Genomic DNA, 135524 nt, shown 5'->3' with positions numbered 1-135524 from the left:
CACCTTGCCATGCCTCTCCCAAATCTGAGTTACCACTTTGCTGGGAAGTTTCCAATCTTTGTAGCGAGGGTCAATCCCTGGAGCGTAGATCCAACTCCCGGTTCAATACACCTAGCACATGAGGGACTCTCAGTGATAACAAGTGGGAGCTGCTCCACATTATCAGTCTTTGTGCCAGCATTTGCAGATGACGAGAGCGGATCCCACCCTGTCTGTTGATATATGCCATCACTGTGGTATTGTCAGTCCTGGCCAGGACATGCTGTCTCCTCTTGGGGGGTAGGAAATGTCCCAGAGCCAACAACACAGTCTGAAGCTCCGAACAGTTTATGTGAAGTAACTGCATCTATGAGCTCCACGTGCCATTTATCATTTTGCCCTCACAAGTGGTTCCCCAGCCACCAGGTTCACATGGTAACCCCTGACGTCAGAGAGGCTGTGCGTCCCCAAGGGCACAGGGCCAGGACGCACCAGACCGGCAATCTATCAATCACAAGCAGGGACATTGAGACCTGGCAATGTCTGTGGCGCATCAGGTTCAGCCCAAGTGATGCAACCCACAACTGAAAAGGCCTCATATAGAGGCAGCTGAGCGGGATGACTGCCAAGGCCAATGCAATCTGTTGTGGTGGAAAGAGGTAGATAGGAGGAATCAGAGGATCGGGACTCAGGTGTTGGGTGGGGAAGTCTCTTTATTCACAACGACCCTACTACAATGTTGTCAAGAGACATCTTCCAGCGTTACAGAGCATGATATACCTTTTGACACTGAAGATAGGCTGTGTGTGTATGTGTCTGTGTTGTGTTCATCAGACTTTCAGACTATCTTCAAGTACCAGAAAGGAATGGGACATGCCCCGGATACACTTGGCTGTCTGTCTGTTGGGTGTCTCTGTAACGTGTTTGTGTGTGTGTGTGTGTGTGTGTGTGTGTGTGTGTGTGTGTGTGTGTGTGTGATAAGATAACATTCATTACAATGCAATTGGAGTACATAAGACAGTTCACAACTTCAGAGGTATATAGTAGTGAAAAAAAACCTTTCAAAAGGAAAAGTCTCCCATGGCCCCTTCCCCAAAGGCACGAAGAGTCATTTGTCCATTTGCCAGTACATTTACCACCTGAGCTCCCTGCATGCTCATCACATGTCCATTTGTCTGTCCATTGCTCGCAGGCACTGTTCATCTGAGTCATTGAGAGTGGCTCCGTTCACAGCCTCAGCCACTGCTCTCCTCCCAGCATCCTGCAGTCACTCTTTGACCAGTGGATGAGATGTGACTCTCCTCCACATATAATTATTACCAAATGAAGACAATTGTTTTGGTGTTTCCCAGTTTAGAGTATTGCTGCCCATAAGACTTCACCATAGTTAAACTGTTTTACAGAACTGAACGCGATGTGGTTCTACTGTTACACATGGTGTTGTCACATGATGTGCTCTTCTGTATCCCTTTTAGTTCCTCAGCCTGCAATTATCACATGCACTTCTTCCAGGAGGCCCTGGTACCGGTCTTCTCATTATAGCGTGGTGCTTCACAAAACTCTTATTTCCACAGCATGAATCATTTCTTGTGGTTGGACAGCTAATCTTTATGTCAAACACCTGGGAACCAACCTGTTCCTCGTCACTACTCAACCAACTCATCCAAGCACCATGACTGGCCAGTCGCACCACCAGATGTGCCCAGTCAGCCAAAATGGGAATACACGTACCTACATTGATCAAGCCGTCTCATCACCTTCCATGCTCTTCTCATAAATACCAGAGCTTCTCTTAAATACCCATACCTTTTGTGTTAGGGTGTTTGGGTGACACAGCGGGAGGTGCAGATGTTGTGCTCCGTCCCCACTGTGCAGCAGGGAGCTTAGGCCACTGCATCATGACTGGGGTTATTTCTCCCCCTAGTGGTGTTGGGGGGGGGGGGCTTCATGGCCATGTTCTGTTTCACTTTTATTTTTGTTTTCATTAATAAATGCTGTGCCCTCAATACACTATAGTCATTTCACAATGTTATCAAGGCAACGGGAGAAAAATGGCTGCTCTAGTTTGAAGTAAACGCAACATTTTTCAACTTTCTGGAAAGATATATGTAACTTTATTGCTATGAAAATGGGGGATGATGAAATCATGCAAGCCCTGCATATTTCATGCAGTTTGCCTGGAAATCTGTGATTTTTTGCAGCTTAAGTGTTGCTTCTTTGAAAAAAAATGCAGCCCCAGCATAAACGTGCGGCTGATTTTGTTTTGAATTATGTGATTGCATAATCGTGTTTTTCTGGAGGGACTGATATCCTCCCTGAAGCTGCCGTGCCCTCTACTGGATACACAAGGACATAATTTCAAAGAAAAACACTGAATTAACAGCATTTTATCATTGAAAATTATGTGTTAAAATTGGCATCAATCTGCTGTAGAACAGGCTGCAGGAGGCACACTGCTGCCACCAACCAGTGGGAAATGAAAATGCAGTATTGAGGTGCTTTTGGGAGTTGACTTAATCATGTTTTTTCCCTCATTCCAGATGAAGTGCCAGTCTGCTGCTTTGTCGGTCCGATTCATTCATCTCGTCCGGCCTACTGTGCCACTATGTTGCAATTGGTGGCCACCTGAGTGTCTCAGACGTGCTTTTGCTTGCAGTGTCAGTTACATTTTAATTACAGCGTTGGTGCCCATGAGGTATTATTGGTATTTGCAGTAGGATCGTCCCCCAGTAAAGAATCTACCTAATTAGATGACCAAATATAAATGTTTTATGTTGAAATAGTGACATTTTAACTTGAATTCTTTGAGCTCTGTACTGTTGATTACAAATCTAAACTTCTCTTTATGATTTCTATTCCTTCAGTACTCCAGCAACCAAAAGTCCTAACATTGCAGTGGTGAACTTTAATGGTCTCCTGCTCAACACTTAACAATGATCACAATGTCAGGATGTTGCCACTGCAGAGCCATACAAACATTCATACATGCCAAGATATTCATGTACACAATCATAAATCGTAGGCCCACAGAACCAAGTTTTTTATTAGTATTTAATATGTGATGTCACCAGTGAGTCTGCCTGTCTCCTCTTCAGATGTTTGGGTTGATGATCTTGCCCATGAAGAGGATCCTTTGTGTGCTGTCTTCAGTGATGAGGACCATAAAAGGACGATCAAACTTCAATTCAGGGGTGAAGCGGATGGACCAAGGCATGAGGCCAATGCCTGTTGCAGCTGCAGCCTCGGCTCCGGCCTCATCAACATCCAGAGTGGCCTTGTGCACAACCTGGTGTACAGTGGAGGCAGAGAGAGATGAAGGGTGGAGAGAACCAACAGGTAGAAATGTTCAGTAGAAACGGTGCCATCTTCACCTCTGACACAACCAGTTTCTGCCCCTCTGAGATGCCACTTAAATCTGCTTGATCCGTAAAAATGTCTGTTATTCCCATGTCAGCCAACATGTCCCTCAGGGAGTATTCAGTCTTGATGGAGAACTTTGGAAGATATACATCATATTCCCTAAACAAACAAAGAGGAAGTGATTGACAGGGATGCCAAATAACACTGCTTCTATATAACAAATGAAAAACAAGAGCTTCCGAACTCAGATCTCATCCACCGAAGCCATTTGGTGATGTGGTTTGCACAGATGGCGTCCTCCAGGTTTGTCATGTCGTCCGGCAGCAGCAGCATCATGGAGTAGGAGCTGTTGAAGGGCAGGCGGAGGACTGATGTGTTCATCATCTGGTCATAATAAGTATCAACCATCTCCTCCTTCATATGCATCATCTGGACAGGAACCTGGAGGAAAAAGATTTGAAAATAAGATAGAAGATGCAGAAAGAGACATTTTTTTCTATGTCGGTCCTTCAACTGATTGAAGGAAAAAGTTGTATTTAATAGCCACAAATTAACTGAAGGAACAAAATATAGTTTGTGACCTCAAATTAACTAAAGTGGGAGAATTAGTTATCTCACAACCTAAAATAAGTCAGTAAACTCAAGGGAACAAGTTATGTATCCTGTGGTCTCAAAATGGCTAAACTGAGGGAACAAGTTCTACCTTGTGACATCACATTAAAAAGATCCTCATCAAAGAGGTCTGGTGTTTGTTGGAACTAAACATTGAATACGAACCTTTGTGTTCTCATTAACTTTGAACTGGTCCTCCTTGGTGAGCTCAGGATCAAATGGAGTTGCCCACTTTCCTGGTGAGACAATATCAAATCTTTGATTTGATCTTTGATATTCGCTAATGATAATCCCTCTGAAACTACTACAGTCAGTTCCAGTGTTCCACGAGGGTCTGTGCTTGGACTAGTCCTCTTCACTCTATACCTTGTTCTTCTTCTTTTTTTTTTTTTTTAACCTGTCCTGTTCAGTAGCTGAGGCAAGCAGCATCAATGTTCCTGGTGCCTTGTTGTACTGAAGCAGTTTTACTCTGCATAGGAGGAATCTGATAAACTCCTCCTATTGCAATTTATGTTTAATTTTATTAGGAATGGTGTTGGTTCATTGATGAAGCGACCGGACTGAGGCTCAGGAGTGGATAGGAAGAGAGAACAGGGACAGGATAGGGAAGACAAGGGGGGAGGGGGGAGACAAAAACAACAACAACAATAGCAGAAAACAACAACAACAATAAAAAACAAACAAACAAAACAAACAAAAAACAAACAAAAACAAAATAAACAAACAAAGAAAAAGTAACAACAACAAAAGAAAAAGAAAGAAAAAACATTGGTTGCAGAATTTCCGGTGCAAGCTTACTATTTGGTTTCATATAATTTTAAGATAAATGTCGGAGTGTGTGTTTATGGGTCAGTTGTGCGGCCCATGCGTGTATGTGTGTATACGTGTGTGTATGTGTATGTGTGTGTGCGACGGTTTGTCTTGGATGCTGTGCGTAGCCGGCTGTAGCTGATGTGGGGGGCCAGGACATCACACCCCCAGTCCAGGATAGCAGGTAGGTCAGGACCAGGTCACCAGAGCACCCAGAAACCCCCAGGACACGGGGAGCCCCAGGCCACCCCTCCCCCAGGAAACAGCCACAGGCCCAACCCATGCCAGGACCCATAGGAAAGCATAGGAGCAGCAACCCCCACCCAGAAGCAACCCACAGAGAGACGGGGCAGAGATGACCCTGGTCCCACCAGGCACCCCCCCCCCCCCCCCCACAGCATGAGCAGAGCCCAGGGGCACAGGGCCCCTCTGGCCCGAGACCCGACCAGAGCCCCCCAAGAGGTCCGCCAGCGGCGAGGACGACACCCACCCACACCCCACACCCAGGCGGGGCAGCCACAGCCCACCACAACGACCAGGCCCACCGCCCCTGAACAGAGCTATCCCCCCCCAACCCACGATCCCCATCCCCTCTACTCATCCCCTGTTCTCCCCCTCCCCCCAAAGCAGGCGGGCTTCAGGCTATAGGGCACCACCAGCCACCCAGCCGGGACCCCCCACTCCCTGGAGAGGCCCAGTCCAGGGTGAGTCGAAGGCACGCATGCCCAGGACCACCCCCCCCCCCGAACAAAACAATCATACTCTCATCTTCTTCCATACAGGGGCTGAGTACTCCATAGATGCTGATACGGTCCAGGGCACCTCAGACTTAGTGAAACTGCCAGCGAGCGATCCACCGCACAACAGCAGGACCCGTGACCAACCCCAGCCCAACCACCACGCCGGGAAGAGGACCACCCCCCCAAAGAGCCCCGGCCAGGCCCCCAGGCCTGCAATGGTGCAGTTAGCAAAGGAGGCAGCACAGGACCCACTCCCTGCCCCAGCTGCCCCCCCCCTCCCAACATGGTGCAGGGTGCGTGCTGTGCATGGGAATGTAGATGTGATGATGTGGATGACTAGAATGTAGTTAAAATTGGCGGAGGCACCCAGGGCATGGGAGCCCCGCCGGTTGCAGACGGCAGAGTTTCCCAGTACATCCACATGCACTCCCCCAAGCCCTAAATGTCTACGATGTGATTAAAATTGGGGGGTCCAGCCCCTCAAGGCCTAGTGATACATAAGATGTGATGTGATGGGACAGAGAGGCAATGAGAGGGGCTGAGGAATGGGCCAGACCTGCAGGGGGCCAACTTCCAGACTGGCCCCGCTATACCTAGTTCTTCAAAGTCACATCATAAGGAAACACTTGATTAATTTCCACTGTTATGCAGACGATAAGCAGCTGTACTTCAGTGCATCCACATGAAACAAGTCAGCTAAATCACGAAACTGAAGGCCTGTCTAAAGTACGTAAACACACGGAGGACCTACAATTTCCTGTTAATTAAATTCTGACACAATTTAAGTTATTGTCCAAGAACCCTTGGGAACACCTTATCTTATGAGACAATTTTTGGTTTTTGTCACCCCTGTTGCAAAATGTGCTTGCTGATGAAGAATTGTTGGGTGTAAATTCATTGAAGGAGTGTGGTACTAGAGCTATTCAACTTGTAAAGTGTCATGAGATATCTGTTGTTGTTATTTTTGCGCAATACAAATAATCAAAATTGACTTGACTTGATTCAAACCAGAGAATCTGAACAATGACAAACCAGGTTTGTCCTGTCCTACCTTTGTAGTAGATGTAGCTGAGGAGATACATGATGGTGCTTTGATCCAGGCCCTGTACCAGCTTATCGATCTTCCCGTTGGTCTTCTCACTCACGTAGGTATTGATGGTTTTGATGCTGTCTGCTGTTTGGCTGAAGTCAACGTTAAACCCATCAGCAAAGTAGGACTGTTTCAGGACATCCAGGAACTCCGGCTTTGGCTTAAAGGAGTTGTCCACAAAGACAGCGGTGCCCTCGCTGCTGTCGTCAGACTTCTTGTTTGTCTTGTCCAGCATTGTCTGGAAGGCCTTGTCCACCACTGTCTGCGTCAGTACAGAGTCATTGAAACCAAGACCACTGAAAAGCTGTTGGTGGGTCTCCCCACGGGCCCCGACAGACAAGGCCGCCAAGGCCACTGACACACTGAGTGGAGAGAAGAAGACATTCTTGCCCTGTGAGGTAGGATGAGCCTTTAACGTCCTGTACAGACGGAAGGAGAACTCCTTGTTTGCTGCATCCACCAGGGAGATGCTGCTCTCCAGTGTCTCTTGGTCTTCCTGACCTTGACCGTGACCTTCTATGTGATGACCTCTCCCCACACAGACCACTGCTGATAAGAGCAAGATGCCCAGCGCCACACGCATCATGATGGAGTCTGACAAAAGTCCAAAATTGCAGAGTTGTTTAAACATAATGGTGACCCAATGATTGCAACAACCGTAAATACACATGCTTGTTTTCAAAGAAGTGAAGAATGAGTAATTACATGAGTTTTATGGTAGTTTAAGTTAATATCATTGGGTTTTTTTCACCAGGAGGCCAACAAACAACTGAATCTCAGTTAAACAAACAGAAAGAAACTCTTCCATCAGTAACAATAAAAGATGTACACATTGTCCTACATATCAAATATCAAAGAGGAACTTTTCTTTAACTGTTTTTTTCCGAGGCTTCAATGTTGAATTTTTGGAATGAGAAGATGATGTAAGTTCTCCTCCACACAAATAAGAGTTTGATACCTGAATCAAGTTCATGATTTCATCTGCTGGATGGTTTCTGAGCTCATGCTAGTTTCATGTGTGAATGATGTTCGAACTATATTGGAAGTCAATCATGGTCCCACTGTAACTGCCACTGTACTGTAGAACTTCTTTAAAAAGGTAACAGAAAAATTTTTAGCAGACCAAAAATTATTATTTCCTCCAATAAATACCACAACAGTATTTTTGTATATCAGCCTGGAAGGAACCTGTAATAAAGGGTTTCAGTCCACTGTAAATATGCAGTTACTCAAAGACACCAGCAAAAACTACCCACCGGTAGAGCGGACCTACCACAGCATAAAACAAACATCGCAATCATAATTGGAGATCTCTGAATATGTGGGACGCCTTACCTTCTTGGTTGGTTCAGACACAAAGCCCAGGCTGGATGGAGGGAGCTGTCCTCTTTTAAGAGGAGCCGGAGCAGCTGAACTTTGGCTCTGTGTGTTGATTTTCCAGCACTATCTCCTATGTGCTCAGCTCCTGAATTCATGCTGTGTCATGAGTGCCGTCACATCCAGCTCAGGTAACACGTTGCACATGTCACTTCAAACAAATGTATTCCTTTAATCCAGCATTTCTCCAACTGTTTAAACCAAGTACCACCTCAGACAAAAGAAGCTCTCCAAGTACCACCATCATGAACAAAGTTAAAAACACAGAAGTGTAGCAACTCTGTTCAGCTACAGAAAACACAACCAGTAACCGGGTTTGTTACATTTATTCCTTTTTGGGGGTTTTGACCTTTTTCACCCTCTGTGTGCAAAAGTGTAGCACTGTCCCTACCTTTACCCCTGGTGTATCACCGCTGTCATAGTGACACACCGTGCACCAAATAATTCGACCCAATCCTACGGTGTTCATAATGTTATCAAGAGAAGCTGTGCTGAAGCACAAACACCCTGCTGCTGACTGGCTGTGGTAACATTTTTTGGCTCGGTTCACACCACTTTGTCCAGCCCGTACAGAGCCAGAAAGGCTGTGCACCGACACCAGAATTTTTCAGCATGTCAACCAACAGCTATCAGACTGTGACAAGAAGAAGTTAGGGGTTAATAACTTCAACTTCTTTTTTTTCTTTTTTTTTTTTAGATATCTTCAAGTGCAAAGCTTTGCCTTTCCCAGGTTTACCTCCTGACTCTGATTTTGACAACCTTGTGAATGTTCTTCTTTTGACAGAGCAGTATCATCTATGTACTCTAACATTCATAAGCTCAGACCAAACTCCTCTAGAGTTTATGGAACAACCTGGGAAGCTAGCTTAGGAAGAAGATCTCAGAAACTGTTTAGGTTGAGGCTCCAGGCAGGGTGAACAAATCTTCCATTTATGCAAAACACAGTTCCATTCAGGGTAAAGTCCTACATTGTGCTCTCTATACCAAAGAACATCTTGCAAAAATGTTTAAGAATGTATCACCATCGTTTTGATCACTGTCAGCAAACCCTGGCTAATTATATTCACATGTTTTGGCAATGCCCACATCTGTTTAAATACTGGCAAGAAATTTTCTGTACTTTATCTGCAATTACAGGTGCACTGGTCCCACCAGGTCATTTGACAGTGATTTTGGGGGTTTTGCTGCCCCCCACTCAACCTCTCCTCCACACAGAAAGACACAATTGCCTTTGCAATGCAGGTCCTGACTGTTGTTTGCACTTATACACTGAACAGCAGTTCAGAGTACCCACCCTTTTTGGATTCCCTAGTAAGGGTACTGGATACGCCCCAACTGGGAATTCAAATTTCCTACAGGGGAACTTCAATGCTCACATGGGTAATGACAGCATGACCTAGAGGGGTGTGACTGGGGGGAATGGCAGGCCCGAACTGAACCCAAGTGGTGTTCAGTTATTGGACTTCTGTGCTAGTCGCAGTTTGTCCATAACTAACACCATGTTCAAACACAAGGATGTCCATCGGTGCATGTGGCATCAGGACATCCTAGGTTAAATGCAAGCCTACGATCAATTTTATAGTCATTTCATCAGATCTGCGGCCGTATGTTCTGGACAATGGGAGAAGAGAGGAGCTGAGCTGTAAACTGGTCACCATCTGGTGGTGAGTTGGATCAGGTGGCAGGGGAAGACACTGCGCAGACCTGGTAGGTCCAAACGAGTAGTGAGGGTTTGCAGGGAATGCCTGGCGAAAGAACCTGTCAAGATGATCTTCAATTCCCACCTCTGGCAAAGCTTCGTCCACATCCCAGTGGCAGTGGGTGACATTGTGTCTGAAGGGACCCTGTTCCGCTCTGCCATTGTCAAGATGAGTGTTGTGAGCTGCTACCGCAAGGCTGCTGGGGCTGGTTGCGGCCGTAATCCCCAAACATCACCTCTCTTTTCTGGCTACGAAAAGGTTCAGGCAAACCATCCGTCACCTGGGGGGGGGGGGGGGGCAACAACTTGCCCACTCCGTTTACAGTGGGGATGGGAGAATGCTGACGTCAACTGGGGGCATAATTGGACGGTGGAAGGAACACTTTGAGGAATTCCTCACTTTGAGTAACTACTTCTCTGACTCTAAACTGACACTTCTCTTTATTGAGCTTAAGCCCACTTACCTGGACCCTGTACGTGCCCCCACCTCTCGCACAGACAACACTCCTCACTAAATCTCCTACCTGCAGCTGCCGTGCTGCAGTAGATCATGGACTGCAACGTGGTTAAGCCAGTTAAACCACCCACCCACCAAAGTGAACCTGTCACAGTTCTTCCATCAGATCCTCCCAAAACTCCCGGAAACATGTAGACAAAGAGATGGACCCTGCCAGCAATGATTTTGAACTGGAAACTCGACTGGCCCACAGCGACACAGCATTATCCTGATTTGCACCGGTCTTATCTACTCTGTTAGCATGCAGCTGCCTGAGTGAGTGTAACATTACCATTACCACTTTACAACTGTGACTGACTTCGTTAAACAGTTTAGCAAGGCAGCTAACATTTAAGCTAGGTTATCCTAACTTTCTTTTGCTTGGTATTTGTGTATATTTTCAGTCATCCAGGACATTGTAATTCTCAAAAATGATCAATACAGCCAACTGGACTCACCTCTTGAAAGTGAAGATGTTTGGCCTCTCATCCAAGAAGCTTCTTCAGTTCTAAATTTCTGGTGGGAAGTATCAGGTATATAATCACCTGGGGGGTGGGGGTGCAAAAACAAGTGGTCGTAAGACCAAAACAATAGGCTAGTCAGGTGCCCATGTGAGTTGTTGGCCTCAGTTTCATGTCTTTACCCTTACCAGCCCTCTTGGGTGGGGTCGTTCGGGTCACCTGAGTGAAGGTGTGAATGCTGGCTGCCCCTCCTGGGGAGGGATCTAAGGACGGCATTGTAGGTGGGTGATATGTGGTGTCTGAGGCACCTTCTTCTGTTTAAAGATGGATATTCTAGTTTGACATGAATGGCTTCTTTCACCCCTCTTTTAAACCATCTGTCCTCTCTGGCTAGAATGCGTACCTTGTGATCTTCAAAGGAGTGACGATCTCAAATGGTGAGTCCAGTTGCCTATATTGATCCATCAATCCATCCATCCATCCATCCATCCATTGTCTTCCGCTTATTCCTGTGAAGGGTTGCGGGGGGCTGGAGCCTATCCCAGCAGCTATGAGCGAGAGGCAGGGTTCACCCTGGACAGTTCATTGCAGGGCCAACACTTAGACAAACATGTGCACTCCCTTTCATACCTACGATCAGTTTAAAGTATCCAATCAGCCGAGTCCCCAATTGCATGTCTTTGGACTGTGGGAGGAAGCAGGAGTACATGGAGAGAACCCCCAACATGCAAACTCCAAACAGAAAGACCCCGTACTTGAGCTCAAACCTGGAACCTTCTTGCTGTGAGGCAACAGTGCTGATCACTGCACCACCGTGCTACCCAGCCTATATTGATCCTTTTTGAGAATTTAGCTTGCTAACATATCATCCATCCATCCATTGTCTTCTTCTTATTCATTTTAAGGGTTGCGGGGGGGGGGGGCTGGAGCCTATCCCAGCATCTACGGGCAAGAGGCGGGGTACACCCTGGACAGGTCGCCCTGGACAGTCCATCACAGGGCCAACAGAGAGAGAGACAAACAACCATTCACACTCATATTCATACCTATGGTCAATTTAGAGTATTCAATTTGCCTCTTGCATGTCTTTGGATGGTGGGAAGAAGCCGGAGTACCCAGAGATAACCCACGCAGGTATGGGGAGAACATGCAAACTCCACACTGAAAGATCCCGTGCCCGAGCCGGGACTCAAACCCGGAACCTTCTTGCTGTGAGGCAGCAGTGCTAACCACTGCACCACCATGCAGCCTGCTAACATATAATGTCATTCTCAACTGGTATCAGTGAAACGTGACAGACACAACGAGGCACGTCATGGGAAACAGGGAACCAATAACGTTATTTTTTTGCATTTCACAAATGAGTTATTATATACTTACCATTGAGGCAAACTGCTTGGTTTTAGTATACGTGCACAGTTGGCTTTTCAGTTCAGTACAACACTTCACTATCGCTCTGTGGGGTTGCCATGGAGTGTGACATGAGTCGGAGCAACCTCCATGGCCGGCTTAAGGAATAGGCAATATAGGGAGTGGCATAGGACACTTCAATGTCTAGGGGGCACCGGGAATAAAAGAAATAAATAAAAATCGAAACTTCTCCTTGTGATTTCCTTTCCTTCAGTACTCCAGCAACCAAAAGTCCTGACATTGCAGTGGTGAACTTTAATGGTCTCCTGCTCAACATTTAATGGTCACAATGCCAGGATGTTGCCACTGCAGAGCCATACAAACATTCATACATGCTAAAATGATCATGTACTCAATCATAAATCAAAGGCCCAAAGAACCAAGTTTTTTATGAGTATTTAATATGGGATGTCACAAGTGAGTCTGCCTGTCTCCTCTTCAGATGTTTGGGTTGATGATCTTGCCCATGAAGAGGATCCTTTGTGTGCTGTCTTCAGTGATGAGGACCACAAAAGGACGATCAAACTTCATTACAGGGATGGGGCTGGGGAATAGGGACGATACTTCAAAGACGATGCCTGTGACTGCCGCAGCCTCGGCTCCGGCCTCATCAACATCCAGAGTGGCTTTGTGCACGACCTGGTGTACAGTGGAAGCAGAGAGAGAAGAAGGGTGGAGAGAACCGACTGGTAGAAATGTTCAGAAACAAACACTGCCGTCTTCACCTCTGACACAACCAGTTTCCGCCCCTCTGAGATGCCACTTAAATCTGCTTGAACACTAAAAATGTCTGTTATTCCCATGTCAGCCAACATGCCCCTCAGGGAGTATTCAGTCTTGATGGAGAACTTCGGAAGATATACATCATACTTCCTGAACACACAAAGAGGAAGTGACTGACACGTGTGCCAAATAACACTGCTTCTAGAATTACAAATGAAAAACAAGAGCTTCCGAACTCAGATCTCATCAGCCCGAGCCATTTGGTGACATGGTTCACACAGATGGCGTCCTCCAGCTTCGCCATGTTGTCCGGCAGCAGCAGCAGCATGGAGTAGGAGCTGTTGAAGGGCAGGCGGAGGACTGATGTGTTCATCATTTGGTCATAATAAGTATCAACCATCTCCTCCTTCATACGCATCATCTGGACAGGAACCTGGAGGACAAAGATTTGAAAATAAGATAGAAGATACAGAGAGAGGAATTTTTTTCTATGTTGGTCCTTCAGTTGATTGAAGGAAAAAGCTATGTTCAATAGCCACAAATTAACTGAAGGAACAAAATATAGTTTGTGACCTCAAAATAACTAAAGTGGGAGAAATATTTATCTCACAACCTAAAATAAGTCGGTTAACTCAAGGGAACAATTTATGCATCCTGTGGCCTCAAAAAGGCTAAACTGAGGGAACAGGTTCTATCTTGTGACATCACATTAAAAAGCTTCTGTCTGGCTTGTTCAAGACTCCATAGAAGACCATCAAGTAACTTATTTCAGGCCACAAGATATGAATTGTTCAAAAAAAAATCAATCAGCCTAGTCCCCAATTGCATGTCTTTGGATGGTGGGAAGTAGCTGGAAAACCCGGAGAGAACATATGCAGGCAGAGGGAGAACGTGCAGACTCCACACAGAAATTTCCCGTGCCCGAGCCGGGACTCAAACCTGGAACCTTATTGCTGTGAGGCCACAGTGCTGACCACTGCACCACCGTGCTGCCTCTTCAATAGTGTCACATTGTGACACCATTAATTAAGCAGGAAGGAAACAAGCTATATCTAAGAAAGAATTAAGATTTTAGATGAAGATAGGATTAAAATTGAAAGAAGTACTCTGGCCACTCCAGGGCAGTGTAGCAAGGGTTAGGGTTAGGGAACCCTCATCAAAGAGGTCTGGTGTTTGTTGGAACTTCAATTAGAACACGAACCTTTGTGTTCTCATCAACTTTGAACTGGTCCTCCTTGGTGAGCTCAGGATCAAATGGAGTTGCCCACTTTCCTGGTGAGAAAATATCATATCTTTGATTCAAACCAGAGAATCTGAACAATGACAAACAAGGTTTGTCCTGTCCTACCTTTGTAGTAGATGTAGCTGAGGAGATACATGATGGTGCTTTGATCCAGGCTCTCTACCATCTTATCAATCTTCCCGTTGGTCTTCTCACTCACGTAGGTATTGATGGTTTTGATGCTGTCTGCTGTTTGGCTGAAATCAACGTTAAACCCATCAGCAAAGTAGGACTGTTTCAGGACATCCAGGAACTCCGGCTTCGGCTTGAAGGAGTTGTCCACAAAGACAGCGGTGCCCTCGCTGCTGTCGTCAGACTCCTTGTTTGTCTTGTCCAGCATTGTCTGGAAGGCCTTGTCCACCACTGTCTGCGTCAGCACAGAGTCATTGAAACCAAGACCACTGAAAAGCTGTTGGTGGGTCTCCCCGCGGGCCCCGACAGACAAGGCCGCCAAGGCCACCGACACACTGAGTGGTGAGAAGAAGACATTCTTGCCCTGTGAGGTAGGATGAGCCTTTAACGTCCTGTACAGACGGAAGGAGAACTCCTTGTTTGCTGCATCCACCAGGGAGATGCTGCTCTCCAGTGTCTCTTGGTCTTCTTGACCTTGACCGTGACCTTCTACGTGATGACCTCTCCCCACACAGACCACTGCTGATAAGAGCAAGATGCCCAGCGCCGCACGCATCATGATGGAGTCTGACAAAAGTCCAAAAGTGCAGCGTTGTTCACACACAATGGTTACCCAATGATTGCAACAACAGTAAATACACACAGTTGTTTTCAGAGAAGTGAGGAATGTGAAATTACATGAACACACCGTTTACACCAGTTTTATGGTAGTTTAAGTTATTATCATTGGGTTTTTTCACCAGGAGGCCTACAAACATCCGAATCTCAGTTAAACAAACTGAATTTCATTAACTCTTCATCAGTGAGAATAAAAGATTGTCCTAAACATCAAATATCAAAGAGGAACTCTTCTTTAACTGTTTTTCTGAGGCTTTAATGTTGAATTTGTGGAATGAGAAGATGAGTTAAGTTCTCCTCCACACAAATAAGACACCAGCAAAAACTACCCACTGGTAGACCTACCACAGCATAAAACAAACATCGCAGTCATAATTGGAGATCTCTGAATATGTGGGACGCCTTACCTTCTTGGTTGGTTCAGACACAAAGCCCAGGCTGGATGGAGGGAGCTGTCCTCTTTTAAGATGAGCTGGAGCAGCTGAACTTTGGCTTTGTTTGTTGATTTTCCAGCACTATCTCCTATTTGCTCATTTATTCAATTTTTTCATTTATTCTCCTGGAGTTAAGAAGGTTGCGCTGAATACCTGTGTAATGTTATTACATTACTCTAATGATGACTTAGAATTTCCTTTTAATTAACTTTTATTAACACCAAGCACAGCATGTTTGAACAGACAATTGCACCATCCAAGTCTGACATCACAGGGTTTCAAGCCCTCGTACATCAGTATCAACCACTAGGCTTACAGCGCCATCTGCAGGCAGTAGTACTACACAGCAGAGCGATACATATTACATCCCCTTTCCAAGATTGTTTAACAAACCACCTGGTTTCCATAGGCCTGGTCAACAGCATTTTCACTTTAACACAACTTGGAACACAAGTAACCTTGCAACATGTTTTTCTTCTTCTCACCACTGATACAACCTCTAACCTGACAAGAATACAAAAGCCCTTTCACACTGCACTAAAAACACGGACAAACATGGCAAGGCAAGGCAAGGCAATTTTATTTGTATAGCCCGTTTTCACAAACAGTTTGTCTCAAAGGGCTTCACATGGCATCATAACAACATCCTCTGCCCTTAGACCCTCACATCGACTGAGGAAAAACTCCATAGAAAACCCTTTTAACAAGGAAAAATCTGAGAAACCTCAGGGTGAGCAACAGAGGAGGGATCCCTCACCCAGGACGGACAGACGTGCAGTAGATGTTGTTACAGACAAGAAAAGAGTTTACAATACAAAATGTGGGAAACACAGAAATGTTAATAACAGCGGAAGAAGGAAGCTTCTGGAAGGGGAGGCAGGGAGAGCAAGCCAGCTTGATGGGGGAGTGGATGGCAGACTGGTTCATGGAAGGGGAGCGCAGGCCGGTGTAACAGTGGGGAATAAGACGGGGGGTGGGGGGGGGGTGATGCAGGCGGCGGTTGGGGCTCTGGTGGATCTGTGGAAACACAGAGAGACTGCGAGACACCAAGGCCAAACTACAAAGTGCAACAAGTAGTGGTAATGACAGTTCCAAAAATGTGTTTGGGCGCTCTGAAAGGGTAGACTCGGCATTTTGATCCGCGTCCACCGACCCTCTAAGTGACCCGGGTGTTTACCGGCTCGCTTCGGCTCTGCTCGGCTTGACTACAGTGTGAAAAAGGCAACCTGCATTGTCTCAGGTTTCCCGCAACCTTCCTGTTGCATTCTGATTTTGTCACTGTGCTGCCTGTCAGGCTGTCATTGTGGAAGCTCTGGGGGAAAAAAAATAAAAATGAAAACATAATAGGGTCTTTGCCTGAAGTACCTTCAGGCTCAGGCCCTAAAAAACATTGGGCTGGGCTGGGCTGGGCTGGGCTGCATTGCGAGAGCTGCTCACTCATCTCTCAATAAGGTTTTGGCCTCTGCCATAAGATGCGTCCTCCTGTTGATGTCCCCAAGACTCTATTTCACTCTTTTTTTTTTCTAAAAATTTACATGTGTATGATCTTAAGGTAAATTAATCTATGCTTGGGAAATCCCACCAATTGGGGAACCCTTACATGAACTGCGCAAGCGTGACTGTGTTTATAAACAACTTGTATCACGATCTTGCACATCTTTTTTATCCATCGTGGCAGCGCACTGGCAAGATCGTGAAGTCTGCGAGCTGCTGACGTCTGGAAGTCTGGAATGATGATGTCTGGAACTGTATGGGACATGGTGGTTAATGGGGACATCACCGGCATTTTGAGTCACGGCACACTTTTTTTGTTGTCAGCAGGATGACGTACGAGAGAGAAAAACACAGACACGCAGCCATCACAGTGGGAGCTAAGACCCGCGTCTTCTGGAAGCTTGAATGCGCCCTAAAGCCGATCAAATGTGGGTACAAAAACCCGCTTTAACCCAGGTGTTTCAGTGTGAAAGGGGTGAAAAACATCAAAACAGATCTTGACAACAGTCAAGTGTCAACGGTTTAAACATCACTCCTCCATTCACAGTCAAACATTAGTCCAACCATTCTCCCACTTTCTTACACCTGTTCAAGCATTCTATCTGGTGGCCTACTCAGCCTTGTTGACCTTCTCAAGACTGGTGTTGCACTGGTGTTGTATGTTGAGGCATGATTACCTACATGATGTATGTCAGTGGTCCCTCTGGCCTGATGGCCTGGCCGGTTCTCCTCCAGAACCCATTCCTGTGAGTGCCCCTGAGTCTTCAGTAAACTCCTATGGTTTCTCCTGAGCACTGCTCCATCATCTGTACCTTGTATGACCTGGGGTTCACTTCCATAAGAACTGTTGCCTTTCTCTCCAAGGTGCCTTGACCCTAAACTCTCAATATGTCATTTTCTTTGAGAGCCTCCAGCGTCCTGACTACATTGTCATAGTTCACTTTTTGTTTCCTTTTGAGCGGTTTCTGTGTTGTTGTCACCTCTTTGTTGTCCAGTTTAGGTGGTTGGTGTGGCAGCGTTGAACGCAGCCTACAGCCCATGAGGAGCAAAGCTGAGGAGGCCTCGCATGGCAGCAGAGCAGTGCGGTAGCTCAGTCGAGCAAAGTAAGGGTCAGATTCACTATCACTTGACTTTTTGACAGTCTCTTAATGATCTGGATTCCCTTTTCAGCTTCCCAATTTCCTTGAGGATACAGCGGATTGGAGGTGGCTTTTCAGTACCATTCACCACTTCACTTTGAGTCTGTGGAGTTGCTGTGGAGCGTGACATGAGCAGAGCCGGAGCACCCACCATGTTCAGCTTAAGGAATAGGGGATATAGGGGGTGGCCAAGGGCACCACGTTGTCTAGGGGCACTGAGAAAAAAAGAAAATAAATAATAAGAATCCACTGATGGGTGTCCCATCCTATTTTGTTCCAGAGGGAAATAATAGAACAATTAAAGAAAAAAAGAGAGAAAGCAAAGAAGAAAGATGTAAATACACTTTGGAACCTGCCCTTCCCCTGCCACACTGAGAGTGGGGGGTGGGTCATCGTATGATGCGCATCCGTGACAGCCAAAGTCCATGTATTTTATCAAGATAGGTAGATATTTGCATTTTACCTGGATTTCATAAAAATGAAAAGGTCTGAGGCTTCAGATGCACAAGGGAGGAAGGGAAAGAAAGAGGAGGAGGAAAAACTGGTCTGATATAGAGGAATGTTGAGGACTTGCCGACTTTGTTCATAATGTTGATATGTTAATGTTTCCAAAAGGACAGGCAGTTGTTAATATTTCACAATTTACTCATTCTTTGATACGCTCCTTCGTTACATCATTTTAATGTGTAAAAATATACTTTTTGTCTTGAAACAATTATGGTCACTGATTTTTGTTGGGGGGGAGGAACAAAGCACCAATCCCAATCAATCACTTGAGCCATTCAATGTGGAATAAAAATCTAAACTTCTCCTTGTGATTTCCTTTCCTTCAGTACTCCAGCAACCAAAAGTCCTGACATTGCAGTGGTGAACTTTAATGGTCTCCTGCTCAACACTTAATGGTCACAATGCCAGGATGTTGCCACTGCAAAGCCATACAAACATTCATACATGCTAAAATGATCATGTACTCAATCATAAATCAAAGGCCCAAAGAACCAAGTTTTTTATTAGTATTTAATATGTGATGTCACCAGTGAGTCTGCCTGTCTCCTCTTCAGATGTTTGGGTTGATGATCTTGCCCATGAAGAGGATCCTTTGTGTGCTGTCTTCAGTGATGAGGACCATAAAAGGATGATCAAACTTCATTACGGGGGTGAGGTTGGGGGAGTAAGTTGTTATCTTGATGCCTGTTGCAGCTGCAGCCTCGGCTCCGGCCTCATCAACATCCAGAGTGGCTTTGTGCACAACCTGGTGTACAGTGGAGGCAGAGAGAGATGAAGGGTGGAGAGAACCAACAGGTAGAAATGTTCAGAAACAAACTGTGCCGTCTTTACCTCTGACACGGCCAGTTTCTGCCCCTCTGAGATACCACTTAAACCTGCTTGAGCACTAAAAATGTCTGTTATTCCCATGTCAGCCAACATGCCCCTCAGGGAGTATTCAGTCTTGATGGAGAACTTTGGAAGATATACATCATACTTCCTGAACACACAAAGAGGAAGTGATTGACAGGAGTGCAAAATAACACTGCTTCTATATTACAAATGAAAAACGGGAGCTTTCTAACTTGGATTTCATCAGCTCGAGCCATTTGGTGATGTGGTTCACACAGATGTCGTCCTCTAGTTTTGCCATGTCGTCAGGCAGCAGCAGCAGCATGGAGTAGGAGCTGTTGAAGGGCAGGCGGAGGACTGATGTGTTCATCATCTGGTCATAATAAGTATCAACCATCTCCTCATACATACACATCATTTGGACAGGAACCTGGAGGACAAAGATGAGAAAATAAGATAGAAGATGGAGAAAGAGGAATTTTTCTATGTTGGTCCTTCAACTGATTGAAGGAAATGTTGTATTTAATAGCCACAAATTAACTGAAGGAACAAAATATAGTTTGTGACCCCAAAATAACTAAAGTGGGAGAAATAGTTAGCTCACAACCTAAAATAAGTCAGTGAACTCAATGGAAAAATGTATGCATCCTGTGGTCTCAAAATGGCTAAACTGAGGTAACAGGTTCTACCTTGTGACATCCCATTAACAAGCTCCTCATCAAAGAGGTCTGGTGTTTGTTGGAACTAAACTTTGAATACGAACCTTTGTGTTCTCATCAACTTTGAACTGGTCCTCCTTGGTGAGCTTGGGATCAAATGGAGTTGCCCACTTTCCTGGTGAGAAAATATCAAATCTTTGACTCAAACCAGAGAATCTGAACAACGACAAACCAGGTTTGTCCTGTCCTACCTTTGTAGTAGATGTAGCTGAGGAGATACATGATGGTGCTTTGATCCAGGCTCTCTACCATCTTATCGATCTTCCCGTTGGTCTTCTCACTCACGTAGGTATTGATGGTTTTGATGCTGTCTGCTGTTTGGCTTAAGTCAACGTTAAACCCATCAGCAAAGTAGGACTGTTTCAGGACATCCAGGAACTCCGGCTTCGGCTTGAAGGAGTTGTCCACAAAGACAGCGGTGCCCTCGCTGCTGTCGTCAGACTCCTTGTTTGTCTTGTCCAGCATTGTCTGGAAGGCCTTGTCCACCACTGTCTGCGTCAGCACAGAGTCATTGAAACCAAGACCACTGAAAAGCTGTTGGTGGGTCTCCCCGCGGGCCCCGACAGACAAGGCCGCCAAGGCCACTGACACACTGAGTGGTGAGAAGAAGACATTCTTGCCCTGTGAGGTAGGATGAGCCTTTAACGTCCTGTACAGACGGAAGGAGAACTCCTTGTTTGCTGCATCCACCAGGGAGATGCTGCTCTCCAGGGTCTCTTGGTCTTCCTGACCTTGACCGTGACCTTCTGCATGATGACCTCTCCCCACACAGACCACTGCTGATAAGAGCAAGATGCCCAGCGCCACACGCATCATGATGGAGTCTGACAAAAGTCCAAAAGTGCATTGTTGTTCACACACAATGGTGACCCAATGATTGCAACAACAGTAAATACACACGGTTGTTTTCAGAGAAGTGAGGAATGTGAAATTTCATGAACACGATGTTTCCACAGTAGTTTAAGTTATTATCATTGGGTTTTTTCACCAGAAGGCCTACAAACATCTGAATCTCAGTTAAACAAACAGAATTTCATTAACTCCTCATCAGTGAGAATAAAAGATTGTCCTAAATATCAAATATCAAAGAGGAACTCTTCTTTAACTTTTTTTTCTGAGGCTTTAATGTTGAATTTGTTGAATGCGAAGATGAGTTAAGTTCTCCTCTACACAAATAAGAGTTTGATACCTGAATCAAGTTCATGACTTCATCTGCTGGATGGTTTCTGAGCTCATGCCAGTTTCATGTGTGAATGATGTTCCAACTATAATGGAAGTCAGTCATGGTCCCACTGTAACTGCTACTGAAGGCCTTTTTTTTTTTTTTTTTTTAAAGGTAACAGACAAGTTTTAGCAGACCAAAAAAATTATTATTCCGAACAATAAATACTACAACAGTATTTTGGAAGGAACCTGTAATAAAGGGTTGCAGTCCACTGTAAATATGCAGTTACTCAAAGACACCAGCAAAAACTACCCACTGGTAGAGCGGACCTACCACAGCATAAAACAAACATCGCAGTCATAATTGGAGATATCTGAACGTGTGGGGCGCCTTACCTTCTTGGTTGGTTCAGACACAAAGCCCAGGCTGGATGGAGGGAGCTGTCCTCTTTTAAGAGGAGCCGGAGCAGCTGAACTTTTGCTCTGTGTGTTGATTTTCCAGCACTATCCCCTATTTGCTCAGCTACTGTATTCATGCTATGTCATGGGTACAGTAACATCCAACTCAGGTAGCACGTTGCACAAGTCACTTCAAACAAATTTATTGCTTTAATCCTGCATTTCTCAAACTGTTTAAACCAAGTACCTCTTCAGACAAAATAAGCTCTCCAAGTACCACCATCATGATCAAAGTGAGAAATAGAAGTGTAGCGACTCTGTTCAGCTACAGAAAACTCACCCAGGGTTTGTTACATTTCTTCCTTTTTGTTGGTTTTGACCATTTTCCCCCTCCACATGCAAAGTGTTGTTTTGTAACCCATATATCCCAACAAGCTAGGCTCGAGGACCAGTTATTAGTAAAACTTTAGTTACATTGGTAAGCCAACGTCAATCACTGAAACCACACTCAGGACTCTATGAGCCAGGGTGGGTACAGCAACTTGCCCTCTGTAAAATCTGGAGAAAGTGTGAGGCAAAGCCCAGCTAGCAGCCGCACATCTCCTCAATAGAAACACCTTGGAATAGCGCCCATGAAGAAGCCATTCCATGATAGGAATGAGTGCACAGCCCTGAGGGAGGCTGCAACCCCCTCCTCTCACAGGCCAAGGCGATAGCCTCCGCAATCCAGCATTTTGCGCTGCTTTGTAAGAGGATAATCTAAGTGTGGTTCAGCCCATGACACAAACAGTTGTTCCGATTTTCTAAATCCAGCCATTCTGTAAAAAAAAAGGGGGGGGCGTAATATGCACACTGGGCAGAGTGGATTCAAACATTTGTGCTTCCGTGATAAGAAAGGAGGAGGATAGAACTCAAACAGCTCAATAGGGCGACATGGCAATGCTGGGTTAAAAACCTTGGGCACAAGCGCAGGGTTAGGCTTCAGCAGAACCTTGGAGTCCCCCACTGGAAAACACATACAAGCTCAATACTGAGCTACCACTTCACTGGGAGGTTACCAACCTTTGTAGCGAGGGTCAACCTCTGGAGAGGAGAACCGTCCCCAGGTTCACTTCACCTGGCACATGAGTGACTCAGGAAAAAACAAGTGGGAGCTGCTCCACATTGTCACTCTGTTGGTGGACCAGGGGCCAAGCAGGGGTCTGGTGAGAGGACTTCCCCCGGACACACAGAGGGCAGGTGGCTATGAATGCCCTGGTGTCTCAGGTCATGGACGGCCACCAGAACCACTGGCGGAGGAGATGAAGAGTGCGGGCCAGCCCAGGGTGGCATGCTAACCGAGAGCAAGACCTCTGAGCGTGCAGCCTCAGGAATGAACAGGGTGTTCGGTGGAGCCCCACCAGGATCGACTGCTGTCTGTAGGGCCTCTTGCACCCGCTCCTCCACCTGCCAGGTGACCGCTCCAAAAATGCAGGGAGGTGGGAGGTTCAGTCTCTTAGCTTTGCGGAGGTAAGCCAAGTTCTTGTGGTCGGTCCAAACAATGAATGTCTCGGTGGCACCCTCCAGCCAGTGACGCCATTCCTGGAGTGCCATCACCTGGGCTCTCTGTTACCTATGTTGTAGTTGCGCTCCGCCTTGGTGAGGCCTTGGTGAGGCGCCAGCTGAAGAAGGTGCAGGGGTGCAGCTTCCAGTCTTCAGCGCTCCGCTGTGACAGGACGGCCTCCACCTCAATGTCAGAGGCATCCACTTTCACCACAAACTGCCGAGCAGAATCTTGGTGACAGAGGACCAGTGCAGTGGTGAAAAGTACCTTGAGGCATTTTAAAGCGGCCTCCATTTCCCCGGTCTTGGTGAAGGGACGGAGCGTGGATGTGAGCCTGGTCAGCGGCGCCGCCACCTTGCTGTAATCCCAGATGAAGCGCCGGTAGAAGTTTGCAAACCCCAGGAAGTGCTGGAGCTGCTTCCTGGAGGTCGGGGTTTGACACTCAGTCACCGCCTGGATTTTGGCAGGGTCAGGCGATCGCTGGCCCTGCTGGACAATGAACCCCAGGAATGCCACCGAGGTCACGTGGAACTTGCACTTCTCTACTTTAACAAAAAGTCTGTTCTCGAGCAAACGTCTGAGAACCAGCCTGACATGCTGAACGTGTTCCTGCTCAGTCTTGGAGAAGATCAGGATATCATCCAGATAGACGAAGAGGAACTTGTTCAGCATGTCCCGAAGTACATCATTGACTAAAGCATGAAACACGACCGGAGCGTTAGTGAATCCGAATGGCATCACCCTGCACTCGAAGGGTCCAATAGGTGTTCTGAAAGCCGTCTTCCATTCGTCTCCCCTGCGGATCCGGACGAGATGATACGCGTTCCGGAGGTCAAGCTTGGCGAAGACACGTGCCCTCTGGAGTGGAGCGAACGCTGCATCAAGCAGCGGTAGCGGGTACTTATTCCGGATGGTGATCTTGTTGAGTCCGCAGTAGTCTATGCACGGGCGGAGGGTCCCATCCTTCTTAGTCACAAACAAAAATCCATTCCCCGGGGAAGACGAAGGAACGATCAACCCTGAGGCCAGTGACTCACTAACATAACTCTCCATAACCTCGTGCTCCAGCCTGGAGAGTTTGTAGAGATGGATAGACGGGAGTTGAGCGCCCAGTCGCAGATCAATAGCGCAGTCGTAGGGTCGGTACAGGGGAAGAGAGAGAGCCTGCTGCTTGGAAACACCTCCCCGATGTTGTGGTAGATCTCCGGAACAGCAGATAGGTCCGCTGTACGGAAGGCAAGGGCTTGGTCCAGAGGCGCAGGGGGACAGGCGGAACGCAGGCAGTGTGAATGGCACGCCACACTCCATACAGTGAGTGTGCCCAAGGACCAGTCTATTTGTGGGCTGTGAGTCGCCAGCCAGGGAGAACCAAGGACAGCTGGAGACGCGGAGGACGGAATTAGTGTTAGTTGGATAAGTTCAAGGTGATTACCCAAGACAAGGAGCGTGTGCAAATCTAGAACCGTGCGGGGTTCAGCGAGTGCCACAAGAGGAAGTCCAGCTTGCTTAGCCAGGTTGTCATCGATGAATGAATCGTCTGCGCCTGAGTCCACCATGAATGGCACCGCAAGTGTGTCGTTTCCCCACAGAAGTGTCCCCAGAAGGACGAGCCGCAACAGCGTGGTGCAGGCTGACACAACTCTCGCCAGCACGCTTACATTTGCTGGCTGACGACAGGGGCCGACTGCTCGGTAGGTGGAGGGGAACGAGGTCGCATCAGGGAATGCAGAGGAGCGTGACGGGAGACCTGATCCTGCTGTCGCTCTCATTGGTAGTTGTCGAGTTCGACTGCACGGTCTGCCATCTCCACCAAGTCTCTTGGGCGTGATCCTGAAATGAGTGCGTCGCATACCGAGTCATTCAGTCCCCGTCGGAACACGCACAGCAGGCCTGGCTCATTGCAGCCACTCTCCGTGGCCAAGGTCTCAAACTCCACAGTATACTCTTCCACCGACCACACACCCTATCTGAGTGTGAATAGTCTATCCCCGGCGCAGCCCACGTGACTTGGGCAGTCAAAGATCCCCTCAAAGCGTTGAATGAACTCCTCAAGTAAGAGGGAATTGTGGCGGATGCCAGCGCTAGCCTGTGCCCAGGCCAGGGCCCGTCCCTGCAGCAACCCGATGATATAATTAATATTAGTGTGATCAGTGGAAAACAAGTGTGTGCGCTGAACAAAAACCAACTGGCACTGCAGAATGAGGCCCCGACACTTATTCAGATTGCCGTCGTCGGGTTCCGTAGCTTGACAGAGCCCACTGTGTGTCCGCTGGGTCCATACTGGTCAGATTGTTCTGTTATGAAACATATGGGAGGTACCAATTGCAGACAGACAGTGGAAGGTGTCAAACAGGGTTTATTTAACAAAAAATGAGTACAACAGAAAGCGCTCACGAAGAGGATAAAAAACATCAAAAAACTCTCCACTGGGAGGAACCAAAACACAAGACGATTCGGGCCGGAACACTCCACGACTGGCTGGCGAACAGAAAGCGCGTAGACGAGCAACGGAACGGGAACCCTGGGGGGGAAAAACAGAAACAAAGGTTAGCAAATAACGAACAGTCCTGACAAAGTAAAAAAAAAACAAAAACGAAACAGACGAAATACCACTCTAGGGAATAAGGGGCATGGAAAGTTTCATAACCAGGCAGGAAGGTCAACAATCTGACAGCCAGGGAATGTAAGATGCTGTCCTTATGAAGGCCATTGATGGGGATGAGCTGCAGGTGTGACGGCTCATGCTGGCATCCCCTGAGGTTGGCGCCATCTTGGGGGAAAAGCAGATTCTACACCAGCAAGGTGTGCCAGGCCCTAACACCGGAGCTCCCCAGCCTTCATTTAGCAGATGTCATTCACCCAAACATTTCAGGAACGGGGAAAGTCTTTTTTTTTTTTAGCAAGAGCAGGTCTGAACTGACCAGTCTACCCACTCTGACATGGAGTTTTGGGGCAGGGGAGAGACATACCTTATCCAGTGGGACATTAATAAACATGGTAGCTTACAATTCTTTCAGCATTTTATCTTCTTTCTCGGTGCTATACAGCTCTTTCACCATTTTCAGGTTTGTTTTCATCATGATGATATTTTGTTCATGTTTCCAAAAGGGCAGGCAGTTGTGAATATTTCAATGTTTACTCATTCTTTGACACACTCCTTCGTTACGTCATCTTAATGAGTAAAAATACTGTATACTTTTAGTCTTGAAACAATTGTGGTCACTGATGGTTTTTTTGGGGGGGGGGGGCACCAAGCGCCAATCCCAATCAATCACTTGAGCCATTCAATGTGGAATAAAAATCTAAACTTCTCCTTGTGATTTCCTTTCCCTCAGTAATCCAGCAACCAAAAGTCCTGGCATTGCAGTGGTGAACTTTAATGGTCTCCTGCTCAACACTTAACAATGGTCACAATGCCAGGATGTTGCCACTGCAGAGCCATACAAACATTCATACATGCTAAAATGATCTTGTACTCAATTATAAATCAAAGGCCCAAAGAACCAAGTTTTTTATTAGTATTTAATATGTGATGTCACCAGTGAGTCTGCCTGTCTCCTCTTCAGATGTTTGGGTTGATGATCTTGCCCATGAAGAGGATCCTTTGTGTGCTGTCTTCAGTGATGAGGACCATAAAAGGACGATCAAACTTCATTACAGGGATGGGGAAGGGGCTGAGGGAGTAAGTTGTTATCTTGATGCCTGTTGCAGCTGCAGCCTCGGCTCCGGCCTCATCAACATCCAGAGTGGCCTTGTGCACGACCTGGTGCACAGTGGAGGAAGAGAGAGATGAAGGGTGGAGAGAACCGACAGGTAGAAATGTTCAGAAACAAACACTGCCGTCTTCACCTCTGACACGACCAGTTTCTGCCCCTCTGAGATGCCACTTAAATCTGCTTGATCCCTAAAAATGTCTGTTATTCCCATGTCAGCCAACATGTCCCTCAGGGAGTATTCAGTCTTGATGGAGAACTTCGGAAGAAATACATCATATTCCCTAAACACACAAACAGGAAGTGATTGACAGGAGTGCCAAATTACACTGCTTCTATATTACAAATAAAAAACGGCAGGTTTCTAACTTGGATTTCATCAGCTCGAGCCATTTGGTGATGTGGTTCACACCGATGGCGTCCTCTAGTTTCACCATGTCGTCAGGCAGCAGCAGCAGCATGGAGTAGGAGCTGTTGAAGGGCAGGCGGAGGACTGATGTGTTCATCATCTGGTCATAATAAGTATCAACCATCTCCTCCTTCATACGCATCATCTGGACAGGAACCTGGAGGACATAGATTTGAAAATAAGATAGAAGATGGAGAAAGAGGAATTTTTTCTATGTTGGTCCTTCAACTGAATAAAAGAAAAAGTTTTATTTAATAGCTACAAAGTAACTGAAGGAAGAAAATATAGAGGTGGCACGGTGGTGCAGTGGTCAGCACTGTGGCCTCACAGCAAGAAGGTTCCGGGTTTGAGTCCAGTCTCGGGCATGGGATCTTTGTTTGTGGAGGCTTCATGTTCTCCCTGTGCCTGCGTGGGTTCTCTTCGGGTACTCCAGCATCATCCCACAGTCCAAAGACATGCACATGGGGACTAGGCTAATAAAACACTCTAAATTGACTGAAGGTATGACTGTGAGTGTGAATAGTTGTCCGTCTATATATGTTGACCCTGCAATAAACTGGAGACCTGTCTAGGGTGAGCATCGCCTCTTGCCTGTAGCCGCTGGGATAGGCTTCAGCGAGTTATCTCAGAGGCTTCAAAGAAGTCAGTTAACTTATGTATCCTGTGGCCTCAAAATGGCTAAACTGAGGGAACAGGTTCTACCTTGTGACATCACATTAACAAGCTCCTCATCAAAGAGGTCTGGTGTTTGTTGGAACTAAACTTTGAATACGAACCTTTGTGTTCTCATCAATTTTGAACTGGTCCTCCTTGGTGAGCTCAGGATCAAATGGAGTTGCCCACTTTCCTGGTGAGAAAATATCAAATCTTTGATTCAAACCAGAGAATCTGAACAATGACAAACAAGGTTCGTCCTGTCCTACCTTTGTAGTAGATGTAGCTGAGGAGATACATGATGGTGCTTTGATCCAGGCCCTGTACCATCTTATCAATCTTCCCGTTGGTCTTCTCACTCACGTAGGTATTGATGGTTTTGATGCTGTCTGCTGTTTGGCTGAAGTCAACGTTAAACCCATCAGCAAAGTAGGACTGTTTCAGGACATCCAGGAACTCCGGCTTCGGCTTGAAGGAGTTGTCCACAAAGACAGCGGTGCCCTCGCTGCTGTCGTCAGACTCCTTGTTTGTCTTGTCCAGCATTGTCTGGAAGGCCTTGTCCACCACTGTCTGCGTCAGCACAGAGTCATTGAAACCAAGACCACTGAAAAGCTGTTGGTGGGTCTCCCCGCGGGCCCCAACAGACAAGGCCGCCAAGGCCACTGACACACTGAGTGGTGAGAAGAAGACATTCTTGCCCTGTGAGGTAGGATGAGCCTTTAACGCCCTGTACAGACGGAAGGAGAACTCCTTGTTTGCTGCATCCACCAGGGAGATGCTGCTCTCCAGTGTCTCTTGGTCTTCTTGACCTTGACCGTGACCTTCTGCATGATGACCTCTCCCCACACAGACCACTGCTGATAAGAGCAAGATGCCCAGCGCCACACGCATCATGATGGAGTCTGACAAAAGTCCAAAAGTGCATTGTTGTTCACACACAATGGTGACCCAATGGTTGCAACAGTAAATACACACGGTTGTTTTCAGAGAAGTGAGGAATGTGTAATTACATGAACACGATGTTTAAACAGGAGTTCAAGTTATTATCATTGGGGTTTTTTTCACCAGGAGGCCTACAAACATCTGAATCTCAGTTAAACAAACTGAATTTCATTAACTCCTCATCAGTGAGAATAAAAGATTGTCCTAAACATCAAATATCAAAGAGGAACTCTTCTTTAACTTTTTTTTCTGAGGCTTTAATGTTGAATTTGTGGAATGAGAAGATGAGTTAAGTTCTCCTCCACACAAATAAGAGTTTGATACCTGAATCAAGTTCATGATTTCATCTGCTGGATGGTTTCTGAGCTCATGCCAGTTTCATGTGTGAATGATGTTCCAACTATATTGGAAGTCAATCATGGTCCCACTGTAACTGCTACTGTACTGTAGGACGTTCTTTTTTAAAAGGTAACAGAAAAGTTTTAGCAGACCAAAAATTATTATTCCGAACAATAAATTCCACAACAGTATTTTGGAAGGAACCTGTAATAAAGGGTTGCAGTCCACTGTAAATATGCAATTACTCAAAGACACCAGCAAAAACTACCCACTGGTAGAGCGGACCTACCACAGCATAAAACAAACATCGCAGTCATAATTGGAGATATCTGAATATGTGGGACGCCTTACCTTCTTGGTTGGTTCAGACACAAAGCCCAGGCTGGATGGAGGGAGCTGTCCTCTTTTAAGAGGAGCCGGAGCAGCTGAACTTTGGCTCTGTGTGTTGATTTTCCAGCACTATCTCCTATTTGCTCAGCTACTGTATTCATGCTGTGTCATGAGTACAGTAACATCCAGCTCGGGTAGCATGTTGCACAAGTCACTTCAAACAAATTTATTGCTTTAATCCTGCATTTCTCCAACTATTTAAACCACCTACAAAAGAAGCTCTCCGAGTGCCACCATCCTGAACAAAGTTAAAAACACAGAAGTCTAGCGACTCTGTTCAGCTACAGAAAACTCACCCAGTAACAGAGTTTGTTATATTTATTACTTTTTGTCGGTTTTGACCATTTTCCCCCTCCATGTGCAAAGTGTTGTTTTGTAACCCGTATATCCCAACAAGCAAGACTCGAGGACCAGTTATTTTTTAAAACTTTAGTAACATTGGTAAGCCAACATCAGTCACTGAAACCACACTCAGGACTCTATGAGCCAGGGTGGGTACAGCAACATGCCCTCTGTAAAATCTGGAGAAAGTGTGAGGCAAAGCCCAGCTAGCAGCCGCACATCTCCTCCATAGAAACACCTTGGAATAGCGCCCATGAAGAAGCCATTCCATGAGTGGAATGAGCGCACAGCCCTGAGGGAGGCTACAACCCTCTCCTCTCACAGGCCAAGGCGATAGCCTCTGCAATCCGCTGCTTTTGCACTGCTTTGTCAGAGGCTAACCTAAGTGTGGTTCAGCCCATGACACAAACAGTTGTTCCGATTTTCTAAATCCAGCCATTCTGTAAAAAAAAAAAGGGGGGGGGGTAATATGCACACTGGGCAGAGTGGATTCAAACATTTGTGCTTCCATGATAAGAAAGGAGGAGGATAGAACTCAAACAGCTCAATAGGGCGAAATGGCAATGCCGGGTTAAAAACCTTGGGCACAAGCGCAGGGTTGGCTTCAGCAGAACCTTGGAGTCCCCCACTGGAAAACACATACAAGCTCAATACTGAGCTACCACTTCGCTGGGAGGTTACCAACCTTTGTAGCGAGGGTCAACCCCTGGAGAGTAGATCCGTCCCCAGGTTAACTACACCTGGCACGTGAGTGACTCTCAGTGATTTCAAGTGGGAGCTGCTCCAAATTATCAGTCTTTGTGCCAGCATTTGCTGATGATATATGTACATATATATAAGTGGGCTGCACAGTGGTGCAGTGGTTAGCACTGTGGCCTCACAGCAAGAAGTTTCCTGGTTCGAGTCCCGGCTCGGGCACGGGATATTTCTGTGTGGAGTTTGCATGTTTTCCCTGTGCCTGCATGGGTTCTCTCCGGGTACTCCGGCTTCCTCCCACAGTACAAAGACATGCAATTTGGGGACTAGGCTAATTGGATTCTCTAAATTGACCGAAGGTATGAATGTCAGTGTGAATGGTTCTTCGTCTCTGTATGTTTGCCCTGCGATGGACTGGCAACCTGTCCAGGGTGTACCTCACCTCTCGCCTGTAGACGCTGGGATAGGCTCCAGCCCCACTGCGACCCTTAATAGAAAGGAATAAGGGGAAGATGATGAATGAATGAAAAAAAAAATATATATATATATATATGGTCGGATTAAACTCGCTCTTGCAAAAGATGACGGGCTAGAGAGGGTAAATTTGCATGGCCCCATCAAGCCCTACATATATATACATATATATAGATCGTCTTTTTGCCAGAGCGAGTTTGATCCGACCAGTCTGCCCACTCTGACACAGAGTTTCGGGGTGTGATGATGACGTACCCTATGCAGCGGGACATCAATAAACACGGCAGTGTCCAAAACAGTTGTACACTCTCGCCATTTTCACACTGCCACAAAAGCTGTGTTCTTGCCCCTAATTGCCGGGTTGCCTGTTGTATTTCACACTGAGCAACACTGGGTTGAGTGGGAAATTGCCACGCCAATTTACCCTCTCCAACCCATCGTCTTTTTCCCAGAGAGAGGTTTTTGTTTTTGGTTTTTTTAACCTGTCCTGTTCAGCAGCTGGGGCAAGCAGCGTCAATGTTCCTGGTGCCTTGTTGTACTGAAGCAGTTTTACTCTGCATAGGAGGAATCTGATAAACTCCTCCTATTGCCATTTATGCTTAATTTTATTAGGAATGGTGTTGGTTCACTGATAAAGCTACCGGACTGAGGTTCAGGAGTGGATAGGAAGAGGGAACAGGGACAAGACAGGGAAGACAAGGGGGGGACAAAAACAACAACAACAATAGCAGAAAAAAACAAAAACCAAACAAACAAACAAAGAAAAAGTAACAACAACAACAAAGAGGAGAAAAGAAAAAAAAAGGAAAAAACACTGGTTCCAGAATTTCCAGTGCAGGCTTACCATTTGGTTGAATATAATTTTTTGATAAATGTCTGAGTATATGATTATGGGTCAGTTGTGCGCCGCATGCGTGCATGTGTGTATATGCGTGTGTATGTGTGTGTGCTACGGTTTGTCTTGGATGCTGTGCGTAGCTGGCTGTAGCTGATGTGGGGGGGGGGGGGGCCAGGACATCACACCTCCAGTCCAGGATAGCAGGCAGGTCAGGACCAGGCCACCAGAGCACCCAGAAACCCCCAGGACATGGGGAGCCCCAGGCCATCCCTCCCCCCAGGAAACAGCCACAGGCCCAACCCATGCCAGGACTCATAGGAAAGCATAAGAGCAGCAACCCCCACTTGGAAGCAACCCACAGAGAGACAGGGCAGAGAGGACCCCGGTCCCGTCGGGCACCCCCGCCCCCCACAGCATGAGCAGAGCCCAGGGGTATAGGGCCCCTCTGGCCCGAGACCCGACCAGAGCCCCCCAAGAGGTCTGCCAGCGGCGAGGCCGACACCCACCCACACCTCACACCCAGGCGGGGCAACCGCAGCCCACCACAACGACCAGACCCACCGTCCCCAACCCTCAATCCCCATCCCCTCCACCCATCCCCTGTTCTCCCCCTCCCCCCAGAGCAGGCAGGCTTCAGGCTATAGGGCACCACCAGCCAGCCAGCCAGGACCCCCCACTCCCCTGAGAGGCCCAGCCCACGTGCCGGGGTGAGCCGAAGGCAAGCACGCCTAGGACCACCACCCCCGGACATTACAATCATACCCTCATCTTCCTCCATACAGGGGCTGAGTACTCCATAGATGCTGATACGGTCCAGGGCACCTCAGACTCAGTGAAACCACCAGCAAGCGATCCACCGCACAACAGCAAGGCCCACAACCAACCCCAGCCCAACCACCACGCCGGGAGGAGGACCCCCCCCCCCCAGAGCACCGGCCAGGCCCCCAGGCCTACAGTGGTGCAGTTAGCAAAGGAGGCAGCACTGGACCCACTCCCCGCCCCAGCTGCCCCCCCATCCCAACATGGGTGCAGGGTACATGTTGTGCGTGGGAATGTAGATGTGATGATGTGGATGACTAGAATGTAGTTAAAATTAGGGGAGGCACCCAGTTGCAGACGGCAGAATCTCCCAGTACATCCTCATGCACTCCCCCAAGCCCTAAATGTCTACGATGTGATTAAAATTGGGGGGTCCAGCCCCTCAAGGCCTAGTGTCACATGAGATGTGATGTGATGGGACAGAGAGGTGATGAGAGGGGCTGAGGAATGGGCCAGACCTGCAGGGGGCCAACTTCAAGACTGGCCCCGCTGACCACCCCGTCACCACCGCAACCAGCCAACAGGGAGTCTAGCCTACCTGGTCCAGGGGTCAAATTGAAGCCCTTAGGGGCACTGTCTGGAGATCCGGGCAGAGAGTCCACCACCGCGCAGTGCGAGGGCAGGGAGGGCCCAGGTTCCCAGTGCATGGCGGTTCCAGCCAGCAGCCCATGGTCAGGGCCCCCAGTTCTTTCAGCATCAAGGAGGTCAGCCCCCATCCCTCAGACGTCCCCCAGCATCCTCCCATTGTCCGGGAGTGGCAGCAGTCCAGGACATTGCGCCAGGGCCCAGCCCACCCGAGGACAGGCCGAGGTTCGCAAACCCCTCCCAAATGTGGGTGCGACCCCCCGGGGGAGTGGCAGGGTCCCAGGCATTGAGACCCTGGAGGTCCCCAGGCTTCATTTAGAAGATGTCATTCACCTGAACATTTCAGGGATGGGTAAAGTCTCCCCCCAGAGCAGGTTTGAACTGACCAGTCTACCCACTCTGACATGGAGTTTTGGGGCATGGTAGTGACATACCCTATCCAGTGGGACATTAATATACATGGTAGCATACAATTTTTTTCAGCATTTCATCTTCTTTCTCTATGCTATACAGCCTTTTTACCATTTTAAGTTTTGTGTTCATAATGCTGATATTATGTTAGTGTTTCCAAAAGGGCAGGCAGTTGTTAATATTTCACAATTTACTCATTCTTTGATACGCTCCTTTGTTACGTCATTTTAATGTGCAAAAATATACTTTTTGTCTTGAAACAATTGTGGTCACTGATGTTTGTTGGGGGGGAGGAACAAAGCACCAATCCCAATCAATCACTTGAGCCATTCAATGTGGAATAAAAATCTAAACTTCTCCTTGTGATTTCCTTTCCTTCAGTACTCCAGCAACCAAAAGTCCTGACATTGCAGTGGTGAACTTTAATGGTCTCCTGCTCAACATTTAATGGTCACAATGCCAGGATGTTGCCACTGCAGAGCCATACAAACATTCATACATGCTAAAATGATCATGTACTCAATCATAAATCAAAGGCCCATAGAACCAAGTTTTTTATTAGTATTTAATATGTGATGTCACCAGTGAGTCTGCCTGTCTCCTCTTCAGATGTTTGGGTTGATGATCTTGCCCATGAAGAGGATCCTTTGTGTGCTGTCTTCAGTGATGAGGACCATAAAAGGACGATCAAACTTCAATTCAGGGACATGGCGGAGGGATGTAATCATGATGCCAATGCCTGTTGCAGCCGCAGCCTCGGCTCCGGCCTCATCAACATCCAGAGTGGCCTTGTGCATGACCTGGTGTACAGTGGAGGCAGAGAGAGATGAAGGGTGGAGAGAACCGACAGGTAGAAATGTTCAGAAACAAACAGTGCCGTCTTTACCTCTGACACGACCAGTTTCTGCCCCTCTGAGATTCCACTTAAACCTGCTTGAGCACTAAAAATGTCTGTTATTCCCATGTCAGCCAACATGCCCCTCAGGGAGTATTCAGTCTTGATGGAGAACTTCGGAAGATATACATCATATTCCCTGAACACACAAAGAGGAAGTGATTGACAGGGGTTCCAAACAACACTGCTTCTAGAATTACAAATGAAAAACGGGAGCTTTCTAACTTGGATTTCATCAGCTCAAGCCATTTGGTGATGTGGTTCACACAGATGGCGTCCTCCAGCTTTGCCATGTCGTCCGGCAGCAGCAGCATCATGGAGTAGGAGCTGTTGAAGGGCAGGCGGAGGACTGATGTATTAATCATCTGGTCATAATAAGTATCAACCATCTCCTCCTTCATACGCATCATCTGGACAGGAACCTGGAGGACAAAGATTTGAAAATGAGATAGAAGATGCAGAAAGAGACATTTTTTTTCCATGTTTGTCCTTCAATTGATTGAAGGAAAAGGTTGAACTTCATCATCAAGTCGCCAAATCACAACAAAAGTTATGTCATGGCACTTTACAGGTAGAGCAGTTCTAGTACCACACTCCTTCAATGAATTTACACCCAACAAGTCTCCATCAGCAAGCACATCCTGCAACAGCGTAGACGAAAACCTTCCTCTTAACAGGCAGGAACGTCAAGCAGATCCAGGCTCCATGGGGACGGCCTTCTGCTTTGACCGGTTGGGGGGAAAGGGAGCAGGAGAGCGAGGCAGAGACAAAGACAGATAATGGAGGAAGATTGATATGAAGAAGAAAGAATGAGACAGAGATAAAGAGAGAGGCAATGAGAAGAGACTGATGGACAGACGGGGACGTGAGCAGATTGAGCTACGGGTGGCAGCTTGAGCCTCTTCAGGTCTGCAGCCTCATCCAGCAGCACCCGGGATCTTGGATGAGGGGAGCCCGAAGGCTCCGGAGAAGAAGACAAGTTAGTAACACATATGAGTATGATTTATGTATGACACATATAGGAAGACAGAGAGGAGTAGAGAGAAGCCCAGTGCACCATGGGAGATCCCCCAGCAGCCTAAGCCGATAGCAGCATATCCGAGAGCCAGCCTGAGCAGCCCAACTATAAGCCTGATCAAAAAGGAAGGTCTTTAGTCTGCACTTAAAGGTCGAGAGGGTGTCTGCATCCCGGACCGAAACTGGGAGACGGTTCCACAGGAGGGGAGCCTGATAGCTGAAGGCTCTGGCTCCTATTCTACTTTTAGAAACTCTAGGAACCACCAGTAACCCCGCAACCTGGGAGCGAAGGGTTCTAGCTGGATAATAGAGGTAGGAGCTCTGTCAGGTATGAAGTAGCTTGATGGTTGAGGACTTTGTATGTTAGAAGGAGAATTTTGAATTCTATTCTAAATTTGGCAGGGAGCCATCAAAAAAGCCAGTACAGGAGAGATATGGACTCTTCTACTAGTTTTCATCAACACGCGGGCAGTAGCATTTTGGACCAGCTGGAGAGTCTTTAGGGACCTAGTGGTACAGCCTGAAAGGAGGGAATTGCATTAATCCAGCCTGGAAGTGACAAAGGCATGGACTAGTTTTTCTGCATCCTTTTGAGACAGGATCTGTCTGATCTTAGCAATGTTTCATAAATGAAATAAAGCAGTCCTAGAAATTTGCTTAATGTGGGCATTAAAGGAAAGATCCTGATCAAAAAGGAACCTAGGTTCCTTATGGTTGTGCTGGGGGCCAAGGTAATACCTTCCAGTGTACCAATCTCAATAGCCACAAATTAACTGAAGGAAGAAAATATAGAGGTGGCACGGTGGTGTAGTGGTCAGCACTGTGGCCTCACAGCAAGAAGGTTCGGGGTTTGATTCAAGTCTCGGGCATGGGATCTTTCTTTGTGGAGGCTTCATGTTCTCCCTGTGCCTGCGTGGCTTATCTTTGGGTACTCAGGCTTCATCCCACAGTCCAAAGACATGCACATGGGGACTAGGCTAATAAAACACTCTAAATTGACTGAAGGTATGACTGTGAGTGTGAATAGTTGTCCGTCTACATATCTTGGCCCTGCGAAAAAACTGGAGACCTGTCTTGGGTGAGCTCCGCCTCTTGCCCGTAGACACTGGGATAGGCTTCAGCAAGTTATCTCAGAGGTTTCAAAGAAGTCAGTTAACTCAAGGGAACAAGTTATGTGTCCTATGGCCTCAAAATGGCTAAACTGAGGGAACAGGTTCTATCTTGTGACATCCCATTAACAAGCTCCTCATCAAAGAGGTCTGGTGTTTGTTGGAACTAAACATTGAATACGAACCTTTGTGTTCTCATCAACTTTGAACTGGTCCTCCTTGGTGAGCTCAGGATCAAATGGAGTTGCCCACTTTCCTGGTGAGAAAATATCAAATCTTTGACTCAAACCAGAGAATCTGAACAACGACAAACCAGGTTTGTCCTGTCCTACCTTTGTAGTAGATGTAGCTGAGGAGATACATGATGGTGCTTTGATCCAGGCTCTCTACCATCTTATCAATCTTCCCGTTGGTCTTCTCACTCACGTAGGTATTGATGGTTTTGATGCTGTCTGCTGTTTGGCTGAAGTCAACGTTAAACCCATCAGCAAAGTAGGACTGTTTCAGGACATCCAGGAACTCTGGCTTCGGCTTGAAGGAGTTGTCCACAAAGACAGCGGTACCCTCGCTGCTGTCGTCAGACTCCTTGTTTGTCTTGTCCAGCATTGTCTGGAAGGCCTTGTCCACAACTGTCTGCGTCAGCACAGAGTCATTGAAACCAAGACCACTGAAAAGCTGTTGGTGGGTCTCCCCGCGGGCCCCGACAGACAAGGCCGCCAAGGCCACCGACACACTGAGTGGTGAGAAGAAGACATTCTTGCCCTGTGAGGTAGGATGAGCCTTTAACGTCCTGTACAGACGGAAGGAGAACTCCTTGTTTGCTGCATCCACCAGGGAGATGCTGCTCTCCAGGGTCTCTTGGTCTTCCTGAACTTGACCGTGACCTTCTACGTGATGACCTCTCCCCACACAGACCACTGCTGATACGAGCCAGATGCCCAGCGCCACACGCATCATGATGGAGTCTGACAAAAGTCCAAAAGTTTACACCAGTTTTATGGTAGTTTAAGTTACTTTCATTGGGTTTTTTTCACCAGGAGGCCGACAAACATCTGAATCTCAGTTAAACAAACAAAAGATTGTACTAAATATCAAATATCAAAGAGGAACTCTTCTTTAACTTTTTTTCTGAGGCTTTAATGTTGAATTTGTGGAATGAGAAGATCATGTAAGTTCTCCTCCACACAAATAAGAGTTTGATACCTGAATCAAGTTCATGATTTCATCTGCTGGATGGTTTCTGAGCTCATGCCAGTTTCATGTGTGAATGATGTTCCAACTATATTGGAAGTCAATCATGGTCCCACTGTAACTGTTACTGTACTGTAGGATGTTTTTTTAAAAGGTAACAGAAAAGTTTTAGCAGACCAAAAATTATTATTCCGAACAATAAATACCGCAACAGTATTTTGGAAGGAACCTGTAATAAAGGGTTGCAGTCCACTGTAAATATGCAGTCACTCAAAGACACCAGCAAAAACTACCCACTGGTAGAGCGGACCTACCACAGCATAAAACAAACATCACAGTCATAATTGGAGATATCTGAATGTGTGGGGCGCCTTACCTTCTTGGTTGGTTCAGACACAAAGCCCAGGCTGGATGGAGGGAGCTGTCCTCTTTTAAGAGGAGCCAGAGCAGCTGAACTTTGGCTCTGTTTGTTGATTTTCCAGCACTATCTCCTATTTGCTCAGCTCCTGAATTCATGCTGTGTCATGGGTACAGTAACATCCAACTCAGGTAGCATGTTGCACAAGTCACTTCAAACAAATTTATTGCTTTAATCCAGCATTTCTCCAACTATTTAAACCACCTACAAAAGAAGCTCTCCGAGTGCCACCATCATGAACAAAGTTAAAAACACAGAAGTCTAGCGACTCTGTTCAGCTACAGAAAACTCACCCAGTAACAGAGTTTGTTATATTTATTCCTTTTTGGGGGTTTTGACCATTTTCCCCCTCCATGTGCAAAGTGTTGTTTTGTAACCCGTATATCCCAACAAGCAAGACTCGAGGACCAGTTATTTTTCAAAACTTTAGTTACATTGGTAAGCCAACATCAGTCACTGAAACCACACTCAGGACTCTATGAGCCAGGGTGGGTACAGCAACTTGCCCTCTGTAAAATCTGGAGAAAGTGTGAGGCAAAGCCCAGCTAGCAGCCGCACATCTCCTCCATAGAAACACCTTGGAATAGCGCCCATGGAGAAGCCATTCCATGAGTGGAATGAGCGCACAGCCCTGAGGGAGGCTACAACCCTCTCCTCTCACAGGCCAAGGCGATAGCCTCTGCAATCCAGCATTTTGCGCTGCTTTGTAAGAGGCTAACCTAAGTGTGGTTCAGCCCATGACACAAACAGTTGTTCCGATTTTGTAAATGACATTCATTCTCCTGTGATAAGAAAGGAGGAGGATAGAACTCAAACTTGCAATGCCGGGTTAAAAACCTTGGGCACAAGCGCAGGGTTGGCTTCAGCAGAACCTTGGAGTCCCCCACTGGAAAACACATACAAGCTCAATACTGAGCCACCACTTCGCTGGGAGGTTACCAACCTTTATAGAGAGGGTCAACCCCTGGAGAGTAGATTTGTCCCCAGGTTTACTACACCTGGCAAATGAGGGACTCTCAGTGTTAACAAGTGGGAGCTGCTCCACATTATCAGTCTTTGTGCCAGCATTTGCAGATGACGAGAGCGGAGCCCTCCCTGTCTGTTGATATATGCCATCACTGTGGTATTGTCAGTCCTGGCCAGGACATGCTGTCTCCTCTTGGGGGGTAGGAAATGTCCCAGAGCCAACAACACAGTCTGAAGCTCCAAACAGTTTACGTGAAGAAACTGCATCTGTGACCTCCATGTGCCATTTATTATTCTGCCCTCACAAGTGGTTCCCCAGCATGTTTGCTGTTTGGGAGGCGTGCGTAGTTTTAACCTTTCTGGTCAGGGTGGTTCCCATGGTATCCCTTGACATCAGAGAGACTGTGCATCCCCAAGGGCACTGCATCAGATCAGCAATTTATTAATCGCATGCCATGGACGTTGAGACCTGGCAATGTCCAGGGCGCATCAGGTTCAGCCTGAGTGATGCAACCCACAACTGAAAACAGCTCATATAAAGGCAGCTGATTGGAACAACCACCAAGGCTGATGCCATATATAATATACATATACATATATATGGCTTGATGGGGCCATGCAAATTTACCCTCTCCAACCCGTCGTCTTTTTGCCAGAGTGAGTTTGATCTGACCAGTCTGCCCACTCTGACACAGAGTTTCGGGGTGTGATGATGACGTACCCTATCCAGTGGGACATCAATAAACACAGCAGTGTCCAAAACAGTTGTACACTGTAGCCGTTTTCACACTGCCACAAAAGCTGTGTTCTTGCCCCCCAAAATGCCGGGTTGCCTGTTATGTTTCACACTGAGCAACATGGGGTTGAGTGGGAAATTGCCACGCCAATTTACTTTCTCCAACCTGTCGTCTTTTTCCAAGAGCAAGTTTGATCCGACCAGTCTGCCCACTCTGAAATGGAGTTTTGGGGCGTGGAAATGATGTAACCTATCCAGTGGGACATTAATAAACACCGTAGCATACAAGGGAGAAAGGAGAAAAACTTCACCTGCAAATCGCAAGTTCAAGATACAATGAACATTTTGGCCAACTGGGGAGACATTGAGACCCTGGAGCTCCCCAGCCTTCATTTAGAAGATGTCATTCACCTGAACATTTCAGGAATGGGGAAAGTCTTTTTTTTTTTGCCGGATCAAGTTTTAACTGACCAGTCTGCCCACTCTGACATGGAGTTTCGGGGCATGGTAGTGACGTACCCTATTCAGTGGGACATTAATAAGCATAGTCACGTACAATTCTTTCAGCATTTCATCTTCTTTCTCTATGCTATACAGCCTTTTCACCATTTTCTGTTTTGTGCTGGTTTCTCTTCCTAGGATTGCCTGGAGCATCTTTCACTATTATCTCACAGTCAATCTCATGTTTTTGACTCTTGAAGAGACACGTGACTGATGTTTTGCCCAAGGGCTCCATCTTGTGGCGTGAGCATGCCACCAACTTCAAGCTGGATGCATGCAGCTTGCCCTTGACATCTAACTTGTGCTGACATGACGTTACCACAACAGCATTTTTATATATCGGCCTGGAAGGAACCTGTAATAAAGGGTTACAGTCTGTTTGGCCCATAAGCACAGCAGCCGGGTGCCACGAACATACGGCCGCTGTGCTTATGGGCCGAACAGCGGCTGTAAGTTTGTGGAATCAGGACATCCAAGGTCGCAGGTCTATGGTTGAGTTTATAGTCGTATCATCAGATCCTCAGAGGTGAGGGGGCTATCAGGCTAAAGAAGGTGGCCTACAGGGCGTGGCTGGTCTGTGGGTATCCAGAGGCAGCCAACCAGTACCGGCAGACCAAGCAGTGTGCAGCCATGGTGGTGGCAGAGGCAAAACCTCTGGTATGGGAGGATTTCGGTGAGGCCATGGAGAATGAGTATTGTTGGCTATTGTTGGGTTATTGGGCTCAGATGCACAAGGGAGGAAAGGAAGGAAAGAGGAGGAGTAAAAAGAAGTCTGATATAGAGGAATGTTGAGGACTGGTCGACTTTGTTCATAATGTTGATATGTTAATGTTTCCAAAAGGGCAGGCAGTTGTTAATATTTCACAATTTACTCATTCTTTGATACGCTCCTTCGTTACATCATTTTAATGTGTAAAAATATACTTTTTGTCTTGAAACAATTGTGGTCACTGATTTTTGTTGTATGTGTGTGTGTGGGGGGGGGGGGGGGGGGGCACCAAGTGCCAATCCCAATCAATCACTTGAGCCATTCAATGTTGAATAAAAATCAAAACTTCTCCTTGTGTTTTCCTTTCCTTCAGTACTCCAGCAACCAAAAGTCCTGGCATTGCAGTGGTGAACTTTAATGGTCTCCTGCTCAACACTTAACAATGGTCACAATGCCAGGATGTTGCCACTGCAGAGCCATACAAACATTCATACATGCTAAAATGATCATGTACTCAATCATAAATCAAAGGCCCAAAGAACCAAGTTTTTTATTAGTATTTAATATGTGATGTCACCAGTGAGTCTGCCTGTCTCCTCTTCAGATGTTTGGGTTGATGATCTTGCCCATGAAGAGGATCCTTTGTGTGCTGTCTTCAGTGATGAGGACCATAAAAGGACGATCAAACTTCATTACAGGGATGGGGCTGAGGGATAGGGACGAACCTGAGAGCGCGGTGCCTGTTGCAGCTGCAGCCTCGGCTCCGGCCTCATCAACATCCAGAGTGGCCTTGTGCATGACCTGGTGTACAGTGGAGGCAGAGAGAGATGAAGGGTGGAGAGAACCAACAGGTAGAAATGTTCAGAAACAAACAGTGCCGTCTTTACCTGTGACACGACCAGTTTCCGCCCCTCTGAGATACCACTTAAATCGGCTTGAGCACTAAAAATGTCTGTTATTCCCATGTCAGCCAACATGCCCCTCAGGGAGTATTCAGTCTTGATGGAGAACTTCGGAAGATATACATCATATTTCCTGAACACACAAAGAGGAAGTGATTGACAGGGGTTCCAAACAACACTGCTTCTATATTACAAATGAAAAACGGGAGCTTTCTAACTTGGATTTCATCAGCTCAAGCCATTTGGTGATGTGGTTCACACAGATGGCGTCCTCCAGCTTCACCATGTCGTCAGGCAGCAGCAGCAGCATAGAGTAGGAGCTGTTGAAGGGCAGGCGGAGGACTGATGTGTTCATCATCTGGTCATAATAAGTATCAACCATCTCCTCCTTCATACGCATCATTTGGACAGGAACCTGGAGGACAAAGATTTGAAAATGAGATAGAAGATGGAGAAAGATTAATTTTTCTATGTTGGTCCTTCAACTGAAAGAAGGAAAAATATAGCTTGTGACCTCAAATTAACTAAAGTGGGAGAAATAGTTATCTCACAACCTAAAATAAGTCAGTTAACTCAAGGGAACAAGTTATGTATCCTGTGGCCATAAAATGGCTAAACTGAGGGAACAGGTTCTACCTTGTGACATCACATTAACAAGCTCCTCATCAAAGAGGTCTGGTGTTTATTGGAACTAAACATTGAATACGAACCTTTGTGTTCTCATCAACTTTGAACTGGTCCTCCTTGGTGAGCTTGGGATCAAATGGAGTTGCCCACTTTCCTGGTGAGAAAATATCAAATCTTTGATTCAAACCAGAGAATCTGAACAACGACAAACCAGGTTTGTCCTGTCCTACCTTTGTAGTAGATGTAGCTGAGGAGATACATGATGGTGCTTTGATCCAGGCCCTGTACCATCTCATCAATCTTCCCGTTGGTCTTCTCACTCACGTAGGTATTGATGGTTTTGATGCTGTCTGCTGTTTGGCTGAAGTCAACGTTAAACCCATCAGCAAAGTAGGACTGTTTCAGGACATCCAGGAACTCCGGCTTCGGCTTGAAGGAGTTGTCCACAAAGACAGCGGTGCCCTCGCTGCTGTCGTCAGACTTCTTGTTTGTCTTGTCCAGCATTGTCTGGAAGGCCTTGTCCACAACTGTCTGCGTCAGTACAGAGTCATTGAAACCAAGACCACTGAAAAGCTGTTGGTGGGTCTCCCCGCGGGCCCCGACAGACAAGGCCACCAAGGCCACTGACACACTGAGTGGTGAGAAGAAGACATTCTTGCCCTGTGAGGTAGGATGAGCCTTTAACGTCCTGTACAGACGGAAGGAGAACTCCTTGTTTGCTGCATCCACCAGGGAGATGCTGCTCTCCAGGGTCTCTTGGTCTTCCTGACCTTGACCGTGACCTTCTATGTGATGACCTCTCCCCACACAGACCACTGCTGATACGAGCAAGATGCCCAGCGCCACACGCATCATGATGGAATCTGACAAAAGTCCAAAAGTGCAGTGTTGTTCACACACAATGGTGACCCAATGATTGCAACAACAGTAAATACTAGGGGTGCGATAAAATAGTCAACTACGAAATATGAAACAGGGCTCACAACACAAAATAAAGATTCAAGAAAATCAAAAATCCGAAATGCAAAAAATAAATATTCTTTCTTTTCTTCCTTATATAGACAGGTTATTGCTGAAGGAAAACTCACACAGGCCCCATCCAGAAGAATTCACTGCTCCAGCTGGGGCTCGAACCCAGAACCTTCCTGCTGTGAGGCAACAGTGCTGACCACTACACCACTGTGCCCCATAGAAATACATGTATGTGTCTTTGACAAATCAGTTCATACACATATATATATATCTATCTATCTATATATATATAGATAGATAGATAGATAAAACCGATTTGTTTGATTAAGGAGCGTTCGCTACGAGTTCAACCTCGTCTTCCTCCATTTTGAAATTATTGTTTAGTTTCTTCTTCCTCCTCTATAGCGTTGCTACAGTGTCCTTCTTCTTCGTGTAATATGTGATTACAGTAGGCGAGAGGGTCAAAAATCATCAGTGATAGTGGTGTGCGGCGCTGCTTTGGTTTTTTTTAATTGATTTTTATTTTTTGCGTTTTTTTAATTTTAATTTTATTTTGTCTCTTTCTCGTTATCTCAGTTAAACAAACAGAATTTAATCAACTCATCAGTGAGAATAAAAGATTGTCCTAAATATCAAATATCATAGAGGAACTCTTCTTTAACTGTTTTTCTGAGGCTTTAATGTTGAATTTGTGGAATGAGAAGATGAGTTAAGTTCTCCTCCACACAAATAAGAGTTTGATACCTGAATCAAGTTCATGATTTCATCTGCTGGATGGTTTCTGAGCTCATGCCAGTTTCATGTGTGAATGATGTTCCAACTATATTGGAAGTCAATCATGGTCCCACTGTAACTGCTACTGTACTGTAGAACTTCTTTAAAAAGGTAACAGAAAAGTTTTAGCAGACCAAAAATTATTATTACGAACAATAAATACCACAACAGTATTTTGGAAGGAACCTGTAATAAAGGGTTGCAGTCCACTGTAAATATGCAGTCACTCAAAGACACCAGCAAAAACTACCCACTGGTAGAGCGGACCTACCACAGCATAAAACAAACATCGCAGTCATAATTGGAGATCTCTGAATGTGTGGGGCGCCTTACCTTCTTGGTTGGTTCAGACACAAAGCCCAGGATGGATGGAGGGAGCTGTCCTCTTTTAAGAGGAGCCGGAGCAGCTGAACTTTGGCTCTGTTTGTTGATTTTCCAGCACTATCTCCTATGTGCTCAGCTCCTGAATTCATGCTGTGTCATGGGTACAGTAACATCCAACTCAGGTAGCACGTTGCACAAGTCACTTCAAACAAATGTATTCCTTTAATCCAGCATTTCTCCAACTGTTTAAACCAAGTACCACCTCAGACAAAAGAAGCTCTCCAAGTACCACCATCATGAACAAAGTTAAAAACACAGAAGTGTAGCAACTCTGTTCAGCGACAGAAAACTCACCCAGTAACAGAGTTTGTTATATTTATTCCTTTTTGGGGGTTTTGACCATTTTCACCCTCTGTGTGCAAAAGTGTAGCACTGTAACTGGCATCTCTGCCACACACCAATGGGCAGCCCTCTGTCTCATACACAGCAAGTGAAAACACAAACACGCACGTTACAATGACTTACATTATGTGCATTTATATCACAGGTGTGGTTTCGGCAGGAAGGAGAAAGAGCACAACCTTATCGGAGAGCGCGGACTATTCGGTTGTTTCTGTATCTTGAAGTCCAGAAACAAGCCTGAGCCTGTTCTCGTGTGTGCAGCATCTATACGCAGTTGTGGTTCTGGTCTCCAGTGATCAACAGAACAGGAAGTCCTCTTCGAGCCGCACCAGCACATTCCTACCTGATGTACACAAGCAAATCTGACAAATCTACAACACTGCTGTCTCATCCGGCTGGACGGAGTAAGAGCAGTTACTTTTAATTCATTCATTCAGAGCCTTTTTCACATCATTCGGCGTGTCCTGCGTCACCGGGAAACGGTGGCATTTGAAAGTGGCAGCAAGTTTAACTGCAGCCTTCTCCCTGCATGCGTATCATCTCCTTCGCACTGCAGAGGCTGGCAGGCTACGAGGCTTCCTGTGCGTTTGCCACAGGTGTAGCACATGTTGGGGTCGTGAACCCGGACTGCTTCTGGGTAAAAAAGATGCTGTCTGAGGTGTCCTGGATTCACTGCTGGATACTTCACCACATACACACTGGGGCCTCAGCTCTCCCTCAGTCCAGCTGTCTTGAAACTTGAATCCAAACTGAAGGATTTCAGTTTCAAGACTCATATCTCCAGGTCATCTTGTGTCATTTTTTTGCTGACGTTCTCAGGAGCAGGTGCCGTGAACGGTCCGGCAGCGCTGCTTGAACAGCTTGCACGCCGACTCAACGGCGCCATGAGCATGACGTTGTACTTTTGTGACACCGACAAATTAAAAGAAAGATCAAACTTACTGTGGATGATAAATCAATTTACATATTTTCATTTGAAATTATTTACTGTTTTGTTTTCTTGATCTTCTGGCCCAAAAATGCATTTTATTGGCCACGTGGTTGGAGGGAATTGCGACTTTCTCCTAATTTGTTCCGTATGCAACCAACAGGTCAACTAATGCACCTCTAACAGGTGAGTAGAGGGAGTTGGTACCACCTCCTTTCCTCAGACCTCCCCCACCAACCTGTTACTCAGCAAACACAGTAGATAATCACTTCCCCCCTGCTTCTTCTGTGGAAATGCATTTTGTTTTTTGAAAGCTGAACATCTTATCTCTTATCTAAAGGAGGGTTTCAAATGAGGCAGCTTCCACACAACCGTGGACCACTACGCACTCACGGGCTGTCATCATTGCTTTCTCTGGGCCGCGTGCGTTAGTTACATAAATCGATGCGGAGGTGAAGCGTGTGTGCAGGAATTTTAGGGTCTTTGATTGCCTGCACCATGTTACCTTCCACACGTCCTCTAGATGAGCCAAGCATCAAAGCTTCGTAGCATCCAGAAACTGGCTAATGGCCGTCACCATCTCAAGCTTAGTGTCTATGACCGTACGACTGGAGGCCTTTCAGAGGAGCACTGATGGATGTTAGACTTTCACCAAAAGCTGAAGCAGGTTCATGTTTTTAATAGAGAACTTAATGAGTACATATTGAACTTTGGAGAAAATGAATAAAAGGGCTTCTTTAAAAACACGAGAGCAAAAAGGGAAAGCTATACAGTGTACTCCATAGATGCAGATGCAGCACAATGAAATCTATTAGATAACCCGGCTATTTCCGGCTTCGCCGATGTGTGCCAAACAGTTGGCCGTCCAGATGGATGAGCTGCCGGAGGAAACCTCGATTAGGAATAATTCCCCTGTTCTCTTTCACAGCACAAATCGCCTCCACGAGGGTCAGGTTCTGCTTCAGCATCAGGTAGGCCAGAACCAGCGTGGCAGAGCGGCTCACTCCTACATGGCAGTGCACCAGAACCCTACCTGAGAAAAAGAGGGGGACCTGGTCAGACCTAAACACCTCAATCAAGCTGTACAGAATATTTCCTCCCTCTTCTTCTCACCTCCTCGTCTGACAGCTGTCTGGATAAAGTCTGCTGCTGCCTGGAAGTTGACGCTCATGTCAAAGCCGCACGAGTCATGAGCCTCCACGCCCATGTAGGTGATCCTCATGGCCTCGTAGATACCTGGCTGACCACGAAGTTTGCTGTGCGCTGCATTGAGGATGTGAGTGATTCTATGGGAGGAGAGATCAGCCTGGTTCTCTGCACTCTGTCTGAGGAGAGAATGTCAGCTTTGCATCTGGTATTTGAAGAAGAGAGTTACAGGTGTGACAGCATCTACAAAGGATGGACTGAGACTTGAGAGGCTTTCAGACATGAGACTGAGTAAAAGTGACTCTCTCCTTCCCAGCATCAGTGAAAACTCACATGACACAGGTGTTGTTTATCTTACTTCTCTACAGGGACCTTTACTGGAAAGATCTTGAATGACTCAATCTGTGCTGAAATCTGATTTACTGTCAGCAGGTAAACTGAGTTCACTTCCCAAGTTGTCTAATATTTGTACTCAGGGCAAAGTCTAACCCCTCGATCAGCACTGGAGGGCTTGATTCCATCCAGCCTGGTGGAGCTACTCACTGGTCGCCGATGTAGATCCCCGGCCACACCTCGTCTGCGTGGCTGATGATGGCTTTGCCAGTATACAGGAGCTTTTCCAGCTCCTGCACTGCTAAACCAGGTGAACTCAGGTCAATCTCTACTTTCTGAGCAGGGAGTCTATCATTCCACGATGCAGGAAGTTTGGATGTGTAGGACATGGCGTCTCCCGTCCAGGGTTTATGTCGTCCACTGAGGCAACGGAAAAAGCTGTCCTGACTTTAACTGGTTAAGTAAAGGTTTTAAGAAGCTGCTGAGTCTTCTTTCTCTCACTGAAGGGTGGTCGTGTTGCTCAAGGAAAGCCTTCAGCTCCAACAGGGCCAAACAGACCAGAATGGATGGCAGGTGATTTCAGGCCAGCTGCTCCCTCAGATTTACTTACCAAGTTGCTGTGAGGCCATTGGACCCTCAAATTAAATCCAGACCCTCAAGCTTTTAAGAGCTGGTGTTGTGCTTCAGCATGAAAATAGCCGTCTATTTAAAGGTCCAAATGCTAGCTAGCAGATGTAGGGAGCAAGGCACCGCACCGCAGCAGCACAACAAACTCGTTCTCATTGTTATGAGAATAGAGACATGATTTACAACAGACTTAAAAATGTATAGAACTTAATATTTCATGATGTCATCTAAGAGGTTAAAAAAAACAAAACTCATCACAGTTTAAAAAATATACTAACATTTAATTATGGAGGTTTTTTTTCTTAGTGTATTTATCAGGCAAGGATTCCCATCGTGTGTCGGAAACATGCATTACATCTGAAATTGTACAGTTGTGCTCCATCCAAATAGAAATGAAAAAGCACAGAAAAATGAACACATGACAAATGATGGGTTTTTTTTCCCCATGCAGCTTGTGATCTTTTTCTTTTTTAATTATTCATTCATTCGGTAACTAGATAAACTCATCCCCCTGTATTTGGCACTCTTTCTCCTCATACCAACACATCAAGAATGGCAGAAACAAGACTCGGTCCTCTGGATCCGAACAGAAGGGACCGTAGTGCAACCTGGGTTCAGCAGTAGTGCAGGAGAAAACACAAGCGAGGTCCAAATTCAAGTTTTGATTTGATTGCTGTCCTCAAACACGATGAATTCCATCCTTAACAACTGATAGATCACTTTTGAAAATAAATGTCATTCGATCACATAAGTAAGCTTTTCCAAAAAAACAAAAAAAAAACAAAGGGGGGGGGGGCCTTGGTGGTGGAAACAATTCAAGTATTCTTATAACTTTGTACTGCTCTAACGGTAGTTCCTGATTCACACTCTGAAGGAGCAATTTTATCCTAAAGTAGGAATAACGGGGACACAAATCCTCAGGGATTTGTACTAATTTGCTACTCTTTGGGGGCCTGACGAGCTTTGGGATGTCGTGACTGTGTTCAGTGCATGCCGGGGGGGCAAACTAGCAAAGGAGAGCTATTCCTGCTGAGGTGTGGGAGAGTACGTGAAGACTGGCATCACGGAGAGGACATTATAGTGACCATGCAAATGGACTGACGTACAGCACTGACAGCTAAGGCAATGCACACAGTAGATGTAGGACCAGACTGTCCTGAGGGGGCAGCGTGATTAATCTGATCCTGGATCACAGGCTGAGGACCACCAACAGTTAGAAAGTGGCACTGAATGATTTCATCACTCTGTGACTGTGCCCAGCATCATGGAGGCGTCGACATCAGAGATTCAGTCCCTGACTGAGACTGACAGTCAGCTCAGATATGTACAACCATCAGATCACATACATCAGAATGTTCGTAGGGTTGATGTTCCTCTACATTGTTCTTGGGTCCTTGAAGAAACTTGCTTCAAGCATCTTACATTTAAATGGTGGAAAAGACCTGAAGAGCTTCTAGAACAAGTCTAGAACCTCGCAGAGTCCATGGAAGAACTGGAGGAAGAAAAGACTTGGTAACCACGGACTGATACGTAAGTGCAGTTCAGAAGGCTTTCTTCTCCAGCTGGTCCAGAATGGCCTGGATCCTCTGTACCGCCTCCTTTCGGGCTTGCCGGACGTTCTCCTGTCCCTGAGTCTCCACTGAGTCCAGCTCCAGCAGCTCTTTGGTCAGCAGTTCCTCCAGATACCGGTAGCTCTTATCTGTTTTTTTGCCAACAAATTCATCGACATCCTCCTGCAGCAGAAGCACTCTGGCCATGATCTGCTGGACACGAGCTAATCCAGGGTTGTCGCTGAGGGGCTGAGGTCCAGCCTGGCCTGGAGCCAGAACTTGGACTGGTGCAGAGGGTGGGGGCTCACCTCGTGAGGGGTTGGGCTCACCTCTTCCTGTTTGGTTGTACATTTGTGGGGGTGCGCTGATTTCCGAGGGATGTCCGTTGGGTGGATTCAGAGATGGGCTGGGCCGGGGTTTAGGTCCCACTGGTGGGGCACGCTGGTGCTGCTGGTCCTGCAGTGATGACGTGAGCATGATATTTAATGACATTTGAGGATGCTTGTACATTTCCCTGGATAATATTTACCTGTGCAGTAGCAAAACTTCAGACTTTGCTGTTCCACATCCATGTTTGCTGGATATTTGTTACATCCCTTCATTTTTGTCTATTCGCTTTAACCTTTTTGTGACATGGAGGCAACTCGTTCTGAATGCATTCCACGCCTCCTAATGTTCAATCTCAGGTGTTCAGGTACCACCGTTTTTCTTAGTGTGTGTATGTAGATTTCGTTGCTCTTCATCACGTGTCGTACGATCCTATTGGTTGTATAGTTGGTGTTTGCCTCTTTTCTCACGTCTGATGAATGGCAGTTGCCCCAAGGGTCACATGTGGTTATTTTGGTGGTTAAAAACATTTAGGAGCCATTTCTGTGGTGCAGAATCTGTTTTCCCTTCAGCTTTGGCATTTCTGTCCAGCACCCAGATGTTTATCTGGAATTGGATGAGTGTGCTTTTGTCTGTGTGTGTGTGTGCTTTTGTGTGTGTGTGTGTTTTTTTCCCCTCTGTAGAGACCTCAGATTTTTTCTATGCAGCTCCCAAAGTCAGATTTCATCAAACCGTCATTAGTGAGCATACCTGACCTGAAAAGAGCTGTAAAGGTTTCAAGCCTCCTGAGTAACTTACTATTATTGTATCCCCAATGTATGAGCATCCGAAAATAATTCCAACACATTCAACAGCACCACCGATAACATCCAGGGTGCCACACGCAGACATTGTGCATGCATTTCTAACAACAGACATTTTCAGTGCCGCTTTCGTGAGTAAAATTGGCCTCCGTTTCCTGTTAGTTGCATGTAGAAATCTCTGCAGTTGTGTATCATGTTTTCAAGTCCAGCCAGTGGCGTTGCCCTGAATGTTTTAAGGATCTCCAAAAGTTGTTTGTTGCAGTCTGGATATATCAAACTTAAATTCTGATTAAATATTAGAGGCCACTGCCATAATATGAAGCAACTGATTTTCTAAAAAAAAAAGAAAAAGAAAAAAGGATAATTTGCAGCAGATCTACTTCACACTGTTTGACCCTGGTACATTTTGAGAGTGTTAAGACTCTGAATTAAAAGTGATTAACAAAGACAATCATGATCAAACCTGTCATATCAAATATGAAAGATCTGAGTGGGCTTGGGTTGGCATTTGCTGATCGTATCCCTTAAGATCAGGAAAGGAGAGAACAAGACGGAAAGAGGAGATGAAAAGTGTGGCAAAGAGATGAGACATCAAAGAGCTGCGAGGTGAAGAAGGATCAGGGCGACGTATCAGGCAGACGGATGAAACGCAAACTAACAGTTTGTCAATTTCTTTTTTTTAACCTCTGCCAGGGTTTTGTTTTGTTCTGAGCTTCTGATTCTATTCCATTAACTTGTTTGTTTCTTTTCCTGATTTCAGAACCATCCAATATGTTTTGGTGTCATACCTAATTACTTGTGGTGCTTAAGGGGTTCTCTTGCAAAGCAGCTGCAGATTCGTACCTTGGGTTGATAAGGGGGAGGCGCTCTGGTTCCGGTCCCGGGCCATGCTGGAGGATGTGGTGGACGGACGGGATTTCCGTAATGGTTTTGTGGAGGCTGTTGGCCTGGCTGCCATTGCTGCTGGGAGGGTGCATATGCCCCCGAGTGTGCCCAAGCTTCAGCCTGGGGGCTGGGATGCAGAGACTGCCCAGTGGGGTAAGGGGCATTTGGAGACATTGCATGGCCACCTTCACTGTAGTGAGGGTACGGTGCAGGAGGATATCCAGGACCCTGATGGACCATAAATAAATAAATAAATGTTAAATTGTCAGCCTCTTTTAGTTTGATAGTGCCGAGACTGAAACTACACATCTGAGTTTTCTCACCCCTTGACAGGGGGGTCCAGGGTAGTGGTGGTGTTGAGAGTGAGGCTGCCCAGATGGCCCACTGCTCTGCTCTGCTGGACAGCCCTGGTTGGGGTAAGGGCCTGGAGCTGGTCTCTGAGGGTCTGCACAGTAGAAAGGGTTGGATGGGTGGAACCCACTTGTTGAGTACTGACTCTGTGCTGGGCTGTAGACACCATGACCGTTCGGATAACCTCCAGGCATCACCTACACGGGAGACAAAAGAGGGCAGAACAAATGAAGAGCTTTGCCTCAGAGAGTGTGGATATCAGAGCCATGACCATTTGCAGCATGGAGGCTTGTGGTTAAGGGAGCTGAAAGCAGCTAAGAGACTTAAGACATAGAGTAGATTGACTAGATCAGTGACATCATGAACCATACCTGGGGATTGTACTGAGGTTGAACATCTGATCCCGAGGGGTAGGCATTTGCATAGTGTCCTGTGGAATGAGACTGAGGATACCAGTAGTGTGAATGGTAGCCTGGATACTGAGGAGCATCCTGGGAAAAGACAACACACCAACACGGAAGGTTTCAGTGGAAACGCTACAGTAGTTCACTCCTGGGAGTCCAGCGCGGAGCCAGCAACTCAAGAAAACCCTCAACACCGTGCTGTCATTACTGTCCCCCCCATAATAACTGAATAAACAAAGGCACTGACTCATCCAGTGTCTGTTGAACCAGCTTAGGTCGAGCAGGAAAAGAACTCTACGACGTTAGGCCCTTTAAAACAAATGGGGGGGGGGGGGGTCGGCCGTTTTTATTTTCTCCCGTGTGTGTCTGACACAGCTGTAGCAGGGTTAGCATTAGCTGTGCTGTCACGTCAAGCTAAACGTGACGGAGTACAAACTCAGGCGAAAGCTGAATGAACTAGCAGGGTAGCGCTAACTATTACATAATGACAGCTAGCCGCGTTAGCCGTCTCGCTAGCATGGACTCTAGCTAGCTGAATAAATTGTTTGTTCGCATTTACGTCGGTTCTTTTTTTTTTCTCTTGAAACACCAAAACACATCAAAAGTCAGAGAGAAAACACAAGTGACACGTCTGAACACTGCGCGGTCACTTACCATACTGTTACCACAGTTCCCGATGTTATTTTCCGGGTTGCAGGTGGAGGGCCAGCCAGATTTCAGATTTGGCTGCATTGGAGGATGATGCGCCAGTCAAACGGCTGCCGTCCTCTCGTCTGCCATTTGCCAAGACAACAAAACAAAAGAACTAAAACAGCTGAAGGCTAACGCTACTCGTCTGTGTCGTCACAAGGCGCCAAGCGGACAACGATGTGTCCGTTTATCTCCAGGAGTACAGGAAGCTCGACGAGGATCAGGAAGCGGCTGAATGACACCGAGCTCACGCAATCGGGGCCTGCGCCTTTAATGAGCGGCCCAAGCTAACGCGAAGAGGTCTCACTCTGAGGCCGTTTCCCGACACCACGAATCTCGCCTGCGGTATTCTCCCTTCAACATTTTTTTTTTTGTGATAAAACGAAAATGTATACAAGTTCATCCACTTTTCTCCTCTATCAAAACAATTTAATTTGAGCGCTTCAACATTATAATACCATACAACATCGTTTCATGTAATTTTAAGAGTTACCATCTTCTCTTGATATACGTTCTTTAGTCAGTGACACCTTACGCCAACAGGCCAAACTTGTTAGAAATGTTGTGTTTATTTTCAATAACAGTCGACATCCACATCTTAAAGCGGTCTAACTTTAGTGTAACATCTATTTACATATCAATAATGATGATACATTTTCAAATAAAGCTTTGTCGCGGCTCATTGATACTCAGTGACGTCAGCTTTCAGCGCCCAAAGAGTTAAACGTCTACAGGAAGTTTATCCCAGGCGTCTATAAAGACACTTCCTTTAATGTTCTTGAAAGAAACACAATTTGAAACATCCATGGCTTGACGCTACAACAAGGAAAGACACGAAGGAACCAAACAGCGGGCCAAGATGAACTACGTACCGGGGACGGCGAGTCTTATTGACGACATCGACAGTAAGTTGGCGGCAGGATGGAGCCTCGTAGACGGACCGAAGGCTTCTGTTGTTTGGAGATGTGACATCGTGTCTGGCTCATGTGGAACCGTTCCTTTAACTTACTTGTGTTCCTTTGCATCCTGCAGAGAAGCACCTGGTCCTGCTCCGAGATGGCCGAACACTGATCGGGTACCTCCGAAGCATTGATCAGTTCGGTAGATATGATTGATTCCTCTCTCACGCACCAAACACCACGTTCACCAGAGTATTTCAGTCGCCTCCGTCTGTTTGGTTGATGTCCTCATCTCTCATCATCATCATCTCTCTTTCTCTCGCCCTCTCCCAGCAAATTTAGTTTTCCATCAGACAGTTGAGCGCATCCACGTGGGGAAGAAGTTCGGTGACATCCCCAGAGGAATATTCATCGTGAGGGGGGAGAACGTGGTCCTGCTCGGGGAGATAGTAAGTCTGCATGTCCTCCTTTTTACGAGTGACTCGCTGTCCGTGGTAAGGCCATTTAATAAAAAATAAAAATAAAATAAAACAACAATAACACAGAAATCTATTTTGAATTGGAATGAATTGAATGTCGCTTAACTAAGAGTGGGGACAGTGGTTGATTTGTTCTAGGAAAGCATCAGGCGAAACATTTACCTTTTTATATCTGCATATTAATAAAAAGACGTGCATACTAAAAAAAAATTGCACGGAAAAGACGAAGGTAAAACCTGAAATCAAAGTAGGGATAGACGGACGTGAAATATTTCACAATCTATGTTAGGGGAAATTTTTTTTTTGTGGAAATTCTATAAATTAAATATAATACGAAAGGGGTAGGGAAAAAAAACAAGAAAGGGGAGGTGAAAAAAACTAATATTTCTAAAGAAGAAATACCCCAGAAGGCAAAAAGGAAACTGAATGAAGACTATGATTGCAGTTAATTTCCGTATTACAGCAAAGAAAATAGAACTAGATGTTACAATCCCTTTGGATGGTTGGCGCTCCTAAAGTCAGCAGTCAGAGTAGAGTGATGAAAGGGGGGGGGGGGTGGTATTTCATTGGGGTCATCAGGTGGGCACCCTGCTTCATCAACGTTTCATTAATTTAAGCCCACGACGTCTCCATAGGGCTTAACAGTGTACCCAGCGTCCCAGGTACACCCCCCTCCATGCCATACCCTCCATGTCCCTTGATGGACTTTGCATGGCAGGGGCGTCCTTCTCCCTGAGCCAGGTGTAAGCCTGGCTGCATACTATATTTTGTCGAGAACAGTTCCTTTTATAGTTTTTTTCTACTCAAAAAAGAGGAGTGGCTGAAGCAGAAATGCTGAACCTCCTGTATGCGACTGAAAAACTGTCCAACATTGGATCTGGAGGCTAGGTAGAAGAAGCACGTGCCGTGGGAACTGTGAGTCTGAGTCCTCGCAAGGTCCCAACCTCCAGTCATGGCAGCACCTCGGCCGCTGCCAAACCTCTCAACTCCTCTGTCTGTCTGGTGGTGTGTTGGACTGCATGTTGCCTCATCGTTTCTATTTTAAAAGCAAAGAAACAGGTTAATGCTGAACCTTTAGTTTTGCAGCAATCACCTACACGTGTGGCTTTTACTAAACATCCATCCAGCCGTCCATGTTCTACCTCTTATCCTGGTAAGGGTGGTGGGGGTGGAGCCTATCACAGAGGCCATCAGGTGAGAGGCGGGCTTCACCCTGGACAGGTCACCAGTCCATGGCAGGGCCAACACATAGACAGACAACCATTGGCTCTCCCAGCCACGCCTACGGTCAATTTAGAGTCTGCATTAACCTGGTCCCTCTTGATGTCTTTGGACTGTGGAGGAAGCTGGAGTACCAGAGAGAACCCAGCAGGAACAGGGAGAACATGGAGACTCACACAGAAAGATCCCGTGCTCCAGCCGGGGCTCCACCCACAACCTTCTTGCTGTGAGGCGACGGTGCTGACCACTGCACCGCCGTGCCGCCCGCTACACTAAATATTTATTTCAAAAATCTAAAAATAATTCCATGATCACGTAAAGCACAAATGCTGACAGTTTTTGCGCCTGCAGTAGCAGCAGCAGCCCCCACCAAACGTTGAAGTCTGTGTGTGTATGAAGAGAAGCAGAGAGCAACACGAGAGCTGTAGAAGCTGAATTTCATGACTGTAGCTTCTCCTTTTAAAAACTGTAGTGTGACTCGTTATGCCACAATATCATCGTCATCAGTGGCAAACACAATCTCCGGTAGCCTTCGCGCTGTCATACGAGTGCATGTAGAATCAGATACATGGAAGTCACCGTCATGCTAGCTCGTCTTATGCCAAGGTCGTTTTTGGCAGAGACGCAAGGTATTACAAGTTTGATCTTTTAGCCATTTTCCGTACATTATTTTGGCGAGACCTCTTACGCGATCAGATGATCGTGTGTGGGATGTGACTGGGTTCTGCTGTTCCTTGTCCCGTTCAACACACCTCCACCAAGTTTGGTGAAACTTTGTCTCTTAGTTTTCTTGTAATTCTGCAGGGAGACAGTCGCCTCTGTAAGCCTCCTCGGCGGAGGTGAAGGGGACTGATCACCGCCCTTCTGTCAGCATGTGGCAGCTGGCGCTGGTTCACCAGGTGCAGCACCCACAGCTCGGTTTGAACTGTGCTTTGCTTTGCCCCGGCAGGACGTGGATAAACCCTGCGACACCGTCCTGCAGCAGGTTTCCATCGAGGAGATCCTGGAGGAGCAGCGGTTGAAGCAGCAAGCCAAACAGGAGACGGAGAAAGTCAAGATGCAGGTCCTGAAGGACCGAGGCCTTTCCATCCCCAAAGCTGATAACCTGGACGAATACTAACACGGCCTGGATTGCACGAGCCTGGTTTTCTGTTTGTATCAGACTGAGTTCTATGTTGGATTAGAGTGCGTTAGGAGCACATGGCAGCGCGATGCTGGGCCTCAATACTGTAGCGACTGTGTGAATCTCATTTGAAATCTTCTTCTAGCTGCTCACCTTTGCAGATCATAGTGGCAACTTCCTGTATTTGTCTTTGATCAAGGTAATGGCGATTTAGCAATTATTTTACAGCAGCACTTTGTGTCACTTTTGCATGGCGAGTGTTTTTATTTGCCGATATAAAGGCCTGCAATTGACAAGCTCCTGCCTGTGCTTGTTGTTTGTGCCGTTACCTGACTGGGCTGCCTGCTCAGGTGAGTTCAGCGCATCACTAACACAAACAGATCCCAAAGTATGGAGGCAGTGACCCCCTGGACCCAGCTGATGGCGCCACATCCAAACATGCTACAGCACACGCTGCACGTGACATCATGTGTTACTCCATCAAGGCGGATGAGGAATTCCATCATTGGTTTGGTGAAGCAGGTGGTGTGCAGGTTTAGAGGTCAGAGAAATCTGTCTCCTGGTTTAAAAACCTGGTTCAGGATTCAGGAGGATGCAGTGGAGGGGTTCTAAGGAGCCTCTGGCTCTGGGCCTGCAGTTCTCATGGACTCTCCTCTATCCTGGGGGGGGGGGGGGGGGGGGGGGGGGCTCTTCCACAAAGATTGATGTTGAGCAACATGGAATTCCAAAAACATGGATTCCGGTCTAACTTCAAAGTAAAAGCTATTTCAGTGAATTTAAATTTTCATCCATAAACCCAAGAGTTGTACAATCTCATGTTGCCTTCAGACAGAAACTTCAAAATCCAGTTCCGCTGTGCCCACCTGGCCTCCTTCCTGAAATGTTCTTAATGTTTTCAAGTTTGTTGTTAATAGTTTGACAGAGAGGAAGTGAAGCCCGGTCGCTGTTTGTAACTTGTTTCATGTCCAAGACTAAATTGAAGGATCAAAAAAAACAAAAGTCCTGTTGAATACAAGACCAGATTCCACCACTGCGGGTTGACCACTGCAGTTACGACAATGAATTTCACGTTTTGATTCGACCTGTCACGAAGCAGAACGTGTGGCTTTATCAGAGTGATCACATTCACTGCAGGTCCCAAAAGGACACAGACATGTTAATGAGTCAACTAACCGCCTGGGTAGTGAAAGTCGGCTGCTGCGGTTTGAAATGATCTGGGATGACTTTTACTCTGCTATTTAGGCTGCAGTCAATTAAGACTGTAAGATTAAGGAATGAAACTCAAGGAGTTCACGTGACTCCGAGTCTACGTCGCCCTTAAAACTCGAGTTAGACGACGGTTTGTGAGGTTGATGACGCCAAACCTGCATCGCAACACTGATTGCAAAATTGTTTTTTTTAGATGAGGATGTTCTCATCTGATTTCTAACCTTACAACCAAAAGGGCGGTGTCACGTGTCCAACTCGGCATTCACAGCCACAGTGGGATTTCATTTAAATCTCAGTTGTGTCGTCACGAAAGGAGCAAAACTGAACCGCAAATAAAAATCCGCACTCACAAAAGAAATTCAGCTGAGATTTTTCTATAAAACATCCAATAAAAACAATGCCAGCGCTGTTTTACATGATCCAGGCGGCTTCAAGCCGAATGCTTGACTTTGATGCTTTCACAGCCAAAGTTATGACATGTGGTCTGATTTAGTCGCTACTTTCAGATGAACGCAATAACATCCTCAAAAAACACGACCAGTAAAAAAAATCAGAACTTATTGATCTGTCCTGCCCTCAGAGACACAGCGGCGTGTAAATCCCCCATCTCATATCTGAGAAGAATCCAGCCCTCTAGAATGGATTCAGGGGTGGAGCAGAGAATTCTGGGCCCTTGAAGAGGTCTCTGTGGACTCCTGTCCCCTCTTGATCCATCACTCGTGCCAGAGGAAGTCTGACTGATATCAAACATGTCATGCTAGCTTCCTGTGCTCATACAATCTCCAGGTCCGTGGAACCTGTGCCGTAGCCGCCGCGTGACCTCAGCTAACCTCACGTCCTCCAAGCGGGTGACCTGCCGCTGCTCCAACTCCAACTGGCGGCTTTTACTCTTCATTGGAGCCGTGTTCCATCAAGATGCCCAGCTCTTCCAGGTTATATCCATATTAGCACTGTCAAACAGAAGTATTTTTCCCCTAAACCAATATTGTTGATGCTGTTGGCCACCTTTCATAATTGGTAGCAGGCTTTTACAAATATTCAAACTTGAAAAAAAGCAAAAAGAAAAATGTGGGATCAAAACTGGATCCTGAAACTGTAAAACTCAAAATCAAGTACATTTTCAAATTCATAAAACACAGTCAGCTCATCAGTAATATTTTAGTGAGTCTTACTGTGTGCATCTTACCTCAAGCAGATGGATGGCAGCAGGTCATTGCACTCAGGGCTTCTTGTGTCATCGTGTAAATCAGATCCCTTCAGCTCGCTGACATGCTAGTTTTCGGGTGAATGCGTTTCGGTATAAAGTGTCCCCCTGGTCAAAAATGTCATTTTCCTTTACCTCCCACAGCTGAGTGTTAGCGTCAGCGTGTGGAATGGAGTGTGTGTTCATGTTCATTGGTGAAAGCCAACCAACAACAGAGTATGAGGACCACATCCAGAACAAAAAAATTCCGAGATTTCAAGAATAAATTTGAATTAATGAGGAAAAAAAAAACTTAATTTTCTGTGAATACAGTTGTAATTTGAGTCAGTTATTTTGGAGGAGATCCCAGAGGAGCAGTTGCCAGTGTTAGAATGAGGGTCGTGGAGCGTTTGGAGAAACTGTACTTCAGTACTGATTTCACAAAGAAGGAAACTTCATCTTTTGGCACGCTGGCACCAAATTATCACCGGTCACTCTTATCTTGTGATAAGAGGCGGAGTATCAGGACTTAAAAGACAACATGCAGGAAACCGCACCAGTTCTAAAGAGCATACAACCAGATGAACCACATGAAGGCTGCTGGTCCCTCGCCAGTTTAGTTTACTTCCATTTTAGGCACAGTTATTTTGTCCATATACTAAAAAATTATGACTTTGTTCTTGTAATATGACAATTTTTTTCTTATGAATTCTCAAAGTCTCAAAAGTAGATGGCCCTAATACTCTGTTGTGATAAGATAAGATATTATGATCAGAGGCAGAGCAACAAGCAGGATTGTGACATCGCAAATATTTGGAACCTGATCCTGGTCCAAAATCCAGCACCGAAGTATGGTGTGGAACTCTGGATAATCCGGGTCAAAACCTAACAAATGAGCAATAATTGTTTACTTATTTTATCTAGTGAAATTTATGTACAACATATTTAATGAGGAAGAAAAGCAAGTAGTGTTTCAATAATTTCAATGTGCTAATAACAGGGTTTTTTTTCGACACAAAAAAATGTCAGATACACGTTCTAGTATTTGTTAAGAGTATTTTGTGTACCATACAAGTAGAGAGGACACTCAACCAGAAATTAGAAGAAACATGTATCAGGATTATACCTCAAACATCAAAATTCACTGTCCACTGAGGAGCGCTGGAGGGATCATGGAGGGAAGAATAGGTGTTTTGTCCCCACAGGAAGTAACTTGTTCCCTTGGTTTAGTTATTTTGAGGCCATGAGATATGAACTGTTCCAACAAACAAATCAAAGCAAGGGAACAAAGTTATTTGAATGTCTTATGGCCTCAAAATATTAAAATGAAGAAATAAATCTTCTATCGAGTGGCCAAAAAGTAACTGAATCAAAGGAACTGTGTGTATTTTATTTATTTATTTCACTGAATGGCCAAAAAAAAACAACCCAAAAACATTTTCTCTGTGTGTTTTGCGTCCCTGTACTTGTTGCACCGCGCTGCCGTGGTGAGTTTAGAAGTAAATGTGGTGTGCTTTTATTTTGACGATCCTCACTTCTGGTTGGACGTGTTTGTGCAAGCGGCTTGACGCGGCTGTATCTTAGAGGCTCCGCCCATTTTGATTACGTACCAACAGGGGAGAGGGGCGCGCTGATGTCTCTCCGGTGCACTCAGCCAACCCCTGCTGTTGAAATGTAAAGCTGGTAGTATACTGGTGTGCCGCTGGACCGATCGCAGCGGACGGACCCGGGTTTGCGTACATCAGAACCCCAAGCTCGGTTCGGTGTGCATCGGGTGATTCCGCAGCCACATTACGCATGGAACGCTTCTGGGGGGATTGGAGTAGTAATGCAGCAGCGCCGCCGCACTTCAAGCCCACAACAAGAACCATGCCCAGCTCACACTGCACGCAGATCTATGACATCCTGTTCCATCCCCTCCGACTCTGATATGAGAGAAATCCGCTCGGGTCGCGACGAGGACTGAAGACGGCGCTGAGGCTGAAGGACGGACGCCGCTGTCGCTGCTGCTGACGCGTGTGAACAGAAAACCTCTGCATTTAGGATTTCCTTTTTTTTTTTTTTTTTTTTTTTTTTTTTTTGATGGAGCTGGAGAACATAGTAGCCAACACTGTACTGCTCAAAGCCAGAGAGGGTAAGTTGGACACATAGAAGCCCAAAGGCCTGCTAGCTGTCTCAATATTCAGAAAAGGTGGGAATACGCGTAATGATGACGGCGGCGGCGGCGCTAGGTAGCCTGCGGACGTACGCCTCGTTACAGCAGGTAAATCCTACAGATGCGACTTATGCAACGGCACAGACGGCGGATCTCCTCTGGAGCCATCCACCTGGTTGTCACCTCCAGCTGCTGACGGGTCACTTCACCCCTCATCGATATGCGCTTCCCTACATATGTCAGGGTGGAAAAATCTGCCTCCCACATCCGCTCTCGCTGTCTGTGCAAATGTATGCACTCTTTCGCAATATTCTGCATGCGAGGGGCGCACACTGGAGCAGGGGATAACTACTTTCTACAGAGGCAGGCGCCAGAGGGGTGGTCTGATGACGTGACTGGCGTTGAAATGTGTGTTTTGGGGGCCTGAATCGATGATTTGAGACAGAAAATCTGAAGACAAACCGCTCATCAGGTCTGGAGCGGTGGGCAGCTGCGCTCAGGTCTGCACGGGCCTGCTGTGAGGAGCCTGGTCCAGTCGCACCTCATGTGTTGTGTCCACCAGGCCTCAAATTAGTTGAATCTGACACCGAATGTCAAGCTGCTGACTTTATATCACTGATTTAAACTAAACTTTCTCAATGGAAATATTAAAATAGAATAGTATTTTTTTTTATATCTCAATTAAAAAGCTCCCTCCATTACGGCTGGAACTTCAGCCGTAATGGAGTGAGCGCCTCCCCTCAGATGCTCCGGGGCTCTACCTGCCTCAGACCTCTGCTTGTGTGCAGCTAGACTCTGAATCCTGGGGTGAAGCGGTTGTCAAACTCTCGGCCACAGTTTCAAGTTCTGGTTTCAGCACGTGGATTAAGCCTGGGTGGAGCGGCAGGGCGACACGGGGGGGAAGACTGTGCACGACTCATTTCTCTCCCCGCCATGACATAGTTTTGGGGGAACAGGTTTTGCCGAGTGTTCTGTGGGAATTGACAGAATAATAAAGTGAAACAGGAAGCTGATATGCATGTGCTTGCAGGTCAGACTGGACTTTTGTTTCATGGGAGCCCAGCGCGACAGGGCCGGCTGAATTAAGCTTTACAAATTAATAAGCGCAGTTAATGACCCATGACAGATCTTGCTTGTCCCAGCTGCTCCATTGGTGCTCGTCCAGTCGCCGCCCCGGCTGTGTGTGGGAGAGAAAAGGTCTTTTACAAACTCTCATGGAGGGATGAGAGATGGGTCTTTGAGTTAATAGCAGAAGCACGACTTCCTCAGTGGCTTGATCAATGGCTTCTGTGAGAGAGGATCAACAGTTGAGTTGTTGCTCCCTGAAACACCACACAGGTTGTTCTGAGTGTGTTATTGGTTCTGTTCTTTAACCTTATGAATCATTAGAGGTTTTATCTTACAGGGCCCAGTGCCAAAGTCTGCAGAGCCCCATGCGCTGCTGTACGGATGGCAGCGTACAGTATACACAGAGGCACATTTGAGGTCACATACCAGCAACAGTGGGAGAATGTGAGAGCAGCGAATAAAGAGTGTTTATTCATGTTTGTTTACGTGAGTGCATCTTCGAGCCAGCGCTGAGCTGAGAGGCATGCATCCTCCGTGAAAAACGCTCTCAGGGACGCGCAACAGGAAGGCCCAGTTTACACTGCAGTCTTTGCCTGTTTATGCCAGCATCCTCACACCTCCCAAATCACTAGAACCGTGTGAGTGTCAGCGAGGCGTAGATTGGAAAAGCTATTGATATCTCCGGGCCAACAGTAGCTGAGCAGGCTTTGTGCCAAACTTGTTCTGCGTTAGCTTTTTTTCTGCTCTGGGTTCTAACAGCCAAGATGTCACCCGCTATGAGAACTTGGTGATGGACTCGGTTAAAACATCGTCGATCAGAGTGAATCGGCGATCAATACGCCGTTTCATGTTAATCCCAGTGTGGAAAACACTTTGGTTTCCGCTGGCCTCCTCCCCAGCAGAGAAACAAAACAGTCACGACCATATCGAACCATCCCGCTTGACCACCATCTTACATAAAGCCAAATGGCATTATACACTATCAGTTAGATGCAGCCCATAAGCTATTTAATCAGATTGATGGTTACATAAGAAACTGAGTGGGCTACTGCCATCCGAGCTCCATCTTCCTGTGGAGCTGCTCTCCGGTCTCTGCGGAAGATACTTTATGGATGATGAGCACGCGGTGAAATGAAACACCCTGCGTGGTCGTCGGTGTATCAACCACTGTCAGCTGCATCAGAGTGGAAGGAAATGCTGAGCAGAAGAAGAAAACCCTCTGTATGTGCAACGTTAGCTGAGGAAACCAGGGGGTCATGCAGCAGATCAAACGAAGAGAAGTTGTGCCTGAATGTGCTCCTTTTTTTTTTTCATGGTAGCTGGCGTATAGGTTTAATAGCAGGGTGTGTGTCAGCAGAGGTGGGTGTGGGGGGTGAATTCCTTTGTTTAAAAGTAACCTGAACCTGATCTGACGAGACCAACATCAGTGCAGTAGACCCTGAGCTCATTGTGTGTGTGTGTGTGTGTGTGTGTGTGTGTGTGTGTGTGTGTGTGTGTTCATGTTCCTTAGCCTGCCTCCCCATTCACAACTCTTACTGGCAGCAGTTGTAGATTCCAAGCCAGGCGCACGGACGTCATCGGCTGTCCAAGTGAATGAGAGTAAGGGGGAAAAACTGCGTTGCTGCATCCAGATGCCTTTCTTGAATTGCGGTAACAGAGCCGGGGTATTTAGTTTGGGCTACTAGACTGAATTCCCCTCCACTGCTGCCTGCTGGTGCTCTCAGTCGTGGCGTCGTGTTTGGGATGTTGTGCAGTTGTCAAAGTTGAGACCTTTTTTTTTCTTTTTCAAGCCACCAGAACATTCATGGTTGTGGCTAAAACGGCCAGAGGTAGTGGAGGATTAGAAAGAATAGTTTCAGGTAACTAAGGTCACGACGACAAGAACAAGCAGCCGGCCTCCGGCTCTGTCCTGCGTGATCTGATCTCAATGGATGCCACACAGTACAGGTGTGAGTGTCCTCGGGGTGCACTGAGATCCGGTCACACAATATGTTTAAACGGTGTTGGAAAAAACAATTTATGTAGTATGACTACAGCTTGACTTTAAAAAATACATACTGTAGAAACATGTTAAGTCCAACTAAAACCGTGTTTTCCAAAGTCTGATCAATTAAATTCCACATCTATATGCCAAAGTGGGCTGGACTTTCTGTGCATGTTCCGGAGGTCGTTCAGAGGTCTCATCATGACGGATGCTAGCGTGAAAATAATACATTTCTTGACAGAACAGTTGACAAACTTTGTGCTGTCTTGGCTTTAAGAGTTGTTAATTTTTCTTCAATAATCTTTGAATGTAGTCCGCTGTTTATCCGCCCGCTGACTTGTTTGGTATGCAGCAATAGGTCAGCCAGAAGATGGTCTGGGAAGCAGCTGTAAGAGGCCACACTGCCACCTACAGGTCAGATTCCTCCCTGGGTCTTGTGCACTGAGACGTGACAAAGTGTCCAATTAAACGGCCCAATCCAGCGAAAACTATGGTTTGACTTTCACTGTGTATGTGAACCCAGTGAAAGGGAGAGTGAAGAAGCAGTGCTGGCACTGCCCTCAATGTTACCACCGAGGTGCCCATGAGCAAGGCCCTCTAGCTCCATTGCTCCAGTGGAGGTGCTCAGTAGCCAGCATACTGTAGCTGTACTGGGCAGCTTACAGGTGTTTAATGTGATCAGGGCACTGCAAAAGAGAATATCTCTCCCAGTCGATAAAGTAAAATAAATAAATAAAGGTTTTTTTAAAAATGTCATGGCACCTGAACCTATTTGAAAAGCCTGGAAGTTCCTGGAAACTCCTTATAGATGTATTATGAGCACAACAACACACGGAGGAATAGACCCTCTCTGTGCTGTTTCAATGTCGTCTTTTGTTAATTTCAATTTGTCAGTTTAGGTCCAGGAAAAGTATTGCTACGTATTTGGTTTTAGCAAACGGAAACAATGTGGGTGTTTACGTGTGTACAGAGCGGGGAAGTGAGATCACACGATGCACGAGGAGGCGCATTCGATCGCAGGGTGTAAATGGACATACTTGATGTGTGACCAGATCACCCAAGACGGCCCTTAATGCCAGGTCTGAGCAAGGCTAAGCGGGACTCGTTTGATGGGCCCTCTGGTTGTCAAAATACAACTTTGACAGCATTCTGCAGTTAACCAGTGTCGGTCTACAATTATGTGGCTTGTAATAATTGTAGGGCTGGTTTGTGAGCTAAGGCACAAAGGGAGGAATCCAGTAGTGAAAACCTTCCATGATTAGCACCTAAATGTGGTGATATCCAGTCACTTGGAACTCTTAAATGCTACGGGATTATTTCGACTCCTAGATTCACATGGCAACTAACACTGATTGGATTCTGTTCACTTCAATGTTCACTCATGATGGACATTTTATTGAAATGACATCCAAGCCCGCTGATCAGTGACTACAAGACGCCAAAGGAAAGCATGATAACAGGCACGAGGTATTTGTGTGTACAAGTGAAGAGTGGCGGTTCTTAACTTGCACAGGGTCCTCCGGCTTTTGCTGTGGGAGAGGAGGTCGGTGTTACTTCATCATGTGAAGCCAAATCAAGTCCCCGCAAGCTGTGGGAGCTGCTGTCAGTGGGACTAACCGAATTCTCGGGAAAGGAAAAAAAGCTGCAGAACCAGTTCAAAATTGCAACTTCTCAACTGTCATACACAACACAGGTCTGTGTGTCCTGGCCGCTTCGCTGTCCTCTCGCTGTAATGTCGGCATGGATAACATACAGGAGTCTCTTTGTGTCTTTGTCCCACACACTATCTCTCTCACTTCCATAAAAACAAAAACACTTGCCTGGAGTGCTTGTCCCTCAGGAGCCTCTGAGAAGACGCTGCCATGACATAATGCAGTTGACTTTTATTGGGTAGACCACAGGAGAGCATTAATGGAAGGGAGAGTTTAAAAAAAAAAAAAACACGGGAGGCTTGTTTCCTCTTTGCGTAGTTCTGATGGGACAGACGCCAGCGAGAAGAAATTAAAATCAGTGAAAAAAGTCAAACAGCTGCAGGGCTGTTCTCGACCCATTCTGACACAACTCATATTTATCCCTTCCCTCAGAGCTCATCCATTTTGATGACTTCGGAGATGGTTGTTGAGTTTTTTAACGTTCTCACTTCCCAGGCTGCAGCGCCGCCCAGATGCTGCGTTTACTGGTAACCACGGTTGCTAGTAATCCCAGTGAGATTGAGCACATGAAGGTCTGATACAAATACAGAATCTGAACACATCGTGCGGAGCAACAATTAATGTTAGGTAAAGATTTTGTTCTTGTTTGAAGCTCTGACGTCTGACATTTATGAAAGGAAATACCTCTATCACATCCGGGTTCGAGTCCTGGCTCGGACGCGGGATCTTTCTGTGTGGAGTTTGCATGTTCTCCCCTTGCCTGTGGGTTCTCCCCGTGCCTGTGGGTTCTCCCACCGTCCAAAGCGATGCAATTGGGGACTAGGCTGATTGGATTCTCTAAATTGACCGTAGGTATGAATGTGAGTGTGAATGGTTGTTCGTCTCTGTATGTTGGCCCTGCGATGGACTGGCGACCTGTCCAGGGTGAACCCCGCCTCTCGCCCGTAGATGCTGGGATAGGCTCCAGCCCCCCCGCGACCCTTACTAGTAAGGAATAAGCGGAAGACAACCTCTATTACACCGACTAAAAAGGTGGACAAGCTAGTTATTATAGATAATTTGTGTCTATTTTGGAACTCAGTTACTAACCTCCACCAAGATAGTCGTGCTTTTGGTGGCAGAGAAACTATGAGGCCGCTTCTCCCCCAACTTGATGGAGGGCTACGGTATCGGCCATGGAGGAACCCATTAATCATTGATGCATATCACAGATTGGCCCTCAGAAATGCCTTTACAACTTGTTGACGGGTTAATGGGAGGACTGAGTTTCTGATAAACTTGTCAAACTTCCAAACCTGAGGACGAGGATCCCTGAGGATCTACGACTTGAATCGAAGTCAGACTTTCCCAAAGCTCATGATTACAGGTGGGGTTGGATCATGTCAACCGGTAAAAGACAGATTCACGTAGCGCTCACATTACCACGGATGCCAAACCAGTCCACCTTTTGGATGCCTACTCCATCTTACCTTGAGATACTTGACTTCCTTCACTTTTCGCAGCAGTGGTCCATGACCCTGAAGAGATGATAACATGGTCTAGAGGTTCGGGATCCTGGAAGCTGTGCTGTTGGGGCAGCAGTTACAGCAGCACATGTGGTTTTGCACCATTGAGACAAAGAGACAGCTTAGCCAGAAGGCAAAGCTCCGGAGATTCCGGTCAGTCTGTGTTTCCTCTCTTCTCTATGGTGTTGAAATGTTGGTCATGACCGAAAGAACGAGATCTACGAATGGGTTTCCTTACACCTCGGGATCGCCCAGTCAGAGCTGGCCGATGTGGCCAGTGATAGGGAGATTTAGGTCTCCCTGCTGGAGTTGCCGCCTCCATGACCCGACTTCAGGTAAGTGGTTGAAGATGGATGGATGGATGGATGGTCATGATGGGAGAGCAGAAACCTGGAGACTGGGGCGCCTTCTTGGAGCCAGACCTGATGCAAGCAAGATGGAGGCACCCACCACCTGCAGGGAAAGGCATCAGGATTGGTTGTGTTGCCAAACTGGCAGCATGCAGGCTTATGCATAATTAATTCACTGACTGATTATGAATGAGAGTCATTTGTGGTTGCTGGTCAAATATTTGCTTAGTACCTGTACAAAGCTTTTTCTTTTTTTTTTTCCCAAAAGATATTTCCACTCTTGTTGTCTAACGGTTTTTGATAACGTTTTCTATCGAAGTAAAAGTCTCATTTTTTGATGTCAGTCAGTATCGAACTGGAAGGTCGTCTCTCTTGACTCACAATCTTCTACTGTATCAGCAGTGATACATGAAGAAATCAAGCAAAGAAGAAGAGATATCCATTCCTCCGCACGCCACAAGGCTCTCTGTGTTTTGAGTAGGAGTGTGACTCATTTTTTCTTGAGTGGAAATATTCAACTCTCTGGCACTTGCTATCTCTATTGTTATTGCTGCCTCTACCCACACATACGGTATACGTAACTCAGCTGGATGCAACAAGTTCACGCCTGTTCTTTGGGGGTTGTTGAGTGGAATTCTGGGAAATAGGGGAGATAATTATCTGAGGCTGGCTGAGAGAAAGTGGATGCAGATATTGAACGGCCTGTCAGTCAAGTACTCCAGGAATGTGCTAAGCAGCAAACCGATGATATCTAGCGGTCCGTGGTAGGTGGTGGTTCTTTCATGTCAGACATGCAGGTGATTACTTATGCAGCTTTTTTATTGTGTACTGATGTGCTTCCTGCACTGTTGCCATATCTCTTTAATGGAACACCTGATGAATATTTGATATGCATTCATCCGGGAATCATTACTGTCTTTTGTCTCCTGCAGCTTAATGTCAGGGCAGCGCTCTTTTACAACACTGGTCAGACATCGCAGGGAATGAGATTATTAAGGGCTGTAAGTGAATAAGTCCTTTGTTTCTGTTTTAGGGGTAGTCATCTGTACATGTGACCACGTGGTTGTGATATTTATGGAAATCTATGGGCTAAACATTCTTCACAGTGGATTCAGAGAGGAAAAATGGAGCGGGTTTTCAGATCTGATTATGTAAAAGCCTCGCTCTTAAGAGAGAGCCATACATAGAGAGCAGCACCTACTTTTGTTACATTTCAACAACAGAGAAGAACAATTATTGAAAAAAAGAAATGCTCCGAAATACGTAGAATCAAGAAAGCTGGAAAACTGTGCAGCAGCAGGTTCCTGTCAGCAGTTCAGCTCAGTTGAGTCCACAACTGACTCTCTTGTACCTTTTTTTTTTTTTGTCTTTGTAGTGATGTTGCCATAACAGGGACAAAAGAACATGGAATGTCAACATGGGAGCAAGACGTGGAGCAAATATTTTCATGGTGTGTGTGTGTGTGTGTGTGTGTGTGTGTGTGTGTGTGTGTGTGAGGGAGAGAAAATAATGGAGAGGAGAGGAAAGTTACTCCCACAGAGGAGCATCACTTTAACCCTATCTCAGGGAGGGGCTGGGTTGTGTACGCAGACACACATTCAATAACCTCTGTCCACATACAGAGCACCATGTGTCCCCGATTGATAAGCTTGCTCTCTCTCCTGTGTGCTTGCTCACTTGTGATGTAACTGCAGTTTCACTCAGTGCCAGGAGAAATAAAACCATTGCTCATAGAAGTATAGGATTACTCGGTCATAATGGTCCACCTATCAAAACATTTATGGAGGTGTACAAACACACTAACAGCATGGAGGAGTGTCCTATTATGGCTGGCCTCATGCGGACTATGCTCTGTCCTCCTGGATCTTTATGGATGAGCAAACAGCGTGAACTACCCAGCGTGCCCTGCGCTGTGTGTGGTTCTTTGACAGAACAGGCTGGTTGGTAGATTATATAATTTCAGACTACTGAACGTGTGTTTTTTCCCTTTCCACATTCCACCTTTAACATGTATTTATAGAACAGGAAACTTGTGGCACCTGACTTTTGTCAGACAGGAAATGTACTCTGCCTTCTTCTGCTGTTGTGAGATTCGTGTCCTTGCATGACGGTTTTCACACTCGCTGTCGTTCACTTATGAGCACACACACACACACACACACACAATCAGGCCAGCGACAACTGTCACAGCACGCCGGCTCTGAGGTCATGGACCGGTTTGACCACCTCAGTTTGTATTAACGCTTTGCTCCTGCCCTTGGGCTTGTGCTATTAATAGCTGTAATGTTTACAGGGACATGAGGCAGGAACATGTTTCGTCCGCTGGTCTCCCTTTTCTTGAAGATCTATGAACATGTAGCTGTGGACGATGTCTCTATCAGATTTAACTCACAGCCCTCATTTGAATTAGAGTTGAGGTCAAGAGAGATTCAGATTGTCAAGACAGCACCTCACTGTGCTGGGACGCAGCTGTAGGCTAGCATTCACACTGCCGATAAGATCTCTTTATTGTCTGTGACTGATTTTGAGTTTATGGCCCCTCATTAAGTGCTTTAACATGTGACCCTGAAGCAGGCAAAAGAATAGGGCCTTTTATGGCAGCCATTTTGACACATCATAGCTGGGTAAACAGTAACACCAATGTAATTCATCAAATAAACCATGGTTCTGTTTAATGTGTCCACCGTTCCACAGAAGCAGCACGCAGACACATAATTAAGAACCTGCGCTACACCTGTCTTTACCCTAATATGACATGCCAAAATGGCTGAAGGGAAGAAAAAGATGCCGATTTTGAGCACGTTAGCAGATGTCGCTTCTGAATCTTCCCGCTATCATGAGATCAGGAGGCGTACGTGGACAGAGCGGGTGATCCAGGGTGCTCATAAGGCTGCTGAGCAGAGGGACCGGCATGACATCATGGTGGAACAGGGCAACAAAGAGCTTCTTCCTGCTATAGTCCTCCCCTTCTGCTCAGGTCTGGGCAGTGTTTCCCTCGACTTCCTGTGGCACACAAACACGAGCTCCAGTTGAACCAGACCTAGTCTAGTGTGTCTTCCTCCAGTAGAAAAACCCCCAACATGGAAGAATCTATCAAGTGAGGGTTATGTTTAGTATGATGTATTACCTCTACAGTATATCCCTGCTAATGCTATCTCACACCTCTGCACAAACTGGACAGATTTACTTGCTAGCAACTAGCATTCTGTCTGTGTTTTGCACGAGACAATTGTTGAAATAAAGAGTGTACCATTGAGTTCCACCCTGCAGGGCCCCGCTGAAGCAGGAAGAGGATGACTTGGAGTGAGGCAGTGCCAGTACAAATGTTCTTATATGTTTGCTGGTTGTGTTGTTTACCTCGGGGGTTTTGCGTACACGAGAACACCTGCGTAAACTTCGGCTCTCATGCAAATACGAGCCAGCAATTGGACAGTTGGACATTGTGAGAGAGCAGAAAGAGGGAGAACAAAGGCGTTTGTATCATAGTCTGGTGCGGGTACCTCGCTGACCACCTCGGTATGACTCAACTGCGAGGCCGACATTTAACAGCTCCGACAAAGGAGGTGATGTGAGAATGAGTGAGGATTGGATAATCAGTGTGGGATAATTAGTTGTTTGTGTGCAAAAATGAAATTTGAGGTGCAGGGAGGAGATGGTGAGCGCATGAAGATTCACAGGAGTCTGCCTCACTTTTTGCCCAGTGTGGGCGTACACAGTAGCGCAGCGCTCCCCTCTGCCAACGCTCGCATCGTATTCTGCTGCAGATGTTGCTGTTATATATGAGCCAGATGCACAGCAGGAGTTTCAGGATGTGGTTTTGACGGGTGGTCCTACAATTCTCATGTGACAGTTTAACTTAGGTGTTTGAACCTTAAAAGAAGTGTGTGTGTGTGTGTGTGTGTGTGTGTGAGTGTGAGAGAGAGAGAGAGAGAGAGAGAGAGCTACACACTGGTTAATGGCTTGGATTCTTTTATGCATCAACACTTCATGAGTGTGACCTCACAGCTAAGCAGGGGCGTTTATGAATGTGTGGATGGATGCAGCCTGCAGGGCTGCTGCAGTTGGTTAAATTGAGCATAAGGACATTACAAGAGAGGGGTCACAATTCAGTATTAACACACATACACGCACACATACACACACATACACACACAGATGTTTGGGATGCCGGTAACCTCCTGATGTCGCGCCAGACGGATGTCGTTCCCTCCGTGACCTTATTTTTGCTTCACTTGACATGCCTTGATGATGTCAGAGCTGCTAAGCAGAAACATAAATAGAGGGCGGTGACCGCGCCGCCCGCATGGAACAAATTAGACTGACAAGTTCCTGTGTGCAGCGTACCCACAGCGCCGTGCATATTTCTGCTCATGTGTAAGTGACAGACCATGAGAGAGTGAGAACGGTTTAATTGAGAAATAAATAAAGGGGGCAGCAAGGAGACATTGGCCTATTTATGAGCATATTCAGACTCATAATAACCCAGTTCTGTAAGACAAAGAGGTACTGATCCAGTGTGTGTTTGTGTTGGGGGGGGGGGGGGTTATAGTTTTACAATTTTTAGATCTCAGTATATCCTTGTAGTTATATTTGTGATTCTTTTATAAACAAAAGGCACAAAACCAGGACAAAGCTGATTTGTTACATCCTGCCAGATTATTTCCCCTCTAGAGAGCAGACGTCCAACAGCTGACAGCCACCAACAATGCAACACACAATTTGAACTCATTTGATTAACAGGAAATTACTTATTATGTCCAGACAAATGAGTGTGTTAGAAGGAGGTGAATAATTTATGCATATTTGTGTGTTTGTGGGAACTGGCGGGTGTGTCCGCATACAGACAAAACTACAGCTTGTTAGCTGGACACAGGGGAAGAAGAATACTTTAGATTTTATTCAGGGCAAATATCGATACAGTAACATATCCTGATATCCTTTGCAGTGGTGTGTCTACACTCCGAGCTACGCACAGTTTGCACAGGGGTGCTTGTCGCCATCCCATTTCACTGTGAGTGTGCTGTGTCCATCCACACATGACAAAGTTCTTGAATCTACTGAATGGGAATACATCGTGAGCCGCGTGTCATGGCCGACTGGGCTGCTGTTCAGAGTGACATGCACTTTATTTTTCTGTTCGATCGTTTGGCAGCTACGTCAGTGATAGTGTGCAACTGTGCAACTTGACTCAGTTGGGACTTCTGCCCACAGCAGTGTATCGTGCTAAAATGAAACATATCGTATCGTGAGGTCCTTGCCTGCTGCCAGTCCTAATTTTATGTATGACTTTGGCAAAGTGAGTCCAAATACTTAACTACATTCATTAATGCATTAGATCATTAGACGATGCAGCTGAGGTGGGCTCCCCCGCAAGGCATCGCTTCAGAAATCTGAGGCTTTGTACTTAATTGGCAAGATGGCAACCATCTGCATTGTTTATTCTATCATTTTCTCTGTTGCTTTTATATTGATTACATGATGATGGACTTACTTAGACCTCTAAAAAGTACTGAAAAAAACTAAGTGGTGAATGGGTCAGTCATTGGCTGGTGGCATCTCAGAGCCGGACCTGACGCTTTCTCAACAGAGTCAGAAAGTGAAGATGATGTAGGGTGACAGGAAGCAGAGAAGGCGAGGACGTCAGCAGAGAGGAATTACTAAATGCAGGAAGAAGGAGATGAGAGAGAAAATGAAAAATAAATAGGTCTGGCAAGCGGTGAGAGGGAAAGAAAACAGGATACAGAGCGAAAAAGGAGGAACTACATTATTTGTGGTTGTCTGAGCATTGTGTAGAAGTTGAATGCCTGGGTGGGGGACCTACGTTTGGTACAATTATTTGACATGGTGTTGACCCTTCACAGGAAGTCTTTGCCATTTGGTTGACTCTTTTATCTAAAGGCGCCTTACAGTAGCACAAGCCTCATTTTTAGTTCAGCAGTCCCACTGGGGATGACCTACGGTTGTGTTCCTTGGCAGACGTCATGTTTTCACTAAGAGAAATTAAAATATTGGACCGCATAGCAGAGCACAGTGACATTTTGTTACGGAGCATAAATTTATATCTACACTGTTTTCAGAGAACGACTGGTGCTTAAATAAGGAAGCGTGCCTGTTTATAGCTTGTGTAGTCTACAGTAATGTTGATGAGGAGCAGGTGCTGGGAGTTAATGATTCTCTTAGGGGATATTTTGACTTGAGTTATTAATACATTCAAGCCCTGTGGTTGTCCGTGATGATACGACGACCACTCTGCATGTCAGCAGCGGTGACGTTGAGTCCTCGCTCTAAAAACATGGGTTTCTTCAACCCTGAAAACGCAGCATTTGTGGTGGTCTTTCCGTGCACATTTTTAAGGGCCGTGGGGTGCAGGCTCTTACAGCCGGGAGCTCAGTTTTTCACTTCATGTGCACCTTTTCATTTCCCGGACAGAAGTCTGCAGGTGCTACTGTGGCAATTTCATGTCACATCCCATTCTTATAGCCTCAAAATACTGATTAAAACAGAGGTTGTCCCAGAAACACACGCGTACAGTTCAGAATGATCTAAAATGACAGAAATCAAGTCTGAGAAAGTACTTCAAGTGTCCTTTTTGTTCTGTTTGTTTTTTGTCCTGTCTATTAACTTTGACGGGGAAGGATTTTCTGACCTATATACTGCAACCAGCTACCAAGGCACGGTTGAGTCAAGCTAAACTTTTCACCTCTGGTATCAACTTTGTTGCTAAAATCCATAAGGAAATTATTGAAAGGTGTTTTTGTCTTTTAGCTTAAGCTGGCTTGATCATGTCTGGCTAACTAGCTTCCGTTAGCCCGAGCCAGCACAGCCACTGAACATATAAAAAGCTACATTAATGAAAGGTTGTATCACAGAGAAAGCCCTTGTGGGACTGGCCCATTCATATGGAAACAAGTGAAGTAACTGACCTACTTTTGAGTGAATCTGAGGAAGTATGAACTGATTAATTTGCTATCAGAGAGTCGTGTGAGCCTACTCGTCATCGTCGGGGGGGCTGGAGCCCATCCCGAGAGGCAGGGTTCACCCTGGACGGGTCACCAGTCCATCGCAGGGCCAACACATATAGACAGACAACCATCGGCTCTCCCAGCCACGCCTACGGTCAATTTAGAGTCTGGATTAACCTGGTCCCCTCTTGATGTCTTTGGACTGTGGAGGAAGCTGGAGTACCAGAGAGAACCCAGCAGGAACAGGGAGAACATGGAGACTCACACAGAAAGACCCCGTGCTCCAGCCGGGGCTCGAACCCGGAACCCTCTTGCTGGGGCCCCACAGCGCTGACCACTGCACCACCGTGCCGCCCTGATGCAGGCAGCGCTCAGTTATTTCAGGTGTTTGCAGCGAGGCCCTCTGCACGATTGGATGCAGCGGCTTGTGGCTCTGGGGTATAAATGTTGTTTTGTCCGAGATTATATCCTACTGACAGAGTGGGAAAGGTACCTCTTTTCCTTCCCTGTATTTGCAGTATGACATATCGCGTAATGTCGAGTGTATACTTGTGAATGTATTCATGCAAGATGGAGAGAAATAACGACAAACATTGAGGATTTGAGGACATTCAACACCTATAAATGCTGATAAAATAAATTAAAGAATACAGCAGATGGCAAATGGAATTATACATTGAAGAAGGAAACTTTTACGTAGGAGGATGTTGAGGAGATTAAAATGTTCCCGATGGCCACAAGAAATAGTTGGCTGACAGACGGATCAGTTTGTTCTTGTTTTGTGAAAAGGGAGCTCCTCCATTCATCAAGTTTATGATCTTTTCCGCACATTCTGGGGATGACATATTATAAATGAGTCCTACATGATGTCTTACATTAGACTCCTGATTTAAAATCACGAGAGCCTTGGAGCTTGATGATGTAGTTACAGCCTGCTTGAATTTGAATGAAGGTGAATTGGTCATATAACACCGAGAAGGCATCGCCGTGTGTCTGAGACACGTTCAGTCAGCAGAGGAGGGAATGATGAGGCAGTAATCCAGGAGGATTGAAGGGGAAACTGCTAAAAGCTTTCACTCAGAGGCTCCAGCATGACGTAGTGCCGCTGACATTCCAGGGTTATTACTTAAAGATGTTTGCTTGTCATTGCCTCTCCTGTTCTCATGCTCTCAATATTGCCTCTCACAACCATTTTCCCCAGCACACAGCACTTAAAGGAAATCCCAGTTAGTTCATAAGATTGATCATCGCGTTTGAAGAAAAAAGTGAAACTGAGACAAGCATGACGTTGGGTACAACAGCTGGAACGGATGAATAACAGTTTTTCTCATTTGGTGGCCTGTGGAAGGGAGGGAAAGGCAGATGTTTACAAGGTTTAGATGAAGAGGTGGAAAGAGAAGTTTAAGGCAAAATAGTTCCATTAACGTTTCCTTGAAAGCACAAATGTGGATGTATATGATTTCTATTCTTGATCCAGCAGGAAGCTGATGCTTGATTATTCAGAGCCGTGGAATCCAGTCTGGCAAAGTCCCGCGAGCTCTGATGGGAATGGAGACAGTCAGAACAGGCTTTCTGTCTGTGTGGACACACACACACACACATAAACACATTAAACGCACACTGTTCCACTCTCAGAAAGCTACTGAGAGGTAGAAAGTCAGTAGAGAGACAAGAGATTTAGGGAGGAAGTGGGATGTAATCTATGAATTATATATACAAGCTGAGACCATGATTTCATTCAAGGGAGAGCCTGCACACACACACACACACACACACACACACACGCACACATACAAACACACACACACACCCTCCATTCTTCTCCTCCCGGTCATCAGGCCTTCAGCTGCAGAGGAAAATAAACACTTGACAACTTTGTTGAACTTTTAATTCTGATTTTCTAACCTTCTGTCTTGCTGTCTGCCGCAGGTGGAGGAGGAAAGCGGAAAGGGAGGAGCAAAAAATGGAAGGAGATCCTTCGCTTCCCCCATATAAGCCAGTGCACTGAGCTGGGAAACAGCATCGGTACGGGTTTTTGTGTGCATGTGTGTGCATGCGCTCACATTTGAAGAGAGTGTGTTTGAAAGTGTTGGTGTTTGTGTCTACAGAGAGGGACTATGTCAGCATCTGTGAGAAACAGCCGATTGGACGGCTTCTCTTCCGTCTTTTCTGTGAGACCAGACCCAAACTGCACCGATGCATCCAGCTACTGGACGCAATGGTACACACACACACACACACACAGATAAATATGTAGAGTGTGGCTTCAGCAAGGCCACCATTAATCCTGGTACATCCCCTGGAAAATGTGGGGAAGCCACCGATCAAATTTCTTTTTCCACTTAATAATTACCAGTAAATTTTCAAAGCATCGAACGGAACAGCGTGATAATTTATTTGTTCTCCTGCTGAGAGTCAGATTAGTCGACTGATACTGTACTGCTCGCTGTCAGCGTCTGCACAACCACAGTGCAGCCAGCCACTGGGTCGCCTCACCCAGCGCACATAGAGGACACTGGGGGAAAGTGACTGTGACACGCTGGGGTTTTATTGGGGGGGGATGAAGTACCAGACCGTTTCTTTCTAAGGTGCAGCGACTTCCTGGAGTCTTGTCGTCATTGGGAGGTTGCCGAGCAACCTGCAGAGACTGGATGCCATTGCTTTTGGCCAAGAAAAGACCCTCACATAACCCCAGTAGGTTTTAGTTCAGTTGGTGCGAGGCCTCCGTTAATTCCCCCCAGAGGAACTGTGGAGTGGAGGGGTTAAAACCTGGAGGAGCACCATGAAAGCAGCAGAACAAAACACACCCCGCCGTTCACTCGTCTACCTTTTCAGTGTGCACTCTCTTTGATTACAGCGTAGCCCGACGGTACTCTGGTGCTGGGTCATGCAGCACCAATGAGACCATTAAAGTGAGTAGTGATTATTCAACCAGCCAGATCTCCCCCATCAACCCCCTTTCCAATCTCTCTCTCCCTGCGTCTAGACGGAATACCTCCCACATGACACATTTAAGTCTTTATCTATGCCCAGAATATCTTTGCAACCATGTGACACCATAGAAAGGACCACATTGTTTCCCACCACCACCCATCCAATCCCAACACGCACCCCCGCTGCCCCTGTCAAACCCCCACCGAGCGACCGTCTCCCTCTGTGAGGGGGAACCTACTGACACGCGGTCATGCCAAACATATGTGGGAGCTAATTCTGCAAGCCATGTGACCAGCCAGCAAGCCACGCCCACCGTGTCACCGACAGTAAACCCGGCCTGAGCAGGTGTTTGTGTTTCAAGTGAGTCAAAAGTGTTTGTTTTACTTCCAAATGTGTATAATTTAACTTAATCATTGTAGTTTTGTTTTTTTGGTGAAAGTGAATAAACAACCAATACAGTAGGCGTATTGATCACATCTGATCAATTAAATGAGGGAAAAATTTGCACAGGGGTTACTAATATTTTCTCTTATATCATGAGAGAGGTGTGTGTGTGTGTGTGTGTGTGTGTGTGTTTGAGTCCCTTTGCCTCCAAAAGGCTAAAGGGGCATCTGCCTTTCCACTTGGCTGACCCCCCACTGGCAAGGGTGGGAGACAGATGGCTCATTTACTTTGTGTGTGTGTGTGTGTGTGTGTGTGTGTGTGTGTGTGTGTGCGTGCGTGCGTGCGTGTGTGCGTGTGCGCCCACACCCAGTATTTCTCATGCTGTGGGGACATGAGTCTGTTGACACAGTTAGGTAGTGGGTGTTCTCCCCCTTGTTTGGTGAACAAGTGGCATAAATCGTGGAGTTTGAGGGTGGTGGCTCAGTGCAGGTATGCAGGTGGAGGTTGTGGTTCCAGCTGGTCTCCAGGACTTGTGGGGAGGCGAGTGTGGGGTTCTCTCTCTGAGGAGATGAGAACACAACTGTGTGTGTCTCAGTTGATTAATCGCATGTATTTACGTTCATACACTGTCAGTATTTATTCCTTTAAGTATCTGTGAAATTTTGGCCTTTTAGAACCTGTGTTTCCTAAAGCTCCGGGCTTGTGTGTGTGTGTGTGTGTGTGTGTGTGTGTGTGTGTGTGTGTGTGTTTGTCTTGTTGTGGAAAGCTGGTGACGTTGGTGTGACACACTGTGACACTCCAGGACCTCGAGGAATCCTGCCGTGTTTTCTGTGTGGTTGCCAAGCAACACAGGGCCATGTTGGAAAAAAGCCACCGGTATAAAGAGGCTGGCCAGCGTGTAGCATGGCCGCCATGTTGCCCCCCACCCCCCACACCCTTTCCTTTTTTTTTTTTTTGTTCAAAAGTCCTCGCCATGAAATGCGTCACAGCCTCCATGAGATGTCCAATATGTCCAGCCTGTAACAGCCAACCCGTTTTTGTGAACGTATGTTCAAACACAGAGCCAAGAGAGCACCATATGTTCCTGTGAGAGTGACAGCAACACCCTACAATGCAGCGAGCCACAGTGTGTGTGTGTGTGTGTGTGTGTGTGTGTGTGTGTGTGTGTGTGTGTGTGTGTGTGTGTGTGTGTGTGTGTGAGAGTGAGTGAAGTGGCAACTGTAGCACAGCACCAACTCCATCCTACCTACTGGACAAGAAATCCAACTGCTTTTTCTGCATTAAATTCAGGGAGAAAACAGAAATGTATGCTTCTTTGCAGTTGAATCTGGTCTGAGTTCCTCCGGCTCCCGATACAAAGTCTACTTGTGCATTTTGATTGAAAAATCATAGTTGGGAACATTGCAGGCTTTGCTTCTCCACCATCACTGTTCCAGCTGTAGAACGGTAGATAACATTCGTGAACGACTCATTTCACCATCAGAATTTGATCCATTTGGTCCAATAACCATTTGGAATTTTGCTGGAATGTCGCCACATAGACAAACGCCTTACATTTTAAATGAAATGTGGAGCGACTCAGCTGAGATGGATGAGCGCTGTGTGAACTCCTGTCGCGAGGGCTTGAGTTAACGTGAACTCGCTATAGACTTGTTCACTTTTTTGTGACTTGCCTGCCTGACTTTTGATTTCATAGCACTTTGTGTTTTTGAAAGGAGCTTGTTTCATCCAGAATGTTTGTCGAGCTCCACAGTGCTGTGTTTGTCTAGTTACTTAGATGGGGTTTTTTTGTTTGTTTTTGGACAATGATATTTCACCTCTGTTCGAAACTCAGTTGACTACGATGAAGCACATCTCAGCCGAGACACTGGAAGCAATCACAAGTTTTGCAGAGAAATAACAGATTCATTGAAACAACACAAAACTGGTGGCATTATTGATTCATCTGATTATTTTCCAGATGAATTAGTTTATATAATTATCAGAAACAAATCTTAGAGTGATCACCACCATGTCTCAAAGCCTGCGGTGATGCATTCAGCAAATGTTCCGAAAGATGTTCAGCTCTGTAGCAAATATTCCCACTGGAACCAGCGGCGGTTTGATGTCTTGCTATGAATGTTTTAAATGATTTATCAACTTTTATGTTTCAGCTCTTCTGGGCTTTCAATGTTGGATCACTTTATTGATGTGAGTCACTGTGTATTGCAGGAAGATTATGAGGTGACACCCGATGAAAAGAGAAAAAGCAGAGGGGACCAGATTATTAAGACTTTCCTGTCAAAGCAAGTAAGTTTCTTTATCCGACGCAGTTATACATGACATTAACGCTTACTTCACCTTGTGCAGAAGAACTGAATGTGGTCGTTTTTTTCCGGTGTTTTCTGTGTGGAGAAGAACTGAGGAACCAGAGAATAACATTGAGTTAGTTTACTCTTACAAGAGCACGCGCAGGAGCGTTGTAGTTCAGTGTAAACACTGACGCTAACAATGTCGTGTTTGCTGTGTGTGTGTGTGTGTGTGTATACATAATGTACCGATAGTGTTCTTGCCTCTGTTTGAAGTGATGTATGTTATTCCCCAGTTTGATGGAATGTGTGTGTGTGTGTGTGTGTGTGTGTGTGTGTGTGTGTGCGTGCGTGCGTGTGTGTGTGCGTGTGTTGATGTAGTCACCTCAGCGTGTAGACATAGCAGAGGTCTTTGCTGACCAGTGCAGGGAGAACCTGGAGCTCAGTCCGTGTAAGGAGATCTTCAGCAACTGTCGCAAGTGAGTCGCCTCGCAGTCTTTATTCCCTCTCACCTGTCTGTTGGACTTTCACCTGTGTTGGTTCTCTCTCGGGTTTACCAAGAGAGTTCAAGTTGGCCTTGGCGACTACCTGTTCTAGGCGAACTTTCACTTCCTGGCACTTGTTCTGGGTTGTGTGTGTGTGAGTGGGTGTGTGTGGGTGTGTTTGGCTGCTCTGTAGAGCGAGAGGGAGGTGAAACCTGATAATTTTTAGGTTTTACAAGAAGCAGCAGACTGATGCTGCACTCTGATGCAACTGTCACTTCCTGTTTCCACTAGGTGGCACCAGAGAACACACATCTACTATTATGTTGCTGCGTGAAGGCAGCACTGTAATTTAGATGTGTTACATCAGGTTTACTTCCTGCAACCACTAGGTGGTGCTCAAACTTAAACTCAGCCTGTCGTCTTCAGGCCGAGACTCTTATGAAGTTTGAAGACTATGTGGAGTCCAGTCACTGCAGTTTCCTGTTCAGTGGCAACAGCTCTAAATTGACCTCCTCGCCACGGTTACGCCATTTAGCAAAAACTGAGTAGCCATCACAGTCACACATCACCAGGGTCTTAAGTGGCCTCTGACCAAATTGGACACGAAGGGGGTCAACCCACTGGGAGAAGGACATCAATGTATGAAAAAAAGAAGACATTTCCTGTTGCCACCAGGTGGCGCTGTGTCTAATCTGGCCCTAAATTGGATAAATTCTTCCTTGCATGATTTTTCGCCTCTCCTCCAGGTTCAGTGTTACTCATAGTTTTTGCGTAATCCTGCTGACAGGCAAACAAATGCCACCAACACCACTACTACCTGCTTAGCGGGGGTGGTGCATGGTAGGAATGTTGGCTGCATCATATTCTCACCTGTACCTGTTCTATCTGGCGGTGTGTTGGATCAGGGCCGTCCACGACTACCTGAGCGGCGCTCCGTTCGCAGACTATGAGAACAGCATGTACTTTGACCGCTTCCTGCAATGGAAGATCCTGGAGAGGTCAGTTTTATGTTTTTTGTAATGTCTAAAATTGACTTCATGATTGTGAGTAATAACAACATAATAACCTGTGAATCAAGATTGAAAGAGATCCTTTATTTTTCATGGAAAACCACATCACCCAGTTCACTAACCTGTAAAATGCATTCATTTTATATTAAATGAATTTAGCTTTAGTCTGCCAACCTCTCATGTGTCAGTCTTGATATATTTTCTGCCTAAATTGTTCATTTTTAAAGTTCTTCCCTTTTCAACCTCAAGCACAAATGAAGAGACGTGCAACAAAATTGCGCCCAACTGTCCCAGGCAACAGGGTGAAGCATTTTAGCCTCGTTCTGGTGTTCCTCTGCGTGCCTTTTTTTGTTTTTGAAGTGATTCGTTTGAGCAGTCCAGGCATGTCGTGCTGCTTTCAGGTGCTAAGCTAAATTGGAAATAACAGAAATCATGTCAGAAGAGAAAAGTGGAGCAAGTTTAAGAAGACAAATAGAGAAAAATTAGAAAAACCTGTGCGGCAGGTTACAAGAGGCTGATGTTAGCTTATCACTTCATTTTGGACAAGATGGCTAAATCTTTGCTAAGAGAACATGAGCTGATTTATTGGAAGTTTTTAATTCCATGATATTGGTAACAGCATCAGCCCCACTCATCCAGAATCTGTTGAGTTCTTGTTCCAGTGCTACAGTACTACAGTATGTGAAGTGATGTTACTGTTTAGTGTGCTGATGTCCATGATTTTGAGCGATGAAGTTTATTGTTAAAGTGTAAAATTCGATGCCTCCATTACATATCGTTGTCACAAGAGTTTGATGACCACGTTTGACGGATGATAAGTAGGAATGAAATCGATTATCTATTTTGGGCCAATATATTGGAATTTTCTTACCCTCCAAAATCAGTATTGGCTCCTGGCAATCCTGTGTCAGTGGAGCGCGACTGGTCACCCAGTCAGCGTCACACTAGCAGCCAGCAGCTGCGTGTGGGAACACGTGCGCGTCTCGTTATCGTACACAAATGAAGTGATTTCACTGTGCAGACGTCGCCACTGCAGCTCCTTCTGATTTCTCCAAAGTGGACAAATTGATTCTGTATTTCTGTTTTTGTTTGGTGGATTGAGGTGTTGAGGAGCTACCGTGAGATCAAGTTGGCTGCCGTCAGTTCCTCTTTTTCAGCATTTTCAGTTTTATTTTGTCTCAGGGTCAGTGAGTTAGAAACCACACAGGACGTGTAACTCCAAGTCAGAATGAGATCCATTAAGTGAAACTTCACAATAAAAAAACAAATCATCAGTTGTCGTAAAGCATAAAAATAACTTTAAAGCATTTAAAACCTGGTTAGCTGAATAACTACCAACAGAAGGTTTTAGGAGCAGAGCAGTTGACGGGTGGGTGGACTCGTCCCTCGGGGAGTCCTCGGAGGAGCAGGACCGCTCTGGACGGCCGATGCTTTATCAGCGGCAGTGAGAAGTCAGCAGGAGGCTCTCAGAGCAGCCTTGATTGTATCCGTGTCTGGAAAGTGAAATGGTGCACGAGAGGCCCCACCCTGTGTACAGGAAACTCAGGATGGGATTGAGTTCCGCCGATGATATCTCCATCCTAATCAATACGATATGAGCATCTATTAATGGATGTTGCTGTGTCTGTGTTCTGTCAGGCAACCAATCACTAAAGACACGTTCAGGCAGTACCGAGTGCTGGGGAAAGGAGGCTTTGGAGAGGTAAGAGATGTTGAGGATGAATGCTGCTACTGGATATGTTGTGGTGTGATTAAGAGTAACCGTGTGTGTTCCTGGTCAGGTGTGTGCCTGCCAGGTCAGAGCCACAGGGAAGATGTACGCGTGTAAGAAGCTGGAGAAGAAGAGGATCAAGAAGAGGAAAGGGGAGTCCATGGCGCTGAATGAGAAGCAGATTTTAGAGAAGGTCAACAGTAGATTTGTTGTGAGTAAACATCAAACCTGCAGCACAGTCGGCGCCACCTTCTCTCTTTGGTGTGCATTTCTTTTATGTGGTTGGCCTTCCCTTCACTAGGTGAGCTTAGCGTATGCATACGAGACCAAAGACGCTCTGTGTCTGGTGCTGACCATCATGAACGGCGGAGACTTGAAGTTTCATATTTACAACATGGGCACGCCGGGCTTTGAGAAGGACAGGGTCCAGTTTTACGCTGCTCAAATCTGCTGCGGACTCGAGCATCTGCACAGAGAATCCATCGTCTACAGGTAGCGCCTCCAAACACATGTTGTTTAGCTCATTAATGCCTCCAAACAGACAACTCATGAACTAGAATCAGGACTTTGAACTTGACGATTTTCACATGCGAACCGATACTTGATTTTTTATTTTTATTTTTTTTTTAGGGATTTGAAACCGGAGAATATCCTGTTGGATGACAACGGTGAGTTCTGAAGCTTCATCGGCTCTTATTTGTCATTATTGTTTTGTACAGCATTTTTGTTTTGCCGCGCACACACGTGTTCAAACTAGAGTAACTGAGGTAGTTTTCCTCCCGGTTGTTTAAAATGACATGAGCAGGTCAGGTGAGTGTTTTTCTCTGTTGACGTGTGCAGGACACATCCGCGTCTCGGACCTGGGGCTGGCCATCAAAGTGCCTGAGGGAGAACTCATCAGAGGGAGGGTGGGGACCGTCGGCTACATGGGTAAGAAGCTCATCAATACCTCCATTAGCGCAGGAATTCCCAGCGCGGGGTCTTCTAGCGCAGCCCTCAGTGTAGTTTACTGTCTGACATTTAAATGCAAGAAGTCTAACAAGGAGTCACTGACATCATCATGCTTCCATTTCTCTGCAGCTCCAGAGGTGATAAACAATGAGAAGTACGGGATGAGTCCTGACTGGTGGGGGCTGGGCTGCCTCGTCTACGAGATGACCGCCGGCCGTTCACCCTTCCGCGCCCGCAAGGAACGGGTCAAGCGTGAGGAGGTGGAACGGAGGGTGCAGGAGGAAGAGGAGGAGTACAACGACAAGTTTACAGAGGACACCAAGGCCATCTGTAGAATGGTGAGAACTGACGGATAGCTGTCGGTGCGGAAAGATGGAGGAACTCTGAATGCGGTGACTCATCTGTGCTTGCGCTCCCCCAGCTGCTGACCAAAGACCCTAAGCAGAGGCTGGGGTGCCAGGCGGACAGAGCAGCGGGCGTCAAGGCCCACTCGTTCTTCAAAAACATCAACTTGAAGAGGCTGGAGGCTGGAATAGTGGAGCCTCCTTTTGTGCCTGATGTGAGTTATTTCAAATACTGTACACACTGGGAGTTTGAATGAAGCGCAGCAGCAAAGCCTGTGGTGTGCAGCTCAGTTAGAGCTTTAATCTAGGAACAAGTCCAAAATGAATACCAGCAGATAAAAGGTTTTTCCTGTGCTTTCAAGCCAAACAAGTAAAATTCCATGATGATAAAATATCTATTAAGATAAGAGTGTCTCCTGTTTTTCCTCCTGACCCTGTGTTTCTCATGGTCATTGCCCTCCTCCAGCCTCGGGCAGTGTACTGTAAGGATGTGTTGGACATAGAGCAGTTCTCCACGGTCAAGGGAGTAAATTTGGACCAAACTGACAATGACTTCTACTCCAAATTTGCTACAGGCAGCGTTTCCATCCCATGGCAGAATGAGGTAAGTGTGTGAACTCAGTCTGACATTTTTAAATGCTTGCAGCAGTTTGTGTAACTTCTGGGAGAACTCCTTTAGTGAAGTTCATCTTCTCTTCTCTTCTCTCCCTCAGATGATTGAAACAGAGTGTTTCAGAGATTTGAATGTGTTTGGGCCTCAAGGGACGAGACCTCCGGATCTTGACTGGAATCAGCCGCCAGAGCCACCCAGACGCAGCCTGCTGGACAGGATCTTCAGGAGGCATGTAAGTGAACACGCACACTCACACACACACACACACACACACACACCACCACCACCACATGATAAAATCATGCAAACCAATTCATATAACTTTCTCTCTCTCTCTCTCTCTGTTTCAGCACCCAGAGGTGTCTATTTCCCACAGTCGTGTGCAGTCTTCCAGTGTAAACTCTGTGGACTCCATGTCCAACTCTGCCCCCTAGTGGCACGATGACAGTGTGGGAGCCACACACAGAAAGGGAAGGCGCTTGGAGGGCTTCCCCGCTGCTGATTGGTCCACAGCAGGGGCCTGAGCAGCAGCCGGAGACAGCCTGTTTAAAGCCTACACGGTCAGCCCATAGGGGAGGGGGTGACCCGGCTCTGAGATCCTGGGCATTTGTGGTGGGAGAGTCAGGGACAAACCTTACTTACCCTCAGGATCGTTGGACGATAGAGCAGAGCCACTGATGAAAAGGATAGCTAATATTCAGGGGATCCACTGTATAATAAAGACCACCACCGGGAATAGAAGATGGGAACTTGGTGATTTTTTTTCTCTTTTTTTTTCCCAAAAAGACAAATTTCTTTTCATTCTGTGTGAGTCCCTTACTTTCTGGCCTGTATCTCGTACTGGTGTCCCTCCACCTATCTCAAGTGTCACCACTTGTACAACACTGACTGCAATTCTTTCTCTGTGTCTCCGCCTCTCGTACCTCAAATCACTCCTAAACATTCAGAACAGACCACCTCGACAACCTCAGCTCATGTACATTGCCTTGCATACACTCAGGCCAAAGATTACAGTTGTGTGATGCTGTCGCCAGGTTGACTTCTTGGTTTTTAAGCTGTCATTTACAACCACCGCCGATCAGAACGCCTGATCAGTTTTTCTACACATTCTTTTAAGTATGAGCCTGCAAGCATATCATATAGCTTCAAAGCACACACACACACACACACACACACACACACACACACACACAAGGGGATAGAATTGTGAGAATCGTGTTGTGTTTTCATTGCATGGACAAGTGTATGTATGTATGGACAGCTGTATCCCTTGGCTTCTGCATACCTCATTCCACTGATGTTGCAAGTGTGTACCATTCGACACGAGACATCTCCCGCCGTTTACAGTGTCACTTTATATTTGACATTATGTGGAGTTTTAAAAAGAAATGAATATGCTGTACAGAATCAAACTTTTTGTTTTAGCTCGATCGTCTGCACAGTCGACCCCGCCCCCCTCCCCGCCACCGCGCCCCCCCCCCCCCCCCATGACGTGGAGAGGAACACATGCACTCAGCCTGACTTTACAAGTTGCACAATTTAAGATAATGTCATGCTGTTTCTTCACCAAAATGGAAATGTTTTACCTCTGATCACTAAGGCACATTATTGTACTGCTATTGCCACACGCCGCTTGTTTTCTACTGCTAAGCTAAAGTGTTCTTGCTCCCTTTATGCCTTTTCCATTGAAACAGTATTGCTGTATGGCTGACACGTGTACAGGTTTTTATATTTTGCCCCTTTACGTGTTCTTCAAAATGCCTCACCAATCTAAAGGGCCTTCCTCCGGGGACACGAAAGGTTTATTTATCCAGTCCAGTTCATTCATGAGATAGAGCAGGGGTGTCCAAACTGGTCCAGTAAGGGCCGTGTGGCTGCAGGTTTTCATTCCAACCGAGCAAAAGCAACACCTGATCCAACAAATGAGTGTTGTGAACACAGCTTCGTCGATTTGAGTAGAATCAGGTGTTGCTTTTGCTCGGTTGGAATGAAAACCTGCAGCCACACGGCCCCTTTAGTGGATCAGTCTGGACACCCCTGAGATAGAGGAAAGACACCAGGGATGAAGAAGAAGAAGAAGTGGCCTTCTTGAAGCAGCACAGCCAATTAAAAGGGAAGAGCATCGCCTCTTCCGCTTGCTAAAAGAATGTTATATTTTCCTATTCAGGAAAAGAGAGCTGGTCCATGAAGTGATTTCTTTACAAATCTCACGCGAGCCTGTTTTTTTTCTCCTCTGTCTCTACGTACTTGATATGAAAAAAAAATCAGACTGAAGTGCCTCCTTGTTAGCATGATCTCCCAGACAATGCCCACAGAGACACGGACGCTGGGAAACACACAAACACACAAGCAGCTTGCCGGAAGGGAAGGGGTAGAGGGAAAAGGTCGGTGTGGGAATGCTGTTTATCCTTCGTAATGTGACGTACAGCAAAGTGCTGAGTGCATGTGAAAGCCAAACCCACTGTGTCGTTTAAGTCCCAATAAACTCTGTGCTCTAGTTTGCGTAATCCACAGTACGCCTGTCTCTTCATTTTCCTCCTGTCAGAGTTGTCACAGAAACACAGCACCGTACAACTTACATATCACAACTTCAACGCTAAAGTGAGAAAGCAAGTACTTTTATTACTCAAGGGGAAGTACAGATACTTGTGTGTAGGCTGTTAAATGAAATGTCCTCTTGACGGGAAAAGCTGTTTTTTTTCAATTATTTTCAAAAACATGAATGAAAACAATGAAGTGCAAAATTGTTTGATCCAATTTGTAGTTCATCTCAAAGACAACATGGTAGTTGCTCAGTGTGTGTGTGTGTGTGTGTGTGTGGTGGCGACCCAGGAGGGATTAGGTTAAGACCCCTGACTATACAACACTAAAACACTCTGTGCTCAAACAGGCCGTTCAAAAGAAAGTTCTCAGGATGAAAAGCATAATTCTTCTTCCTCAGCTGGCTCCAAGTCATCAGCCTGAGGGGACAAAACAATAGAGCTAATTAGTGGTCGGTTTGAGAAAAAAGTATAACCACAGCACCAGTGACCAGTCTACTCTACTCTCACCAAATTATGATTCTCCCCATCTGGGGTCAGCTGCCTTCCTTTTATACCTCCAGCTAATCAGGCCTTGATTAGCTGCAGCTGGGCAGGAGTGCCTTCTCTGTCCTGATGATCAGCTTCATGTGTGTCTCTGTGCCCTGTTGCTGCTTCAGAGAGCGTCTAGCTCTCCCTGGTGGTGAACCTTTCACCTGTCTCACTCCAGGGTCACCACAGTGTGGAGATGGATCGATTGATTTAGATGGATTGAAATTGTGTCTCAGTGTCTCTGTCCACTTTTCTGTCTTTCCATCTCTGTAGTTTTCAGAGTAATCAGGGATCAAAGCTGTGGGGACAATAATACACTGAGATCAAAGTCACAATTTCTAAGATCAAAGTTATGACTTCATGATCAGAGTTCAGGGAGGATTTGTGATGTCACACCACCCATTGACTCACCCCTAAAACAATGCACCAGACAAAAGGGGTGGGGCTTGTAGAACAGACATCACATTACATCACTCAACCCGTGGCCCTCAAACTGGGCACTGCACTTCCTTCTGATAGCGCGAGAAATCTCTGTCTGTCTTTGGTTGTCCGTCTGTGGGCGGAGTGCTGCTGGTGTGTGTTAGGCCTTCAACTGCATGTGTCCCTGCTGCAAGATAAGGGGTGGGGTTTGTTAGATTGATACCTTTATCACGTGTTTATGATTGCGCTCTACAGGCCGTGAGTCCAGCCAGAGTTCAAACTCTCTGCATTCGATGCTGCAAAGATGACATCCGTAGTTTTACTGAAGTATTTCATCCAAATGAGGATTTATGAGCCCTGTAGGGGCAGCTGGGTGGATGGAGGAGGATATATTCACTCATGTCAGATTCATAAAAAGACCTAGTTTCATTAACATGTCACAACTGCAGGATGGTGATCTTTTACAACTCCTCCATACTGCTCGAGATGCCCGAGGGAATCATGGGAGAAAACACCGATATGAGCGGCGTCGGCTGTGGCACGAGACAGTGCAAGTGTTTTGATGGGAGCTCCAGCAGCGATGCAAATGACCTCCAGATTCCTGAGGCCATTTCAGGGCTTAATCATTATTTACAGTCACTCAAGTAATCAATAAACCCAAATCGTTTGTGTCTGGTTGGAAATATCAGCGAATAAAAAGCCTCAGCAGAACCACTTGCTCGTTCGCTGGGGAGACCAAACCTCGTTCAAGTGTTCGGCCTGGATCCAGGTTGGCGGTCTGTCCCAGAACTGAAGCTCATTAACACATAATGCCGCACTTGTCAAACCGGGAGCCATTAGAAACAGGAGTTTGACACATTTTGGCTCTTCATTCTTTGTCTCACCAGAGTTTTATAATACGAGAGACACAAGGTTCTGGTGCTGGCCGCGGCTGAATAATGGCTCTGAAAATACTGGGCCTGTCTGTTCCCTTTTTCAATGAGAGAGCTCAGCCTGCGCAAGGCCAGAGGGACTGATGGGTAATTCCTGCCATTCAGTCAGAGGGAAGGTTGAAGGTTAAGGTGACTTCAGTCTTTCTTTTTGGATTTATTCATATGTTCTTGTTTTTCTGCACACGTTCATGTGTCCTAATCAGATGACCAGCTGACCTCCTCACAGGCTTCCATTCCCAGCCGTGGTCATGTGCTCTGTTGACTCTGTGTGTTTGTTTGACTTGCGAACCGTTGAGGTAATATTACGGTTAGATAGTTCGGATTTGGCTTGGACGCACTGGACAAGGTTGTAAAAACATGTGAGCTGCTTGACAAAACAGCGTGCAATTTGTCAATCAAGCGAGATGTTTCCAAAGCAGTTTGGAAGATGGTATCATGAAGTGAGATGTGCGGCAAGCCTGAACAGGCCCGGTTCCAACTTTGAGACACACACTTATTTTCCATGAGCCAGACATTAGCTTCTGTGCTACATTAGAGACCCACAGAGTCTGACAGACCACCAGTTAGCTTAGCACAATGACTGGTAGTTCAAAGCCTGTAGAGCCTCCTCTTGGACAAGGTGGATTTAATCCTGAACAAACCAACATCCAGATCCTGATCCGTCTGAACCAGAACAGAGGCTCGGTCCTGCTCCACAGCGCCAGTCTCACTTCTACAAACAAATCAACCAATGTTTTGTTTCGCACTGCCGTTTGGTGAGGTCCAAAAAAATGTCCCGCATAGTTTTTGTCTGTTGTCCCGAATTAAGTGTCATGTTTTGGTATTTTAAAAGCCGTTTTAGGGATGAGCCTGGAATATTGGGCAGTTTTCCATTTACATTTATCCATCAAAATCAAAGACACATTAAATAGGAGGAAATTAAATCAATGGGCTGAAGCTGCGCCAAATCTCTACCCAGTCTGGAAAGAAATCTGTGCGATGTATCTGACTCCAAAATTACAACATGTCAGAATTTTGAAATCATTTTCTCATGACGACCGAAGTTACATTAAAGCAGGCAAAGACTGTTTTGAATAGAAGTGTAATTGGTGAGTTTTGAAGAAAGGATGCTAACACTTTCCATCCACTGCCATTCATTGTGCTAAGCTAATTCGTGGTCTCTGCAGGTCTTTAATGCAGCACAGAGAAGAAGGGGATTAGTTCCTTGGCTGTGGGGAGAGCGGACAGAAGGATGACGTGTTCCCTCAAACAGTGATTGAACCCCACTGAGTACATGTACATGTTTCAGTATGTCACAGTGTAATAACGCTACTTTATTCTTAGAATAATGAAAAAAACTATATATATATATATATATATATATATATATATGACCAACAACCAAATGGGTTGTGATGTCATCAATCATGACTGTAGAACCGCCTCAAACAGTGAGAGTAAGTTATTTTCAAGGAAAGTGTCATGAATAAAAAGTGCACCTGCTTCAGCGTGATGTCAGAGCGCGGTTCCACACCAGCAGGCTGTTTCCACCTCATCTGATGGAAGCACAAAGTTTTGTTCCACTCTCACTGTTAAGAGGCGGGTCTACAGTCATGATTGATGACATCACAACCCATTTGGTTGTTGGTTCTGGTCCAGTATTCGGAAAGCACCAGTGTCCCATTAAAACCTGAAATACTGAGAATAAAAAGTGAGTTGTTTTTTTTTCATGGAAAAACGATGTCAGAGAAACATTGTGGTGTTACTCCGTGCATAGATGAGATCTTCAACCAAATCTAATGTCCTAGCGACGTTATGTCGGGAGTAAATTGGACGCTTTTAATCAACAAAATGTGAATTTCCAAGAAAAAAAAATCCAGAAAAAGAATTGCAATGATAGGAAAGAACTGCAGGTCCTGAGAATATTAGCTTCTCCGCACCAAACCAGGAGTGACGTACGTGTAATTCTCTCAAAAATAAAGAAAATACATTCAGTTTCAAAGATTTTTTTTTTCTTAAAAACTCGTAAACTTTAAAGAAAGAAAATAGAAGGAAGGAATAAATAAAGAATATTAGTAGAAGCCACATGTAAAACAAACTAAGAGAGGGTGAAAAGAAAGAATGAAGGTGTGTTTTGTAGCCTTTGCAGACGGGCCGGGACACCGATGTGAACATTTCGGCTGTTAATTTCCACTCTGTGGCAAAACACTTAGAGCCGGATATCAATCAAAGCAGAAGTAAGAGAGGCAAACTCAATGGAATTCTTGCCATGAAATTCCAGCGAGTGTTTAGGCTGTAACAGACCATGCAGGGACGGATGAGTCACTCAGGGTCTCTGCCGCTGACCTCTCTCTTTGGGGGGAGGGGGCCACTTCCTCCTTTGTCACCCGCTGCTATGCTGGTGTGCGTGTGGGCCAGAGCACTGGATGTTATCTGACGCTGTGTTTGTGAGAGGCTGAGACATGCTCGTCGTGTTCGCGAGGCAACCTTGCCGACATGGCCCTCGGAACAGTGAGATGATGTGTGTGTGTTTATCTACGTGGTGATAGCCCCGCGGCCTTGTGGGTAGAGTGCTTATATATACAGGCTCACTCAAACATCTACAGACAGAATTCCAAGTCTTCTCCAACAGCTCTCTCAGACACTCTCGCTCACTCATCCTCAACAAAACCAGATCCTGAATTTATTTGCTTTCGCAGTTTCCAGTTGAAAAAGATCCTGAAACTGAAAATGTTGCCTGCAACTTTCAAACTGTGTGCTGGCATCTCCTACCGGCACATGAGAAACATGACAGGTGAGTCGGGCGGTCCTGCGTGGAATGACATCTTGTGCTGTTGCCTCGGCCTCGTTTACCGCCTGCTATACATCATGATTGAAATGCACATTTTCTCAAGGGAGTTCTGTACCGAGTTAAAAAGACAGGCTGCGTGAATCAGACAAGACGTTTTCATGACTTAAAATCTCCTTTCTTTGGATGTAACATCGTCCGAATTGTGCGCTTTGTGTCTTCCAGGTTTGCAAAGGAACGCCATGGTGGCGATTCACCATGAGCTGAACCGACTTGCAGGTCCAGGCCCCAGGAACTGGATCAACCAAGTCCGCCGACGAAGCTCCCTTCTCAGTGAGTCATTTCTGTGCCCGTGATGCTGCAGCGTTTGAGTTGAGATGTTTCAGTGGGCGTTTCTTTCAGCGTGAGGGATTTATCGTAGAAACACACGTCATTCTGACAGTCTAGTAATGTGTTTAATCTCTTCACCGGAAGGTTCTCGGATTGAGGAGGAGGAGGATGGCTATTCTGAGGAAGAGCTGTCCTATGTGAGGCAGGGTGAGAATGCACTCCTGAAGGCCATCAGCATCCTCAGCGAACAGGAGGGCTGGACCGTCGAAACCACAGCTGTGAGTATCAAGAGAGGCAAAGACGGAGGTGGTTGATGATTCTCTGAGGTTTTAAATCATTAAACATGCAGGAGCAGCTGCTTCTTCTCAAGTTTGAGTAAAGATGGCGGTTCCGCACTTCTCTGTCGTTGGATAAAGTGACGGAATCTGTGTTTGGCAAACTGGAGAGAAAATATGTGAGTATTTCCAACAGCGATGTGAATTCCTCCTCAGGCAAACGGAGACAAAGTCCTGAGTAAGATGCTGCCTGATATTGGGAAGGTGTTCAAGCTGGAGGTGGTGTTGGAGCAGCACCCAGACAGTCTTTACCAGGAGCTGGTGGGGAACATGGAGCAAATGGGCGAGTGGAACCCCAATGTCAAGCAGGTCAAGGTGAGAGAGTGGGGGGGGGGCAGCATCACTGCTCAATTTCAAACATTTTCTTCCATTTTTCTTTCTGCTTTTCTACTTGTGGACCAAAAATATGCAGATTTCATCCTTCACATGAGTTCTGTCTCGTGACCTTGTATTTTATTAGCGGATGTATAAATTTCAGATATCCTGTCACACAAACTAAGATATCAGCTATGGAACTTGTGTGTAAGAACATTTCACAGTTGAACTCTTACTGGTGAGCTCTGGTCCTGGAGCCCGACAGCTGAGATTGTCTTCAAAGGTGCATCGGCAACATCTGACCTCTGAGACATCTCGCCCCGTCTCCTCGCTCCTGTTCAATTTCTCCTGTTCTCCTGCTGCCCTTCTGAGTCTATAAACAGCGATCTCGGAGAGGAACTATTTCTAAATATACGCACCCTGATCCGATATACCACTACCTCATTATCTGAGTTGCTGGAGCGATGCCATGAAGGGCAGAGTACATCTTGATAGTCCTCTTGTAGCAAAAAGCTTCGGAACATCTGATCTATATTTGTAAGGGCTATCAGCTCTCCTCTGAATCTGAGAAGGACTCCACCGAGGCTGTTTATCAGGTCTGGGACTTGCAGGAGAACGTCCTTGAGGGAGGTTCTATCATTTAGTCCAAATCAATCAAATATAATGTCTGGGGTTTTTTTGCTTGAAGTACACAAAGAAACTCAACACAGCAGCATCAAAGCTCCACTGCCAACTAGTGTGTACGTGCGTAGTGTGTAAGGTGTAATAGCACGAAAGCATAAACGCTAACAATGCTGCAAGTCGCAGTGTGAACTCTGTCTGCACATCCGCTCGTACTCGGCTCAGTCATTCAGGTAAGCGTTGCACTCGCTCGCTCCTCCAGCCAGAGGTCGTCCGCACAGTTTTAAGAAGGTGTTGATAGTAAAAAACAAAAAACAAAAAACAAACACAAACAAAAGAAAACAAACACTAAGGACAGGAGGCACACAACGAGCGATCGCATCAGGAGGCCATAAAACTGAAAGAAATCCTTCCAGCTGAGATACCAATACCGTCCACTAGGTGGCAGAGTGGCTCGTTCCCAGAAGTGGTTCCATTACACTGGCGAATCAGACTTCTGTCCTGGGAAAACGTATATAAATTGGAATACGTTTAATTATCTGTCGCCTCATTTGCATATTTATGTTCTGAAAACTTGTAAAATAACATCAACAAATAACGTGCTGACAGAAGTCATCCACATTTAAGATACACAAACGTCCCAGCTTGAGAGTTGCTGAGGTCTCTCCCTCTCCGCAGATCCTTCAGAAGATCGGCCGGGACACGATGGTCACTCATGAGGTGTCTGCAGAGACGCCTGGAAACGTGGTGGGGCCCAGGGACTTCGTCAGTGTTCGCTGTGCTAAACGCCGGGGGTCCACCTGCTTCCTGGCAGGGATGTCCACCCAGCACCCAAAGATGCCGGAGCAGAGAGGCGTTGTCCGGTGAGTCACGGGGGGGTCACGAAGCAGGAACCATTTAAGAAGCAAATAAAGAAATTTGAGAAATGAACCAACCGTTTTTGTGCAGTCGATGGGTGATGCAATACAGTTTGAATTTGCAGGGCGGAGAACGGTCCCACCTGCATCGTCATGAAGCCCTGCGCTGAAGACCCAAACAAGACCAAGTTCACCTGGTTACTAAATATAGATCTAAAGGTAGGTCTCTGCGCCTTCATGACGCGTCAGATACCAGCAACACGTGACTGCCGTGTTAACCTTTGTCATTGCTCTCTGCAGGGCTGGATCCCCAAGACAATCATCAACAAAGTGCTCTCTCAGACCCAGGTGGACTTCGCCAACCACCTCAGGCAAAGGATGGCGAACAGCGTCTGTATGGAAATGAGTCGGGCCTGCTGACACAAGACGCCTCTTGAGCTTTGAGCTCCCAATGAAACTCTGCTCCAAATCAAAACAAATCCTACGAATCTGCGTTGTAAAAGCTGACCGACCGAATGTGATGCATCTGAGCGCTGCTCTCGTCCGACTGGAGAGGTTTTTACGGCTCCACTTGATAGAAAATCTGTGTGAGAAGTTCTGCCACTGTCACAATCAGGTGACGTGTGTCCAGCCTGTCTCATCCATCACGCCTCAGCATGTAAGAGCAGGGAAATGTGTCATAACCTGCGCATGGTTTCAGTGTGATAACGCCCCGATTATTGCCCATCCCTTTGCTGTCAAATTTCCCTTTTATTGCAGTGTTTTATTTATTGATGGCAGTCGCATCACAATACAAATGCAAGTCAATAAAAGATTGCAGCGTCATTTGTGCTTATGCTTTTATTATGGAAGCGGTGACGGCGACGTAAAACCTCAAATAAAAACTCCCTTTTCCTTCCTTAAGCAAACGAACAACTGTGAGGAAAGATTCCAGCTGACTGAGAGAAAGAAAGGGGGGAAAAAAACACGGTTGGGCAAATTTTCCTCCCCGGCAAGGAGGAGACGCATTGATTTAAATGTTCTTTTTTCTTAAATCGCGAAAGTCAGAGCTCATGAAAAGATTTCTCTCTGTTGCTCGATGGATTGTCAGACTGACAGTTTTCCAGAGAGCGCAGGTGTTTGGCCCGTCGGGCAGGCGAGGGGCGCAGCGGCGAGCCAGCAGCACATTCCCTGAAGCTCAAGTGACGGCGAATTACATCCCAAAACAGGAAATCCTTTTTTTTCCCCATTTTTTTTTTTTTTTTTGTAATATCCGACTTAATTGATCCAAAATGTTTTGTAACAGCTCCTTCTCTTGGATGTAGCGCAAACCGCAGGAGCCGGGATTACTTAGACTGAAGAGAGCAGGTCTCACTCTCTGTCTTGCGTGATTAAGATTAAAAATGACCTCAGGATCAAGTATTTGTGTCATTGCAGTGAGGAAGATTCGAGCAATAAAACCTCCAGTATTTCACTCGCACTTCTCATAAACTTTCGGAGTTTTTTTTGTTGTTGTTTTTTTTTAAACAAATACTTTTGGTTGAGCTTAAAAAAAAACACAAACTTCAGCAGAATGGCTGAGCGTTGGCCTGTGCGCAGCGCTAAAAACAAGCAAGAACGTTCCAGAGAACGAGTGCCATCCGCATGAAATCCCTTGAATCTGAACATAAGCGAACGTGCTGGGAGTTGTAGAGATCTTGTTCTGTTATTTGTGTAATAAGGGGAGTGGGGAAATTCAAGGGCAGGATAGAGTAACTGATCCAGCACAGATACGTTGTGTAATTGGACCAGGAAGCAACCGAGTTATCTGGCAGACTCACTGACTCTGGCACTGATGATAGCCTTGATTAAAGCCTCTTCTTTCCTTTTTTATGAATGCAATATTTCTCGGTGCGTCCTTGAGAGATGTTCTACTCTGACATCAGCGGGGTTGGGTTTTTTTTTTTTTTTTCTGTGTTGGGAACTCAGGGGAAAATTCTTGGAGACGTTGTTAATACACGGAGAGGACAACATTGCGCAACTTTGCTTATTTTGATTTTATTAAATTGGTCGAGAGGGGAAGTGTGAATCTTTCACTGTGTTTTCTCAAACTTTGGGTACACTGGTGATGTCTGGAGACTGAGGAGCACACGTCCTCCCTGCTCTCTCAGCCGGAGAGCAATGACGTAATTAAATAAAAGCCCGACAGGAAACGACAATTCCCAGGATGCACTTGAAATCACGGCGGCCACTGGACGGGGGAAGGGAAACTGAGATTGGAGGGAGAAACAATCAGAAACTGAGGTACTTTTAAAGACTTCATTGCACATGAAACTCTCGGACACGCTCGGGAACGCTTTGACTCGCTGCGTTATTTATCCTGCCTGCAAGGACAAAGGAGATTTGGCCGCATTTCGCGTTTGAGAACAGACCCCCATCCCCGTTCCAGTCCAGTATGCAGCTAGCCCGTTAGTTAGCCTGACAGCTGGCATCTCCGGTGTTCGCAAGCAGGTCTCAACTCCTCAACCGCTCATAATTTAAATGTCATTAATCCTTCAACTGTGTGCGCCACTAAAAATCGGCCAGCTTGCGTGCAGTCAGTGCGGTGTTGGCACTGTCGGGTTGAGACGGAGCTGTAACTGCGTCTTTTGTGCCTGCGGGGCTGCGAGCTAGCTGACGTACCGCTAGCTCGTTGGTGGCTAGAGATAATGCTAGCTAGCTAGCCGACAGCTACTGTTGCGATGTTGTACAGAAGTCAGCTGTCATCCGGAGTACATCAACCTGCTCCATTCTCCTGCTGTTTATCTTCTTATGTCATTAAACCGCGCTTGCGCATTCCTCTGCTCTGCTTTAACGCATGTACTTGGTATTTTGCAGCAACCCTGATCATGATAGTGTTACGGGTTAATTTGTTGCCTCTCAGCAGTTCAGAAAGCGGGATTTCACATGTGGCAGAAATGTCCCAGGGTGACAGTTTCTTGCAGAAACTGCATCGGCAATTTTTAGCTTGTAGACAAACGCTCTGAACCAAGTGAAGCGTTAGCATTTCTCTGCTGGGTTCAACTGCGAGGCTGGATTTAAGTGGTGGGTGTGTAGATATCACGATTATGTCCTCATCAGTAGGAACTCGTCACCACTCCAGAAAATGCCATCCGATGACTCGGTACCACCGTTGCATTGCAGGAGGGGAGCACCTTCCTCCTGCTCTGACCAGATCGGCCCATTCCACAGCAGACGTTGTCAAAGCGGCAAATTTAAACTCCAAATATTAAGGACGGCTGCACTCCATTGATTGTCCCCGGAAGTCCTATCAGTGGCCCAGCGTGTGCGATATCGGAGCCCGAGATCTGGCAGCGAAACTGAGTGCAGCCATCATGAACGTTGCCAGTTCCACTTGTGCTTCCCTAAAGCGGGGCCTCGGAGGACTAAAACTGTAATGTAATGGCGGGCCGGGAGCCAAACTAAGACACATCTTCTTGTTAAAATGCAAAGTGACACTAAGATCTCAAGTTCCCCTCATGAATTACTTGTTTAAGCTTTTACATATTTGAATATTAAGTCTTTGTGTTTTCATTCAGGTTGTATTTTTGAAAGCGCTTCCACATAACGATCTGAACCAGGCCAACACAAATGTACTGCAGCATGAGAAACTTACCGGAAGCCATCCTGTGCGTGACCGGTGTTACTGTGCCCCCCCCCCCCATCACATTATGAAACTAATGATTAGGCGTCCTACATTTTTAAAGTGTATTTTTTACCTCAGTGACAACCTGTCATTTGTATTTGTTCACATCGTTCGCGGCCTTCAGGCCACATTGGCCCCACTTCGTGCAGCTCTGATCCGAAGGCACATATGTGAGGGTTTGTTTTGTCGTTGTTGTCTGTAATAAGAATGCTGATAACTTCGGTAACTTCCTCATTCTAGATTTCAGATGGAGCGTTGACCCTCAGAACTGCGAACACTATCCATGACCCACATCCCGCCGGGCGCCTGCAGTTCTAGCTTTGAATGTGTCTTACTGTTGCACGTGAGACTGAAGACATAACAGCAGGAAATTAAACTGTACCCGTGGCTCTTGGTGCTCACTGGATTCGTCTCGAGCGCCAAAGTAATGAAGTGTCTCAGACGGGGGGAGCCCAGCCCTGAAAAGCAATGTCATTCTCCAGCTCCTGTGCGCCTCTGACGGTGCTGGGGAGTCAATCCACCGGCCAAGCAGATCTGCGGAGGAGAGGCAGGAGGGAGCTTTCCAGGAAACATGTGTATTGATGGATTTCCTCCAGGAAACTCTTGTAGACTGATACCTGCCCCCTTCCCTCGGTGAGCACACGCAAGGTTAGACTTCTGGAGCAGCGTAGAAGACCACACAAGCATCACTGTTGCACAGGAAAACGATATGATGTTTGCAAAACTGATTTCTATCATCAGTGACAGCTTTGTGAAACAAATCTGCTGACTGTGGACATTTCTATTTATATATGAGGGAGAAAGAGGAAAAGCATAGATACACACAGTCCCCACAAATGTGCACTACAGACACCATGGCGGTCCTTGCAGCAGCTCCTCGGCCCGGCTCAGCGCAGGATTTCAGGGGGCTTTAGAGGGCAGGATCAGGAACACGCTTGCCAGCCAAAACACTCATATGCAATGGAAGAAGACATCGATGTCACGTTCCACCTGGAGGTAACGTCTCCTTCCTGTGTTTGTGTTTACAGCAACTGAACACCATGAAAACATAGGCCTGCTGTGTCTGTCCACCAAATGTTCTGTTGCCGTATTTATGGAGCCGCTCTCAGGAGGAAGCGTTCCCTTCCTGCACTGTGCACTTGTTTGATATTAAACATTTAAGGGCTATTTGGTTGAAGCAGTCTGGGTACAGGATTTTGACTCAAGAACTCAGGTCGACAGCTCGCCCTCTGCCCTCGCTGCACTCCCCGCTCTGGCTCCCTTGGCGTGTTGCCATGGTGGCAGCTGACGGCACGTTTCTCTCATCCTCAGCTTGGTTTTCTCACTGCAACATCACCTCTTGTTCCTCCATCCTTGTGTTTTTCTTCTTTTATCAACAGCCAGATGAATGAGTCAGTCTCACTGAAAGAAGACAGAACTCTTTCAGATTTTTCTTACCATGTTAATTCTCTTAGGACTTCATAAAATACATATTTTTATGCCATAATGTGTGATTGATCTGCTGTGAAGCTGTGCTCTAGTTTTGCTGTCAACATCTGCTGTGTGTGCCCCCCTCTCTTAGGGCCTGAATGGTTTGTCCCATGAATGTAAAACATCGGAGGAGATCACCAATGGACACTCGAACCATAAACCTGTGAGTGCTGCTCCACGTTTCTTTAGTCCACCTCAGTGTTTCTTCCCAGCGAGAGCTTTGTCTAAAAACTGTTTGTTTCACTGTAGGTCATGAATGGAGTGATTATCAGTCATAATGTCAGAGACCACACCAACAGCAGCACACCACTCAGATCCTTGCCGGTAGTTGCCTTTAATTGTTCGTATCTGCTTGGAGCAACGTGGGGGCGTGTCAGGTAATCCTCTGTTTGTTTGTCCAGCTTTCAGCACTGAAGCAGAATGGTCTTCTGCAGACTCTGGCAGCTGGAGGGGACCAGCCTAAGCCTGCAGGTAACACACAACCTCTCCTTTGTCTTGCATCCTCCTCTTCCCACAGGAACGTGAGAGTGTATCCTAGATACTAGGCTGCAGTTGCAGGTAAAGCCTCCCGCAGGAGTGCAGGTTGCCGGCGTGGGGATTTATAAGGTCCCTGGATGATGCAGGGCTGGCACATTGGAGGCATTCATTATTGAGTGTTGTAGCTTGTGAGGTTTGTGCACTTTTTTTTTTTTTTTAATGTCACCTTTGTGTTTCCCTTACAGAGGAAAACGTGGAGTTGGAAAAGGCCAGAGAGGAGTGGGAGGCTCTGGAGAACATCCAGCCAGGTCAGATGCCTCCAGCAGCTTCACCTGTTTGATGATGGATCAGTTATTGAACATGTTGCCTGTGATACTAAAATAAATATTTGTATCAATTCTCTCAGTTCTCACTGAGGACTCAAACCCGACGCCACTCATCTCCTTCAACGAAGCCCTGCAGTACTTTCAGACCACAGACCTCGGGGACTTGCTTGTGAGGAAAACAACAAACACTCTGCAAATGAAGTACAAGTTAACAAATCCAGACTAGTCTTGCGACGGCGACGGCGGCGGCGGCGGCGTAATGTGACACAGATGGAGGAAGTGTTGAGCTGGTGTACAAAGCAAACGTCAGCAGATCTGAATTGTGGAGATGCTCGAAATAAAAAGCTCCAATTCAGTTTGAATTCTTTTTTAAAAGGTTGTTTGTTGAAAATGCAGAGAATTTAGAGGCGGAGTGTGAGTCTGGTGTTGCTTTACCTGTTGCCTCCCACCAGAAAAATAATTGAATCGAGTAATTATTATAATACATAGCGTCAAATGAATCAAGTGTAAGTATAATAAACCAGGTCCAATCATGATTCTAACGCAGTTTTCTCCCTCCCCCCCCAACACACACACACACACACACACACACACAGAAGAACATCCAGCCGACTATTCGCCGGACCGGCCTCGCTGCTCTCACACACTTCCTCTTCGGGCCGCCACGACTGCACAGGGAACTCCTGGAGGAGAGAGATTTGGTCTTTGCAATCGCACAGTGTGAGTGTGTGTGTGGCCAGGCCGGTTTGTGTAATCATCCGCATGTTTACAGTAAACCCCTGATTTTAACTTTTGTATATGTGCGTGTGTATGTGCTTCCCACAGGCCATGTGGACAACAGCCAGTCGGTCCACATGCGCGTCCTGCAGACCATTTATAAGAAGCTGATTGGCAGCAGGCTGGACTGTCCTCGCTACGGGACACACTGGGAAAACATCGGCTTTCAGGGTGAAACACCAGACACGAGGGTTTATGTCTGTAGCTCTCAAGTGTTTTGCCATTTTCGTGGTAAAATAAAGCTTCGACTGTAGTAGAATAGCATCTACTATTGAGACCAACCAGGCAACACTGCAGGGGGGTGTGTGTGAGAGAGAGAGAGAGAGTGTGTGTGTGTGTGTGTGTGTGTGTGAGGGAGAGAGTGAGAGTGCGTGTTGATGCATCCTCTCTGTTGTGGATGGTTTGGGCTGCAGGTACAGATCCAGCCACTGACCTGCGTGGCACTGGCTTCCTGGGACTGATGCACACTCTGTACTTTGTGATGGACCCGGAGACTCTGCCGTTGGCCAGAGACATCTACAGACTCTCCCAGCATCCCACACAGGTACCAGCAGGTCACACAAGACGCTGGCATGCATGCTGCAGGCATGCAGGCGCATGCTTCCTCTGTCTCCCAGTCCTACGTTTCCCTTCATCTAAAAGAAGGGAAGTCTTTAATGTCAATGTTCGGGGATCAGTTCTTGCTCGTCTACAACAGGGTGCAGCTTTATTCTCCCTGCAGGAACAGAAGAAAAAATTCATAAAAATCTGTTACATCAAATTTTTTTACAATGATTTCTTGTGTCTTTCCTTTGGTCTAGAACTTTCCATTCAGTGTGATGTCAATCAACATGACCCGCATCGCTCTTCAAGTGCTCAGAGAGGAGGCCTTGTCCAAGTGAGTCTCCAGTTTATGATGTCGTTCTCTCTGCTGGGGCGTCTCGCTGCATCTCGCCACCGTCTCTCCTCTCCCCAGGGAGTGCAATCGCCGTCAGCAAGTAGTGGGTGTGTTGAACGAGTTCTACGTCGCCACATATCTGCACCTGTACCAACTGTGGAAGACCCAACAGAAAACCATCGCTGACTCTGGCTTTGTAATAAAAGGTAAAGCACAACTGATGCTCAGCCACTGAGATGTGACGATGCGTTGAGGAAGTGTTTTATTGGAATCACAAGCTCACAGCTCATTCGGGAACAAAACACTTAGCAATGTCCTGGAGGAGTTCTTGAAACGTAAATCAATCCAGAAAACTTTGCAAAAGTCGAGGATCGATTGGATATCATAGGAGGCGTGGTTCACTTTGAGTTGAGTTTGTTGAATAAGAGGTGTTTGGTGCTTTGGTACTTATCATTAATTTTTTTTTTAATTTCTTTATTTCTGAAAACAAAACAAAAAAACATCCAAATACAGTTCAATCTTGCTGATACTCGGTCTCAAAGGGTACAATTTTCTTTTGAGCGCTCTGCTCCCCTCCATCTTTTTGCGTCTCTGACACACTGCTGAAATAGCCTTTGATATTTGAATGCATTTTTATTGGAGTTTGGTAGGTTTTGTGGATGAATTTTTAAGTTGGCCTCCTTTTTATTTTATTGCGTGTAAATGGCAAATGGATTCTTTCACAGATATCTGTGACAGGAATTTGTCTTCAAAGGTTCTCCCTGACTCTTTCTCTTATATCCTCTTTCACAGTTGGAAAGAAGATTGACCTTCTCTTGTCAGAATGTTGTAAAATTTGCTAAACTTTCCTTTTATTGTGTCTTAGGATAACAGTGTCCTCCAGTTCGGATAACACAAGCCGTCATTTTTTTCTTTAATGAGAGCATTTGTGATGCTCCGAATTTGTAAATGTGGGTGAGACGTTACACTCTGTTCTTAGATCAGTGAAGGATTTAACTGCATCGTCTGGTTGTAACAAATCCTTCAATTGTTATGCCAGAGTTTGCCCATCGTCATTTATTAACCAGTCTGATTTGAGAGTTGAGGTCTGCATTTTGAAGAATCAGAGAATGTATAGACGTACAAGAGGTGATTCCATTTTTTTCTACTGTCTTTCCAAGTTTTGTCATTGATGTGAGCCAAGTCTTCTGCTTCTACGTGACGTCAAAAGCTCCAGGCCGAGAAAAGGGAGCTATTGCATCTGTGGATTCCTTGCTTTTTCTTACTGGCTAATTTATGTGATCCATCGTTCCTGTCGAGAATTGGGATGTGTGCCTGTTTTATCACGTTACAACAAATTAGCATTGCTAGCGCGAGTCCCACAGTTTGTGTTCTTTTTCGCCCTTTCAGAAGTGGAGCTGTTTGCCAAAAAGAATCCCAAGCAGATGCTCCGCCGACTAGAGGTCTTCCTGAAGGAGAGACAGGCAGGTGGAATCCTCCGTGGGACGTCACCAGACCCCCAGGCCCAGCAGTCCTCTCCCAGTCTTGGTGAACGAGGGGCCAGAGCTGGGACGGTCCAGGGGGGCAAGGGGAAGGAGATGCACTTCACAGGAGTGTGTGATCTACCGCCAGACATGGAGGGAGAGGCCAGACTCATCTAAGCTAGACTCTGTGTATGTGAGGGTGCGTTTGTGTGTGTGTGTGTTTGCGTATGTGTGAGGGGGGTGGGGGGGTGGCTTACTCTCCGAGAGCGAGAAGATCACACCAGACCCTGATCGAGGACCTGCTATCTGAACCTGTTCAAACACTTCCGCCCCTCCCGCTGATGCGCTGCACTTTGATCAGATTGAGCTTGAGGGGGCGGTCTTTCAGAGTTATATTATTTCTTTTTAATTTTTTTTTTTAACCAAGAACTTAGATCAGTACCACATAAAGAGCTGATGCAGCTAAGACACAACACAGGATGTCACAAAACAAGAAAGTGAACGTTTGCACTTTTTTGAGAATTTAGTCGCCGAATTACTAGCTGCCATATTAGCGGTTCGACTCTCCTGCCTCGAAGTCCAAATGGTCGACGCTGAGAAGACCTCTGGGCTAGCGTTCGTTAGCATTGCTAAGAGGCGAGCGTGGTAGAGGAAGTGCTCTCGCACATGAGAACGCTTTCTGTGAAACACTCTGAGAAGCTTTGGATAGAAAAAAGTTAACCAGCGGCAGATGGAATAGCCGGAGAGGGAACACATTCTTCTGTACTTTTTCCACAGCCAGCTTCACATGAACTCGCTTTCAAGGTCTGATCACTTTTTGTACTCCATTGGAGTGTGAATGAAGTATACGCCATGTGAACGATGTGGAAAACATGTGGGTACTCCAGACGTTGACGGGGGGTGGGGTGGGGCAGGGTGGGGCATGTTTTAACTAAACTATGTCGGTCAGCTCTCGTGGTTGTTGGGCTGCTTGATGAAACCGATGTGTGAGTGAGAAAGACAAGGATGTGCAACATCTGGAGCGTTCTCATCTGCTCGCTGTAAAAGCCACGGAGATGCTTGGTACCGACTCGGTGTGACGTGGTCCCGGCTGAAGCTGCAGGTCTGGCATGAGCTTTCTCTACATTCCGTCAGAGCATGTGATTGTAATTTCTTTAGATCGGTTAAAAATGTATTCCAGTGTGTATGCGAGTGTGTGAGAGAGAAACGACTGAGCTGAGGGGATGAAGGGTGCCTCTCCCAGGAGATGTATGGTACAGTATGCACTTGCAGCTCTTACTCAACGATAATCAAAACGATAGTGCTGTGTGACGATAGAAATCGTTCCTAACTTCAGGGTTTGTGTGCTTGTGTACGGCCGTCTTTGTGAGCCAGTGTGAGTGTGTAACACCGTCTTAGTGAGGACGCTTTGGTCAAGCGGAACGGCTTTGACGCCTTCAGAGGGCAGCGTGAGCATCTGTTGAGGGGAAGGATGGAGGTTGTGTCAGTGAATGTCCTCACCAAGATGGCTGCAAGTGTGTGTGTGTGTGTGTGTGTGTGTGTGTGTGTGTGTCATATGACAGGAACTGACTACAGATGGGGTGCTTTCCTCTGCACACAGTAAACCAGCTTTACTAAGTACTTGATCCATCAAGCTGCAAAGGTACTTTTGTCATTTCAAACTGGTACTACAGGACATGATTGGTCCTAAAACGAGCTCCTCCTTTTGGCAGCGTGATGCTGGTTCTGGCCACCGGGTCCAGAATGGGTAGAGCTCCTCAGCAAAGCTGGTTCCTGCTCTGTGCTAATGTGAAAGGGTCTCCCATCGGTGAAGTCTCAATCTGTAGCATGTTCAGGTAGCACTAGTACTGTAGCATCTTATAGCCTCCTCCTCTTCGTAAAGCTTGCTGATGTCATGTCTCGGTCTGTAGTGTCAACAAGTGCGCAAAATGTTCGTTCCTATTGCACATTCATTTCATCTCTGCATTCAACCCCCTCCAGTAGACACACCTGCAGGTGGCGCAGTTTTGGTAACGAGTTTGTCTTCTAGGAAGGCAACATGGTGCCTGCATCCGATGCAGTCGTGTGGAGTTCTTGCTTCTTCTTTTGTTTGAGCCACTGAACCACAATAGACTCCCTCCATTCATGTAGTGAAACCCTCAACATGCCCCCTCAATCACGCAGGCCTGACTGATGCGCATGAACCAAGAGAGGCATGTACACGCAGATCATTACCAGGCCATGGAACTGAAGAGAAGATTTAATTTTGCCAGTTGTTTGCGAGAGTCACGAAAATTTGCACAGTTGTAGATAGACTTGCCTGTGTGTGTGTGTGTGTGTGTGTGTGTGTGTGTGAGAGAGAGAGAGAGAAACGTACGCAAGAGGAAAGAGGCCATCATCAATAGCCATAGAGTCCATTATTGCCCACCTCATCAAACAAGTCTGAGTCCCCTCCTCCACTCCAAGCGTTGCACCACAGAAATGATCTTGCGTTCAGTTTTCTTCCGTTTTAAACAGAGGAGCAGTACGGTGTATGTAAATCAGGAAGTTTGTAAATAGAGAATTAATGATTGTAACTGTATGATTGTCTGTAGGGCATTATACTGAAACACATCGCTTACCTCAAGACTTGAGACAAATCTCTCCTTTCTCTCTCCTGACGTTTGGTCGGCCTCTCAGACTCCTAGCTTTCTTTTCTTCGGCCTTCTCTCATATCGATTGGACATTGAATGATGAATATTCAACACCTGAAGCACTATGTAATAGAAAGCTATCACAAAAGCTGGTGTGTGTATGCTATGAAATGACATTTATAATCGCTCTGTCGGCCCACACACACGCACACGAGTCCTTTTTAAATGGATCTATAATTGGCTGAACTATGGTTTCTTGTGGCTTCAGTGAACGTACAGTAGACCTTTGCTGTGTTTTAAATGTTTGATGTCAGGAAAACACCCAGAAACGATCAAGACCTAACAGCTCCAGTCACAAGCAAACTGTTGAATATATGATTGTAGCGATATACGCTTGACTAGCATCCTCCTATCGTGTATGCTCTGACCGTGGTATATATTCAGTATCCAAACGAAGCCTGATTTACCCTTGCATATTATCCAAAGTTATCTTTTCAGCAGTTGTAATAGATCATATTATGCGTTGGTCATCATTTGGAAATTTCCTCAGTTGTGAAATTAGAACCGAGAGAGAGAGAGAGAAAAAAAAAAACGGGTTCTTGCAGGATGTGGGATGCTCTGAGAGGTGTGGTCTGAAGTTCTGCTTCGTGCAGCAGCAGCAGCTCCGCTAATACAATCACTTCTCTCGAAATCCTGCGCTTTATATGAAGGTGTTTTACTGTTGCTGTCGTCGTCATGTCCCTCAGAGCATTTTATGACTGTACCTTGATTGTAGAAGCCCTATTTTATACTGAGAGTTATTTCAGAATACAGTATGTGCTGTTGTACATTAAATGTATTGTATGGAGAAAGCTAAATAAATGCTGTTTAAAAGTGAATGTGGCATCAGTGACTCGAATTTAATGAAGAACTGCCCTGGAGCTTGTGTCTGGTCTCAGGTGTCTGTCGAGGCACAGCACGAAAAATCCTCTCCTTCCCCCAATCAGCCACACAGATGAGAAGGTTGCGCATTTCCAAACTAATAACCTCTGTGGCGTGAGACTGTCCCAGTGACCCTTGACCACCAAAATCTCTTCAGTTTGTCCTTGAGTTCCCTCAAATTCCCTCAAGGCCTTCCTGAGATATCACTCACGCGTGAGGTGACGCCTGAAAACTCGATGCTCCAAACCACGGAGGCATGAAACAACAGTCACGATGTAAATGGAGCTTCTCTTCAATCCAGGCTGCACAGAAGCCAACATAAACAAACCAAATCTCAAATGTGTTCTCCAAGGAAGTGAAGGGGGGAAAAAAAATGAACTTGAACCTCTCTAACAAGAGCGTGAAAATATCTGCTGCCTTGCTCTACCTCCTGAATAACAGAGCAAAGAACCATAACTATCATTGCAGCAAGCGCCGGGTCTCAGACCGACCCCCAGCTCCCCCTCAGCGGCCAGTAAAGCTGCGAACCCCCATCTCACACACACACACACACACACGTATGTGACAGACGCACATAGAAGCACACTCACAGCCTCACACCCACTCTGGAAACAAATGTGTCATGGAGTTGTACAACTAAAGTTCAGTAGTTCAGTCGTGCACTAAATGATCCTAACGTAATCTTTCCAGTGAACACAGAAGAACTCAAACTCTCATATCCATCGATTCTCAGCCTTTACAATGTCAGGAAACCGTGAGAAATCCAGTCATCAAGAGCCAAAGCTACAGTTCCAAGCTGTTGAGTCAAAAAGAACTTTGAAAGCACGTTCACATGAGGAAAAGGGTTTTCTGAAAAAAAAAGATCTGAATTCAGAAAAAAACATCTTCGGACTTTTTTTGTTTTTCTGAATTAAGAGGATGATTAAAAACAAAACTTGCTCTGAGTTGATAAGTTGTTGTTTTTGGTTAAATTAATGTCCTGTAGAGTTGCAGGCAGCTGGAGCCAGTGAGGTGAGTTTCACCCTGGACAGGTTGGTCCAAACTCGCCTGGTAATAATTTAGAATCTCCAATTAACCTGACAGGAAGTTGTCGCATCAGGAAGAACCCACATGCGCGGATTAAACCCACAACATCATTTGATGGAAGAATATTTTGGAGAACTGGCTTTCCCTCTTAGTCCACCGCCACCAGTCCTTCACCTCCATTTGTTTTGTGTTTGTTTCGTCCCCGAGCAGCCTGTGGAACAATCATGGTGATCGCCAGCGCTCCAAAAGCACTTCCTCCCAGTGTGAAAACGGTTGGTTTCTCTGTGGCACGACTGAGTGCGCGTCCATGGGTAGCGGTGGACCTTCTGTAGTTCAGCCACTAGAGTGCACACTGACACAGACCTGGAGCTGTTCGAGTCTACAGGTGCTGCGTGATCCACAGGTCGCTCCGTGGTGTGGCGCTGTAAAATCCTTCCCTGTCCACAGAGAGACAGCAGCGTCTGTTCTTTGGCAGCAGCCTCGGTTTGACATGTTAGGATGCCCCTGAACCTCCAGTGAAATTTAAAGCTAATCCTTGTTTATTCTCTCTTTGGATGTTTGGCTAAGTGAGCCTCCTCCAGGGAGCATCATCAGGGCGCAGCACAATAATGGCTCGCTGCTCCGACTCGGGCTGCTTCATCTCTCGTCAGGGAAACAAATTACCTAAATGTCACTGAGGCACCGTAGATTCTACTGCTTTCATTTCCATGGTCCACTCCAGTAAGATGTTGAAATGTTTTCGACACATCAGAGAAAAGGGGGATTTTTGCTGCTGGGTCAATGAAGCTGGGCCGCCTCCAAAGGAATCTTGATGCTGCGTGCTTCTACATCTGTGCTTCATCAGACTCGTGGCTCCAGTCCCACAGCGCCAGATGACGGAGCTGAGCTGGACCTGCTGAATCACAGCACGCAGGATGGAAAAAAAGATCTCGGCCAACCTTTTATCAAAATCGCAGCTCCAAAAGTTGTATTTCTTATCTGCTAATAATGATGTCTGTACTTGCGCTGTAAGCATTCTTCCGTACCCACAGGGTCCCAGCAAAGATAAAACACACCAGACAACTTCAGCCAGGAGCTCCATGAAGGGTTAATAATGTAAAACACACAGTGTGTGTCAGGTGTCCTGCTGGAGTGCATCCATGTGTCCAGGCAGGCCAACTCAACAGAAAGATACAGGAGTGGGTTGTATAACTCTGTTTCCATTTGCACCTAGTGAGCCTGCTGGAATACAGCATTTTTCTCTCACTCTTACTCTCGCCTTCCCGCCCCCAACTCCCTTCCTTCTCCCTGATGTCATTGTTTCCTGCCGGTAGATGCTGACGCTCGGCTCAAGGCTGTGTGCTCAGCCACTAAAGCGTACGTACTGCTCTACTCTGGCTCACATTAAGTCACCTATGTCAAAGGCACGTCAGAATCCGAGAATATAAACTATCCTGGCTGTTGTTTGCTCTGCTGTGATTACAATATCTCCAACAGTTGTTACGAAATCTCTGTTTTCAATTCATGAGTTTCTACCTTGGTGTCTTTCCTGGCTCACTCACAGCAAGAAACATTACTCTCATTCCACTTGGAAGCAAGACACCACCGCCGCTCAGCCTGATTTATGGCCGCAGCTCAGATAACATGGTGGACACGAAAGGAGGGATTTTATCTGCAGGACCTGGATTATACTCCATCCAATTCATCTCCTTTGGTGAAGGAGAAGGTTTATTTAAGAAATAATCTTCCTCTCACAAATGAGAAAAATCAAGTTACTGCACTAACAGCCAGTTTGGCGTCAGTGCAGGGTAACACAGGTGTTATTGATAACTAGTGACGCTCCGTTCCAGTCCAGCATTGTGGATGCTGGCTCACTGCAGGCCCACAATCAATCTAATCAATAATATTCGTGTTTTCCTGCTTTGACATGTCAGAACGACTGTTGTGAAAAGGGCCTGTAGACCTTTTTAGTAGAGCCAGAGTCATGTGGTGATTGTGTTAGCTCACGTTAGCCAAGAGGCAATTTACAGCAAGCATTATTCAGTGTCTCTTACCCAGATTGTGTCTGGATGTGCCGTAACCTGAGGACATCAGCACCTGCTGTTAGCGTGCATGACGGCTCGCCACATGCTGTCTTAGGCGCTGAGCTACTCTTACAGGAGCTACGTTACTCTTTTCAAGGCGACCATCACACTTTAAGACCGGCTGTCAAACCTTTGCATGCATGGTTTAGAGACTCACATGCATTTACACTTGTGGTCACCGTGGTGAAAATGCCTCGCCGACCACCGCCAGAGCTGCCTCGGCCGATCAGATCACAAGCCACTCTCAGTACATCTTTGGTGCATTTACAGCTCTGCTTTCGAGCGGTCAAGCATTATCTGATTAGAATCACCCACAACACATTTGAGAACCAGGTGTAAACGGGGTCCAAGTTACAGTCGGGTTGGTTCTATGACTTCTGTGGTGCTGTTTAATGAGGCTGCAGCATTTACCCACCAGTTGCTGCCACAGAGGCTGCCGTTCTACGTGCTATTTTGTATTGTTTAAGAAGTAGCATTCTTAATGTTACCATGTCAAAGGTGCTACTGTAAGGTACCTAATAAGTTAGGGAGACTCCAAGAGCTCACCTCTCTGAGTATCTGATATCTTTCTTTTGCTCCACAGCTTTTTTTCAGAGTGTAAAACTGCTTTTGAAAGCTTTAATTCCTTGAGTTGATGACTTATTAAGGTGGTTCATGTGGTGATCCCAGCTGTCTGGGAACATTCTGGACTCTGTTTGTCAGAGGAAGAAGGCTGTCATCGATGGGGAGCAGCAGCAGGAGCAATCACCCGCCCCTGTTAGCATGGCTGGTAATTCATTTCTACCCTTTGATTTTAGTTTCTCAAAGAGACTTGTGAGTCGCCACCCACTCTGCTTCGATCGGCTGCTCCTCCATTTTCTCCTCTTTGTGTTTGATGCTTGGTGTGGACTAGCATTTAACGCTCATTACCGCAACCAAGTCATGGAAACATGGAACCCTAACAGGAGCTGTTTGTTAGTCAAACACCTGTTCGTCCGGGGTCGGCATTTAGAGAGCACGCAGCTTCCCGAGGCACAAAGCACTGTTTTATAGGTAGAAGTCAAAATGTACCTGGCAAAGAGGAAAAGTTTTGATGGACCAGTGTGGTACTACGCATCGCTTTAGCATCCCCCAGTGAGGGAGTGACTCACTGACTGAGTCAGTGACTCACTCTCTCACTTACTGGGGGGGTGCTCTCAGTGACGTGCAGTACAATGTGAGCAGCCTGAAGCTGTGTTTTTCTAGTTCCTGCCTTGATGTCAGGCACAGTGACAGAAGTAAATCATTGTACCTGAGGAAAGTGGACGAAAAGGAGTTATTTTCCAGCTCTGTTTGTGTGAAGGTTCCATTGTTTTTCCAGTTTAGAAAAGTTCAAAAAGTTGTTTTTTTGTTTCAGGATTTAAAAAAAAAAGAAGCATCTCACATTCTTCTTTCCAAAGTTTTCATTTGTTTTCGTTGCTTGCACGGATCAATATTGTGAAATAGCTTCAGTGGAAAACGTGTCCTGCTGTGTGTTAGCATCCGTGCCAGCTGAAAAGGCCTCAGCTTGACCTTACAGTAGGCCGAATTATCTGCTGCATTCTTCACAGCGTAGTCACGCCCCCACGGACACCGCACTGTGTTGGAATACTAGTCTCTGAAAAAATAGCTTCATCTTTTACAGCTTCGTGCACCAGATATTTATGGCCGATTGACCGTTTGTACATCAATAAGCTTTGCTGGGATATATGTTGCGGACATGTTATGGCCAAAACTCAACATATGATAACGACAAAAGGATAAAATACAAGATAAGAAGCCAAATATATCAAAAACGGTAGAATTCAGCTCAGTGTACTTGCAAATGCGGCGTTATACACGTCTATATTCATGACTGTGTGAGAATAGAGGTGTTTCCCTTGAAACAGAAGTGTCATTTCCATCCAACGTCGTCACGAGGAGTTACAGTTTAATAAAACCAGCAGAGGGAGAGGAGGAGGAAGCCAAAGGCAACACCAAATTGAAAAGGTTATATTTCTGTCCACTCAAATAATTCTCCCATCCTGAATGAGCTCTTTCATGGACCCCTGTCACAACGTTTTGTCCGGAGAGGAGAAGTGAAAGTGCGTTACACAACTCCCGGAGGAGAGACCGACAGAGCGCCGCGGAGACGAGCACGGACCTCCTCCCAACTGAAACACGTTCAACTCCTGCCTGTTTTTATTTTCTTTGAATTCCTCGCTCTGATGGTTAGGGGTGTACAGTTTTGTTAACACATACTCACAAAATCCTCCTGTCCTCCCCCTTGAGCCTTTCCTTGTGCCTCTTTCTCCCTCCCCCTTGCTCTCCCCTGTCCTCCTCCCTCTCCTCCTCTGGAATTCAGCGTCCCTGGAGTCACTCCTCTCCTGCTGCTCGCTGCAGCGGTGAGTCTGCAGGGTGAACACTCAACATAGGCTGCACACAATAAAGAAGTTTCTTTCTTTAACCAGGAAGTCTGAAGCCTCCCCTACCCCCCCCCCCCCCCCCCCCCCCCACATGTCCCATCTGAGGACTGCACCTGTTCTGACTCGTCGGCCAGGTGAAGGGGATCCTCCGGCCTTAAGTTGTTTTTTCAGCTGACCGTAGCTTCGGGGTAATTAGGAGCCCAGTCTTCTCATTTGACTGGATTGCTGCTTTGCTGTGCATCTCTCTGTGTCTCTCTTTAACACACCTCCCTCCCCTCCCTGTCTGTCCCTACCCCCCTCCCACTCCATCTCTGTCTAGCCCAGTCTGGTTGACACTGAGGCTTCGGGTACATGTGGAGCTGCAGAACATTTTCCCTGCTGGAGTAAAAGTCTCATGGGAAGGACAGAGGGGAGGAAAGGGTGAAACAGTATTTGTCTGGGTGGACTGAACTTTGGACAGTAATACAAAACTCCAGAGAGGATTGAAGCAGAGGATTCAGAGGACTGGAAGAGCAGCAGGCATGAAGAGCCAGCCTGTGGTTGTGTCTGTGGTTCTGCTGGCCCTGTGCTGCCTGCTGATCCACAGACGAGTGGAGAGCGCCGGGGGGATCATTTCACTCCAGCAGAGCGAAGGACAGTTAGGGGATCTGCTGCAAGAAGACGACCCAGAAAGTGAGACGGGACCTATCCTGGACCTGGTTCACAAGGTCAAGAGAGACACAGAAGAGGCTACACACGCAGGTGAGTGGGGAATCATTGCACTCTAACAATTATGAACAACAGATTCAAGCGAGTTACGTCATAACATGGACGAGCACACAGACACAAGCAGAGGTGAGTCGGTGCAGGCTCACCTGTCCACCACTGCTGCTCCGTAGATCAGACATGTGTCTCAGACCCGAGAGAAGAAGACCAGAGCTTCTCCCTCAGACCTTTTCCACTGCTGCTGCACCTTTACTGCTGACTCTGGTGTTCCTCAAGCGGCGAGAGCTCCTTTCTGATGTAGTGCTGTAATGAGCCCCACTGATGGGTGTGTGTTTCAGTGGTGAGACGTCGCTGAGGTGATAGGGATAGATTTGTGTCATTTAAACCGAATTGTGGTTAAAGGAGCTCAATTAATGGAAAGAAAGAAGCGCTTTCCATGAGAGTGCCTGAAGGAAACAGTGGTGGACCTCAAAGACCCACTGAGAGGCATCTGTCTGACTCCATTTTCCAGTTGCAGTTGCACAGGGCAACAAAGAAATTGTAATATAAGTTCTTATGTTATTTCGCAAGTGCATTGCTCATGAATTAGACAAACGAGGAGAAACCAAGTCATCTTTGAATTCTGCATTCATCAGGATCAGGGATTCACTCCCTCACACTGTTGTGAAACTGTTGGTGTTGGATCCACACTCTGATTTTATGGATTTGTATTTTCAGCTCGAGTGAGGAGAGCACCAGAAGAAGGCAAAAAGAAGAAGAAAGACAAGAAAAAGAATAAAGAGCCAAAGAACCCCAAAGCCACCAAAAAGCCCAAAACTGACAAGAAGGGAAAGAAGAAGGACAAACAGACGACAACCACCACCCCCCCGCCCACCACAACAGGTGAGACCTGCAGCCGAGGTTGCACTTGAATACGACTCGGACTTGGATGTTGTTGATTTTGCGTCTGTGTGCTGCCTCTAGTGCTCCCCACGGAACCGCCCACAGAACCTGAGACCTTCACAGACTACAACTACCCTGACATCGGTGAGTGACACGCTGGAGGAGAGTGACCTCCAGGAGTGTTGCCTCCACTGGGGAGGTTGTGTTTCTGTAGCATTTGTTTATCTGTCAGCAGGAACAGTCATGAGGGGGCGAAGTATTGGTCAAGGAAGGCTGATGAGGGCGTGGATTATCACAGCACCCCCTGGTGGGGATCAGGAAACATCATGTTTTTACATTTTGACCTTCTACTCCCCGTGGGTGGCACGATTTATGGATTGAACCCCCAACAGACTCCAGAACAGCTTGGTTGGGTTTAGGCATGAATAGCTGGAGTGGTCACAGTGAGGGTAAGAAGTCAGGTTGATGCTAGCGCCATCTAGGGGTTCTGGACGAACGGGCCAAACCTGCAGGTGCCTGAAACTGCTAGTTCACCACGTCCGCGCAGTGGGTCGACCAGGTTTCTTTGGTCAGAAACACCTGAAGAACTTAATATGAGTTTTTGTTGCACAACTCATCTTTAACAGAAACAAGATGTACATTTTTAAATATAACAGACAAAAAAAAGGCAGCGCAGGAGAGAACATTCCAGTCAAATAAACCCTTAATGATTTCTGCCCCTTCTCGTGTCGTTCAAAGTCAGATCACTCTCCCTCCAGCAAAAATGAAAAATACATAACCCTCCCCCTGTTCTGACCGCCCCTCCCCCAATTACTTGCCGACAGTACCTCTGGAATTTTAGTCTTGGTGCAGGATGTCCCCCAGAGGTCCCACCACCAGAACATTTGATAAGTGATTTAGAACCTTTGTTTTGGTGCCGACCAGTGGTTTGTTTGTTTTATTCACTAAATCTGTGTCGGCCTGCAGGTCCCTGTCTGTTATTCATTTTGTTACGTGGACGCGAACTTACATATAAACAAATCTATTTATCATAACTCTTCTTCCAGGCAGAGACGGTTCTGTTGGTAGTGTTTATTTTAAAACTCAGATTAAAGCCGAGCCTCTCTCTCGTGTGGCACTGGGACCCCCGTTCATGCTGTAATAAGCTGACTCATCAGTGGCTCCAGATCAGATTGAGATGCTCGTGTCAAGTCAACCAACAAGCCTGGAGGTACACGCCTCTGTTTGGGGCAAAATCACTGCAAATGGAGGTCTGTTGTTTCCTGAAAGGCAACTTGAGGGTCCAGGTCGTGAAAAAGTGTGATACCCCCTCATTAAAGTATTTACTCTGTATTGTTAACATTCTGTAAACCCGTCTCTTTCCCTGTCAGACAATGATTACTGGAAACCTGAAGACGATGACTACTGGGACGCCATGTCCACACCATCCAGGCCTCAGCCCGGGGGTCCCGTCACAGACCCTCCGTACGACTACTGGAGGCCGGAGGAGGGAGACCCAACCGCTCCTGTCACAGACATCTACGATGACTTCTGGAAACCTGAGGAGAAAGAGCCAGAGTCTCCTGTGACTGATAACTACGACAGCTACTGGAAAGAGGTGGAGCCGACGCCCCCTGGCCCAGAGGTTGATGGGAAGACTGGGACAGATGACAGTGATTACTGGGACGCCACATGTATGTCTGCTGCTGTGATTCTTCTGGCTTTGTTTTGATGGAGGATGGTTTGTGGGGTGTTGAGTTTAGGGACTATAAAAAGGATGAAACTATAACGATCTGGCGGTGAAGTCGCTGCGGTCACAAGTTTTTAAAATCAGACACACGAGAGACAGACATGAGACTAATACGAAAAGAATTGTTGTTGCTAAAGTCTCCTACTTTGCTGAAAGCTGAAGTTTCCACATCACACTTGTGTAACTTGGATACTGGATCACCATTGGCTTCCAAACTATTTGTGATGTCACAAAAACATCTTGTGTATGTTCACTTGGACTGAAGGTGAGACACTTCAGGTGATTAATGTGAAACAAACCTGCTAGTGTTAACTTGGGGACGCGCCCATGAGTCCAGTAAAACGCTGTAAATTAAAAGCCCCAAACATTTCCGGTATCCCAGTAAACCAAATGGAGTGTCTGCCTGGGCGGGTCCTTATAAACAGCTTTATAGAATCCATGTACTTTGTGGTTTTCCTATCAAATGCGGTCCAGTTCTCGTCGAGGAGTTAATAAATGGATTCAGTGGCGTAACTCTGGATAGAATCCCTGCTGTCATGCTGTTATACTTGTGTCATCTAGACAAAAAAGGTGGAAATGAACATTTTTCCTTTGCTTCATCCCAAATGACGAACAGGAGAATATTCTCAGAGGTCTGACCCTCCAGAGAGTCCCGGATCAGGAACGTAGACCTGATAGCTGCTGATACCTGAGAGTTGCGTCACGTCTGTTTTAGCTGAACCTGACGTCCAGCATCCTTGGAGCTGAAGAGGTTAAACCGTCACTCAGCGCTCAAACACAGCAGCGAAGTAATAACTCACAGCTCAGAGCAGCCAGGCCATGTCTGACACAAGCTGTGATATCAAAATGTTCCACATTTCCTTACATTGGAAATCTGACTAATCAATGCAGCCTCCCGTGGAAAAAGTGACCGCACAGAGTTCCAAACTTTTCTGATGGTTATCTCCTCCAGCAGTGACTGAACTGGAGTACCCGCAGGATGCTGGAAACACTGGTGCTGCGACACTGCTCTGGACAGGACTGTGTGTTTCCAGCACGCTGTATTACCTTCTGCTCCTCACTTTCCACTGCTTCACTCCTGCGTAGCCTTCTCCTGTCTGCCTCTCCTACTTGAATAATCCCCATTTGCCTTTCTAATCCTTTTATTATGTTTTATTTTTCCACTCCTGCAGTCGAGGTGCCAGATAACCTCCCGTTCCCTGACGGTGAAGAAGTCAGCCCTGAAATCACAGTTGAAACTCTAACAGGTAACGAACGTGACAGAAATTAAATGAGCATCCATCAGTCGGCGTGTCAAGTTTTGATCTCCGTCTAGACTTGCAGCCCAGATTAAATATGCATTCCATCTGTGCTTTTAAAACCGGGAGCGCATGAGGAATCATGAGTGATTCACCACATGGGGGTAACGTTCTAGTGAGTCTGAGTGAACCTGCCCTACTTTTCACCCAGGAGTGGGTGGGCGCACCTCCACACACTCAACTGAAGTTTCCACAGTGTTGTTGGGGAGTTAAAAAAACAACAACAACAACAACAAAAAAACAACAGCCTGTCGTAACATCACAAGTGTTTTGAATCTTGTAAATGACAGGCAGCTTGGACGGCTTCATTATGTGGTGGGAGTTTAGAGGCACTTACATTTGTCTAAACAAAGAACATTTGTTGTGGTTGAAATGATACGAACCTGTAAAACACTGCAGATTAAACCTACCTGTTTATTTTTCAGAGGAACCCACAGCTCCTTCGCCCTACGAGGGGACATGGTATGAAGATTATGACGAGTATGGGATGAGTATGTTCACACACACACACACACACACACACACACACACACACACACACACACACACACACACACACACACACACATAAAGTGCTTTCCTTAACAAAATGTTTTATATTAGATCCACTGGTTAAGCCGCAATAAGACTTTCTGCCAACAAAGCACAGAGCAAGGAAAAGGTTCCAGCCGTCAGCTCAATAACTTTCCACATGATTCCTGTTTTAAATGCTGCGACCTTTTTACTGTTTATCCTCCCTATTAGCTTAAAGTGACTTGAACTACAGCGCTCCACAGAGAGCCGGCCTATTTTTAGGTATTCCTACAAAATTCTCCTTTGTTCTCTCATTTTCTGCAGGGAGGAAAGAAGACGAGACGGATGAAAAATGGATGGAGAAAGAGTTCGAGCGAGCGAGGAAAGAGAGGGAGAGGGAAGAGAGGGGTAAGACAACCAGATGTGACTTTTTAGCAGCACAATCGCGTCAGACTACACAATACTGTGGTTGTCGAGGCAAAGAACGTAGCCTGTGACCTCAGTCTAAAAGCACTACCAGATAAGAGCGTTGTGCTCCGGTGTTCCCTCCCTCCGATCACAGCGATCTAACAGAATACAGATGTGATTTCCCACCACGCAAAAGCGCTTGTTTTAACATGCGTGTCAGGGACAAAACTCTCTCTTCCGTGAGGTTAAAGCGAGGTCAGAGCCGATGAAATGCAACACCGGTGTCAACAGGCCACTTCCTGCATGCGCGGTTCACCACCATCGGGGGTTCATGGTGAAAAGCATTTTCAGTTCACTTCGAAAGCGAAAAGTTACTGAAGCGGGAACCTGCAACACCAGGATACGAAAGCAGATGTGCTCCTATCAGGACGGCTTCACGGTGGCTTCTGCACGTGCATACAGTAGACGAGGCTGCCACTCTGGCAGCTGTAAAATACAGGGACAGAAAACGAATTACAAGATTGATCAATGGGATTCAGTGGTCCTCTTCAGCAAGAAGATGCAAGTGTGATCAGAACACACTCGGACTGGGAGCTAAGTTAAAACATCTGGTTTTTCTCACCGGGCTCCAGCCCTCTGCGTGCTCCTGGGGGTTTTTTGGCATGTGAAATTTGCAAAATAGTGACGAGCTCCATGATCATCTCTGGGCAGAGGGAGAGAGAGACAGAGAGAGAGAATACAAAGCCTACAATTTGTAATTTATTTTGCATTAAGACTGTTTTTCTGACCTCTGCCAGAGAGAGCACAGAAACTCAAGGAGGCCGAGGAGCGCGCCAGGAACAGGCCACGTGTCTACAAAGAGCCAAAGAGTATGTTGAGCTCTCTCCAAATCTGGAAAATCCATAGGCTTTACTAGGACCATTGACATATCATGGTATTTTCCTCTGCTGTGCGTGTGTGCGCGTGTGTGTGTGTGTGTGTGTGTGTGTGTGTGCGCGTGCTTGTGCATGTGCGACAGAATGTCCTCCTTTGGGGATGGAGTCCCACAAGATTGAGTCAGACCAGCTGTCGGCCTCCTCTGTGTCCCAGTATAATTTTGCACCTCAGAGGGCACGTCTCAACATGCAGGTACCCATCAATCAGTACAGGACGTCCCGGTCTGAACACTCACATACAGTCTGGAAATGTACACCGGACACATGTTGGAAAAGAATTTCCTTTAATGCTGAGTCCATTCTACAGGAAGCCATTTTCTATAGTCTAAAGGATCATTTTAGCAGTTACGTATTATATGTTATTATAGCATTCAACGTATTATATGTTAAAGTGAAAAAGAGTAAAAGAGTGTATTTTGCCTTTCAAGAGCTCAAAGGTGTCTTGAGCTCAAAAAAACATTCTTACAGAGTTGCATTTCTTCTTTGCGAGCCCAGAGTGCAGGAAGAGCCAGCTACCCATCTTTAGCCTGAAGCAAATAGCGACTGATAGCTACCAACAGCACAAATATCCCAAAAACGTCTGGTTACAAATTCCTACACACACTCCCAAGTATTCATCTTCTTGATCCAGGCCCTTCGCTCAGTAATCTACACTTTGATTAGAGCTAAAAACAAACCCTTCCAGTTCAACGCTGGTTCACCGTAGCGCCGTATGTGACCAGCCAGCAAATCCACTTGAGCCATCTTGATGGGATTTTTTTCCACGGTGGCACCGTACATGAAGGGTGTCACAGTTTTTGGCTCTACGTGTTGGTGGATTACTGAGCATACACCTGGATGAGGAAGATATGCTTCTGGATAAATGTCTCTGGACTGTGTAGCTGCTGTTAGCCATCAGTCACCATTAGCTTCAAGCTATACGAGGCTGGCTCATTCTGGAGTCCCAAAGAAGTGATGCAGAACTGAAAAAAAAACTCAATTCGAGCTGCAAAAAAGACCCATTTGTCAGGAATTGAAAGACCAAATACACTTTCTGGGCAAAGTATCACAGTCACAAGGTTTCATCAGGGCATGTGGTTATGTAGCATCTCGTTCATGCATGTCAGCGAAGATGAATTTGCACTCAAATATCCAGGATGTGGTGAAGATGTTTCTGTGGCTTGCAGGGCTTCGACAATGAGGACAACATGAGAGGTGGAGGGTGGTGCGCAAACTCAGACGACAAAATTCACTGGTTTGAGATCGATGCCCGCAGGGAGACGGAGTTCACTGGAGTCATAACCCAGGGACGTGACTCCTTGTATGAGTAAGTCATAAACACGTTCACATGAATACAGTGAGTCTTCGGTATTTTCCTTGAGTCATGAGCCTCCTGTCTGGTTTCAGGAGCAACTTCGTGACCTCCTACTTCCTGGCCTTCAGCAATGACAGCAGAGACTGGACCACCATCCATGATGGATACGCTGACTGGGTGAGATCACGAGAACAAGATGTTTACGTCGTCGCTTACTTGGGTTCATCCATATCACCTCCATTTTCTCCCTGCCCAGTTGTTCTTCGGAAACAGTGACAAGGACACTCCAGTGATGAACCAGCTGGCTGAGCCTGTGGTGGCCCGCTACATCCGCATCATCCCTCAGAGCTGGAACGGCTCTCTGTGTATGAGACTGGAGGTCCTGGGCTGCCCCCTGCCTGGTGAGCATTACACACTGACACATACACACTGTAACAAAACACACACACAAAACACAACAAATGACATTCTGGTTCCTTCCGCTCTCACACACAGATCCAGACGCGGCTCAGTACAGGCTTAACGAAGTGACTCCGGTAGATTACCTGCAGTTCAAACACCACAGCTACACAGAAATGGTTGCAGTAAGTATCCATGTTCCCATCAACCGGCACATCTGCCGGCTAACAGCCGTCCACAGGAAATCCTCAATCAAAACGACCCCCCAAGAAACAATCAAACGAGGAACCAGAAGCCCTGATTTAATCCAGGCATGTCAATTAATTTCCTGCAGCTCCTTCCTTTCTCACTCAGTTTGGAGTTCAACCACCAGAGGGCAACATGACCTTTCCACACGATGAAACTATCAAAGGCTGCTTTCTAAGTGAACCAGCCTGTGAAGAAGGGATTTTTACCATTGGAGGTTTCAGTTTTTAAATGATGGAAGAAAAAAAACAAACAACCCTTTTGTATGTCTGTTGTTCAGCTAATGAAGTCAGTGAATCAAGAGTGTCCCAACATCACCAACGTCTACAGCCTGGGCCGCAGCTCCAAGGGGCGGGAAATCATGGCCATGGTCGTCTCGGGTAACCCCACGGAGCATGAAATAGGTGGGAATGTGTGGCAGCTGTTTAACCTGCTTCATACGTCACTCCCTGCAGAATCAGCCTCAGACTTTTGAGTCTCAAAGGCACCACACAATCCTAATAAACATCAGGTGAGCTAACAGCTACCACCGTTGTGTGTCACTGTCTGCAGGTGAGCCAGAGTTACGCCTCACAGCAGGTCTCCATGGAAACGAGGCAGTGGGCCGCGAGATGCTCCTGCTACTTATGCAGTACCTGTGCAAAGAGTATAAAGACAGAAACCCCCGAGCTCAGCGGCTGGTGGAAGGAATACGCATCCACTTGGTGCCCTCGCTCAACCCTGACGGACATGAAGAAGCGTTTCAAGTGGTAAAGTTAAAAAAAAAAAAAATCCAAGACTTTTCCTCACTTGGAGGGAAGAACAGGAAGTGGCAATTAATCACGGTACTTTATGTTTGTTGATTAGGCTCCTTTATCCATTTTCAGGGGTCAGAGCTGAGTGGATGGACCACCGGGCACTTCACCGAGGACGGCTTTGATATTTTCCAGAACTTCCCCGACCTGAACGACTTTCTGTGGGATGCAGAAGACAAGGGCCTGGTGCCCAAAATAACCCCCAACCACCATGTACCCATACCAGAGAACTTAGAGTTCAACAGCTCGGTGAGGAGGAGGTCATACTGAGTGTCCTCTCTGAGTTTTTGTCCATGGTGTGGTATACTATGTGTAAGATTCTCTTATTTGTAAAAGGTCTACCATAAAAACAAAAATACGGGTTCAAATTCCTTCTGTCTGGTTCCAGATTGCTGTGGAAACGAGGGCCATCATCTCCTGGATGAAAAGCCATCCATTTGTGTTGGGCGCTAACTTCCAGGGCGGGGAGACACTTGTGGCCTACCCTTATGACCGTCTACGTCCCAACAAGCCTGCCGAGAGCCGCAAGCCCCACAGCCGCAAGAAGAGACAGTAGGAGTTGCTTTGATGTACAAAGATCTGGTTCCCCTCATCCACGAACCATCAACATTTACCAGATTATCTCTCACAGGTACGAGGAAGAGTTTGATGTGACGGAGTGGGGCCGTGGCTACCATGAGGAGCCAGAGGAAGACTGGCGAGGGAGGGGATACGCAGAGCCCGAGGAGGAGCAGAGAGGTCACGGATACGAGCACGGACACGAGCTCGGACACGAGCACGGCTACGAGCACGGCTACGAGCATGGCTACGAGCACGGCTACGAGCACGGTTACGACCCCAGCTACAGCCACGGAGGTTACGGCCACAGGGAGGAGGAGGATGACAGAGAAAGAGGCGCCGGACATCAGTATGCTGAGCCTGAGGAGGAACAGCGTGCGATTGCAGATGAGTCCCTCTTCAGGTGGCTGGCTGTGTCCTACGCCTCCACACACCTCACCATGACGCACAACTACCACGGCTCCTGCCACGGAGACACGGCAACAGGAGGGCAGGGCATCGTCAACCGGGCCAAATGGAAGCCCATCTCGGGAAGTAAGCTGGAGTTGAATGGATCTTCACCTGTCCTCATACATTTACAACACACCCTGGTGGTGAGTGTGGGAAGTACAGGCTCTGAGGTTCATGTATGTCCCTCTCACCAGGTATGAATGACTTCAGCTACCTGCACACCAACTGTTTTGAGTTGTCCATCTTCCTGGGCTGTGATAAGTTCCCATACCAGACGGAGCTGGCGTACGAGTGGGAGAAGAACAGAGAAGCCATGCTGATCTTCATGGAGCAGGTCAGTCGCACTCAAACACTCTGCCAGGGATGCACCGGTTTATCGGCTCAGCTGACTGTCTGGGTTCGGCCTGTCTACAAATACGGTGAAATTTGACGGCTGAAGTTTATCTATGTGTCCTGTGACTTTGGCGCTGGGTTCACACACCATCCTGCACCTCCTACATGCTTTCTCCAAGATTCTGGCAACGTGCTGTCTTGTTGTTGAAAAACAGTGACAGAAAATATCACTGAGTTTGTAAGATGTGTTGGTGCGACTTTTCAAATTCCAAAGTATTAGATATTGGTATTAGCCTTTAATATCCATATCCACAGGCTGCACGGTGGTGCAGTGGTCAGCACTGTAGCCTCACAGCAAGAAGGTTCCTGGTTCAAGTCCCGGCTCGGGCACGGGATCTTTCTGTGTGAGTCTCCATGTTCTCCCTGTTCCTGCTGGGTTCTCTCTGGTACTCCAGCTTCCTCCACAGTCCAAAGACATCAAGAGGGGACCAGGTTAATCCAGACTCTAAATTGACCGTAGGCGTGGCTGTGAGAGCCAATGGTTGTCTGTCTCTATGTGTTGGCCCTGCCATGGACTGGTGACCTGTCCAGGGTGAAGGCTGCTGGGATAGGCTCCACCCCCACCACCCTCAACAGGATAAGCGATAGAAAATGGACGGATGGATGGAGTTTATGTTGGGTGATAAAAGGCCTAAGGTGGCATCCCGACCAGTTCATGTCTGTCTAAAATCCAGTTTTGGTTTTATCTCCATAAGATTTTCCCAAAGGTCACCTGTGATGGAAGAAGGTCAAATTTCATAGCCAAATTAGCTCAACTGTGTTCTACTGGGATGTCAGTCTTCCATCAAAAGGATTCTGGTTGACTTTCATCAAACAGGAAGAAAAAACTTTTTTCTTGAAGTCAGTGGGTTCATTGAATCCGGCTTCCCGTTGCAATGAGGCCTGTGGTTCACACAAGCTTAAGAAATGTTTCTTCTGTGGCATAAAATACATCCTTTTATGTCACACTGATGAATTTCAAAGCTTTTCATGTGTCTAAAAAAATGGCGGTCTCTAACCAGTGGCTAAACAAGACTATGTGACACATGGAAGGACAACAGCAGACAGGAGTGGACGAACCCCTCAGCCTGAGATGGGATTATTCTTCCTGACAACCATCCCTGTCTTCTTTGTAAAATTGGCCACAGCAGTGAGTGAAATACCTGCCAAGGTCACTGAATGTTTTCCAACATTAGCAACAACTGGAAGTTGAGAAGTTGGACTTCTTGTTTTACAACTGAACATCTTCCTTTTCGTCGATTAGGCACATAAAGCGCGGCTGCTACCAGTAACAAATGAAGATTGTGTGTCTGCATTCGTAACTCAGCGGTTTCTCCGTGTAGGTCCATCGCGGCATCAGAGGCATCGTGAAGGATCAGCAGGGCAACCCGATAGCCAACGCAACTGTGTCGGTAGAGGGCATCAACCACGACGTCACCACAGGTCCGATTACTCCTGAGACGGTTCTGCTCAGTCGTGTTTACTCAGGTGTGAAGCAAGAAAACGGCGTGCTCTTAGACTAACTCGAGACCTGTTTGCTGCTGTAGCTCCGACAGGGGACTACTGGCGCCTGCTGAACCCGGGTGAGTACCGCGTGACGGTGCGAGCTGAGGGCTTCTCCCCTGTGACCAAGCTCTGTGTGGTGGGGTACCAGCCAGGAGCGACCGCCTGCAGCTTCAACTTGGCTAAATCCAACTGGGACCGCATCAAAGAGGTAAAGGGGGTCCATCGGGAACTGTTAATATTTGTTGTACTTTGACCTCAGACGGTAAAATGACTTCATTTGTCCACAGATTATGGCTCTCCATGGCAACAAGCCCATACGCCTCATTAACAATGGAAACACTAGAGTACAGTACCCCATTATCATCAATGGCAACAGGCGAGTGACTGATGTGAACAACGGTTACTATCCCAACGCACGGCTGAGCCAGGAGCGGCAGCGGAGGCTCAGAATAGCTCGTATCCGCCGCCTCCGGCAACAGAGATTAATGAGATTAAGATCGACGACAACGCCGCCGCCGACGACAACTACGTTACCCCCAACAACAACGACCCCAATTCCCACAGCACCAGAGAGCACCACATCCTGGTACGACTCGTGGATCATAGGCGAGGGACAGTCGTCCACGCCTGGCGGGTTCACAGACTCCATCTTGGATTACAACTATGAGTACAAGATCGATGACTATTAAACTCACACGTCTGTAAACAAGCGCCCATCCTCTCACACCTGTAGGTCTCATCGCCACGTTGCTCTCCAGACAGGTTGGAAAAAAAAAATAAAAAAATCTTTGAATGGGGGAAAGTTCAGTCAGTAACTTTAATAACTGTAGCAACAAGTAACAATTGCTTAACACTTGGAGAAAAAAAAAGATTCTTCAGACTCTTTTAATATCGTTTCAGTTTGACGGTCCGTGCTGCATTTTGCTGACTCATTATTCAGTGTTTCATAAAGAGATGTTTATAGCGAATGCATATTAAAAATAGTTTGTTTTTTTATTTCACCAGAGTTTAATTACTTACACTGCCTTCATCCATGACAGATGTTTTTACAGTATCAATAGTCACTAAAGGGTTAAAAAAAAAGTTTGTTCAAAGTTGTCATGTTTGGTCAGACACAGCGGATGTAGAAGAGTTATTTTTGAAATAAAGGCTTGTTAATACACAATGTCTCTAAGCCCTTCGATGACATCAACCCCCCCCCCCCCCCATGTTGTCATGACAACTGTGGTCAATAGTCACTGTGAATGTGCGTGAACAGAGGAGTCCCAGTGTGTTGGACAGGAAGAGTCAGTGGCTGATGTTCATCTCGCTCTCCTCGTCGTCGCTGCCAGAGAAGGTGGAGAAGCTGACGGGCTCGCACTCCAGAGAGCGCAGGTTGACCAGACACGCCGTTTGGGTGCTGATGAACTCAGGGACGGCAACCAAAAGGACTTCCTGGCCATCGGGACCTGGTTAGATATGATGAGGACAGCTACACCCTTGAACTTTCATCGAGACGACAATGATGATGTCACTTCACACACACACACACACCTTTGATGATCTTTGACTCAAACACGGGGGCGTTACCGCTGAAGTAAACATGGGGACACTCCTCCAAGATGAACGGGTCTTTGTGGTAAAATGGGTAACAACCTGACAAAACAATGCCCACAGTATCACAGTAATGTAAAGATTCGTAACCATTTTGGTTGTACTTGTTTTATTCTGCCATGACTCACCGAGGGTGTCAGGCGCGGTGGGAGCCAGGTGTCTCAGTCGCAGCGTTTCCTCCAGTATTTCCAGGTGGCTGCTCATGCTGCTGTACCTCGCCATGTTAGACACATTCTGGCCCGAAGTGCCCAGGAACCTTAGAGGACACACGCGGGGCCATAAACATTGGCACGCCCATTTTGAATTAGATTCGAAACTGTGTGTGTGTGTGTGTAATTTGACTCACCTGACTCCGTCAACATTCGCCTGGAAAGGATTGGGGGCCAGCTGCAGCGTGGGGTAAGCGGAGGACAGGGGGAACATGCAGCGGTGGAGGGGCTGCTGGGGCAGTGTGTAGTTGGTGGGGTCGTACTCGCCCGGCATCACGTCCACCGGGACTGACACCTGACAGCAGGACGCCGTCACACTGTTACTCTGACATCATCACCATCTTTAGCCCACAATGATCTCCCTGCCACTGTGTTCACACACCCTAAACTTACTTTTGTATCATTTTTCTTTCAACATTACTGATCAAGGAAGTATAAAAAGTAACTGATCATTTTATTTTGTATTATCTTACGCACCACCAGCTGAAGCAGCAGTTCATCCAGCAAACGCATGGCGTCCACGCTTCCAGCCTGGGTCTTCTTGGTGAGGTACTTGGCCTTGACACGCAGCGAGGTAGGCAAGTTAAAATGAGTATTTACATGTCTTAAAGCAACAAAACGTAACTTCTGCAGAGGCATCGGCGACCTCTGCTGCCAGAAGTAGAAGACAGAAGATGCTACTGCATAACTGTTGATGTCGAGTGGGGTGGGAGGGAGGGAGCGGGCTTTGACACGAGGCTGGGGGCCTGTACCACGCAGCAGGGTTAGAGGGTCAGAGAGCATAATTTCAGGTTCAACTACAAAGGTGGCCGACGTTTTAGTGAAACACACAGACGCGATAACCTATGCAACTAATGACGTCCACATTAACCAGCTAACCCTTCATTAAACCAGTTTACGTCACCTTTGTTGATGCATCCTTGTCCTGGGTGCTTTGGCTCAGAAGGTTACCAGCCAGCAGGACCCTGGATATTGTCGCTGCTCCACTCTGCTCCCCCTGGTCACCCAGCTGACCCGTTACCATGTCAACCAGCAGCTGCAGCCCGAGCATGCTGTCGGCCTGACTACTGCCAAGACCCAGTCCTGAGACCAGGAGAACAAACCTGCCAAAGGAAAAATGAGATCATTCAAACCTGCTGGCTCTGAAATGCCATGATTTAAGCTGAGTGTGTGAGTGAGTGTGTGTGTGTGTGTGTGTGTGTGCTTTACCTGTCGGAGCTCAGAGCAGGTCTTACTGTCTGTAAAGGGAGGTCAGCTGTGCAAAAGTCCTCCACTGTGAACTTCCCATCATTCCTTTCGGCTCCGTACACTGCAATAACACTACCTGTGGGGAAAGAATTCGATGCTGTGACATCCTTTAATTTGATCTAGGTGACACTAACCAAACCGACAAGAAAAATAAAAAGCTCACCTGTGACACACCTGTCCCTGTCTATTTGGCCCTCTAGTTTGATCCTCTGAAGCTCATCTTCCAGGATCAGCTCATCTGTTTCACTGATGTATTTGACCCGAGGAGGCTGGGGAAGCAGGTTGTGCTGGAGGAGACAGGGAGAGAATGTCATGAGCGTTCCCAGCAGCCGACATCCTTCCACCTGGGGGTTCTGACGTGAAGCCAACCTCCTCACTGATCTCTTTCAGGATGGACGGCTGCAACTCCATACGCTTGAATAAAGTGCCCACAATGCAACACTGCTCCCCTGTCTGAAGATCACACAGCCTCCTGACCAGCACATCTGATCCTGAAATGTGACACATGAAGACACAGGCAGGTCATGGATGAATACGTCATTGCTATGACGCCAGTGAACCACACACGCACACTTCTCTTACCCCACTTCTGCTGAGCTTTTCCCACGAGTATGGGTCTCATCTGCATTATTCTAGCTGAGTAAATATGAGCATACTGCCGATTGAAGCTCCGCTCCCCGACTCCGAAGCGGTCCGAGCAGGGACTGAAGGCTGGCGTCACCCTGTCAAACACCGGCCCCTGGTCCTCGTCCGGACGGCAGAGCAAAGAGGAACAACCTTTCTGGGCGCTCAGGTCGGAAAACATGTCTGTCCTGAAAAGACGACATTACAGAGCTTAGTAAGAATCTAAAAACTTTCACAAACACCATCTCCTCATGGCGTCTTTCCTGCAAGCAAAACAAGGATTGTAGCCAAACACTGTAAGCTAGCGCCAAAGACATGCTAACAGCTGCTTTGGGGATGTGGCTTATAAAGACACTTTACCTTCGCAGACGGGGGGTCGCGATTAAACTGGTAAACTTCTTAAACTAAATATTAATTCGCTCTATTTCTAACAGATGCGTTCCTCCTCCAGTAAGGAAAAGAGACCGCGAAATCACCCGCTCTCCCCAAGATGTTATTGCTAAGGGAAGATAGCAAAGTTCGCTATGTTCGCTTTGGCGGAATCATAGCGGCTGAGCTAGCTGAACGTGTCGTCTCAGTCCTCCGAAGTCTCCCATCACAAACTTTAAGTTATGACTTGTTCTTGATGTACAAATGAGCATATGTGTAACACCTTGGTGTTCTTATAAAGTGTGTCGTTTGTTTTGGGGACTGAGCCGCTTCTTCCCTGAGAGGAGCTCGCGGCTGTTACGCGGGTTTATTTGATATTGTCATCTCCCTTCTCCTAAAACATCTCTGGTTTCGAAAACCTACCCAGTTTGTCGCGAGAATCTGTACTCAGCACGAAAGAGACGTCAAAATAACAGCTACTTCACCTTTAAGGCTATATTTGTTAGAAACTGTAAAATATCGTTGTGAGCGGCAACGGTGAAGCCGTGAGATAAACACACGTCGAGATATTTATGTTCTTTCTCGCATCGTCGCACGGTTTTGACCTCACAGCTTCGTCGCACTGAGATGAGGTCACAATAGCGCCGCACAACAGCACGCAGACTCGCCATTTTCGTAGCCCTTTGTGCGCCACTCTTTTTTTTTAAGAGATTGCGTCTTTTTATCGGGCGATTCGGCAGCTTGGGTTTTGATTCTGTTGCAAAAACAAACATGCAAGGTAACAGAGGCCCCCAGCAGAATCACGGCCCCAACCGCCAGCCAGGGTCTGGAGAGCAGAAGAAACACGGTGGGCCGAACTCAAACGGCCAGCAGCCGGAACCCAGCGACCAAAGCCGCCCGAATGAGGCCTTAACGCTGGATCTGCAGAGCTTTAGGAAGCCCGGGGAGAAAACCTTCACCCAGCGCAGCAGGTTGTTTGTAGGAAACCTGCCCACCGGGATAACCGAGGAGGACCTGGAAAAGCTGTTCGCCAAGTACGGCAAGGCCAGCGAGATCTTTGTCAACAAGGAACGAGGCTTCGGCTTCATCCGGCTGGAGACCAGAATCATTGCCGAGATCGCCAGAGCGGAGCTAGATGATACCCCCTTCAGAGGTAGACCCATACGGGTCAGATTCGCAACACACGGGGCTGCTCTATCTGTGAAAAATCTACCCGAGTTCGTGTCCAATGAGCTGCTGGAAGAGGCCTTCGCCATCTTTGGTCAGATAGAAAGAGCCGTGGTCATAGTGGATGACCGGGGGAGGCCCACGGGGAAGGGAATAGTGGAGTACACTTCCAAGCCAGCTGCACGAAAGGCTTTGGATAAGTGCAGCGATGGTGCCTACCTGCTCACGGCTTTCCCTCGGCCTGTGACAGTGGAGCCGATGGATCAGTTCGATGAAGAAGAGGGACTGTCAGAAAAGCTCATAAACAAAAACCAACAGTATCACAAAGAGCGTGAGCAGCCGCCTCGATTCGCTCAGCCGGGCAGCTTTGAGTATGAGTACGCCATGCGCTGGAAAGCCTTGATGGAAATGGAGAAGCAGCAGTATGAGATGGTGGACCGCAACATGAAGGAAGCTCAGGAGAAGCTGGAGGCCGAGATGGAGGCTGCCAGACACGAGCATCAGGTGATGCTGATGAGGCAGGACCTGCTGAGGCGCCAGGAGGAGCTGCGGAGGATGGAGGAGCTCCACAGTCAGGAGGTGCAGAAGAGGAAGCAGGCCGAGCTGCGGCAGGAGGAGGAACGCCGGCGGAGGGAGGAGGAGATGAGGATGCGTAACGAGGAGATGATGAAGAGACAGCAGGAGGGCTTCAGAGGCAACTTCTCTGAAAACAGGGAGCAAGACATGAGGATGCACATGGGTACGGCCAGCATGGCCTCGGAGAACGCCCCCCTGATGCCAGGGCCAGGGAGCGCCAACATGCCTGGGGGAGGCCAGGGGGGCTTCCCTAGAGGCCTCCCCGGCCCCGGGGACTATGTACCTAATAAGCAGCGTAGATTTTGAACCCCCCACCCCACCCTTTTCATACTCACTGTATTTTTAAAGTTCAGATAGTGAGCAATACTTTTGAACTTTGGAAAATGTTGCATGACTTTTGTTTTTTACTTTTATTGTACTTTTGGATTATGTTTTAGTACTAAAAATTGTCTCCGAACTCTACAAACGAGCCATGTCTTTTACTTTATTTCTCACAAAATGTGCTTTTCATTGGGATAGAAGATGTTTTTGTCCTTTTATGTTGAGTTTTCTGGAATAAATTCACATTTCCCTAAGAAATCTTGCCTCATTCAGAGTAGAGTAAATTTTCTGAAGTACGCGTCACCTCCTCAGCAAACCCAGTTTTATTCATCGGCACACGTGACGTCACCTGACGCTAAGGTTGATTTCAGGTTGTGAGCAGATTGACTTCATCATAACTGCGTGATTTCAAATCCACATCAACAGTATTGTGTCTGTCAGGTGTTTAAATTCAGGAAAATTGAAGTAAATCAAACCTGGAAGCTTCCCCAGGGATCTTTTTAAGTGTGAGTGTAGACACAAGCGCTGACGAAGCAGGTGACACTGCCTGGGAATCATTGATCTGATAATCATTATTGATTAGATTGCTGCTGGGTTCCTGCTGTATTTGTTAGAGAGCATGGTAGTAATCACACAGCATGAGAACACCTATTGATTCGCAGGGATGTACGATGACATCAGCTCGGCATGGTGTAGTCGTGTGGCCTTATTTATATCAGCCCAGTTTTTCCTCTTTGCAACCGATGATGAGGAAATCCTATGGTATGTTTAGGATTTCTGTGCTTTTCAGAATATTTTAGTCAAGGAAAATAGAACTTGTTTACAATAAATGTGAAAACCATGACCTTGTAGATATCTGAAAGAACAAACACCACCACAGTCGTGCATCTCTGTTAACGGTTGCATCCTCTCAGGTGTGTCGCTGTCACGGCTGTGTGGAGGTGAGCGGACCGGAGCCGTCAGTGTGAGCCGTGACTGGTCAAACTGCTGTGAGCGAAGGCCTGTAGGTGCATCAGAATCCCAAGAATCCACGCCATCTCCCTCCCTGACAGGTCAAACATGGTTCCTCCTTCCTGTTCGGCTCTATATCTGCTCAAGTGTTTTGGTATGAGCCGTTGAGCTGTCGTCCCTCTCTTGACTACAGCGGGAGGGCCGCATCTGTCTGAGGCTCCAAGTGCAAAAAATAGTTGAGGCGGGGCCTCGGGGGGGGGGGGGGGTCTCCAGACAGTTCCAGGTGAGTCTCGGTGGACCGGGTTGAAAGAACAGTCATCATCAACAGGGCGTCACATGGAAGAGTCTGAAGGTGTAAGATCTGGTGACATACATGAGATTCCATATTTGGGGGAATTTTACTTTTTTTTTTCCAACTTTCCATGTATTTGATTTACTCTGAACTTGAATGTTAAACAGTAATATTGCTATGATCCTTTATAGGCATATAGGCATCATACAAATGTATAAGTAGTGTGTGTGTGTGTAAGAGGAGGCCCAACATCTCTGGAAGTCCAGTTCTCGATGGATAAGGCAGCACTGTTGAAGCAGGAGCAGCATGTTGACGTGAAAGCTGCTGATAAAGGTGTGTTTGCACCCATTTATTGTGCGAGTGGAAATGCAGCTTGTGCAATGACCGCGGTTCATAAAACAGGGCAGAACACACATTCATGCATGGGACAGAGGGACAGCTTATTCATTTGTTTTGTTTACACGCTCTACCCTGCAGTTTCCTGCCCCGGATCCTTCCTTCAAGTGTCACAACAGAGCTGTAAAGCCCCTGACGACCCCCGCAGGCTTTGACACGGAGGTTAATGACCCCTGCATACCTGCAGCACAACAGCCAGGTGTGATACACCTAACGTACCGTAACTGTGGGAGTACGATGCTCCTCTAATCCAGATGACGATCCACAGTTTTGCTTTTTGAATCCCACAACATCAATAATCTTCCGCGCAGGTGTCAAACTGAGGCGGACATGAAGGTATAAATCAGAAGGAGTCAGCTTTATTCTCCAAAAGATTACATGCAGGAGTTGAAATATCTCTGCTCACAGCTCCAGGTATTAAAACACGTTTGAAATAGATCCAAACCATTTTAACAGTGCGAGTGTGTGACGTGAAGATTTCAAGAAAAAAAAAAAGTAGGAAATGAGGACGCAACTGCGCACAAAGTGGCACTAAAAATCAGACTTGTGAAAGACAGGAACGAGCTGCCATCATCGCCTCAGACCAGCATCTAATTAGGGTTCTAAACGATGATCCTGAACCTCTTCACCCTCACTGATATGAGAGACAATCTGAGCCCAGATCAGCGAGGATCATCCTATCTCCATCCTGCTGAGGGTTTATACCTCCACTGACAGTCAGCAGCTGATAGCAGAGACTCGTGTCCAAGTCCAGCTGGACCAGACCGCTGTAAACGATCGTTGATTGACAGCCATAAAGAGGGGAAAGTGTGTGTTATCTGCATGTGAGATCAGCAAAGTCTTGGAGCATAATTGTGAAGATAAGTATGTTTTAGACACTGAAGGAGAGCGAGATGAATCACGCTGCTGTGGTCGCAGCGGCAGCAGGAAGTCACTCTGGGAATTTGGCTTGAAATTGTTTCGGTCTCATTGTCAGACACAGGAATATTTACAAATGCACACTGATAAAAGTTGTATTGAAAAAGAAGGATACTCGCAGAAGTGTAAAGCGCACTGGTCGGTACATGAATGATGCATGAATGACAAGCAACAGCTCCTGCTGGTTCCTCCAAGAGTGAAGGACAAAAAAACCAAAAAACCCTTTTGTACAGAACAAACGGATCTCGGTGCAGAAAAACCAACCGCACATATCATGTTTCTTGACTCTATAAAAGTCTTTCCGTTTAAATTTTTACTCCGTAAAGCAACAAATCTTTTTAGCGGTCAGCTGAAGTGCGACATAAATAATGAGAAACTCAGATCATCTCCTGAGTAAACGTTCACTTTTCTCCGTGTGGCAACTTTTGTGAATTTATTATCTCATGTTGCGTCCGAGCCCCTGAAAGATTCTTCGCTCTTCAGTCATTTGCTTGTTGATTTGTTGCATTCAGTGGCCAGAGCTGAAAGCTGCAGCAGCAAGAACTACGCAGTTATTCATGGGGATTTGTCTCATATTCAGCCGAGACGATTTGTGAAGCTGCATTAATAACAGTGAACGTGACAGTAAGTCAAATAAATGTGCTGTGTTTCGTATGGTCCATAATTCACCTGGTATATTTAGAACGTTCCCTGATCGCTTTAGCTGCTCCCTGGCTCACGGGGCTTGAATCAGATGCGACTGTGTATTAATGAGCGGTCAACAACCAACATAAAATATTCTGGTCTTGTAATAAGAAGTGTATCGCGTACAAATTGAGACAAATTATTAAAGTTGTCTGCATCTGTGAAAATATCTCTCGCTACAGTTTCACATTTCTGTCCAAGATGTGGAAGCAAACAAATGATATTATTTCTTTCATAAGTGCAGCGTAGAGTTTTGAACTCCTTTATGAATGAGCCGAGTCCCTGGTGTGTGTGTGTGTGTGTGCGCGTGTGTGTGTCAATAGGCACTCATAAAGAATTAGTGCCACCCAGGTACACTGCGATCCCCTCAAGATCATATAAAGACGATAAAGCAGAACAGAAATTTTATAATCTTGTAATAAATCCGAGAACAAATTAATTTATGCACAGAAGCTCCCTTTTCAGGTGAATGTCACCTGTTGAAACTGCAACTTCAGAACTGCACGAGCATGCAGATAAATGACGTGACTGATCCAGATTCCGCTCTTCTCCAGTTTTTGGAGCGCTAGTCACATCACAAAAACTATCAGCGCGTGTGAAAGAACAAAGAGAACCCTATCTGCCCCGTTTCTTCTTGTCTTTTTCACCATCTCT

General features: G+C 46.6%; 15 protein-coding genes across 20 annotated transcripts; 6 read left to right on the top strand and 9 right to left on the bottom strand.

The window, feature by feature from the left end:
- Positions 1–3004: 3004 nt before the first annotated feature.
- LOC147260682 (alpha-1-antitrypsin-like protein GS55-MS) lies at positions 3005–8057 on the bottom strand. Its single transcript, XM_086205507.1, has 6 exons — positions 7927–8057; positions 6553–7185; positions 4117–4187; positions 3584–3780; positions 3351–3498; positions 3005–3265 (listed from the first exon to the last, which is right to left on the bottom strand). The coding sequence occupies exons 2-6, from the start codon at positions 7175–7177 to the stop codon at positions 3071–3073; spliced, it is 1236 nt and encodes a 411-aa protein (XP_086061633.1). The 5' UTR covers positions 7178–7185; positions 7927–8057; the 3' UTR covers positions 3005–3070.
- Positions 8058–12419: 4362 nt separating this feature from the next.
- On the bottom strand, positions 12420–15452 carry LOC147260681 (hibernation-specific plasma protein HP-55-like). Its single transcript, XM_086205506.1, has 6 exons — positions 15197–15452; positions 14106–14738; positions 13959–14029; positions 12994–13190; positions 12760–12907; positions 12420–12673 (listed from the first exon to the last, which is right to left on the bottom strand). Exons 2-6 carry the CDS (start codon positions 14728–14730, stop codon positions 12473–12475), a joined length of 1242 nt encoding a protein of 413 aa, XP_086061632.1. The 5' UTR covers positions 14731–14738; positions 15197–15452; the 3' UTR covers positions 12420–12472.
- Positions 15453–18888: 3436 nt separating this feature from the next.
- LOC147260680 (hibernation-specific plasma protein HP-55-like) lies at positions 18889–21554 on the bottom strand. The gene is made up of 6 exons (XM_086205509.1): positions 21474–21554; positions 20105–20737; positions 19958–20028; positions 19428–19624; positions 19195–19342; positions 18889–19108 (listed from the first exon to the last, which is right to left on the bottom strand). The coding sequence occupies exons 2-6, from the start codon at positions 20727–20729 to the stop codon at positions 18914–18916; spliced, it is 1236 nt and encodes a 411-aa protein (XP_086061635.1). The 5' UTR covers positions 20730–20737; positions 21474–21554; the 3' UTR covers positions 18889–18913.
- Positions 21555–25214: 3660 nt separating this feature from the next.
- On the bottom strand, positions 25215–29527 carry LOC147260679 (alpha-1-antitrypsin 1-4-like). 2 transcript variants are annotated; one of them, XM_086205504.1, is made up of 7 exons: positions 29428–29527; positions 28065–28697; positions 27918–27988; positions 27102–27298; positions 26869–27016; positions 26559–26782; positions 25215–25540 (listed from the first exon to the last, which is right to left on the bottom strand). In XM_086205504.1, the coding sequence occupies exons 2-6, from the start codon at positions 28687–28689 to the stop codon at positions 26582–26584; spliced, it is 1242 nt and encodes a 413-aa protein (XP_086061630.1). In that variant the 5' UTR covers positions 28690–28697; positions 29428–29527; the 3' UTR covers positions 25215–25540; positions 26559–26581. The 2 variants fall into 2 exon arrangements, with proteins under 2 accessions (XP_086061630.1, XP_086061629.1); XM_086205503.1 differs by lacking the exon at positions 25215–25540 and having other exon boundaries at positions 26519–26782.
- A 4630-nt stretch (positions 29528–34157) lies between these two features.
- On the bottom strand, positions 34158–38312 carry LOC147260678 (alpha-1-antitrypsin-like protein GS55-MS). The gene is made up of 6 exons (XM_086205502.1): positions 38220–38312; positions 36985–37617; positions 36838–36908; positions 34752–34948; positions 34518–34665; positions 34158–34431 (listed from the first exon to the last, which is right to left on the bottom strand). The coding sequence occupies exons 2-6, from the start codon at positions 37607–37609 to the stop codon at positions 34237–34239; spliced, it is 1236 nt and encodes a 411-aa protein (XP_086061628.1). The 5' UTR covers positions 37610–37617; positions 38220–38312; the 3' UTR covers positions 34158–34236.
- A 3382-nt stretch (positions 38313–41694) lies between these two features.
- Positions 41695–44841, bottom strand: LOC147260677 (hibernation-specific plasma protein HP-55-like). The gene is made up of 6 exons (XM_086205501.1): positions 44782–44841; positions 42933–43565; positions 42786–42856; positions 42294–42490; positions 42061–42208; positions 41695–41974 (listed from the first exon to the last, which is right to left on the bottom strand). Exons 2-6 carry the CDS (start codon positions 43555–43557, stop codon positions 41774–41776), a joined length of 1242 nt encoding a protein of 413 aa, XP_086061627.1. The 5' UTR covers positions 43558–43565; positions 44782–44841; the 3' UTR covers positions 41695–41773.
- Positions 44842–46827: 1986 nt separating this feature from the next.
- Positions 46828–48299, bottom strand: LOC147260676 (dual specificity protein phosphatase 26-like). The gene is made up of 3 exons (XM_086207381.1): positions 47792–48299; positions 47216–47427; positions 46828–47135 (listed from the first exon to the last, which is right to left on the bottom strand). Exons 1-3 carry the CDS (start codon positions 47968–47970, stop codon positions 46927–46929), a joined length of 600 nt encoding a protein of 199 aa, XP_086063507.1. The 5' UTR covers positions 47971–48299; the 3' UTR covers positions 46828–46926.
- A 209-nt stretch (positions 48300–48508) lies between these two features.
- Positions 48509–53470, bottom strand: bag4 (BCL2 associated athanogene 4). Its single transcript, XM_086207380.1, has 5 exons — positions 53183–53470; positions 52496–52615; positions 52097–52321; positions 51732–52001; positions 48509–50214 (listed from the first exon to the last, which is right to left on the bottom strand). Exons 1-5 carry the CDS (start codon positions 53258–53260, stop codon positions 49750–49752), a joined length of 1158 nt encoding a protein of 385 aa, XP_086063506.1. The 5' UTR covers positions 53261–53470; the 3' UTR covers positions 48509–49749.
- A 451-nt stretch (positions 53471–53921) lies between these two features.
- lsm1 (LSM1, U6 small nuclear RNA associated) lies at positions 53922–57236 on the top strand. Its single transcript, XM_086207382.1, has 4 exons — positions 53922–54123; positions 54251–54319; positions 54451–54566; positions 56767–57236. The coding sequence occupies exons 1-4, from the start codon at positions 54078–54080 to the stop codon at positions 56935–56937; spliced, it is 402 nt and encodes a 133-aa protein (XP_086063508.1). The 5' UTR covers positions 53922–54077; the 3' UTR covers positions 56938–57236.
- Positions 57237–60945: 3709 nt separating this feature from the next.
- grk5l (G protein-coupled receptor kinase 5 like) lies at positions 60946–88347 on the top strand. Its single transcript, XM_086207379.1, has 16 exons — positions 60946–61466; positions 76938–77033; positions 77117–77229; positions 80538–80615; positions 80996–81093; positions 82005–82097; positions 83748–83811; positions 83891–84031; positions 84122–84312; positions 84451–84488; positions 84661–84750; positions 84901–85109; positions 85193–85330; positions 85582–85719; positions 85829–85960; positions 86079–88347. The coding sequence occupies exons 1-16, from the start codon at positions 61415–61417 to the stop codon at positions 86160–86162; spliced, it is 1755 nt and encodes a 584-aa protein (XP_086063505.1). The 5' UTR covers positions 60946–61414; the 3' UTR covers positions 86163–88347.
- Positions 88348–92750: 4403 nt separating this feature from the next.
- star (steroidogenic acute regulatory protein) lies at positions 92751–96211 on the top strand. Its single transcript, XM_086205500.1, has 7 exons — positions 92751–92924; positions 93144–93251; positions 93393–93526; positions 93740–93898; positions 95198–95382; positions 95502–95595; positions 95677–96211. Exons 1-7 carry the CDS (start codon positions 92861–92863, stop codon positions 95794–95796), a joined length of 864 nt encoding a protein of 287 aa, XP_086061626.1. The 5' UTR covers positions 92751–92860; the 3' UTR covers positions 95797–96211.
- A 733-nt stretch (positions 96212–96944) lies between these two features.
- elmod3 (ELMO/CED-12 domain containing 3) lies at positions 96945–107905 on the top strand. 3 transcript variants are annotated; one of them, XM_086207377.1, is made up of 14 exons: positions 96945–97638; positions 99260–99652; positions 99820–100015; positions 100581–100652; positions 100739–100813; positions 100891–100960; positions 101212–101274; positions 101373–101461; positions 101892–102012; positions 102118–102240; positions 102483–102613; positions 102870–102946; positions 103025–103152; positions 104336–107905. In XM_086207377.1, the coding sequence occupies exons 2-14, from the start codon at positions 99591–99593 to the stop codon at positions 104584–104586; spliced, it is 1458 nt and encodes a 485-aa protein (XP_086063503.1). In that variant the 5' UTR covers positions 96945–97638; positions 99260–99590; the 3' UTR covers positions 104587–107905. The 3 variants fall into 3 exon arrangements, with proteins under 3 accessions (XP_086063503.1, XP_086063502.1, XP_086063504.1); XM_086207376.1 differs by having other exon boundaries at positions 96956–97638; positions 101889–102012; XM_086207378.1 differs by having other exon boundaries at positions 96956–97638; positions 99816–100015; positions 101889–102012.
- Positions 107906–113679: 5774 nt separating this feature from the next.
- Positions 113680–126693, top strand: aebp1b (AE binding protein 1b). The gene is made up of 22 exons (XM_086207371.1): positions 113680–114174; positions 114856–115020; positions 115102–115164; positions 116391–116693; positions 117922–117996; positions 118473–118538; positions 118885–118968; positions 119766–119837; positions 119987–120096; positions 121070–121209; positions 121290–121374; positions 121454–121598; positions 121693–121781; positions 122123–122246; positions 122395–122591; positions 122709–122885; positions 123025–123188; positions 123268–123728; positions 123839–123978; positions 125360–125459; positions 125564–125730; positions 125810–126693. Exons 1-22 carry the CDS (start codon positions 113955–113957, stop codon positions 126209–126211), a joined length of 3549 nt encoding a protein of 1182 aa, XP_086063497.1. The 5' UTR covers positions 113680–113954; the 3' UTR covers positions 126212–126693.
- On the bottom strand, positions 126013–130158 carry pold2 (polymerase (DNA directed), delta 2, regulatory subunit). Of its 3 annotated transcripts, none has more exons than XM_086207373.1 (11): positions 129989–130158; positions 129155–129384; positions 128942–129063; positions 128736–128859; positions 128534–128648; positions 128229–128427; positions 127802–127882; positions 127462–127619; positions 127244–127371; positions 127056–127157; positions 126013–126970 (listed from the first exon to the last, which is right to left on the bottom strand). In XM_086207373.1, the coding sequence occupies exons 2-11, from the start codon at positions 129375–129377 to the stop codon at positions 126810–126812; spliced, it is 1413 nt and encodes a 470-aa protein (XP_086063499.1). In that variant the 5' UTR covers positions 129378–129384; positions 129989–130158; the 3' UTR covers positions 126013–126809. The 3 variants fall into 3 exon arrangements, with proteins under 3 accessions (XP_086063499.1, XP_086063500.1, XP_086063498.1); XM_086207374.1 differs by having other exon boundaries at positions 130051–130146; XM_086207372.1 differs by lacking the exon at positions 129989–130158 and adding an exon at positions 129557–129806.
- On the top strand, positions 129998–131887 carry nono (non-POU domain containing, octamer-binding). The gene has a single exon (XM_086207375.1). It carries the CDS (start codon positions 130337–130339, stop codon positions 131612–131614), a length of 1278 nt encoding a protein of 425 aa, XP_086063501.1. The 5' UTR covers positions 129998–130336; the 3' UTR covers positions 131615–131887.
- Positions 131888–135524: the final 3637 nt, after the last annotated feature.

This window comes from Aulostomus chinensis, chromosome 6, assembly GCF_037954235.1.
Source record: "Aulostomus chinensis isolate RoL2024-O1b breed Wild chromosome 6, RoL_Achi_v1.0, whole genome shotgun sequence".
Taxonomy (NCBI): domain Eukaryota; kingdom Metazoa; phylum Chordata; class Actinopteri; order Syngnathiformes; family Aulostomidae; genus Aulostomus; species Aulostomus chinensis.
Note: the sequence above shows the minus strand (reverse complement) of the source record. Positions and strands in the feature narration are given on the sequence as shown.

Excerpts from the sequence above, each read along its gene's own strand:
- LOC147260682 (XM_086205507.1), bottom strand. The coding sequence starts at position 7,177 with ATGATGCGTGTGGCGCTGGGCATCTTGCTCTTATCAGCAGTGGTCTGT. Across the intron at positions 4,188-6,552 it reads CAGCTACATCTACTACAAAG|GAAAGTGGGCAACTCCATTT; the intron begins GTAGGACAGGAC and ends TTGTCTCACCAG. Across the intron at positions 3,781-4,116 it reads AAGTTAATGAGAACACAAAG|GTTCCTGTCCAGATGATGCA; the intron begins GTTCGTATTCAA and ends TTTTTCCTCCAG.
- LOC147260681 (XM_086205506.1), bottom strand. The coding sequence starts at position 14,730 with ATGATGCGTGCGGCGCTGGGCATCTTGCTCTTATCAGCAGTGGTCTGT. Across the intron at positions 14,030-14,105 it reads CAGCTACATCTACTACAAAG|GAAAGTGGGCAACTCCATTT; the intron begins GTAGGACAGGAC and ends TTTTCTCACCAG. Across the intron at positions 12,908-12,993 it reads CTCGGGCTGATGAGATCTGA|GAAGTATGATGTATATCTTC; the intron begins GTTCGGAAGCTC and ends TTGTGTGTTCAG.
- LOC147260680 (XM_086205509.1), bottom strand. The coding sequence starts at position 20,729 with ATGATGCGTGTGGCGCTGGGCATCTTGCTCTTATCAGCAGTGGTCTGT. Across the intron at positions 19,343-19,427 it reads CTCGAGCTGATGAAATCCAA|GAAGTATGATGTATATCTTC; the intron begins GTTAGAAAGCTC and ends TTGTGTGTTCAG. Across the intron at positions 19,109-19,194 it reads AGAAACTGGCCGTGTCAGAG|GTTGTGCACAAAGCCACTCT; the intron begins GTAAAGACGGCA and ends ACTGTACACCAG.
- LOC147260679 (XM_086205504.1), bottom strand. The coding sequence starts at position 28,689 with ATGATGCGTGTGGCGCTGGGCATCTTGCTCTTATCAGCAGTGGTCTGT. Across the intron at positions 27,989-28,064 it reads CAGCTACATCTACTACAAAG|GAAAGTGGGCAACTCCATTT; the intron begins GTAGGACAGGAC and ends TTTTCTCACCAG. Across the intron at positions 27,299-27,917 it reads AAATTGATGAGAACACAAAG|GTTCCTGTCCAGATGATGCG; the intron begins GTTCGTATTCAA and ends TATGTCCTCCAG.
- LOC147260678 (XM_086205502.1), bottom strand. The coding sequence starts at position 37,609 with ATGATGCGTGTGGCGCTGGGCATCTGGCTCGTATCAGCAGTGGTCTGT. Across the intron at positions 36,909-36,984 it reads CAGCTACATCTACTACAAAG|GAAAGTGGGCAACTCCATTT; the intron begins GTAGGACAGGAC and ends TTTTCTCACCAG. Across the intron at positions 34,666-34,751 it reads CTTGAGCTGATGAAATCCAA|GGAATATGATGTATATCTTC; the intron begins GTTAGAAAGCTC and ends TTGTGTGTTCAG.
- LOC147260677 (XM_086205501.1), bottom strand. The coding sequence starts at position 43,557 with ATGATGCGTGTGGCGCTGGGCATCTTGCTCGTATCAGCAGTGGTCTGT. Across the intron at positions 42,209-42,293 it reads CTTGAGCTGATGAAATCCAA|GAAATATGATGTATATCTTC; the intron begins GTTAGAAAGCTC and ends TTGTGTGTTCAG. Across the intron at positions 41,975-42,060 it reads GGAAACTGGTCGTGTCACAG|GTCATGCACAAGGCCACTCT; the intron begins GTAAAGACGGCA and ends ACTGTACACCAG.
- LOC147260676 (XM_086207381.1), bottom strand. The coding sequence starts at position 47,970 with ATGTCCTACACATCCAAACTTCCTGCATCGTGGAATGATAGACTCCCT. Across the intron at positions 47,428-47,791 it reads GGGATCTACATCGGCGACCA|ACAGAGTGCAGAGAACCAGG; the intron begins GTGAGTAGCTCC and ends TTCTCTCCTCAG. Across the intron at positions 47,136-47,215 it reads GACAGCTGTCAGACGAGGAG|GTAGGGTTCTGGTGCACTGC; the intron begins GTGAGAAGAAGA and ends TCTTTTTCTCAG.
- bag4 (XM_086207380.1), bottom strand. The coding sequence starts at position 53,260 with ATGCAGCCAAATCTGAAATCTGGCTGGCCCTCCACCTGCAACCCGGAA. Across the intron at positions 52,616-53,182 it reads GGAACTGTGGTAACAGTATG|GATGCTCCTCAGTATCCAGG; the intron begins GTAAGTGACCGC and ends GTCTTTTCCCAG. Across the intron at positions 52,322-52,495 it reads AACCTCAGTACAATCCCCAG|GTGATGCCTGGAGGTTATCC; the intron begins GTATGGTTCATG and ends TCTCCCGTGTAG.
- lsm1 (XM_086207382.1), top strand. The coding sequence starts at position 54,078 with ATGAACTACGTACCGGGGACGGCGAGTCTTATTGACGACATCGACA. Across the intron at positions 54,124-54,250 it reads TCTTATTGACGACATCGACA|AGAAGCACCTGGTCCTGCTC; the intron begins GTAAGTTGGCGG and ends TGCATCCTGCAG. Across the intron at positions 54,320-54,450 it reads CCGAAGCATTGATCAGTTCG|CAAATTTAGTTTTCCATCAG; the intron begins GTAGATATGATT and ends GCCCTCTCCCAG.
- grk5l (XM_086207379.1), top strand. The coding sequence starts at position 61,415 with ATGGAGCTGGAGAACATAGTAGCCAACACTGTACTGCTCAAAGCCAGA. Across the intron at positions 82,098-83,747 it reads CAATGGAAGATCCTGGAGAG|GCAACCAATCACTAAAGACA; the intron begins GTCAGTTTTATG and ends GTGTTCTGTCAG. Across the intron at positions 83,812-83,890 it reads GGAAAGGAGGCTTTGGAGAG|GTGTGTGCCTGCCAGGTCAG; the intron begins GTAAGAGATGTT and ends GTTCCTGGTCAG.
- star (XM_086205500.1), top strand. The coding sequence starts at position 92,861 with ATGTTGCCTGCAACTTTCAAACTGTGTGCTGGCATCTCCTACCGGCAC. Across the intron at positions 92,925-93,143 it reads GCACATGAGAAACATGACAG|GTTTGCAAAGGAACGCCATG; the intron begins GTGAGTCGGGCG and ends TGTGTCTTCCAG. Across the intron at positions 93,252-93,392 it reads CCGACGAAGCTCCCTTCTCA|GTTCTCGGATTGAGGAGGAG; the intron begins GTGAGTCATTTC and ends CTTCACCGGAAG.
- elmod3 (XM_086207376.1), top strand. The coding sequence starts at position 99,591 with ATGTGTATTGATGGATTTCCTCCAGGAAACTCTTGTAGACTGATACCT. Across the intron at positions 99,653-99,819 it reads ATACCTGCCCCCTTCCCTCG|AAAGAGGAAAAGCATAGATA; the intron begins GTGAGCACACGC and ends TATATGAGGGAG. Across the intron at positions 100,653-100,738 it reads GACACTCGAACCATAAACCT|GTCATGAATGGAGTGATTAT; the intron begins GTGAGTGCTGCT and ends GTTTCACTGTAG.
- aebp1b (XM_086207371.1), top strand. The coding sequence starts at position 113,955 with ATGAAGAGCCAGCCTGTGGTTGTGTCTGTGGTTCTGCTGGCCCTGTGC. Across the intron at positions 122,592-122,708 it reads ATGAAGAAGCGTTTCAAGTG|GGGTCAGAGCTGAGTGGATG; the intron begins GTAAAGTTAAAA and ends ATCCATTTTCAG. Across the intron at positions 125,460-125,563 it reads CAACCACGACGTCACCACAG|CTCCGACAGGGGACTACTGG; the intron begins GTCCGATTACTC and ends TTGCTGCTGTAG.
- pold2 (XM_086207373.1), bottom strand. The coding sequence starts at position 129,377 with ATGTTTTCCGACCTGAGCGCCCAGAAAGGTTGTTCCTCTTTGCTCTGC. Across the intron at positions 128,428-128,533 it reads CCTGCTCTGAGCTCCGACAG|GTTTGTTCTCCTGGTCTCAG; the intron begins GTAAAGCACACA and ends TTCCTTTGGCAG. Across the intron at positions 127,158-127,243 it reads CACCGCGCCTGACACCCTCG|GTTGTTACCCATTTTACCAC; the intron begins GTGAGTCATGGC and ends TTGTTTTGTCAG.
- nono (XM_086207375.1), top strand. The coding sequence starts at position 130,337 with ATGCAAGGTAACAGAGGCCCCCAGCAGAATCACGGCCCCAACCGCCAG.